Source organism: Vanellus vanellus, assembly GCF_965231255.1.
Source record: "Vanellus vanellus genome assembly, chromosome: 1".
NCBI classification, from domain to species: domain Eukaryota; kingdom Metazoa; phylum Chordata; class Aves; order Charadriiformes; family Charadriidae; genus Vanellus; species Vanellus vanellus.
Window position 1 is genome coordinate 89,293,060 of NC_138905.1, and position 144,179 is coordinate 89,437,238.

At 45.3% G+C, this 144,179-nt stretch overlaps 1 protein-coding gene across 1 annotated transcript; it reads left to right on the top strand.

Annotated features, from left to right (window-relative positions):
- The first annotated feature begins 20,644 nt into the window (after nt 1–20,644).
- On the top strand, nt 20,645–120,416 carry TBX15 (T-box transcription factor 15). The gene is made up of 8 exons (XM_082498522.1): nt 20,645–21,179; nt 80,535–80,748; nt 90,003–90,104; nt 91,768–91,939; nt 92,309–92,476; nt 95,869–95,933; nt 103,351–103,448; nt 119,403–120,416. Exons 1-8 carry the CDS (start codon nt 20,978–20,980, stop codon nt 120,185–120,187), a joined length of 1,806 nt encoding a protein of 601 aa, XP_082354648.1. The 5' UTR covers nt 20,645–20,977; the 3' UTR covers nt 120,188–120,416.
- Nucleotides 120,417–144,179: the final 23,763 nt, after the last annotated feature.

Genomic DNA, 144,179 nt, shown 5'->3' on the forward strand with positions numbered 1-144,179 from the left:
CTTCAGGTCATACAAAGCACAGGCAAGATCCTGCATGGACAGCGTCACTTGTCCCACATGCTGTTCTATCTATGACTCTCCGATCAGCCTGATTTCCGAGGCATGTCTTCATTGTTGGAGTGACTTTATTGTCATCCATCAATGTGAAATGATGGTCACATGCTGGTAAAATTAATGAAACTTCTGTTAGAAACATTGAATGTATGTTCTCTGCTATCTTTGGTAAAAACTTCTTTCCTGATGCCCCAGAATTTATAGAAACATCTTGTTAAGTTAAATACGGATCAAACTTATCAAAGCAAGGCTACTCTTTGGCATTACCCAGAGTTTCTGGTATAGGTGATCTCTGGCTTTATTCACCCTGTTTACCTTCATGTTTCCTTCCCTAAACCACGTCCCTCTCTGAGTAAAGTAAAATCTTGTATGTTGAATGTTGTGACACTGACTTTTTATTGTGACTGGAAACAGTTGTTCAAATGTATTTCAAGACTCTCTTTCCTGGCATTTGCTGAATGAATAACAAAGATCTCAATAATTGCCTCTTGAGTACTGAAGCAAAAAAAGATCTTTCTGAGTGGTTTGGGGCTTGCTTTGCCCACACTTACTCCTTCACACCCTGTCTGGCAGATGTTCCTACAGCAAGAAGGGGAAAAGAGCAATTTTTTGTTTAGGCTTATAGGCCAAATGTAAACTGTGCGTAGCAGTGTGGCATCCATTCTTTTTAGGCAACCCTCATCAACTTTGTTACTGATGTAAGTGCTTTCAGACCCCCAAAACTGAAGTTGTGTGGATGTTCAGGGGGGTAGGGGGGAAAAAGGTGGGTATTTACCTTACAGTAGCTGTGGTTCTTCAAGCCTTGTTATGCACATGTGCTGTGTGTCCTGCCTTCCATCTGTTCTGATCAGGAAGTTGCTCCTGGGATTCTTGCTCTTGAATATAGGTTACAGTTTTTTCTTGCAACAGGAAGCAAGGTGTGCAGAGTGAATGCTGGGCTTCACTAGCTGTGTCTCTTCAAAGAATCCAGTCATGCATTCCTGGGGCGTATGTGGAATCCATGTGGACATCTGAAAGGACCACAGTTTAACTATAGTTTTGATGCACAGAAAGCTCCTCCCCATCACATCAAGATCACTTCTCAAGAAGCACTGGAGTTACGGTCTAGTCACAGGCTGAATGCACTGGACATGAAAGACTAAGCCCATTTCTTTCTCAGAGCTAGCACGTTTGCTAGGCATACGCATTGACACACGAGGCAGAAGGGCCTTGATGGACCTTGGGAAAACGTTGGTTGGGAGTGGATTACTGGTGCCGTTGAGACAACTGATCCAAGTTGTGACACTTCTGGCTTACGTTCAGCAACATGAACCCCCTGGAAGGAAGCTGTGAAGTGGATGAATTTACTGTGTGGGCTCCATGAAGGCCGCTGGTTGTGCAGTGTTGGTGTGACCTGTTGGGAAAGTACTATTTTGGTGTTTAATAACCTTTGCAGAAATGGCTCGTGGATATGCTGGGATTCTGAAGATCTTGGATTCAGGTGTGTTGCTGACTTCTATGTGGGAGCAGGTTGTTCTGGCTCCATTGAAGATTAAATGTGCTTTTGGGGGTGGGGGTGGTGATATTTCTAATTGGTTTAATTCCCACAGAGAAAGAGTGTTGTTAAAATATACTTTAGAGTTACAATATACTTGTATAGAATAACAGCAAAATTGAGGTGGTGAGCATTGCTGCAGCTTTGATCCATTTTGCTTAGCAGCATCACATGCTGGCAGACTGCCTTGGAATAGGAACTCCACTTTCTTCCTTCTTTAGTCCAGCGAAGTCCTGACTCAAAGGGCTTCACTCTACTTTCTGCTTGCCTTTGAGGAGATGGATTAGCTGAAGTGTGAATGTCGTCTTTGCGGTTTATGAGGACGTTTCAGTAGTTGATGAGTGGGTTGTCAAGGGAGATCTCTGGGTGGCCTGAGAAGACTTAATAGATGCTGGAAGGTGATGAGGGGGGAGTTTAGCTCTCTTTAGATTTTGTAATGTATCTTCAGCTGAGGATCAGCAGCCAAGAATTAAAATAAATAGAGATTTCCTATCAACTTTGTAGAACGTTTTTCTACAGCTTCCTAGAAAACAACCAAATGTGCATCAGCAAGGCCATTTTGGTTTGTTGTTTTTCATCTGATTTGGGGTTTTGTTGTCTGCCTTGGAGTTTTCTGCTCCTTTACTACTATTTCTGCAGGAACAGTTTTGTTCCAGGGTTAAGCAAAGAAAATCTAAGAATTTATTTTACCTTCTATTTATTTGATGTCATTGAGCAAGTTGCTTAGCTGTGCTTTGCCTCATTTTCCTTTGCTATAAAATAAGGCATAGGAGACTTCATTACACAGGTATTGGGGGGCTAAACTAATATTTGCTAAGCATTTTGAGCCTTCCAGTTGAAGATGCCCTCACTTAGTGCTGAGTTATAGTATTTCTTCCTGAGATGCTCTATTAGCAGTGCTTGTGGCATGAATAAACATAGCGAAATGTGCTGGAGGGCAGACAGTTCAATCCAGAGTAATAAATAACGGATCCAATGAAAGCGGCAAAGTTGTCTGCTTCACGGAAACCTGTAGGCTATTGCTTTCTAACTTGATACTTTTTGTTCTGCTGCAAAATGCCTGAAAATGTCCCGAAAGAAACTTACACTATGGTGTCTACTGCAGCTTAATCTTTGTCTCCTCCCTGCAGCCAGAAAGTGAGGGCCTGGGGCAAGGATCTAATATCAAAAGAAGGGTAATGCCACTACAGGGAGGGAAAAAATAATTACTAAATTTCCTGAATAGTAAACAGTTTGGGGTTTGGGTTTTTTGGGGTGGTTTGTTTTTGGTTTTTTTTTTTGAAGGATACGATCCCTCTTTTTGGTCGGCCCTTGCTGTGCTGGTGGGTGTCTCTAGGGTGGGGTGCCCCTGCCTGCCGTTGTTGCAAGCCTCTCCCCACCCCGAAAACAGCAGCCGCCGGTGGAGAAAACAGCTTTGGCGGGGAAAGTGTCACAGGAGCGGTGGGCAGCATTGCTCAGCCTCCGTGAGTGGGAGGGAGCTTCCCCTCTGCGGGGGCAGGGGGGCAGGGGGGGGAAACTGCGACCCGGGCAGCACATACACACACACACACCCACACACACACACACCCCGCCGCGGCCGGCGGGCGTGGAGCGCAGTGCGGGGCAGCAGGCGCCAGGGGGCAGCCGCGGAGGCGGGGAGGGCACACCAAGTTCCCCCGTCCTGGACCGTCCCGTCCCGCTCAGAAAGCCCCCCTCCGCCCCAGCCCAGGGCCGTGGTTGCCCGCAGCACGGAGCCCGGGGCTGCTTGTGCGTGTGTCCCGCTGCTCTGTCCGGGGCGAGAGGGCGGACTCCGAGCTCGGCGGGTACAAGGAGATGGCAGCTCAGCCTTCCAAATGCAGACTGGTTCCCACCCGGAGGGAGCCCGGCTCTGCCCCTTTTGTTTGCGGGGTGATGAAGTCTTTTACCAGCTCCGTGCCCTGGCACTGCGCGGCACTGCGCAGGGGCTGGGCTGTGTGTCCCCGGTCTCCCCCGTGGCCTCTGGGCGCTCACCGAGCCCTCCCAAACGTCAAAACCAAACAGGAGGCGCCCTGACGCTCAAGTTGCGCGTCGCCTTTCCGAGCCTCTTGTCTTCTCCCTTCCTCCCTCTAGGGAGCTTGCTTACTGCACGGAGCTGAGCCCCAGCGCTGAAGGCCATCCCGAGCTCTCAGCATCCCGAAGGGCTCTTTCCTCGCTCTCCCGCAGATTTCAGAGCAGAAAGCTGTGCAGACAGTGAAGGCCTTGCAGGGGCCAGGAGGGTGACTCCGGGCCCTCTCTGTCCATCCCTCTCCCGACGCTAATTCCTCAGCACTTTCCCTCAAGGGAGCCGGAGGCTGGGCAGGATTTCAGCGGCCGAGTGGTTTGAAAGCATACGGGAGGGGACCGTGCAGGCGCGATCAGATCTGCTCATCAAGAGTTTTTTGCTAAGCCCTCCCCGCTTCCCTAAACACGAAAAATACGAAACCAGACGAAAACTGGCCCGAGCCATCACCTCCGTAACGTAGGGAGAGGGGGAGCAGCATGCTACACTGCCCGGGAAAACATTCATTATTTTGTTGTCAAGAGAGGGCAATAGGATCGGCAAGGCAAAGTACACCTGATCCTGCTAATTACAGCGAGAACAGAATCAATGTAGAGAAAGACGCCCGCCTTCTTTTCTTGCAGTACGACCTTTTCTTCTTGGGTTTATTCCTTCCCCGCTGCCTCTGCTGGAGCTAGCTAAATATGCCTTCGAAAGAAAAGCAGAGACGTGGGGTTTGGAAAGCCACGTCCGCTCCTGGCCGTGTATCCCAACCTGGAGCCTCCTTCTGCCTTGCAATGCGATGCTACACCCCGCGTGGCCCTGTATCTCCTCGCCTCCGCCGGGTCGGAGCGTTGCGAGTCTCCCAGCCCCGGCGTAGCGGGAGAGGTGATGCAGGCGAGAGTCTGCTCCGGAGCCCTTCGCCTCTGCCGTCCTCCTCGGACCCCAAACTCCTGGGTGGGCAGCACTGCGTGTGTCTGTGCCCCCTTCTAGGAGCTTTCGGGAGACGGGGGTGTTAAAGCAAGGCAATGATTGCCTTAATCCTATTTCGGCCAGAGCCAGTGTGTTTTGCCGAGGCGGGGGATAAATCTGCGAGTTGCCAAGCATCCCGTCATGTAGCATTCCCCTCAGTTTGAGCTCTTTGGGATGAGCGAGAGGTTAAACTCCAGGTTCACGTGAAAATACCCCAGAGACAACGTGCGTGGGGGGAGGCAGCAGCGGCGGACTGCAGTGCTCTTGCTTTTCAAGCATCACAGCGGGGAAAATTGCAGCAACTTCCCTACGTCGAAAACCATTTTAGGGGAGAAAAGAAAATAGCAAACATTTAGAGAGTTGATACGTTTCGAGAAATGAAGCCTCGAGCGCCCGGCACTGTTGTGCGCAGGGTACGGCGTTCGTTGCCTTAGCTAAATCCCGCTGATCGCTTTTATTCTTCTCGGCAAAGCCTGGCGAGTCCCGCCGATCTCCCCGCGGTTCCAGCGGAGGCTCCGGGTGCTGGAACCCGCGGCGCTGCGGTGCCGAGGGCGGGGAGCGCATCACTCCGGCGGCTCGGAGCAGCCGATCCCCCTCCCCTGCCCCTCCTGGTGCTCGCCTCGGGCGGCAGGTCTCCGCTCCCGGCTTCTCCCGGAGTCCCAGGGGTCAGCCCCACCGAGTACCTTTTCTGCCTCTTTTAGTGCAGGCAGCTGAGGCGCCTACATCAACGATTCGCGTTGTGCCTCGCAAACTTTCGCCAAGCGGTTTTTTGTCCGAAATAAGTTTTCTAAACAAGCATTTGCCTCTCAAGTATGGATATAATCTTCCCGGGCTTTCTTTCTAATGACTTCCATTGAATCGATGCTGCAAAGCTCTTTATCTTATGGTGCAATACGGAATGTGGTGTTGTACACATATGGTTTAGTTTTTTTCCCCCTAATTCTTGCGAGCTGGGCAGCTTTGAGCCGGGAAAGGCATATTTATACGTATTTGACTCCTTCCACATTCTAAGAAGCTGCAGTGGTACAGGATGGTTTGGGAGATCTGTTGGGGCAGAGAGATTAAACTAAGTCTCGGACAAATGCACTTTAAAGCGGATTCCGAGGAAGCAAATCTATCCTTAAGACAGAGCTTAAATGCCCTGAGAAATCGTTATTGCTGTTGCGGAAAATAGGCTAAGCACGGAAAGATCAATTGTAATGGCAAACGCATCAAGAATAAGAGTTAAGATCCTGTGTGGGAAAAAAAAAAAAAAACACGTAGAAAGAAGAAAAAAAAAATAAAGAGAGAAGGAAGGTACGTGTAAAGCAGCTGATAAAAGAGGATGCGTGCAAAGCCGGGAGAGCTGCGGGGCCTGGGTGCGGGCAGGGGTCCGGCGAGGTCCGGCGCGCAATACGGTGTGCGGCGCCCAGCAGGGGTGAAGGCATAGGGCAAGCCAGGGACGAAGGTGTCGGGCAGCCCGCCCGCAGCCGTCAAGCCGGCCCCCGCTGCCTTTCCCCGCCGCCCTGATGGAGCCGGGGGTTCCCTGCCAGGGGAGGCGTTTTGGAAACCCCGCAGCCGGCACAAAATCACGCCGACGGGTCCCCGCAAATCTCCCCCCCACCCACTCACCCTCCCGTCCCCGGGCGAGCAGGGGGGGCTGCGATGGCACCCCGCGCCGCTCCCGAAACTCATCCCAGCTCGGAGCCTGCACCCAGGGGTTCGCCTGCTTCTCACGCTGCGTGTGTCGCTGTGCGAGTGTGTGTGTGCGTGCGTGTGTGGGGGTGCGTCCTGTGTGTGTGGATGCGTTAGGCTGCCGTGTCCGTGCCTGGTTTCTGTTTGAAGGCATCTAGAAGTGTTGTCTCTGGTCTCCACACGACCCGCTGGCAAGGCAGAGGGGGTGAGTATGAGTGATGTAGCCCCTGGTTGTGACCCCTCTTTGTGCTGTGTCTGAGCTGCCAGACCGTCTTGTACGGAGTGTGATTTTTATCTTCGGCTGCTCAGGAAGAGTTTACTCCGCGTTCGCCTTCTTCCTCTGAACTTGACAGGGAAGTGTCGGTGCGGTTTTATTTCGTGCAAGGCAGTGCCTGCAAAAGCTATATATGCTTCCATCCAAATAAATAAATCCGAGTGAACTCCACTCTCTGAACTGTGCCACCCCTTTCAAGGCTGAACTCAAGCTCCTTTTCTAACTTGCAAAATCTGTCCGTATCCCTGCCTGCCGGTCTGTCCATCTGTCTGTCCGTCTATCTGCCTTTGGGGTTGGGCTTTCTGGGAGAGGCAACCAAAGTCAAACCAGTGAGTACTCAAGTATATGTCCAGTCCTTTACCAGTTTGTTTTGCATGGGTATCCCCCCACCACCCCACCCCCGAATTCGTTCTTACTTGAGTAAGACAAAGAAAGAACCGTCTCCTTCCTGAACAACTAAGGCCCCCAAACCAAAACCCAATCACAGCAGTCAAAATAGAGGGCTTCTTTGAAGGAAATGTATTTGTATTTATGTACACGAACATAGACCCGTAAAAAGGTCCCGAGGCGCGCCAGCGTGTAAACGAGGTGTCAACCCCTGTATTGTGTGAAAATAGATAACATTCATCTTCTTACAGGCGCATTTGAAATAGGTTATCGGTTTATTGTTAGGGTTTTATTCTCCAGAAATAACCATGAGCTGGTTTCTGAAACCGTACCCCCCCACCCCCGGTATTTCCCCCTTTTCTGTGATGTAGCTGCCGTTGCAAATGGGAGATGAACAATTTCGAAGTCTCTGATCACGGTTAGAGGACGAGAAGAGTTAATGCCGCCAATCCAGCTCTGTTTCTAGACAGGCATGTTTTGGAAAATGGCTTTTCGCTGAAGAAACGGTGCTCTCCGAAAGGACGAGCCGCTCGGCGTTTAGCCGTGAAGCTGTGGAGGAGGGAAGCTCTGCAGCTGCGGAGATCCCGACCCCGAAACGTTTGTAGCTATTTACGATGATTATTTGTACCGAGTGCGGGAAGGCGGGAGGGTCGAGCTCTTGTTGCAACTCTACTCAGGTTTACGACCGCGAACCGTAAGGGACTCTGCTGTAAAGCCGAGGTCTTGAGAGCCTCCACTTTGGCAGGGAAACAGCTTGAGAGCTGGTGGGACACCAGGTCTCCACGATTCATGTGGTGCCGCCCAGGTGTCTTCTCTCCTGCGAGGCTCTGGGGCTTGTGCGCGGTGTCGGTCTCGGTCTCTCGGGGCGGGGGAAGTGGTTGCTAAATTGTTTTCCAATGCCGAGGTTAAAACGAAAAGGCGGCCTTTGAAGCGTCGCTTATGAGACGCGCCGCGCAAACCAAGTCGCCGGGGATGGGTCGTGAAACCTAAAGAGGGGATGGGGAGCCTGGAAATCTTTGCAGCAGCAAAGAGGATTAATCGCGTAACACCGGCTAGACAGCGGCCGCCCGAGACGTGCGTTTAAAAAATCAAAACGGGGGGGCGGGGGGAGGGGGGAAACGCAATGCAAATTCAGAGAAGATGCAGCTACAATACCAGCAGGTCAAGCAAAACCTGCACGACACAGGCCGACCCGCATGGCCGGTGTCAGGGCGGAGGGGAGAAGGTGTGACCCAGACGTGTCGCAGCTGCCGGCGGGGCCTTCGCCGGTCTCCCCCGGGCCGGCGAGGAAGGCGATAGGCGAGGCCGCGGGCACGAAGCGGAGCTGAAGATGGCACGGCTCCACCACCGGTGCGAGAGGCGTCAGGAAGGGAAGTATCGCCTCGGGGGCAAACCTGCAACTAAAGGCCCGGAGCCCCGGCTGTGAAGTGAACTGCTTTTGTGACCCAACTCGGCCTTTTCGGTGCTGGAGGAGAGACTCGGAGCTGCTCTTGTTTTTCCGAGCAGAGAGCAAAGCGCTGCGATTTCTCCTCCGCGGCTCTCTGGGTGATTCCTGCTCCCTCTCTGCTTTTATACGCTTATCCATTCACTTTAAAAACTTCTCGAATGTTTCTGTTCCCGGGGCTCGAGCTACGCCTCCTGACATCGAAGAGTCGCGATCGGCTTTTTCCTTTTCGCAGGAAAACGCCCAGCCCATGGGGGTTTCTTCTCCTCTGCTCCAAGTTCAAAGGCACGGTCCTGAAGTCGTTAAGGGGGCAAAAGGGACAAGTGCGGGGGAGGCAGAAGGTCAGGACTGCAGGGTCGAAGCCATTAGAGACGCCGCCTCTGCGGGCTCGCCCTTTTCGGTCCCAGCCTTTCGCTGCGAGCATCGTCCCGTCCGTAGGACCCGGGGACTTAAGGGACACGGGGGAAAGGGAAATGTCACGGTATTTCTCTTTGGAAACACTGAAGAGATGGCACTGAGGACCACCGAACTCCTGAAGAAGTGACGCCGGCGGTGTGCGGGACTTGAGGAGAGCGCGGTTTCCCCACCCGCTCTTTTCTCCCTTCTCGGGATTCAGGCATATCCCCCCTAATAAACGGAACAAACATTTATCTGCCGCTCCCGGGACCAGCCTCTCTCCGTCCCCCGCATCCCCTGTCAGCCCGAGGGCGTCTGCTGGGGAAATCTTCCCCCCGCCGCCGCCCTCTGCTCCTTCCCTACAAGTTATTGGGTTACACTCGGCTGCTGTGTTATACGGGGCATGTGCTGGGTTGTTAGAAGCCTCTATAAAAGAATAAAGCCTTAGTGGCAGCCCGAGCCTGAAACTCGTTTCCCTACACATTATAACGCAGTCCGCAGACGCCGTTTAGTAGCGACGGGATTTGAGCTAGTAGAAAGACGAGTCTCGTATTATTTCTATTTGATCGAAAGAAGAAAGCCGTGTAAGGTGTTTCCTGTCTACTTGAGATTTTGTACGGCCCTTTAGGCAGGTTATTTCTTTGGAAAACAGCCACGGAGCCCATTGTCTTTATCTGATGCTTGAAAGATTGGGGAGGAGAGGAAGGAGAAAAATCATTGTTAAAAAACACTTTGAAGTTGTGCAACTGTTGCTGCTCCAATTTTTTTCTCCAGTTTCCAGATGCACCAGAAATCGTTACTTTGATCTCACAAAGCAGCAATTTATATTTTTTAATTTTTTTTTTTTTTTAAATAATGGTTGGGTAACTCAGAGCGTAATGGCAAACATGCAGGGAATGAGGTCATCGGGCAGCGCGGGGAGGGCCCGGGGAGGCGGGAGCGAACGCCGAGAGCGCAGGAATGAGGCGGCGGGGAAGGAAGGGGCTTTCTCTCCAAACGAGCCTGGTTGCCGGAACATCTGCTCAGGGCTAGTTTTACATCCCCGCTCGTTCACAAGGGAAAAGTCTCTGCCAGTGTACATGGGGCTGGCTGGAGCGTGCGGGGGGACCGTCCCTTCCCTGCGCCCGCCCGCGGCTGGCGGAGGGGCGCGATGCCACGGGGAGAGGCGCGCACACGTCGAGTTGCGAGGAGACCCGGAGCTGTTAAAAGCGCAACTGGGACCCGTCGTGGCAGAGGGTCCCGGCCCCTCTTCGTCAGAGCAGACGGGAGATGTAGGGGATCTGCTTTCTCTGGTGCGCGGCCAGCCCTCTTTGTGCGTTCCCCAAACATGGGTCGCCCCCAGACAAAACCACGAGCCTCGCGTCTCTTGTAACGCTCCCAGCTCAGGGATGTGTGGGGTTGCGGTACCAAAGCCAACCCGAGCCGGTGCCTGCGCCCACCGGGGTGGGGGCAGCTCTCTCTCGTCTGCTGCATCCCGCCAGAATGCGTCTGGACCGGCATCCCGGTCCCCACGGTCTCGGCCACGGCCGCCGCCTGGCCCGCGGCGGTGGCAGGGGCAGCGCTAAGAGCGCCTGGACGGGAGCAGCAGGCTGCCGGCTGCCTCCCCGGGGGGGCGTGGGGAGGCTTCTCCGGCCACCCTCCTCCCTGGCCGAGCCACAGTCACCTGCCTAGGGGCTTCGCTCCCGGGAGAGAGCCACCCGTGCGGAGATCGGGAGTTTATTTTGCTAAGGAAAATCAAATGCGAGGAGGGAGGGGTGGGGGACGACGACACAGACCCGAGAAACATGACCCCATCACTCTCCCACTGAAAAACAAACAGCGCCGTGTTCCCCGGCGTGGGTTGTGTTGAACGCGGGTGATTTTCTTGCTGGGCAATCACTGCCGCTGCCTGGCATCCCGAAGGTACGGAGTCGGGTCAGCCCGCTGTCCCTACAGTCCACGTAGAGCGAGAAGTGGCTCTCCCGGGAGCCCACCGTACCCACCGTGGGGGTGTTTCCAGAGCCTACCCCACCGGGTGCCCGCGCTGGAGGGAGCTCGGCCTGGGCTCTGCGTCTGCCGTGTCTGGGGGCGCCCCGCTCGGCATGCGCGGAGGATGATGAGCCCTTCTCCCTCGGCGCGGGTGGAGACGGACCGACAGCAGCCGCCCGCGAGCCGGATTTCGGTGTAAGGCCGCCTGGACCCACGCGAGCCACCGGCACCACGAAGCCCTGGCTCCGAACCCCTGCTGCCGTGGGGCGCTGGTGAAGGCGCTCAGGCGGCGCAGAGCAGGGCGGACACCTCCCTGCAGGCTGGGTCCCCGCCTGGGCTGGCGTGTCACCGCCTGGGCGCCCCCGGGAGGGAAGGGTCCGGCGCTGCCGCAGCCCCCCCGCTGCCTCCTCCGCAAGGAGCTCCGCAGCCCGGGCACGGCGGGGCAGAGGTGCAGAGAGAGGATCACATGCCAGAGGGAAGGCGAGGTGCCCGCGGGGGACAGGAGGAGACCTGGCGGCTGCCGGCCAGGGACACGGTCGCCTCCTACCGCAGCCTCGGGGCGGGAGCTGCGGGCGGGGAAATCAGTGATATTCAGGGAAGGGGGCAGCCCGGTACCTCTAGAGGTGGTTCTCCCTTGGGAAATGGGACCGCTGTGACCCAGGGGTGAGGTGGCGCAATCTGTCGCGACCGTTCAAAAGCCGTATTTTTAAGAGAGGAGAAATGGGGGGAGGACAAAAGCGACAGAAACGAGATGCTGACACTGAGGAGTCGCAGGGAGACATCAACAATTGGTGCCTATAGACCACATCAGAGGACTGCAGAGCAACAACAAAATGCCTTGAAATACTTCTTAATGCAATGTTTGCATTGGGCAAGTCCACAAATGACGCCGAATTTGCCATCACAGGGGAAAGAAAGCAGCTGATGAGGAGGTTTAGCCAACATTCCTCTGAAACCCGGCTTTAGAGGGAAAAGAGAGGAAGGGAGAGGGAGAGATTTTTATAATCTTGAAAGGCAAGAGGAGAAACCACATCAACGCAGAGCAAGCAAATGCGGCAGGGCAGGATTATCAGGGCACGGGGGGATCTTAACACATGGACCGATTTGCAACAAGACATCTGTAAAGAAGAAAACTTCCAATCAGGATTGCTACGGGAGCATTTTCTACTCTGAGGTTATTGCTCGCCCCTGTTATTTTAAGAGGCCACACTTGTCCTCCTTGCGCATGCTCCTCCCCCCCCCTTCCCCGGGGGGGATTTGGGGGCACCCACAGCCCGAGGCTCGTCCCTGTCTCTGGAGAGCTTTCCCGCGGCGGGACGTCCCGGAGCGGGACGCCTCTCGCACCGACGGGGAAGGAGAGAAACGGGAGAAATGCGTGTGCTGGCGAGGGGAAAGCCTCCAGGTTCCGGTCAGTTTCTGCCAAACAAGCAGTCACACTCAGATGAGCGCCTAATTGCTATTGTGTTTTTGTTTTCCAAAAGCAGAACCCCTATTCCCCGAGCGCGGCTGAAGTGTGGCACAGGCTGGCTTTGTCTGGTTGCTGTGCGGCCGCCCTCGGCATGCCTGACTGAAGCCCAAAGTCAGGAGTACCTATTTAGCCTCCCGCCACCCACGCACGAAAGAACCGCTGGGTGCAGGCGGCTGAACACCCCCTGGGGCGGGCCGCGGGCCCTGCAGCCGGGTCTCCTTCCCTCGCTTGGCTGCTCAACCCCGGGGGGGATGAAGCCTCTTTGCTCCCCGATCTGTGCCGAGCTGCCAGATCCCGCTCTAAATTTGCTTTGCTGTCCCCTCTCCCGTGGGTGAGCTACTGTCCTCTCCGCAAGACAGCTCTCCCACCTCACCCACCCGAGCTCCACCACTGCCAGCATCACCTTTCCCAAAGTCGCAACGGGCTCCGGCTTCGGGAAAGGCGCCCCACGGAACCTCCCGGTTGCTGCGCCCGCTTCGGGCAGCCTCGGGAAGCGCTGCCGGGCTGCCTACCCTCACCCCGGCCGGCCCGGGGGGCTCCCCTCTCCCCCTTGCTGCGGGGATGTCCCTGCCATTCGGCCCCTGCGGACAGGAGCTGGCTGCAGCATCCCCGCACGCCGTTCTGCGAGAGTCTAAAAGGCGGCAATACGGGAAAGGGAGAGCGGGGAGCCCCCGCGGCGGGCTGGGCAGGCCGGCCGGCGCCCTGAAACTCTGGCGACCCTCTCCCGCCGGTACCCCCAACATCCCGCCGGCCCCGGTTTGGCTTCGTTGCGGCTGCCGAGACCCGCTGCCCGGCGTCACGGCCCCAGCCCCGAAAGCGCTCGGGAGCGTGCTCGCTGCTCCCCGGGGGCGGTCTGCAAGTTCGGCCCTCGGGCTCCTCCTCCGAGGATGCCACACGCCGCTCGCTTGACCCTGAGCGACTCCGTGCCCTCTCCGACCGGGACGAGCCGGGGTGGGGGGGAGAACGGGGGCAGGGAGAAGCCTTGCGGCGGGGGGGAGGGGGCGGGGGGGCATCGCACACTCTGCCGGGGTCGCAGGATTGCGGGATCGCAGCTTCGGGCGAGGTCTCCTCCGGGTCACGGAGAGAGAAGATAAATTCACTCGTAGTATCAATATCGCGATAGAAAGTGACCCCGACAGGAAAGCAGCCAGCGCCGAGGCGGGAGCGGGGGAGATCTTTATAGGTTTCCGCGCCTTTGTTGGGAATTACCGGGATGGGCTGTAGGGCCACGAGAAGGCTGCGCCGAGGGAGGAATAAAGGTACAGCTGGACAGGGAGTGCCCCACGGCGGCATCGCCCGTCGCCCTCCGTTCCCGTCCGAGGTCTTTATCCTCCAGCCGGGAAAAAGCCCTGCGAGGTGGGCAGCGGCGCACGGCAAACACAGGAGCGCAGGCACTAGGAGCAAATGCTCCCGGGACAGCCCCAAATTTAGCTCTGGGATAGCCCAGTCCCCGGTAGCGTTTTGGTTACTAAACATTAATAAAACAGGTATTATTAACTAATAAAAAATCGCTTAATAATAAATCTGGGTAAATTCCGGGCGCAGAGCAAAAGCGGGCGAAATTTGCCATGGAGAAGGGGAGCCCGGGCCGGGGCCCGACGGATCACGGCCGTTTTGTGGGGACCGGAGCCGAGTTTCTGGCGTGCCTGCTGGCTTTACACAGCAGTCGCATTTCTTGTGGGGCGTGTTTGAAGTTCCCGGGGTTGTGCCGCGTCGTGGAGGCCGGGCGCCGCTCTCCTGGTGTTGTGGTCGTGCCTATCGCCGATATCACGGCGGGATAACCGCCTGTTTTCGATAGCAGACTGGTCACATCCCGCGGCCACCGCTCTTTTGAATAGTGCCATTAAAGTCTGTTGCGTTTTAGGATCGGCCCTAAACGGGATTGTTTACAGTATAACACATCATGTATGAGGTAGGGGAACGCACAGACCTCTCGGTTCAAAGAGTTGTGCCTTGAAGAGAAAAAAAAAAATCCCCTTATATTTATTTTTTTTGACTGAACACACATTGAAATGCTGTGCGCAGCTCGGCTTTCTTCCCTGGAAAAGCGGACTTTGGATCCCGTCTCGGTAACAAGGGGCCGGTTGTCCTCCTGCAGCGCCCCATACGAGAACCATTGTGTACAAGACCCACAGTTTTTTCTAGGGGACGCCGCTTTTTCGGCGGGTGCGAGGTGTGGGGACAAGGGGGGGGATCATGGCTGCCAGGTAGGTCCAGCCTGGACCGGGGGGTGATGAAAGCAGTCTTGTCCGCTCCCGTTCCTCCTGCCAGCCCAGCAGCTTCAGCGGGGGCGGCTGCAAGGTAGGGTGAGCCCCATGTGCGGGTGAAGCTCCTAGAGGTCCCCACCAATCACACTCAATCCTGAGGGTTTGGGTGCCGAGGGTTGCATTGAGGGTATGAAAAAAAAAAATCAAAACAACCCACCCCCCAAAACTTCAAACCCCTCAATCTGCCCAAAAATATAATAGCGGAAATAATCTGCGAAGATTTAGCTCTTCAATGCGCCGCCGTGTAAATGCTGTCTGTTACGGGCGTGAAACAGATTTTTTCTTTCCCGGCGAGAAAGTAGAGCCGGGCGCCCGGCTGGGAAAAGTCACCTTTTCGATTAAAATCTCTCCGCCGCAACTCATGCGTGGGTTGCCCCACACCTGGCCCCGGCCGGGCTTTCCCGGTGCTACTCGCATCCCTCTGGCCGCGCCGCGGCGAGACGTGGGGCGAGACGGGAGGCATCCGCGGCCCGCACCGGGCTCGGAGCGAGCCCAAGCATGGCAGGGCTGAGCCCCTGGGGTTCCAGGGGATGCTTATCGCCTGGCGGGCAGCCTCCCCGGGACCGGTTCGTGTGCCCTGGCTCTGACAGTGAGTCTGGTTAAGGCTCTCGTCCTAATCTAGATACAGCCCCGCTGCCGGCTTTTCCCGGCTCTTTCCGAGGCCCCCTAACCCTCTAGACCTTCTCCTCCGAAATCCCGCAAGGGCGGATTATTTCTTGGAAAAAAAAAATCCCCAAACAACCCAGACCCAAGAACCGCTTTGAGATCTCTCTCAGTTCCTTCGCGCCGGCCAACACCACCCCCGAGGCCACCTGCAAACGGGGGCAGAGGCAGGAAAGAGGGGGCCCCGAGGAAACCTCAGCGACCCACAGCAGACGGGGCCGGGGGAGCCGGCAGGGGGACGGCGGAGCCCAGACCCCCCCCCTTCCCCTCGGCACCCTTCGTCCCGTGTGAGTGACCTCGTCTTGCTTTGTCACCTCTTCTCTGGGGGGTGGGGGGGGAGCAGATATGGCTGTCAGGACGGTAACGTGGCGGGTGGCGAGCTGCGGACAGGCTGGCATGGCCGATCAGACACCTATTTTCCTCCGCGTCCCTCTCCTGCTCGGAGGTGCCGAGCGTAGCGCAGCCTTTTTGGGGACACCTTTGCTCTCCAGCGGGCTTGCCGGCCTCTGGCCCCCCCGTGGAGCCGCCTCTCGCCACCCGAGAGCAGCAGCCACGCGGGTTCACCTGTCAGCCGAGACCTACCTCAGCACAAAACAGGGAGAAAATTTGCAAGGGGAGGTTTCTCCCCGAGGAGGAGGGGGAGAAATAAATATATGATAATAAAAAAGAGGCGGCAGGAGCAGCCTGGAGTGGGTCCCGGGGTGTGAAGTGGGGTGTCCCGGGCCGACGCGCCCCCAGGCTGTGCCCGAGGACTGCAGCGCGCCGGGAGCGAGGAGCGAACCGAGCGCGCCCGTGTGTGTATCTGCGGGTATATGCACGCAGGGAAAGCCGAAAGCTGCAGAAACTCGGCCGACCCTGCTTTCAGCCAGGCGAAGTGGGTTTGTAGGCGGCAGATGAAGAAAGAGATCATCTAGACCCTCGGCTTATCGCTCCGGGGTGTTCTGAAGTTTGGCGCGGTAAATACAAAATGCGTGGCTTTTAACCCTGCCTGTGTTGTTCCAAGTTAGTAGCTGAGAAGGCAGAAGGGTCTCTAGCCGGGACTTTCGTCTGTTTGCGAGGGGAACCTGCTTTGTTTGAATTATGCATCATAATTGCCTATTTCCAAACAGCTCCACGGGGAGGCTCCGAAATGCAGTCAGGTCTGATTAGTGCCTGCGAAGAATCGACGCCCGGAGCTGGAGGAAGTGCAAGGACAATTTAAGTTCCCGATTCGCCTTCCCTCCGGGAACACTGAGGCAAAGATGGGCTGGGGGGAAAAAGGGGGAAAGGAGGGACGGGGGGGAGGGGGGGAAAGGACGGGGGGGGGCAGGCCCGGGGACACGGGGTATTTTTTTGCCTTAAGCCCGGGAAACCTGCCGGTGCGTTTCTGCTTTGCCTGGTCTCCTTCTGCCGCCCCGAAAACAGGAGAGTCAGAAATAATGTACACGCGTTGGTCTGCGGTGCCGAAACAAGTGGGGGAGAAGTCCTGGTAAAATGGAGGGAAAGTAGTGGCTGTTTTTTATAGTCCAAGTGTATAATCGGATTTTTTTTTCTCTCCTGATAGAAAGCAGATAAATTTATGAAGGGAGAGCTAAGAGAATAATTACAGGGTGAAGGTAGTTAAATTTTATTTCGAGTCCCAAAGGCAAAACCTGACATTTTATTGCAAACATCTGGAAGGCTTAAGAGACTGGCATGGTGTTTGTTTAAACACTAATAGAGAATTTTATTCTGTAAAACACAAACAAAGCCCATTTAAAAACACTTGAGACTGTAAATATTTTGCGGTGGTTCAATTCTCAAAGCCTGAGAAAACCGGGGGAAGAGGAGGGGGAGAATCGACGGCGTAATAGGGGTATAATTATGAATTAGTTAATAATGCGCAACAATACCGTTTGTGCAGACCATAAAAATAAATTGCAGGCGTATTTTTTTCCGCAGTCACAATAACTGACCCCGCGCAGCCCGGGAACATCACCTCGCTCGAGTTTCCAAGCGGCGACTTGTGTTCGCTTTAAACTCGCCTCTTACGAGAGCGCCAGCCTCGAAATCCTCCGGTCCGTTTTAAAAGATAATCGACGTTGCGTTAAAGTCCGGCAAATCACTCGCTCACGTTATCAGACAGCCTTCAGCCCGCACCCGCTGACTAGTTTTAACATTGTTTTAAATTACAAACTTTAAAAAAAAAAAAAAAAGAAAAAAAAAGAAAAAAATCTTCGGGCTAAGTCTGGCTAAAGGACCTTCGGTGGGGTTTTCCTCGCTGTGGAGTAGGGTTTGAAGCCGGCTGGGCTCAGCCCCTGCGAGCAGCACATCTGGACAGCACTCCCGCCCCGCAGCCGGCTCCCCTTATTTCTCTTTTTTTCTTCCCCCCCCCCCCCCCCCCCAATATTTCCATATATAAACAAATATTTTCAGGCTCGCTCTGCGACAACTGGAAAGCAGGAGAGAATGATTTCTTTATAAACCCCGGGGCCTGGCCCTACGACCCTTGCTCCTGCCGCTTTATTCCAGGGAGCAGTTTCCTGGATTTAATGGGAGCTACCCCTGCGAGTAAGGGTCGGGAATAAAGACCAGGCAACGGGACGCATTCATCTCTGGCGGCCGGGGGTCAAAGTCGCATCTAAATCCAGATTTAGCCCAGGCCGACTCCAGATTTACACCGCTCGCCGCGGGGAGCGGGGACGCCTGGTCCCTAACCACCGCCCCGGCTGAGAAGAGCCCTGGGGACCGGGTGCGTTTCGCCCCGCGAGATTTTGGTGCAAAAGCTGAAATCGAAATCCCGTCCCCCGGCTTGAGGAGCGCGGGTTTCTGTGGGCGAACCCTCTCAGCGCGGGGAGCAGAGATCCCTGCGAGGGGGCAGCATTGACTCCCTCCCCCCCCGCCCCCCCCTCTCCAAACCCCATCCCTCCCCTTTTTCCCCGGGCACATCCTCGTGTGCGCGGGGCCGCAAGGTCTCTGCAGGGGCTGCCCGTTCCCTCCGCTCGCACCGAGAAGCAGCGATGCCTTTGTGTTTATGGCTGCTGCACCGCCCGGCGCGGACGGGCAGAGGGAGGGCGAGCTGTGCTAAATCTCCCGGGCATCGGCGTAGCGGCAGGGAGGAGGGAGAGAGGAGCGGCCGGCGGCGGATGTGTGTCCCCGCGCCCCCGGACACCGCTGCCCGGGACGGCGGGGAGCTGCTCTCTCTCCCGTCCCTGGCAAAAGGGTCCGCTCCCTGGGGTCTGTCAATTAGGGGCCTTATTGGCACGGAAAATCCGCTGTGTTCCTGCTTGCTGCTGTGAAGGCAGCGTCCCGCTGCCAGGGCCCGGCGCGGGGTGGTCTGACACTGCTCACAGACCTCGGTCGGCAGCCCGGAGTGCCCCTAGGTAAGAGACCCAAAAGGGGTCGGGGCTGATTTAAACTGTCGACCCCTAAAAACGCGCTTAACGCCGTGGAAAACGTAGTTCTGAGCTCTTACATCAGCCCCCAAATTTCGTTTGAATCGCCCTGCCTTTCCAACACCATTTCCTCTCGCTAAAACGCTATAAATAATCCTCTGTTTTCTTGGGCTCTCTTTCTAAAATTTTCCTCCAGCTTCTTTAAAAGCTTTTCTCGGTGTCTGTCTCCCAGACGAGTGTTTCCGAGGCTTTCGGAAATAGGGTAACGGATTTTTTTTTTTTTTTTTTTTTTTTTGGGGGTGGGGGGAGACATTCCTTCGCCGGGGGAAGAACACGCAGCCGGGGCAGCCTCTGGAAAGACATGTGCCCCCTCCGGGTCCCCGCTCCTCGGTCAGTCCCGCTGCCGGCTGCCTCCAAGCTCCCGCCTCTGTCTCTCCCTTCTTCCCGCTGCTCCCGCTCCGGCGCTGCTCCCCGCGGAGTGGGGGAGTGGGGCAGTGCTAGGGGGGGGACGGGGACACGACACGACACCCCGTGTGGCAGTGCCGCTGGCTGGGCCCGGCGCTGAGCCCTCGGCAAGTGACCTGTCAAAGGCGATGCACAAGAGGGGAGGGGAAAGGAGCGGCGGGGAGGGGGGTGCGAGGGGGTGTAGGGCGGGTGATGGAGACGCACAAAACCTGCTCCTCGGCCTAGATAAACAGGGCATAGCTTTTCCGAGGTTTCCCGAAGAAACGGCTTCTTTCTCGTTTTTCCTCCGAAAACCCTTTCCGTGCGGTGTGGAGCCCGCCGGGCTGTTGTCCCGCCGGCGAGAGCCATCGCTTTAGGCCGGGGAGAGGGGGCTGAAGGGCTCCGCCGTACCACGCAGACACGGGCACCGTGGGGTCACACTGGTAGCTAAAGGAGCTGCCCTCCCACGCCTGCCCTCTTCACTTGTGTCCAGCCCCGTCGAAAAACCTCGCCTTAAGAAAAATCTCGCTCTCCTCCGGCGCCGCTCGAAGCAGCTCTGCGCCTTCGGGGAGCATCGGAGAAACACCAGCCAAAAACAATCCCCTCCTGAAATCTGGTGTGTAACCTCGCCCGCTTTTCCACCGTGGCTCGATTCATATTAATTCCCTCCCTTACTTTATAATTATTTATTGTTTATTTTGAACTTGTATTCGACCCTCAGGATCGAATTAATCCCCGGCGGCTTTTCCCGCTGTGTTTTGCCTAGACGGCGTTTCGCTTGACTTCACCTATTTTTCCGTGGTCCCATCAGCTAATGAAAACACGCGGTGCTTCCTTCACTTTGGCAAATGCAGCCCTCGTTCCTTTTCACTGCGGGACCCCTCCTGCGCCACGCACGATCGAGGAGCGTGGGAGCAGCTGCGGACCCACCTCAGCCCTGCCTGGAGGGTTTCGGGACAGAGGGAACAGGCGAGCAGAAAGAAAATGCTGAATATCATCCAGGGAAACGGTCGGGATCTCTACGGGATCTCTGCCTAGCGGGTTGGTTCTCGCTGTAAGCTACAGTGGCAAAAAGAAGCGGGGGGGGGGGGGAGGAAATATATATATGTGTGTGTATTTATATATATATAAACATCCCCCTTCTCAAAGAGAAGGCGCTCCCCTGCCCGCGGGTGTCTGGATCTATTTGCCCCGCTGCCGGCGCCGGCCCACGCCGCCCGCTCAGCCCCGCCGCTCCACGGACACGCATCGTTTGCAAGTGAAACTTCAACCCCCCCGCCCGAGACGTTCCCGTTGCCGCGCCAAACACCGATTCCGCCGGCAAGCGCAAGTAATAGATGGCATGAATGACGTTTTAAAAACACCCCCTCAACCCGGCACCCCCGGGTGGTAAAGCCCCTCTCGGGTACTTTGCGTGGGGATTAGCTGGCAGCAGCCCCTGGGAAACCTGGGTGCGGCGGCGAGAAGTGCGGGAGTTGTTACCTCTCTGCATTTAGAACTATGGGTTTCCTAATGGCTCCCCGTTCTTCAAACGGTTAATTCTCCCTACCGGTGCTCCAGGACTCAGATGGCCAAAATTCCTCGCCCTGAAGCCCGAGTCTCCCTCCCCTCCCCATTGGGTCGCAGCTTTTGGGTCTCTCCCGATCTCTCCCTCCTATTGGCCGGGGACAGTATTTTTTTTCCCCCTTTTTTTTTTTTTTTTTTTTTCCTTGACAGGCGCACGCAGCCTGCCTAACTCTTGGAGGAAAAAAAAAAAATCCCAGAAGTTTGGATCAATCAGAGAGAGACAGAAGGAAAGGGGAGAAGGAAAAAAAAAAAAAAAAAAAAAAAAGATGAAATCCAGCCTGCAGCCCCTCTGAGCAAGTGCTGGGGACCTGGGCTGAGCACACCCTCCCGGCTCTGCCTACGGAGTATCTGCAGCCTCATGTAGCGCCTTCAGGAGACTGAGGGCTGGTTCTTCTGGGGGTGCAGCTGGGGAGGGGTGGGGGGAGACAGAGGCGAGAGGCTCTGCCTCTGGTCCCCGAGCTCTGCGCTCCCAGCCACTGGCCGCTCATCTGCCCAAGGGTCTGGGCGAGGGGATAAGATGAGTGAGAGGCGAAGATCGGCGGTGGCCCTCAGCTCCCGAGCGCACGCTTTCTCGGTAGAAGCCTTGATTGGGACAAATAAAAAGAGGAAACTGCGAGACTGGGAGGACAAGGGGCTGGATTTGTCCATGGAAAGCCTCAGCCCCAATGGCCAGCTAGGGGACAATGAAGACCCGACTCAGTGCTTGGACCTCAACCCCGGTTAGTGCAACTCCTTTCTTTTCGGGGACCCCCCTCGCCCCGCTCCCTCCCCGCCGCTGAGCCCTGGTTGGGAGCTGCCCGCCGGGAGAGCGGCGCCGAGCGGGGCGGGCAGCGCCTCCCGGAAAACATCCGGGACTGGGGGGAGAGAAGGGGTGGGGGGGGCACTTTGCGGAGATTCCTTGGATTTTAATAATTTTTTTTTTTTTTCGCTTTACCGAGAGTTTTCTCCTACTCACTGCGACTCTTTCCTCCCCACAACTTCATGATCTCCCGGGAGGGAACGGCGTGTGTGTCCCCCCCCGCTTCCTCCTTCTCCCTCTCTCCTCCCTCTCTGTGCCTGCCGGTCGCGATCGCGATAGTCCTTCCCGGCTGTCTCGGGACACGCGTTTCGCCTTGCCCCGGAGCTTCCCGAACCATCGCGGGGGTGCCGTGTGGGTCGGGGGCAAAGGAATGGGGGCACGACACTCGCATCCCCGCGGGAGGTATCACCCCTCTCCTCTTCCGTGCGCCTTTCCGAGACACCGGCCGCCCCCCCCGAGTCTGCCCCGCGGAGACCGTGCCTCCCTCACCGAGGGTGTCGGTGCAGGAGGAGGAGGAGGAGGCGGGCGCCCCGGATCAGCGTTACGCCGCGGCGAGGGGCGCCGGCTCCGTGGAGCGGCGGGGAGCGGCTGTACACGCACCCACGCCCCGCGGCGAGCTCCCACCCGAGACCTCCACGGGCTGGGGGCGGGCTCAGCCCGGCAGCGAAGGACTGGGGCCCGATCCTTCCCCCGGGATCGGGCCCGCCGGGGCTCCGCAACCGGGACGGAGGGCAAGCCCCCGCGGCGGCTCGGGGGAACGGGGGAGGGCCGTCTCCCCGCTTCGCCGGGAGACTGCTGCCGGCAGGGAAAAGGGTCTGAGCCGGGAGCAGGGGCAGCGGCTGAGGGGGCCTCCGAGGAGTCTGGCCCCCGCTACCGAGCCTGGCGCCTCCTGGGAACCGGGGCATTTGGAGCAGCGCCGGTTCCCCGACCCCTCGATCGGCCGCACCGTATTTGGGGAGAGAGAGCACGAGACTTCCCTCGTGGTATTTGTATTTTTAATTTTAAACTTTTATCTGCTTATTTATTTTTATTTAAAAGGGATCTGGTGGCAGGGAGCGATCTTTTGGCTCAAGCGAAACCGTCGGTCTGCACTTGTTCCCGCGGCCCGTTTCGCTCCGGCCTAAAACGACGGTCCCGCCGAAGCAGCCGCGGACCCGCCGCTACCCCGAGGGGCGAAAGCGCGCTGCACCCCGCGGCCGCGCCGCCTCCGCGCCCCCGCTGCCCCCCGCGTCCCCGCGCCCTTCTCGCCGTGCCCCCGCCCCGCTCCCCAGCGCCTTGAAATGGGACGGAGCGGACGACCCCGCTCTTACAATTATAGTGTGCGCAGAAAGCGAATGTTAGGTAATTTCTCTTTACTTTTTCTTTTAATATTCGCGTGGGGGAAAAAGGTCAAAGGATTTCAGTGCCCGACCCCGTAAGAGAAAGGGCAGAAATTTACTCCACTCGCGCCAAGTCCACTCCGTTGCACTTGGGGAAGAAAACTTTTTTTTTTTTTTTTTTTTGCGTGACATTCCCCGCGCTATCCATAAGCATCAGCTGCCCAGAAGAAACCTAAACCAAAACCCCAAACCCAAACCAACCAACAAACAAACAAAATAAAAAAAAAAAAAGGAGAGAAAGAATCAGAGATTGAGGTGTAAAAAATATCTGCTGTAAAAAAATCTGTTAAGTGTTTATGAAGGGAGCGAAAGAGCGGGAACTGCGGAGACGTCGCCCCGCTCCGCTCTCAAGGAACCGCATTTCAATTTGCTTGTGGCAGAAGCAGCCCTTCCCGGTGCGGATCCTAAGGAGAAGTAGGTAAAATCTGCCGCTGGGACCTCTCTCTCAGCGGGCCGACGGGCGTGAAGGAGAGGGGACAGAAGCGGTCAAAATATCAACCACTAAAAAAATAGCTCACGGTTTCCGTGTCTTCTCCGTTCAAAATAATAAATACGCGAACGAAACGACAAAAATCCGCTTTCCAATAAAACAGCAGCTTTATGTATCAGTCTTCTTTTTTAGAACCGTTTCTCATTAATTTTTAGCCGCAATAGGATATATTTTTCGTCGGTCTAGAAGTTTAATTTGTCTATTTCTCCACGAATTCGAAATAAAGAACTGGAAAACTCCCCCCTGCGCCAGACTGGAGAGCGGGAGAGGATGGCTGCTAATGCCTGAAACCTTAGAAAGCAAACGTGATGTTTTTCATAAAGCAAAGGAAATCAAGAACAGTTTGAGAAATCATTTTTAGGAGGTTGATAAACTTTAAATAAAGTCCGCGACTGTAATTTGCACAGTCACTTCATTAAACCTAAATCCTCCGCGGTATACCTTTGCTGCCGGGTGAAAATTGATTAGCGGCTCTATAATGGCCACCAAATTCCGTCTTTACAAGACCCAATTAAGATCAAACTTTACACCTAAAGTATTTTAAACTTGCCAAATCTCCAGCGATATAGCAAAAACAAAACAAAACAAAATTATAAAAGGGAATTTTTATAGCGTCCCAAAGGTTCAAAACTCAAAGTCGCTGCCCCCGAGTAGCGTAGGAAATAACACAGGGCTGTTCCTTCTGCTGGAGATATGAGGAACGCGTGTGCTTACAGAGAGGCCCCAAATATTAGAGTAGGCGATGGGAAATTATGTGTTCATTTTCCGTATGATAACGCAAATCGGTCTAGCCCGATTTATCGATCTCTTCGCATTAAACGCCTCAATTTCAGCTCAGGAGGGTTTGAGAGGGAGAAACCCATTCGCCGCGGGGAACCAAACGCCGCCAAGGGAAGAGGAAGGCTTCGCTCTCCTTTTTGCGGCTCTTCCCTGTGTAGACGGGTATGGGGATTTCTCTCCCACGCGTTGGCCACGTCTCGCGGGGATTTTCCGCAGAGCGAGTGGCGCCCCGGGGGAGGGGGGTGTCGGCGGGGCGGCGTGGGTGCACTGGACGTGTACAAAATCCAGCCTTCGCGGGGGGGGTGTGTGGGGTGGGTGGGAGGCAACTCTCGTTTCCCCGTTTTGGCGAAATCCCTCACCCCTTACGTGCGATTTTCCAGCCGTGCCCAAACCCTCCAGCGACAATATTGGCGAGCCCGAGGCGCCTGGGGTGCCCGAGAGACCCTCCCCGCATCTTGCCCGAAGAGGCGAATTGGCAGGCGGGGAGGTGCCGGGTCGGGGAGGCGGGGGTGGCATGGGGAAAGGTACGAAAAGCGAGCGGATAAATGTCCCAGGTTTGTTAAAAAAAAAAAAAAAAAAGAAAATATCTCCCGAGCATCCGAGTTATTTATGTCTCAGCCATGAATCTTGTCGCCGGAGTTAATGTGCTGTTTTACGAGACTCATTTAAAAGGGGGATAAAGCTGGATTTTAATCACGTGCGGGTTTTAATCACGAAGTTGTGAAAAGGAATTCGGGATTGCAGCGGCTCTCCCCCTCTCTCTTCCCCCTCCCCCCCCTCCGCCCACTCGGGGCGCGCCTTTTGCGTGGGGCCGCGGCCGGGCCGGCGGGAGGCAAAGCTCGCCACGGGGCTCGGCGGAGCCTCCCCCGCTGCTGCTCCTCCGCCGGGCCCGGCCGCCCCGCATCCTCCGCCGGCCCTCGGAGAGGAGGAGAAGGAGGAGAAGGAGGAGGAGGAGGAGGAGGGTGGCGGGGCGCAGGCGGCGGCGGGCGCCCCTCCGTTCCCTTGGCAGGTTTGGTTTCAGAGGGCAGCAAAACAATGGGCTCGGATGTCTTCTGGGTATTTATAGATTAAACCTGAGCAGCGGAAAGGTCACGGGGGGCCCAGGCGTTGCCTTCCTTGATGTATATATTATTTACCATCGTTTACAGCGGTGGCTTTCGCCGGCCCTTCCCTCTGCCACCCCCGTGGCGCAGGGACAGACCGAAGCAGAGCCGAGCGCGTTTCTTTGCTCGTCGGAAGTTTAAGACGGAGATTTTAATGGGGGGACGTCTCCCCACGGACACGTTTCCCTCCCCCCCCGAAAGAAGGCTGCTCCCTTAGGCGGTCGGGGTCGCCACACGGAGAGTCGCTCCACAGGCGCTTCAGAGGCAGAGCAAAATGGTGCGGCTAAAAATTTGTAATTTCTCGGCGTCGGGACGGTCCCGTTCCTCGCAAAGAAACACGCTAACGAGTTCGTAAACGAATTTCGGCAGTGCAGTCTCCATATTAAAAAAAAAAAAACAAAACCCAAAACCAACAACAAACAAACAAAACCAAACCCAACCAAAACCAAAAACATTTTCGAGAGTTTTATTTTTGTCAATCTGCGAAGACATTGCATTGCAAATTGTTTTTCGTTCCGTATGTTTTTCTAAAGCTACATTAACGAACTACTGCGAAGCTTTGCCTCGAGAGAAAACGACACGGCACACATTTTGAGACCTACAACGTGTTTATTACAGCTGCTTATCCATAAGATTAAGATCCGATAGCTTGACAAAGCCTTCCGTGGCTGGCAAGAGTAAAACCTCCATCTCTTTTACCGTGGCATGTTGTTTTCCTGCCTATCCTGGGACGTTGTAGGAATATCCGTCCTAATCCCGCTCCTCCGCAGGGTACCTGCTCCTCCTCGCCCCGGGGCAAACCCCCTCCACCGGCGGGGGTGCGGGAGCCACGCAGCCCACTGAGCCTCTAGAGGGGCAAACAAATTTTAAGAATGGGAAAAATGTGGTTGATAATATGTGGGGGGGTTGGGGGTTGTTTTTGTTGTTTTGTTGTTGTTGTTGTTGTTGTTTGTTTAGTGGGATTTTTTTTTGGTTTTTGGTTGTTTGTTGTTGTTTTTTTTTTTTTTTAATACCCCTGCTTCTGAATGCTCATATTCATATTGATGAAGTCCCACTTTTTGAGCCGTGGCTGTTAAACCCCTGAGTAGGGAGTGACTTAATTTGCTTCCAGATGTAGTTTCTCACTTCAGCTTTTGTTTGAGTGCTCGGTGGATGGGGCTAAGATTTCAAGAGCTGGCAGAGAACTTTTTCTCATCTCCTTCCTGAGGTAGAGTGAATTGGTGTACACCATCCTTCGCGTGGTCCCTAAGGGTTGCCGATGAGCAAGGCTTTGTAACAATGAGGTGTAAGACAGAGAGCGTCAGCTTTGCCTTTGGCAGAAGTGCTTAGGACTGGGATTTATTGATGCGATGTCTTTCTAACAAATGTGTGTGTGACTGGGGTCGTATGAATTCATTCCACCTGTTGGATCATCAGTTTGCCTCCTGAAGAGGGGATACCTAGCTCAGATCCATTGCTCCCTTGTGTATATGATGGAAGGAAATGGGAAGATCTGACCCTCGTAATGCCTCTGCTCCCCCTGTACTCTGGCCACAGAGCTAATGGTCTCGCTCTTCCCAGAGGAGACAGTTGCAGGAGGCAGATGGAGCTGTCCAGATGAGAGCCAGGAGAGCCCTGGGGGGGCTCGGGAAAGAGTTGCCTTGGTCAAGTTCGTACAACTCTGACCTTGGAGCTGGAGGAGACAGATAGTGAGAAGGATTTGTCTCTGCGGTAATATGCGTCTTACCGAATTGGAGAACTCCTGCTGCTGGGTTTGTGAAATTCTTCCTGCAGAGAGGTGAATTGCTCACGCTGTATTAAGAGGGCAGGTAATAGAATAATAGAGACAGATCTTACAGAACAGCAGAGTATTAGAAAAAAGGCAGCGAGTCAAACAATGTCTTCCTTTCTTTTATATGCATTTTAAATCTGCAGCCCTTTTTACGCAGGTTTATTCCATCTGCTGGGAAGGGGAAAGCTGCTATTTCAAAAGACTTTCCTTGCCTTTGACAAGAACTTTGGGAGAATCCAAAAAGCTTCTGTTACAAGCAAATGTCAAGTAATTCCTTACAAACCATCAATCACTTCTTTCTCCTCCCACTTGGGACTGAGTGCTTATATCAAATATCAGCCCAGCTAGCCTCTCCTCAGGCAGAAGTGTCCTGCTTTATCTGTATCTGTCTTTAAAGAAAACTGATGCTTTTTTCAGATGGAAAAGTTGAAAGATGTCTTCCAAGAGAGCTACATTCAGGAAAGAGCATTTGCATTGTTTTACAACACAGTCGGTGCCACTTAAGCCATCCCTGTTCACACAGATTGCTGTTGCTATTTTAATCAGTTGGATTCCTGTATGAATCTTTGCTTGCAGTCTTATGTCTTCAAAGGTCAAAGCATGTTTTTGTTGTTTGGTGGGGTTTTTTTAAACTTTTCTTTTTTCCCACTTTCTGATCTAGATGAATAATCTTACGCTAGTTTAAAAAATGCACTCAAATCAGTCCGAGAGCACTTGGAAAATTCCTGGATATATTGAGACAAGCTCATAGGGCATTTACATCAGTTCCTGTTGCAAGTAAAATCTATTCAAGTGTGATTTAAATCACCCCAAGCTTCCATATTGAGATCTGTGATGCAAAATCAAGTTCAATGAAAGAAGCTTAAGTTTTCTGAAAATGACAGCTTTTCAGAGATCAACAGAGTTTCCCGGAGAGGCTGAGCTTACTAGTGCCTGTTGATGGAATGACAGGATTTTATGCTAGCCCTTAGCGATCTGACAGCCTCCTGAACAAAACAGTTACTTTGTGGTAATGGGATGGGAAATTATGTTTAAAGCCTGATAGCAAAAGCAGGGTGGGTATACACCGGATGGTCAGTATCCATCAGCCTGGGAGTTGCGTGGCTCCGTTAGGAGGAGCAGCAGTGGGCACCTGGGTGGACAGGGAAATGCAGGCAACTGGGGACTTCCCAGCGGTCCGGTGCCCAATTCTGCCCAGAGCAGCTCTGCAAGGCAGGACATTGAAAGCTTTGGCTTTTCTGGCTTATTGTTTGAACTGGAGTTTCCACAGGTAGAGAGCAATGTGCAGCAACACTGAGACGTTTTTATTTTCAGAGAAAAAAAATGGTGTAGCCTTTTGCTGCTTTTTTTCCAATACTGGTTAAAATAGGTTATGATTCTGACTTTTCTGCCTGTGGAGCATTTGCTGTCTCAACATACAATGCCGTTGCATTTCTTGTGGTAAAAGCTGTAGTGCGCTTTGGTGAGAAGGGCTAGGGAAAAATAACGTGGTGTTATGGTAAAATTAAATTGAAATATCTTTGAAAGGAGACTAAGAAATTTCAAAACTCAGAGGAAACGTAGTGCCAATTCAAGTTCTAGCAACAGTATTCACGATGGGGGCATCTTTTAATTGCGTATTCTGCAAGATCAGAAAACAATGAATCAGTAAATCAATCCAAGAAGTGACAAAAGCACTTGTTACAATAATATTTACAATAATATTTCCATATGCCATTCGCTCAGCTGAGCTATTGATCTGACAGTATTGCGAAGATGGTGAAAGGACTGTTTGCTGTATATTTGCAAATCCAAACTCACAGCTGCTAGAGGGAAGGCTACAGCTAGCAAATGTCTTAAGCCAGCACATACTGATTCGCACACACAGAGGAATTCAGAGGAGGATTTCTCATGTGGGGATTGAGCAGAAAAAAAGTGAAGATGGTGAGGAGGCAGTTTAGGCATTTAGGTTTGGTTGAGTAAAAGTTTTTTTTTTTTTTTTTACTTCATTGAGAAACAGAAAACTTAGTTTTTTCAACCTTTAAATATTTTTTTTTTTGGATCATCAAACTACCTCATATTTTTAAGCCATGCAACCATTTAAAGAAATGGATCCCCAAACCTCCTTGTTTAAGCTACTTAAAAATATTTTTAAAATAAATTATAAAATGAATTTGCAATTAAAAAATAAGGCAATGTGTTTCAGATAATAACGAAATCAAGCATTTGGACAGTCAAAACTGCTTCCTAATTTTTCTTCTTTTAACAAAGTTATTTGCCATATTCTGCAGGATTTCATAAATAAGTTTTAATTTCTCCAAAGCTGTATTTTCTTGGTCAATTCACTAGATATGTATTAAAAAAAGGTTCAGCTAAACTCTTGCACGGTAGAATTCAGTCCCTGCCATAGGGGACAGTTTCACTGCACTGCATCTCCAGCTGCTCATTCTTCTTAAGGCTTTTGCATTTTGGGTAGGAAATCTTCCAGTATTGTTAAATGGACATTTTCAGTAGCGTCCACAGGTGTAGCTCTTGGAAAGGAGCTTGGGAAGAAATTATTGCCAACCACCTTTAAAAGAACCATTTTACAGCTTCTAAAAGGGTACTTAACCAACTGGTTAAGAACTGACACAAATCATATTAATAATCAGCACATTTATATGAATGCAGCCGCAGCAAAAATTGTTTGAAAATCAGTGGGCCAGGGCACACAGAATTATTATGAATGACTTACAGTTCTTTGACTTCACTCAGGGACTGGATGCACTGTTGGCTAACATTAACATCTTTCCCCAGGATCAATGAATTAACAAAACCAAGACTCTACTTTTAAGGAGCTTCAGGAAATAGAGAACTCCCTGATCAGAAACCTGCCTCAAAACTAAGGGAAAAACTGAAGACACCACAGTGTCTTTGCTTTTAATGTGAGTGAAGAACTGTGCATCATAGACTTCTTAAGCAGCTGCAGCAGTTAATAGCAGTATCCCTAAATAAGATGCTGAAAGTGCTAACTGACTGTTCTCCTAAGGAGAACATGTCATAACATTTAGAAATGTATGGTGCATACGATGGGTAGGTTAGGGAGTCTTCAAAAATACATTTTTGTTGTTTTACCCCTGAAATGCCTGCAGGTCAGTTCTGCAAGCTTGAGTCTGATGAGGAAGAATGGACCTTGGGAATAGATGGAGAGATTCAGAGAGAGACTTTTTTTTTGCACCGACTTGCTGCACTGGACTGTCCTCAATCCTGCTCAGAGGATCATCCTATTAAAAGATCAGTTATGAAATTTTCGTAGGTGTAATTGTCATCGCTTCTACAAGCATTACTTAGTTTGATGAAAAAATTATCCCAGTTCTGCCCTGTCATACCTCTTTTAGCTTTGCACGTAGATGCACTTTACACAGAAAAAATGCAACTGTATTTTTATTCTGCTTTAAGCAATCTTTCTTATCAGGGCAAAAAAAAAAAATAGAAGACAACCTGCTGAGCATTCCCTTGTACCCCCTCAGACCTTAATGGAAACACTCCCACTGGCTTTTTTAAAAGCAGACTTCAGCCTCAAGGTTGTACAGTACTCTGCTGCTGCCTTAACTTTTAATAAAGTACCATGCAATAATTGGTATTGGCAATCCTAAATTTTTAGTTGACTCATCCTCTTGCCAAGATGTGTATTGCCCCCGAGTTTGCTCTTTTATTTATCAGGTATCTGCAAAATTAGAAAACAAAGACACTGGAAGTGTCCTATGACATTGCAAAACACTTAGGAGGCAGCTGCTAAAGGAGGGCTGGATTCTGCGAGATGCTGAGCATCTGCATTTCAAGGGACTTTACGGTGCTGATTTTCAAGGGCACAGCTTTTGTGACCTCTTTTTCAGTGGCGTTAAGAACGTGTAATCGCCACGGAGATTTTGACGTCTCGCTCGATTTCTGCTCTGAGATGCTCTAAACAGGGGGCGATAGCCAGAAAGTAGCCTCCCCTCGGCACAACTGTCAGGACTGGAATAATTTTGACTTACGTATGGAGATTTCTTTTTTGTCTGCTGGAACACTATGTCAGTCTGTATGAGTAAAATAATCACGACAGTGAGGTTAATGCCTGGGTGATCGCTTTTATGCTATGGAAGGATCGTGTTTTCCTTTGCTCTTCAGTTTTCCCTGGTAGTGTGAAAACTATCAGGTTGGATCAGATACAGGTTTCTGGATTATGCTCATCTTTGCAATTTGTAGGTGCCTCTGTCTTTTTACTGTGTGATACATTAAAACAGTGCTCCATACAAGGCAATGAGGCTGTTATTTTTAAACTGAGGAGTTGCTTTTTACTTCAGAAAACTTAATCTTTTTATGCCAGAAGGTTGTAGGAGGCTGGGGAAATATAGAATACAGCACCCGGCTGTGGGTGCCTAATGGTTTTTATTTTGCTCCAGAATTCAAAAGATGAATAAGAGATTTATTATCGTAGGATTTGGGGGTTTCCTGTGCCAGGCTCCTTAGAGCAAGTAAAAAAATGTCTTCATTTACCATCAAACAACCCTAGCAAATTCTCCATCTGCCTAGCGGCAAGCCAGTCACGTTATTCACTTCAGTGCTTGGGAGCGTTACCCACATAAGACTGTAACATCACAGTTGCGTTATGCGGGTCCCTGCAATTCTGACGGAGCGGCAGAAAGCCTACGCTGCCCCGTTAGAGACTGCTCGGATTATTCTGTACATAGTAATTCTGTTTACTCCATAACTCAGGAAATTGCGCCTGGGCTGGGGAAAGGGAGGGCAGCTGTGGAAGTGCCTAGCAGCGTGCTGCTGCAGAAATGGACAATAATTAATAGCTTTTGTGAAAATATAGTCATATAACACAGCTTCAGGAAAAAAAAAAACACCTCGTTCTGCTTCTTGGAATGAAAGATTCGATTGTGAAGCGGCTGTTTATTAAGAGTGTTTCAAGACTGATTGCTCAAGTTACATGAAGGTGCTGAGCATCATTTATCCGGGGTAATTCGGAAATAATTGGTTTAGAAAAAATGGAGAGAGGCTTGACCGAGTACATATGGGGCGCATGAGCGAGTAATCCAGTATGGTCACAGCCTTTAAGAGAAAAGCAGTTCTGTCCCAAAAGGGGATGGAAAATGCCTGGGGCGTTTGTTGCCTCTGTCCTCTTGCCAGGTCAGATGCCCTGTCCCTGGTCGTGCTCTCAGGCACCTGCTGGACTGGGATGTCCCTGGGCTTCTGTAGCTGCCGACTTCTCCTTGGGCTGAGAAACAGTGGAGGAAAACCCAATCAAGAATAGGAGTAGCTCAACCAGGTGCCCCATGTTGCTGTAGGGGCTCACTTGGTGGGCACAAGCGACATAACGCACCAGTGAATGGACCGGGTCACCGTTGTGTTAGCTTTGTTTTGATGGCCAGTCGTGTGCGCGCACTGTCCTCCTGGGGATGAAATGACGGTGAAATCAGGAAGAGACCAGTTAACAGGGGCGAAGGAGTAGAAAACCAGGCAGAAAGGGGGATCGCCGCTGGGAAGAGGGGAATGAGGCAGGAAAGGGAGCGGTTCAGGGCTTCATTTCCTACCCACTGGCTGCTCGCGGCACAAGAAGGCATTGGAAACTGTTTTCAGACTTCATCTCTGCATTTGGGTGCCCTCCTGTGTGGTTTTTATTTTTTTGTTTTGTTTCGGTTTGTTTTTTTTTTTCCCAAATATTGAATGGCACGATACCTATAAATGAAACATACTGTTCAAAACAATTTATGAAGGCAACTTAATACATTACAGCACAGAAACATAATAATTTGGTGTAGCTTAGATATGTAAAAGTCCTGCGAGGAAAAAGGGAAAACCTCTCAAATAAGCAGAAGCTTTCAGGAAAAAAAAAATGTTTCTTCCCATAGTCTTTGTTCTTCATGGTTTGACGTGAAAAAATCAGTAATTTCAGAAAAAATTATAAAGACTCTTCTACATGACATATTTTCTTTTACAGTGAACTCCGTAGGATATTTTTGAATAATATTTAAAATCCTATTTGCTACTTTTGCTACTCTTATCCAGGCCTTCAGCCTTTTTACAATCAATAGATGGTACACATGGAGTTGTTTTAAGTCTATTTTATTATGCAGTTGCATTGGCTGTACGTTATTGATTTCCATTGTATATAAAAATCAGATATCTCAGTGCCTTATATTATTAATATTTAAATTGTCAGTATACAGAAGTTTTTTATGTGCCTGAGAAAACATATTAGTCATTATTGCAATGAGTGTAGTTATTTACTATATAGGTATAGCTAGGTATATATACCTAGAGTCAATTTCTAATTACTAATTCAATCATAGCACAAATCTTATTGTTAAAGAAGTAATTAAACTTGACCTGTGATAGTCAACTGCTACAGATAATTCAGTCTTCCCCCTCTACTCAAAATTTCTACCTGTTGGGTTTTTTTATTTGTGTGTTTTTCCTGGGGGTGGAGGGAAGAGGGAGGCAGCTTTTCTGTACAGCAGCAACATTTTTTGGAAATGTCACTCTAGCTAGGGCCATGGAATTTAAATGAAGAATTACAAATAGTAGTAATGGTTTCTTTTACAACTATTTGTAGTTGAATAAGTATTTGTGAACTGACCCTCCGTCATTTTTTATGAATATTCAGACAACTGCTGAATATTCATGAAAATGCTTGATAGTCCTGAATTAAAATATAAATACTTACATCTCAGATAGTTGCTATTCACTGTAGCCTTTAGGCAGTGATGTTTGCTGTGCAGATCAATGGGAAGAAAAAGCTTATTGTAGTCATCTGATGAAATGTATGCTAGTTATTTTCAATTTCTTTCCTGAAAAATAAGCGTGTTTCTTTTTTAGTCTTTTTTTCCCCTATTTCTGCTTCCTTTTTTCTTTACTTCAGATTCACAGCTGTAGTATTTTTGACTCATCTGAGTCATGGCTTTTCTCCTGTAAATCGGGACGCTTATCTAGCTTTATTTCTGAAGCAAGCGGCGATCCATTGTTAGCGCTTGGGCTGTTGCACGTACTCAGCCTGTTGACTCTTTGGGACAGCCCGATGGTCTCCTTCGCTTACGTTTAACAGTACAACGGAGTGTCGATCCCTATCCAGGGCTTTGGGACGTTGCAGTTGTACAAAGAATATTTTGAAGGTGTTGCTGGTTAGTCACCTTCCTTTAATAAGACAACATTCACACCAACCATTTACACTGTGGTTGGCTAAATTTTTTCCCGTGTACATACTAAGATGTGCTCTTTATTTCGTACGCCAGCCTTCGCTTCTTTAAGCACAGCAGGTCAAATGCTCTTAACTCTTCCCTGGTATCTCCGTCATTAGGGAAACTGGAACTTAAGCATAACCAGGATTTGTCACTATTTTACTTGTGGTCTGAGTTTGACATCATTTAATAATAAATTCAAAGGGATGCTCGACAATATTTGTGTAGGAACTCAAATCTCAATACGGTAGAAACCCTAAATGAAGAATGAAGAAATAATGAAAGCAGAGTTTTGTGAAGTTGAACAGAGAACTTTTTGTTGTTTCAGTGCAAAATTAATTACAGGTGAACTCTCCATGATAAAAAAGGAATATTTAGTGAAAAAAAAATCAGAAATTCCTGAGTTATGCTTCCTCTAAGTTGTTGGGAGAAAAGCCCTTTCTTCTTGTATATCTTAAAAATAAACAAGGTAATAGAAAGTAGTAATTTCTCATTTGTGGGTGCAGAGAGCAATCTGAAGCTGAAGGCTTAGTTTGCAGACTTTGCAGAGCAATTAAAAATACCAGGATTCCCGATTCAAATTGTTGGCCCGAAATGCATCCTTATTTAGCAAGGTAAGCACGGGAATCAGTCAGTGATTGAGTCCCTTACACAAGGGATTTGCAAAATTGGATATCTAACAGTTTCATTTTCTTAAATTAAATTTCGGCTACCCTCGCACACATATAAAGGTTATTTTTTATGAGGACATGACTTTCAAAGGTTATTTTAAAATATTTGCTTCTTTGTTTCTCTTCAGAAAGTATGTGGATACCTATTTGGGGCCAGATACAGCAAGCAGCTGAGAACTCCAGCTCATCCTGTCACTGTATTTAAACAAAAGCTTAACAGTGACAATGACTTATACCAAATATGTAATATTCTCCATTTTCAGTGAATGTAGTTGTCCCTCTCTTTTTTGTTTGTGTTCTAGGTTTGGGTTTTTTTTTGTTTTGTTTAAGAATTGGGGATTTTTTTCAGGGAAGAAATTTGTGCTGCTCTTACCGGTTCAGAAAAAATGACTAATATCAAACAGCAAAGAATTTGGGTTTAAATCCCATTTTGCTTGTTGTATACTTTCTCCATATTGTGTGTGTATTAGCCTCTCTATATAGGTAGATGTATAATATGTACGTGTATATATTATACTAACAATATTTTGGAGACACATATATATATATATATTTAAAAAGACCATAGTCCAATCTCTTTTTAGGGCCACTAAACCCCTGAATTTAAGCATTTAACATATTTGAAGTATTTTAGAAATACCAATCTTTTCCACTTCTATTTTGCGCTTACAGTTTGTTATGGCAACAAGTATTACATACTAGGGTTACATTTGACAGCTAGAAATAAGAGAATCGTGCTCCGCAAGAGGTTTCAGGTATTTGGTAACGAAAGCTACTTTCATTTTACGATGGAGTTTAAACACCTGTTTTGTACAGGCTGCTTTTTAATGGGAGAAGCGTTGTTTTATGCATCGATTTATCCACTAAGTTTGCAGCAAGTACTTAATATTCAGGAATTGAAGGTAGAACTGTCTGCTGTCTGTGGTGAGAACCACTCGCCAACAAGAGCATTCCGGTTTCTCCAGCAGATATATTCATGGCAGCAAGGGTTTCCCTCCAGGCAAAAATGGAGGTGAAATCCTCTTTTAGAAGGGCAATTCAAAAAATTCCCTGTGTTAAACAGAAGTGCAAAAAACTCTTTTAATGAAAGACAGATTTCAAGCGTTTGCCTGAGATTATCACTCTGCTAAACTGAAGCAGAGCAGCTGAAATTCCTGCATCATTTACGTCCCGTGAGCAAGGCAAGGGCAAAAGCTGGAGGGAAAATATTCCATAGCATGGGAGCAAACAGCTGTGAGGAAGAAAAAGCTGTGCTGAATCTCTTAGCAAAAGAAAATAATAGTTTAGAAAAAGCCAAACTAAGCAAACCCCGGGCTGTGCCATGCCATAAATCCTTAAAGGGACACGCTCAACTCGCATTTAAAAAAAAAAAAAAGTTCAGTTCTGAAGCCCTCCAGTTTCTACTCCCTTTAAATACTCTGGCTGGCAGTTGAAAGTGTATAAAACTTTAATTTTTGTTCCGGGGATCTTTCCCTCTTTGTGTTTGCAAAGGTGGTTTCTGTTAGCCAGTTTCCTCCATGCTATCTGAGGCCCTGATCCTGCCAAAATGTATTCATGTTCTTTATTGCGGCGAGTCTCCCATCAAAATCCCTCCCAGCAGGAAAGGTGAGCTCACATTTATGTGTTTGTAGGATCAGCGCCTAGTTGTAGGGGAAATGGAAACTGCACGGAGTTCTGTCCGTGGCACAAAGCAAACAATAGCAAAGATGGAGTCAAATACTTTTCTTTAATACTTCAGTTATAGAAATGCTAGATGTGATGTGTAACTCTAGTAAGGGACAGACCCTTCAGAGAGGAATGTAATTTTTCAGTTACCGGCATATAGTTTTAAGCAGAAATAGCTATTAAAATAGCATGCATCGCAATTATTGCGGTTGTGAGGTGAGGAATAAGGTTCTTCATTTTCATTCTATATTTTCCTTTCAGTGTACAATTGTCAAGCCCTTTTGTTGCTTGCCGTTGAACTCCAGTGGGACTTTGATTTTATTTCCCTGGTGCATGATCTTGCTGTGCATATTTAGCAGTTCTGATGATGGAACTTGAGATAAGGCCTTTCAGAAATTGCAGTATTTATTAAGTCACCTTTTGTGGCGGCAACACAAGACAGAATGTTAAACAAAATGAAATTGTGACCACTTATATGTCCTTATTCAGAAAAATAGTCACTGGAAGCTGGAAAATACATCAGATGTAATTTAGACATTAACTTGAACCTAAGAGTTTAAGCTGCTTTTGAAACTGAAAAAAAAAAAAAAAAAAGCGTGCTTAAATAATTTACGTGCTTTCAAAGATGCTATCAAGGTTTAAAGTATGATACTGGCATGTGTGACCATAATTGAAAAACCTAGTCTAGCCATAGCATGCTGCCTTTATCTCGTGCTAGAGATGGCTGAGAGAAAGGCTGCAAACTTGCTGCCATCGTACAGAGCTAGGTAAAGTCACTGCACGAACCTCTGTGAGACCCGACATGAAGAATGGGAATGACAGCAGACTGAGCTATTAGGTGAGAAATTATCTTTCTTTCCGGGTATCAATCGGAGATAAAAGCCGGGGAAAAGTGTTTTGCTATCACTCAGTTTTTGGACTTCAGTTGCAGGAAAGGTATGAAGAAGAGAGGCAATCTTTGTTTCTTGTTCTCTGTTCTCGCACACTGGTGCAGCTATTTTACTGGGAGCCATTTGCAGAGCACAGGCAAGATGTTAGTATTTAGATCTTGTAAAATAAAATGCAAACAACCACATAGCAGTACTTCATGAAGATTTTATGTGCATTTTCCACTCCAAAGGCCTAGTTTTGCTCTTCTTCTGGGCCCTGGACTCCTGATGACTCATAAAGGGTATTTTGGTGAACGAAGCAAGCTTCTTGCAAGCAGCTGGACAAATGACTTGCCTTATGTCCTGAAGTCCCTGTCACAGAAATGTTAGTTCCTCCTGCCCCTTCCCTAATGGCTGTATCCTATTGTTTGCCAACATTTTCAGGCCCACATATTTTTCTCTGACTATCCCACAGCATCCCAGTTTCAGTCCCAACTCCTATACTGCAGCCAGGCACAGGGTATCATTTTCTCCGTCTCGCTCCTGTCTTGGGATATTCTGCCTGGATGAGCACACTGAGCAAGGAGCCAAGAGAACCTCTTAGTTGAGGGTGCTGATTTGTTTAGTGATTGATTTTCACAGAATTGGTAGAAACTTGATTCCTTTGAGACCTCTGTCCTTCTGTCAAAGTTGGTTGAAGCTGACCAGTGAGTCAATTTGGATCGGTGGGTCCAAATATTAAGGGAAAAGGGAAAATTGACCAGCTGGTGGCCTCCCGTAAGCCTAATTTCCTAAGAAATATAGCTAAAATGTTTGATACATGGATAATCTATCCCCTTACATTTTATATCCCAGTGTTCAAAACAGAAGCTTGAGGCTAGAGTTATTTTATGTGCTTATGAAAGGATGATGAAAAAGTAATGATGTTCCACACTTTCACACAGTTTTTGTCATTTGCATAGCTTCATTCTTCAACTTTCAGATCTGTGTGCCACTTTAAGAAACGAAACCAACTGCATAATGCTTACGCACATGCTGCTGAAAGGCACGGACTCTCCATGTTCTTTTGTTCCTGACGTAGGTCTTTTAAACACAACATTTCCTCTCCTTTCCCACAATACTTGGTAAGGAGCAAGATAACTAACAAAATGTAGTATATCACAATTAGCGAACAAGTGAGCACCTGAAGGTATAAACAGAACATCAAAACTCAAACCTGTTGGTTTAGGGATTCACACAGACGGCCATAAGGTGGTTTGCAGCCTTGCCTGGCAGCTTGGCTTAAAGGATGGTTTTACTAGATGATCTCCAGAGGTCCCTTCCAACCCTAACCATTCTGTGATGGTGAGGGCAGAGGGGTGTGGACAGTGAGGAGCTGAGCTTGGCGCTGAGGCCTGCTAGTTACCTCCTGCTTGACCTTAAACCGGATTTGGGCCATATTGGGTTTGATCCTGTTCATTTTGTTTCAGCCAGTATTTGAGTGTTCAATTGATGATACATAAACAAGTGTGTGTGCGTGAGAGAGACCTGTTATCTGATTTCTAAAGTACACTCAAATATGGTGAAATAAAGATCACCATTTGAATGTAAAGCCGCAGTCTTAACTCTTGTTTTGAGGAGTTCAGTGTATTAAACTGCATTATTAAAACACTTCAGGGTTTTATGAACGTCATTTTACTCATTTGATTTTTGCAGAAGGAGATTTGAGTTGTTACACTGATGTAGTGATTCAACTGATGTACTGTAACATTACCTTAATGGCGATTCTGACGAACAGTTCAGGAGCATTTTCTCAGAGATCGCTGTGCCCTCACCACCGCCTCTTCGCTCGGGCCGTCTTAGAAGCCCTGACAACTCAGAAGGAAATGTTTCCCCTTATTTGGTAAATGTTAACATTTTTTCTAATGATAATTAATACAGAATTAACCTTTCATAATTTTTTTCAGTGGTTTGATATAAATAGTTACATCCTCCCTGGCAGGGAAACCCAGATTAAGAACCCATTTACCACAGACTAATTTAAACCCCGTATTAAGGGTTTAGTATAGTTTGTTGGCTCTTGTGTGGAACACTGGATATGAATTGCACCGGAATATTTATAGATACAACATTCCTCCTTTGTATCACCATCTGCTCGCCACCTCTGTTTCTCTAGCTGAGCTTCAGGGTCTGTACCAATGTCAGCGGAAGCTTTAAAATCTGCCATTAAAATAGCAACAACAGCAGAGATCTGCTGTTAAAATAATAGCAACAACATCCCTCTGTGGGATGCTGAGGAACACACGACTATGGACAGGCCTGATCCAGCATTCCTTTCAAGCCCTGGGAGCTTTTTGGGGGGAAAAAAATAAGAAAAAAAAGAATGCATGGGCTGACTCTGTTTGTGCATAGATAGATGGAAATGTGGAACTACTTTCTCCCATTGTCCTTCTAGTTGAACACTGGGGAGAGAGTGGAACAATGCATGGAAATGCCATGGAGGGAATGTAAAGAGATGCTCAGCAGATGAATTCAATATAAACAGAGCTAAAACCACCGATAATGTTAATTTATGCGTTTTTCAGATGACTCCCCATGTAATTGTGACTGAGCCAGCTTCTACACACATTACAGTTAATGGGAGCAGTCCTTATACTTGATAGCAGTGGGGCTGAGCTTATGGGTCATGTGTGAAACACCCTGAAAACACAAGTACAGTTGTGAGCATGAAAACAAGATGTGAAAATCAAGGTAATAAATAAACATTAAAAGTTTGGCAAATTTTTATTTGATTGTAAGGGAAAACCATTGTGGCAACGTCATCTGGTTTGGTCCATGAGTTGTTTTTTCAAAGGATGTAGGTGGCAAGTGATATAGAAAAAGTTCAGTTATGTTCCTGGGTAGCATCTCAGCATATGCACACATCTAATGAATTCACATCACATTCAGCAGCACAGCTTCTTAGCACATTTTCATGCAGAACTTCAGAAATGGTGTAATTCCTGACACGAAAATGAGATTGTGGTGGCTCGTACAAAATGAAAAATGATCACAGTGACCAGTAATATATCTTGAGAGGCTTTACTTGCTTTGATAAAAAAAGTAGTGTAAGACTTTAAAGAGGCAATCTGAATGTGCTTTTCCGAACAAAAAGAAGCTTTAAAAAGCTTTAAAAGTTGCCTTTTTCACAGAAGAAAAATTTAGGACTGAGGAACTAAGCTAACCATAACAAAAGGGCAAAATGACAAATCCTCAAGACAGAAAGTGCCTTTGGATGATTTCTTATCCCGAAAACTGTGCGAGTGACCATTTGCCATGGATGTTAGTGGTGTAAAATCAATGGGGTGTTTTAGGTGCCTGGGGTGGGATAGGGCAAAGGACATCTTCTCTGGTGCAACAAAACCCGTGAATGCCTGTCCTTAAAAAAAAGAAACTTGCTGCAATCAATTTACAAACAGAAGCAGGAGGAGGTTTACTGATTTTGATGCAACTATTTGGTGAATAACTAGGCAAACCCCCAATTCTGTGTCTTGTGGTGCAGTCACTGTGAAGTGTAATGCTCACTGGATAAAGCATAAGGAATAAAGTCTGGAGGACCAAGACTGTGATTAAGTATCAGCTGTATGTCAATTAAGTGACTGCATGGAAAATATTAGTGATAATCGATAACTGATCGTTTCAGAACAGCAACATTGCTATTGGCGAAAAGTTCAGTCTCTAAAATATTCAAGATCTTGCTCAGCTCTTGCAGGATGCGAATAGACAGTTGCAGTTTCATGGCATAGGAAGAATATAGACAGAATTAATTATCAAAGAGCAAGACAAAACGGCAGCATATTAAACAATCAGTTACTGTTTAAGCAACGGTGAAGAGTAGCAGGAACACCATCTTTGTATGCCACTATTTCCTCTTATATTGTGGAGGATTTTTTACCTTGCTTCCCTTATGTGTTCAGAAAGCGCTGTTGGTTAGTGGAACATCAAACGAAGGTGAGAACTGCTAGCGTCTCTGCTGCCAGAGGGAAAAAGGCTGCTGCATTTTGTTTTTGTCTAAACTGTGCAAGTCTGTCAGCAAGACTATGTGGAAATGAACAGGAGACCAAAACAGGAGGGGAAAATAAGAGATCTCCATAAGATAAGGGAACCCAATTTATTATTTTTAATGACAGGCATATGGAAGAGACATGTATACCACAGCAGTAACAAGAAACAGTCTACCATTTAATAACTGTAGAAGATAGCATTTATTTTTATGGCAGGTCAAGAGCCCGATCCACAAAACAGATGAAACTTTGCTTTCATGAGCTCAGCAGGCCAGACCCATACCATGCAAGCCACGACTCGTCTTTGAAGTTAGTTGTATCTGTCTTTGCAGTATCAGGCACACGAAGCCCAAGGACGTTAGGGGGAAAAAATCTTTAAAAAATTACTGTAGAGAAAAGGGAAGTAGCATAAAGGGAAACAAAGACAAAATCCACATTCTTGTGGCTATAAATCAGTTCCAGTGACCCAAGTGAATTTTCCCTTGTTGATACTATGTGAGGCTGACCCAGAAAGACAGAAGTACGAATACAGTAGCCAGTTGGGCAGAACAGCAGTGAGATAGGTATTATCTGTGTAACCTGAGATAAATTCCTTTTATTTTTGTTCAATAAAAGTAAGAATTGCACAGTGCAAGCCATACAGATGAGGCCAGACCGGGCTGCATCTCTTCTGTGTGCCTATGACTGACTGTAGGTAACCTACAAGAGCTTGAGACGTGGGTTCGAGGCTTTAATTTGATCCCGCACATATAGTGCCTTTTACATCCTTGGTGTATTAAGACACTATAGGATATCTCCTACTCACTCTGCGGTTTTGCAGAGAAGCAAATTGGGATGAAATGCCCAGAAGAAGGTTCCTGGCCAGACACACCTTTTCTGTCAAGCATGTGCCTGCCTGGCTAAGAAGAAGTATCCATCATTAAAACCGATAGTTTATTTGGGTACCTCAACCCTGCTCATTCTTGCTTATTCCTGGCTACTTTAAGCTACTTTCTGTTCAGCTCATTTCTTGCTATCTCTTCCCCAACTGTCCGGCTTTCCCCTTTTGCTTCAGAATACTTTTTCTTTGCTTTTCCCTGGAAAACGCACCATGCTCATGCTCTTAGCCCATCTTGCCTACAGCAACTTTACTGCTGATAATTCTCTCCAGATGTTGTCCGGCTCATGATCATCAGGGCAGGCTCTTCCTAAGCTTTTTACCTTCCATTAAAAAAAACACCACAGAAACAAAGCCAAAGACAAATTTCTGTTTAGACAACTAAGAAACCCAAACCAAAACACAGCTAGAACACGCAGAAATTGCAAAACAAGGTATTCAAGATTCACAAAAACATTAACATGATAGAATTCACATAACGGAGGAATTAGGCCTGTTAACAAATGTTCCAGAATTAGCAGGCTGCATCTTTAAGGAGGAAAGGAGAGGGCTGCTTCGAGGAGGAGACTTGGTATCTTCCACATTTGACCATTTCACACTTAGGGTCTCACAGCAAGAGGGATATCCACTCTGCCTCCTGCACCAAGTGAACCCTATGCGAGGAGCAGGCTGTAGGCAGCCCAGCAAGTCTGAGGGGATATTGCTGTCTGCCCCAAGGGCCAGGGCTCTGGTCAAGTCCATGCAGAATGTTTGGGTTCCTGCTGCAACCCAGGATGACAGAAAAGTAGCTTGCATCTCAAGAGGTTCTCCAGTGGGAAAAGTCACCGCCACAGAATATACATTGAATTGTTGCTGAGACAGATACATACATAGAAATAGCTTTTATTAGAGTTGTTTTTAAGCAAATCACGCCTGGAAGATGAGTAGCTTATGTGTTGTCTCTCTCATTCCCTATGCTGACATATCTATTTCTCTATTAAAATTACATGTATTTTAGAAATTATTCCATTTTCCTTAACTTCATCTAGGTCAATTGCTCAAAAGGGCAAAAAGGTCAGATGAGAGCACTTACACAATTATTGCTGATTGCTATTGCTGATAGAAGAGAGGAATTCTTACTTTATTATCACAAATCTTTCCATAAGATTTGATATCCTCCTCAGAAAGAGTTAATCTAAATGGGTGACAGCTGTCATAATGCAAACAGACCTATACATTAGACTGTGTGAAGATTTCTTTATTTTTAACCAAGGCGGTAAATGGGGAAAGATGAAGGGGAAAGAGTTTTTTTCCTATTTATCTTTGTATATCAAGGAAAGCCAAATAAAGAGGTGGCTTTAGGGTTTTTTTGTCCTTAATCTCTTTCTCCTGCAGCATTCATGTCAGAAATTGCCTCACACCATTCTTATGTTGTATCAGTCTGCAAATATGGCTTTGCCCACAAGTACAAAACATCCTTCAGCTGAGTTCCTTATCTCAGCTGAGCTCTGTAATAATGTGCCACTCTTTCAGCCCTGTAACATTTCCCATTGTGGGAGGCCTCAATAGTACAGAGCTGTTTGATTTCGGCCCTGTCTTTGCCAGATGAAATTAATGACAACAGCTTTTCAAGTCTTTAAAGTGCTGTCTGGTACACATACAAGTAGTGAAACAGGAAAAAAATGTGAGGGAATATATTCATTTTCATAATTTTTTTTAGCCTTTCTCAGAAATCTCTGTTCTTACTCCCCCTTTTTTTTTTTTTAAATAAATTTTGTATTTTGAACCAGTTTAATACACCGTGTCATATTAAAAGACCTGAGATATCCAGGTATCTCATTGAATCTTTAATCCACAATAGTCTTGTATCTGAGCTTTTGTTGGGAAATGCAGAAATCGAACACTTTCCTTTAATCTTTTGTAATACCTTTTATGTGTAGAAGCTGAGCTGTGTCTGCATATTTGGAACATCACTGCTTACGAGGCATCCTGTGCTGAAGGTTTTGCAGAGAGTTATCGCAGGTCCTGTCTCTGATCTGTCCCCTAGTTGCTTTATTTTGATAATTCTGCTTAATTCCTCATGGTCAAAACAAACAGCTGTCAGCTGTCAGCAGGACCTCGTCAACTCTCTTCCCCTTGAAGACATTCAATCCACTAACAGACAAGCTGTAGGATTTTTATAGAGGATAAGTGCAAGTCCTCAACATATCTTCAAAGTCATACTTTAGTGCCATGACTATAAGTTCCCGTTATTTCTACATCCAGAGACGTGAAGTCCGACCTGTATAGTTTTCAAGCTTTGCAGCTGTCTGGGTTTTGAAATTTTCATTTATTTTTTTCTTCTGGAAGAGAAACTACCTCTTCTTTGCATGACCTTGATAAATAGATCTAATGACATCGCATTTGGTCATAAACTCATCTCTTCCTGCTGCCTTATTTGCATTCAGACTTTCAATCATAGTACTCACTTCCTCCTTTTAAGTGGGTTATCCAAGAATTATGTATTTTTCTTGTGGTTCTGTGGGAAAGAAGTCCTTAAAGCAATTTGAAAGTTGCTGGCTTCTGGAGAGTTGACCTGCGATCAATAAAACCTTTTGTTCTCAAATCACCCAGCATCTCTTCTCAACATGTTACCAGATGTCCCTTGCTGTCCCTTTTGAAGAAACTGTCGTATTATCCGCTTTATTTTCAAGACTGTCCACCATCTTTCCCTTATGTAATGTTTTGGTTAAAGCATTTTTATGCTGGTTCTGTTTAACAGATTTGCAGGAAATCCAGTCCCTCCAATCCCTGCGGATTTGTGCATTTTCTAACAAAACCTTTTAGTAGCTTTCTGCTTATCTTGGGCTGAAAGGGATGCAGTAGGCCTTTTTCTTCACTGGTTCTTGATTTTTAAAGATGGAAAGATTTACTAAAAACTTTACCATTTATCCTTGCCTTACAAGCATCCCACAGTGATTCTTATCTCAGTGATCTTAGTGTTTCATTTAGATAACTGAACAAGCTATAGATATTTCTTTTGCCCTAAGTTATAAGCAGAATTCCGTCCAGGTGCCATCAATTTAATTTGTTTTAAATTTCATTTTTTTAAAATCAGGCATGAGGAGGGAGGATACTGACGGATTGCAGTAACAGGATTTAACAAGCTACTAGTGACAGAGAATGCATCAGTGCCTCCATATGCATCACATGGTTGACAACAGTAAGAGCATCCCCTGAGTTAAGATCTTAGCGCCTTTTGAACATTACCAGCATCTAACAAGGTGACTAGCTTTAAGTTACCTTCTTATCTGCAAATCCTGATCACCTTAGTTTATTAATGGCTGGATTCATGAACTGACTACAGTTCTCTCTCCTGTCCCAAATTTTATTAAAAATTCTTAAAAAAAAAAAAAAAGTGACATGAAAAATGCTTGTCCCTGGATGGAACAGTATGGAGTATACATTCTTTTAAGTTACCCTTTTAGAGGTCTTTGATCAGAATATATCTGCAGTCTTCAAACACCAGGCTTTTAGGATGAAAAGGAGGTATTTGACTAATAAAACTGCCACCCCTTTTCCTTTTGATGGCTTGAGGAGCAGTATGGTGTCTGTTCTCATATTGCATCTCAAGCAGCTTTCATTGTTGGTCTGCAAAGGAGCTTCTTGTAATTGTACAGTCATGTTATTATATTTATTTTTTTTATTGCTTGTAAAACTTGTTGACCTAAGCTGGTCAACCATTTAACATTTAAAGGCATCATTTGAATTGGTTCATCTGTTCTACTAGCTTTCCAGCTGTTGCTTTTCCAACGTTTAAACTTATAGGCTGTTATTCTACTCCTTTTAGCTGATACTTTTATAAACAATTCAAGGCTGCCTGTTGCAATAGCAGGTATCCCCTTTTATTGATAGAGGGGACTACAAATTTCCAGATAACTTTTCAGGCTTCTTACTACACTTGGTTTACTTCCTTGCTTCCTGTGTTTTGTACTCCTTAGAGCTGCCCTAACGTTCACTGAGTTAACTTTAGGCATTCTGAATTCCTCCTGTCTTGAACACCTTATTGCTACCCTTCTAGGTCTCCAAGCACTGCTGCGTCCTGTGCCCTTTGGAGCACAACTACAAATTTGAGTGACCAGAAATTGCTCATTAACAGAAGGTATTGACCATTAAAGTGGAAGGTGCTTGCAAAATGGAAAGAGATGCTGGAAGGGTAGGGAAGGGACGGCATCATTGTTTTAAAAGCTCTGCCGGCCTGGCCAGCGGGGTCGATTGCTAGCCTGCCTGACAGCCTACAAGAAACCCCAACAATTTGCCTGCCGATCTGCGGCAGGTCATTCAAATCAAAGGAAGGACGGGGTTGAAGGGGCTGCCCAGTTCAAGATGGTGTCTCTGCACGTTGCGCGCCCGCTGCCAAGGGGACGGTGTCCGCTAGGAGTTTTATTTCTTACATATGGAGGGGGCCTCACCATCCGGGGTAACTTGGCAGCGCAGTAGACTTTGGGTGTCCCCAAAGTTTTTGCTTTCTTTGAAAGTCAACGCAAGGAAGGCACCCTGCCTCGCTAGAGAGATTTCTGCTGCCCAGACGGGGGAAGTGCTGCTTGTTATTAAGTTTCTTGAAACAGAGGAGTTGTGAATGCATGTTTGAAAGCAGGATATGCTCTACAGTGATATCCAGGGCTCATAAGAGATTTTAAAGGAGTTTAAAGAGGAAATCAGACCTGATCAAGAGAGCTTGAAGACGGTAATTTAACAGGGGAACTCTATATAGTTCGAGGGTGTTGCTTTCCTGTGTATTGATTTTTCTGTGATTCTGAACTAAAAAAATGCGTTAGGATATTAAAACCAGAGCTTCTGAAGTATGGTTTGGATGAAATCATGAAGTGGGAGAATGTGGCAAATTTGCCCACGCAAAGCCCAGTGTAAGCTTTTCCTTAAACAGTCACATCAAAGCCATAAACATTGCAAGATGTAAAGCCCGACAAATGCGCACGCAGAAAAATACCTCTCCCTGTCCTTTCCATCTGAGCCTACAGAGGAGACTATAGGATAAGCTAGAACAGCAAATGCTCCCAGCCGCAAAGGGAAATAGTAAAGCAACCTAATTCAGGACCTAATGCAAACACTAAGTTACTCTTACAGGCTTCGCTGCAAATTTACTGTCGTATCAATGCATTCAAGAGCTGCCTTTAGCACGGAAGCTGGTGCAGACGTGCAGTCCTGATAATACCGCTCCTGTCAACAGACATCCTCCGGACTCATGCCATGGGTGGAGGAAGGTGAAGGGTATTATGGAATTTGGTCCATCTGCATTGGAGAAAAAGGAACTTGCTTTACCTCTGAGGTTTTTTTCAGCTTTATTTCTGATTCAAACTCCTGCTGGTTTTGAAGATAGGATAACTGATCGCTCCTGTGATGCCTGCATCCTTTTTGTAGTGAAACTCAAAGAGAACTTTTGACTTTCTAGCTTTAATAACATTCTTTCACGATGCTGGCTTTTTTCTTTAATACAAGTAAACACAAGTACGTTATGTCCTTTAACACTGCAGCTCAAACCTTTTCCACTAACACCGGGGGTAAGCTGCAAACCACAGAAAGCATAGACTGAATAACCTACTGATGGCTTCTGCTGCCCTTTGTAGGATTTTCTTGGTATTATGCTGATTAGCCATAGCATTTTACTGCTTTCTTCCTACAAACCACATTAGCAGCTTATATGTTTCTTTTACAATGCAAAGCAACTGTTTTTACATTCACGATCATATGATACTAGGGAAAAGGCACATGTTGAACTTCTGTTTAATTTTTATTCTTTTAATAGCAAGAGAGTCAAAGCCTTATACAGAAAATGGGCCATGAAGACCCCTTGAAGTCATCACCCGTTATCCAAAGCCAACAGCCTCTTCATTGTTCAATGCTTTCATACAAAAGCCTCTAAATTCAATGAGCACAAGGACTGAAAGAGTTATTTCTTCTTAATGAAATCATCTGAGATGCCTGTAGCTTTATGGTATCCTTGTGTGGAGTAAGGAACGGTCTTTGGGCCTAACAACATTCTTGATTACTTTGATGAAAATCCATGGAGACCTGCCTACCTTCTAATCATGATAAGTATATCATAATTGTGATATATGGAGTTTAAGGACCAAAGAGACCATTAGATTGTCTCATTACCTTTCCATCTATCACAGATTGCAGCATCTTACTCAGTCAACTTTTTATTTGGCTAAAGAGCGTCTTCTAGAAAAGCATGTAGGTTTCATCTGAAAGGTTCAGAAGCTGGAGAATCCAGCACTGCCTGCAGATATCACCCCACTGCTAAGAACATGTGTCTTCTTTCCCTCAGAAAAGGGCTTCACCTTCCTGCATTGGTTCTTGTCATTCCTTCCTCCAGGAAATTAAAGAATTCTCTTCTATTTCATGTTTTATACTGTAAGCGTATTCCTGCATTGTAATAAACTCACCCTGTCTTCCTTTGGTATATGAAGCAGGCAGACCTCCTTATATCTTTCTCTGTAACACATTTTTCTCCAGACCAGAAGTAACTTTGCTGTTTCTTTTCTCTATCCCATTGAGCTTTTAAACATCCTTTAGAAAATATGTGTGCAGGACTGTGTGCCGTATTCCAAAAGTAGTACCACTACTTTAAAAGAACTTTAAAAATCTAGGTTAAAGGTACCTCAAAACCCATTTCATACTCCCCAGTTTAAACACAGTTGCTTGTTTTTTCCCAGAGCATTGCACTGGGAGTTCATATTGTGTTGCTTGTCACTGTGACCCCCCACTCCTTTTCAGACACACCACCATGCAAAACACAATCCTCAGTTTGTAGGTTTGGCTCCCATTCTTTGTTCCTAAATATACAACTTTGCATTTGCCTGCTTTAGCATGCCCTGTTTAACAAGATTTATGTTCCATAGAATTATGTCATATAGCTTTATTTATATCCTTATTCTCTGGTTATTTTATGAATGGGATCCCTTCCTGGCTTTCACGTTCTTCTTGCCCAGAAGGAATACCAGGCTCATCAGCAGAGCAACTCCGCTCGTCCCGTTCACTTCATACAGACGCTATTCTAGTCTTTCAGCATTCCTCTGCATTTCCAAGATATGTTCAAGACCATCACAGCAGGCCAGAGATCTCTTCAGCCAAGTCTCTTAGAATTGTTGTGCACAAGTGGTCTCAGCCTGCCAAGTTGAATATACTCACTCCTAGGGGACTGATCTGAATTTATCTAGCATCCTCCTCTGTTAGTAATAAATATAGATGTTCTTCATCATTCTTACATGGTGCTGTCTTACTTCTGAGTCCCAGGCATGAGTAATTGTTATTTTGTATTTGTACTAACGCATCTGAGTGCATTGATCTTATTAATTCAGCATTCTTATTTTTATAGGCGACAAGCTAATATTTATTGCTGTTTTCTGATGAAGCGTTTTATGCCTGTAAATTCCCTGATACATTTAACACTTACTAATGCAGACTTCCTTGCTGGTTTTGGCTAATTTACTCTTGACTCATTCAGATCATTTAAAGCTGTAGCCAAAATCGCCCTCTTTGCCCATTTATTCCCTCGTGTGATGGGTTCCTATGGACCCCTGCTTCTTTCCTCCGCAAATCCAAATCGTATCGGGACATTGAAATGTGTTGCTTCTAAATACAAATACCCGTGCGCTTTTACCCAGCTTTCAGGTCAGGCTTGAGAACACAAGTTGACCCTTAAACTGTTAACCACAAAAAGTGTTAATCTTCTGCCCCCTTCCTCAAGTAAACTATTTTTATGAAAGTGATTATCTCGATGGAAGCTCTCACACCTGCTATCAGGAAGCCTCGGTGTGCGTTAATAGTTTGCTGTAATACTAGAATTGCAGCTGCTTCTGGACTGGGGGCTCTTGGTCCTGCTGCCATTCACGCGGACACAGGGCTTTCATTCTTTGGTCCTGCGACCTGGGGTTGGTGGCTACCAAGTCACCTCTGTGGTATGGCAGGGTGCTGCCTCCATCTTCGAGCTCTGGAGAAGACCCTGATGTTTGCCCAGTTCAGAGAATAAAATGTCGTTTCCATAGGCTTGAATTCTTCCTGAGCATGCTCTTCCCACCCGCAACTGGGAATCAGAGTACTGCTATAATTGCATACATTTAAACACATATGTGAGGGAAACATTTTTCTTTGGGTCAGTGTTAGAAGAAAATGACAGGGGAAAGGAAGAAATAGGGGGAACATTCCCTTACAACTGACAACCACCTGGGGGATGCATGTTCATTTCTGCTCAGTCCCCCACAAAAAAACCTGGTGAACAGAATTTTTTTCTGGCATTCAAGCCTTCAGAGGCTGAGAGACTGAAAAATTGCAACTACACAGTGTAGAGAGAAAAGATAATTGCCAACAAATGAATAGGAGACCGAAAGCAAATTTTTGGCTCTAGTAATACAAAAACAGGGAGACAGATTTAAGAAGAAAATACCTGGTACATGTAGCAGAGATCACAACAGAACTGAGGGCTCCGGGTATGTCTGCAGTAAAAAATGCAAAACTTGCATAAAACACAGAATATGGTCTTTTTTCCACATGAAATGGTTCCAAGTGTTGGCACGTGAGTGTGTGAAATATCATATTATATAAATACTTGAATAGGTAGCACCGTGGTCTCTACTGTAGTCCTAGGGAGTTGTTCTGAAATACACTGTGCTTGCTCTTTGCTTAGGGTTGGTTTTCTTTACTTTTCAAAACTGGACTGAAAATGGTTCAGCTGTTTGTAGAGACAAGGGGTGAGGGTCCAGTGAGCAGTTTACACATCCTAAACCAGAAATCTCCCTCCCTTCCTGCAGACCTGTAGGTTGGAACAAGAACTGGACATTTTGCAGAGGGATATTTCCATTCCACTCAGATTTGGTACAAATTACTGCCGGCTCGTGTTCATGTAAGGTTTCTCGAGGCTTGTCCCGTGAGCACCCTGCTTTGGTGGGCAGACTCCAGCCATACGGCTCCTTTACCCTGCCATGGGAAGGAGCTTGGGAAGATGCCGCAGCAGCAGGGATAACTACTGCTGTTTCTCCTTTTTCCTAGGAGAAGACAAGAACTAGAGAAGGGGAAAATGGATGGTACCAGAGCTTCTTTTGCATTCTTTGGTTTGAACTGGATGTATGTCAGTGCATATGAATGTATGTACACTTGCATTTGCACAGGACACCGGAATATAGGGGAACAAGTGGATTTTCTGAGATTGTTTCCTTTGCTTCATTAAAAAGCAAACACTTCCCAGTCTTCTTCCATGTAAAACACATCCCCAAACCCCGCATTGTCTTTAGAAATTCTGCTCAAATTCACTCATTTCGCTTAAGAAAACAGCGTCCCCTAGCCTGATCCAAAATGGAAGTTTTTCACAACCAGCATTACCTCATAAATAACGAAGGGCAGCACAACGAAGAACTTTTCTCATCTTCCTTAGCCATTAGAGGCACATCGTAAGAGGCTGAAAATCCTTATATTAACAAAAAAAATGTAAGAGTTCTTGAGTCTGCCAGAGTGAGTAACAGTGGGCAATGAATGTGGCAGTGGATAGCAAGAAAAGAATTGAAATTTTGCATAAGCAAACATAGATCTGCCACCTCCAAAGCATCCAGAACTTGAATAGTGTCTCAATTCTTTCTGTACACACTGTTGGTATATAGACAACTTGGTATGCAGGGATTATGTTCACAACATGGTGGGAAGAGATGGTGGAAATAAAGCAAAAGCTATTAAAGGGTAAATCAGGAAAACAGTCAGATATCCAAATGTCCACAGTGTGGGACAGCAGAATCAAAAATCCAGACGTGGATTTACAGCGATGCGCGGCTGGACTCTTCTGACGCCTTCTCTGCAGAAAACATGAGGGCACAGCGCATTCCCAAGTGGACTATAGGTATGAGGGAGGGAGTGCAGAAGTGGTATCCTGGTTTGTAGAGTATACATCTGGACCATCAGAACAATTAATGATTCTGTATGCAAATCCCTCTCTGCTGTTCCTTTTCCAATGACGCCTGTGGCTTGGCCCGTGAGCGGGTGGCAGATGAAACGAGCTGTTTTGGCAGCTTGCCACTTGCAGTCTTCTTGTTGGACCTGTCTTCCTACTGCCTCCGTCCTATGCATTTAGCTCACGTGATGAAGAGCCTTCTGATCTGCTGAAGTAAGTTGGAAGTATATATAATCATCACAACAGATGACAGGGTTTAAGGACTCTTTTAAATAGTCGTGGTTAAAGCAGCATATTTAGTCTGTACAGTTTCTCTTCGTTCACACAGCTGCTAGGTACTTCAATAGTTATTCAGGAGCTCCTCAAAACTTTTGAACTTTAATGGTAATACTGGAAATACATTAACCAAGGACTTTGCTACGGACGGATATCCTGGAAAGTTAATAAGAATTAATTTTTAATGTATTAGCTGGTTTGCACGGACATCATGTGTAGCTATTCTCTAGAGATGAAGTAAGTGAAATCAGACCAGGGTCAGCTTAATTCTCAGTAGGGATTTCCACTTAAGTGGCTTAATGCAGTTTAGCAAATCCACTTTAAATTACCAACTTCGTTGATTTAGTATAGTTTTCCTGAATGTCTTTGTGCAGACAGTCTCTTGAAGAAGTATTCCTGTAAAGCTGGCAAGTTTTAAAGCAACATGAATATCTTTTCCAGTTTTCTTGAGATTGATTTAAAAAATAAGGAACTGACTTAAGGAAAAGTAGAACAAGCTACTCTTTACCTAGCTTGAAGAGTTCCCTGTAAGGTTTAGTGCTGGCTTGCTTAGTAACATTGCTTAATTAATTCTTTCTAATAGAACCTTTGTGAAGCCAAAGAAGGAGTTTTTCAAATACAGATTACATCCAGGCAAGCTTCTGGTGATAAAAGAGGAGCAAGAAGGAAACCTTCTCGGACTGTATGAGGCTGGAGGGTGGAGGCTAAATGAGATGTTCTGCAGAAAGCCCTTCTCTTGGAAGTGTAGTTTGCTGTCCTGATAAAGGAGGGAGAGGCATGAAAATCACCGTAATTAACATGTACAGCAGTTTTTGTTATAAAAAAAAAAATCATCATGGAAAGGAAAGTGGTATAAAAAATAACATCATAAAAATAATGGAAAACAGGGTGTTGGGAATATTGAAGAGCAAAACTACTCCTGCATAAGGGAAGCATCAGGAAAGCATAATTCAGGTCACATTGACTGTGTAAGAGTGAATTACGGAGCAAAACCAAACCTGAACTGGAAAGCTTTTCTGTACTAACTATACCAGCGGTTGCCGATGGTTCTAAATTGGAAGTCAGTTTTAGCTAATATGTTGCTAATTTTTTCCTCCTCTGTTAAAATGTTTTTCATTTTCTGGTGTGCTGAAAATATCTCTGAATAGGACCTTGCAAATATATGAACTTTTACCACAACCCATGCAGGCGGTGGTACGAAGAATGCTGGAGAAAATTGCTTTTGGCTTGAGGGACACAGAAGACAATGAGAAGCTTTTTTAAAAAAACCCAACAGTCTAGTTTGCATTTTGTTGTGGAGCGGACCACAGGACCTGGTTACGGGAATCATCCCACACAGACACCCAGCCAGTGTCTCTCACTGTCAGTTTGCACTGTGCAGTGGAAGAAGCACCAATATTTTCTGCGGCGTTGGTGGGGAACAAGAAGTGTAAGCGAATGAGCTATCGCATACTGCTCTGCAAGAGGAGGACAGATTCACTGCCTCAGTTTTCCAAGACAAAGTAAAAGGCTGGAGTCCTTCTGTCCTCTAGAAGAGAAAAAATCCGAGAGAAAGCTTGCCTGCCACGCTAGAGCTGGGAAAAACGGTATGATGCAGGAAAAATTAGAAAACGAGCAGTTTATAGCTCAGCTGCACAGCGTAATGCCCATATAGATTTTCAGAACAGAACATTTTTTTTTTGTCAGTGTCCACAGAATAACTATTATCAGCCTTTAATTAGGAACAAAAGCTATTTAGAATAACTACTATACAGAAACTAAATGAGCAGAGGCTTCAATCCAGACTTGAGCACCTGGCCCGAGCAGTGATGGGCAGGGAAGTGGGGCGGGAAGAGCGGAGGGAAGGAGACCTTGGGAACTGCTTTGAACCTTCTCCACAAAGTCCCCACAACCTCTTTTGTACCAAGCAGCTGCTGAGCAGACCCTGCTGGCAGCAGCCTCTCTGTTTATCCTCCTTGCCACCTTTGTCAGCTTTTCTGCAGGTCCCCACGCAGCCCGAGGTCGTGCATGTCTCCTTTTGGGCTCCTTTGCTCTGAGCGAGTGGAGTGATGATACTGGGTGGGGAATTTTGCCCACAAGTCATGAAATGTGGCATTTACAATTCACTAAGTCTTTTTTTCAATTTTTTTTTTTTTTTTTTCTGAAAACCTCTCATGGCATTGCTTCTTTTTGATGCTTTTTCGCTTCGGTTTGCTCTTTCCATTTGGTAACGTACCTCAAGCAGCGTTTTGTCAACCTGGTTAAGAGTTGCTTTCTCTGTCTTCTGTATGGCCCAAGACTTCATCCAATATTTTGTGTTTTCCTCTGGTTTTCATCCAGGTGTTCTCCAGCATTTGATGGAAGGTGAACTCCCCACCTTGCACACACTAGCCTTCATGCATAATTCTGAGGCTTCTCTTTGGAGGCTTAATATTGAAAAATGAGGGAAAAAAAACCTCCTTAGAAGCAACTTCCTCAATCAATAAATCAAGGCACACATTTTTCAAAACTGCCTGTGGGGTTTTTTTTGAGGAAAAACCTGAATCGCTGTGTGTGCTTATTTGGTTTGCATGGTGTTTTATAGATGTCTCAGTGTTTGCCTTAAAAGCCTGTTTTAATTGAACACAATCACAAAAACCATACAGGCAGAACACTGGTTAGACATTAAATCCTAATTTATGCCTGAACTGCCTTGCGTGCAGTCGGGTGAATGGCAATTACAAATTATTGTACGGCCGGCACACTGTGCAATGCTGAGAATTCAGACCACAGGGTTCACCTCTGAAGTTTTCCCACTTCCCTTCCTCCTTCCCAATTTGGCAAGAAAAAAAAAAAAGAAAAAAGAAAAGAAAAAGCTGTTGTTATGAATCAAACTGCTTGTGTTACGTATCTCAACTGCGCCTTGCTTCTGCCCTGGAGTCCATAAGTGCAGCTTCTGATGACATTGCTCCAGCTGCAGGAATCTGCTCGGCGCAAGAGGAGGAGGAGAAGGAGGATGGCTGCTGGCCATTTTTGTTTTCTGACGTGCACGGGTCAAAGAAAGAAGAATCCCTCGTGGGATTTGATTTAGATGGTTTTGGCAGCTGTAAATTACTCACAGCATGCTGCGGAGTTTGTGCTACAAGATATTTTCAGTTCCGCCGAAATCTCATGCTAAAAAAAAAACCCGAACCCATCACTAAACTCGAACAAAAATAAGGCAGCAGGACAGGAGATCGCTGCAGATGACTTTCAGCTGGGTCATGCCTGGCCTGCCTGCTCTATAGGAGGACTTTTAAGGAGCTGGATTCACGGCTTAGGGAATCCTGAAGAAACGACAGCGAATGACATCAAAACATGGGTTTTCACTGTCAATGCCAAAGAAAGTGCTTTTCTTTAGACTTTACATTACATTAGGATATGCTTACAGAGAGTACTGTCTTAAGATTATGCTGCAGCAGAGGTTTTTAGAGGAATCGGGGAGTAATGAGATCGTACTTTCTGAAACATTGTTTACTTCTGTGGTTATGTCCTGAAGGCCATTTAAGAGTGATTCTTAGTCAGAGGGCAGAGCTGCTGCTTATAAATTATACCTTCACAAATAAGCAAACAAATAAAGAAAAACCTGCGCTAAAATTAAAAATCTCCTGTAATCTGAGGAGCACTGTGTGCAAATACCTCTATTTTGTGGAGGGTTGCTCTTAGAGTAATTTCTGCTTAAAAAAAATATAAAATGTGTTTTTACAACTTCCTATTTCTAATGCTGCAGTAGATCCAGAGTAGCAAGAGAAGCGAGATTGCTTTCCATCAGGAAAGGTGTTGCTGCAGTTGCAAGAATAAAATCTACTTCAGTGGAAGAGAGTCTCTTGGAAGGAGAGCTTGGGTCTCAAATCCCAGGCCAGCTTGCAAGGTTATGTCCCTCCCCTCTCCCCCCACCTCAAACCAAGGGAAACAATGACCAACAAGGAAACGTCCCCAAACTTGCTTTGCTTGTGAATTGAGAAATTGAATGGATTTAACCTAGGAATGACTGAAGAGTGGGGAACACAGGTGTCCTTGCTGACACTGTAGTTTTTCAGAGCAGTAGTGGTCTTTCAGGACATTTTACACCGTAACAGGCGTGTGGCTGTACAGCCTCCCACACCAAACAGAGCCTGCAGCAGAGCGGGACACCTGCAAAATTCAGTGTTACAGTGGAAAGGGAACAAGAGCTGCCCACCTTCCCTTCCCTTCCCTTCCCTTCCCTTCCCTTCCCTTCCCTTCCCTTCCCTTCCCTTCCCTTCCCTTCCCTTCCCTTCCCTTCCCTTCCCTTCCCTTCCCTTCCCTTCCCTTCCCTTCCCTTCCCTTCCCTTCCCTTCCCTTCCCTTCCCTTCCCTTCCCTTCCCTTCCCTTCCCTTCCCTTCCCTTCCCTTCCCTTCCCTTCCCTTCCCTTCCCTTCCCTTCCCTTCCCTTCCCTTCCCTTCCCTTCCCTTCCCTTCCCTTCCCTTCCCTTCCCTTCCCTTCCCTTCCCTTCCCTTCCCTTCCCTTCCCTTCCCTTCCCTTCCCTTCCCTTCCCTTCCCTTCCCTTCCCTTCCCTTCCCTTCCCTTCCCTTCCCTTCCCTTCCCTTCCCTTCCCTTCCCTTCCCTTCCCTTCCCTTCCCTTCCCTTCCCTTCCCTCTGCCAGATCATTCCAGCATCTGTTCTTACTCTACCTGGTATCTACTTTGTTTTTCTGTGTCCTGTAACGCTGTATATAGTACAGAGTAAAATATTTTACTAAGTGGGAATATGCAAGACATTTCAGCAAAATACATGGACATTTTAATATTGACATTTTTACAAATGTCAGTATAAAAAGGGTTGTAATCATCAAAATGAAACAGGGAATTAGACATAGTTTCAATTATGAAACAATAATAATACCTCTTTGATACACTTCTGCTTTTACAAAATTGCATATTCTGAAGAAAAAAATATTCCATCAGCATTCTTTGACCAGCTTCAGTTATAGTTTCATTTTATCATCACTTTCTCAACTAGAGTAGAACAATAAAGAGTCAAGAAAAATGCTGGTATCTTATATTACTAACTTGCAGCTTCCTTGCTGCCTTCCTTCTCTCAGTGGATCCTTTGCTGCAGGTACAAACGCAGACCTGCCCGCACAGATACCCACACATCCATCCCTGTGGCCGGGCAGCCAGACAGCTTTTGGTCTTGCTTGATGGCATGAGATTTGCGTCACAGTACATCTCCACCTCCTTCTCCATGCACTCCTGGGCAGGAGGAGGAGCACTGCAGGAGAAATGCCACTTGACCCCTGCAGAGTTCTTCCCCAGACTGAACAAAAAGCCGAAATAGAAATCATGTCAGGTATTCATCCCACATTTTCCTCTCAGGGCCAGCGCAGGACTTCCAAAGTCAGTTTGGTACTGTGGGTTATGGTGGCAATGCAGAGTGAGCAGGGACGTTGTGGTTCACGGTTGCATGCTGCGGCACTGTGCTGAAGGTGCATAGGTATAAAGATCGTTTTAGGCATCCTGGATGTTTCAGTCACAATCCTTGTTTTACAAATGCTCCTACATATTTCTATTTCTGCTAGCGAGAGTCCCCATATGGTGCAAAAGGAAGGTATGTGTGGCGTCATGGTTGCCCTGTAGCCCGGTAAGGCACCGTGGTTATAGTCTTCTCCTCAAGAGACTGATGTTAGAGGACCATGGGACCCAGCCAAGCCTTCTGCTGGCAGTCCTGTGACCTCCTTGGATCAAAAGGTATTGGTGGATGAGACAAGAGGGAAGAAACGATGTGGACCACAATACATTCGGTTGTTACTGCTAATTTTGTGTAAGGCACCTCAACCCACTGTCTCCCTGCTATCAGTGGAATTTTGAAGGCTGTACAAAATGTTTTCTCCTGTTCCTCTGCTGGTTTGAAAGCTGCAAAAGTGGGGGCAGCTGAGCAGTTTTCACCCCTGAGTTCCTGCGAGTGCTTTCTGATATTGGAGGCTTCTGTTGGTGGAGAAGAGAGAGGTCATACCTCAATTTGGGGCCAAATGATATGACAGTGCTTTCATGCTGTCATTTGTTCTCTTACACATTGTCTTTGCATGTTTTCCAAATAAATCTATAATGGCTTCTACCTGAGCTTCCACAGGACAGCAGGGGAAGTACTGGCTTTGGCTGTCTCTGAGCAGGTCCATTACAAGGTCTTCTGCAAGAGCTTGCTAATTTGAGATGACATAGAAATATTTTCTCCAGTATATTACATTGGAGATCTCATTCTCCTTTGGTTTGCTGTCTAAGCTAAGCCTTTGCAGAAAGACTGCACAATGGAGAATAATTAGAAATCTCTAGTATCTCTGTAAATGAGGAAAAATACCATCAAAGATGATAGATGTAACTGTTGTGACCGAAAAAAGAACTGAAATTACTTTGCATTTGAGTTAAATGCCCACAAAGAAATACAGTGGTGGGTTAAGATTCAATATTAGAGGAGTTTCATATATTTTCTTCATAATCCAGGATATGCGGCTTTGTGCCCACCTGAATGTGGTTGTCCATTTCACGCAATGTGGGAGTCTCACAGAAGTATAGAAATTAAACCTAGGGAACACTGGAAAGCTGTTCAAACCATTTCACAGTGTCAGAGTAATTTCTGAATTTCAGCTTGATTTGCATTTTCCATAATTTTTTATCTTTATGTTTGTCTTTTATGTCTTTCTAAGGTCCTTTTAATGTCTTTATGTTTATCTTGCTTTATTATTTGCTCTATGCTTTTTTATTGCTGTGCTGTTATAGCTCTTTGCTGTCTTTTCTTCTTCTAATCTCTTCTACTGATCTCTTCAGCTTTTTCCTATCTCCTTTTTCCTGTGTTTCCTCCCCTTTCTTACTGCTGTGCAACCTGCAGTGTTTCTACCTGTTTCTTCTGAAAACATCTGGACTCGGGATGGTCTTAAGAATTTTTTGGGGGATTATGAGCAGACAAATCTTTTAGCAAATCCTACAATCAAAGCCCTAATTTTAGTAAATAAAAAGTATTGTAGCCTTCATGACCTGGATGAAGGGATAGAGTGTACCATCAGCAAATTTGCTGATGACACAAAACTGGGAGTGGCTGACACACTGGAAGGCTGTGCCGCCATTCAGCGTGACCTGGACAGGCTGGAGAGTTGGGCAGAGAGAAACCTTATGAAATTCAACAAGGGCAAGTGTAGGGTACTGCACCTGGGGAGGAATAACCCCATGCATCAATACAGGTTGGGGGCTGACCTCCTGGAGAGCAGCTCTGTGGAAAGGGACCTGGGAGTCCTGGTGGACAACAGGATGACCATGAGCCAGCAATGTGCCCTGGTGGCCAAGAAGGCGAATGCCATCCTGGGGTGCATCAAGAAGAGTGTGGCCAGCAGGTCGAGGGAGGTCATCCTTCCCCTCTACTCTGCCCTGGTGAGACCGCGTCTGGAGTACTGTGTCCAGTTCTGGGCTTCCCAGTTCAAGAAAGACAGGGATCTGCTGGAGAGGGTCCAGCAAAGGGCTACAAAGATGATTAGGGGATTAGAACATCTCTCTTATGAGGAAAGACTGAGGCACTTGGGTCTTTTTCGTCTAGAGAAAAGAAGACTGAGGGGGGATCTTATTAATGCTTACAAATACTTAAAGGGAGGGTGCCAGGGGGATGGGAACAGTCTTTTTTCAGTGGTGCCCAGTGATAGGACAAGAGGTAATGGGCACAAACTTGAACATAGGAAGTTCCATCTTAACATGAGGAGGAACTTCTTTACTTTGAGGGTGGCAGAGCACTGGAACAGGCTGCCCAGAGAGGTGGTGGATTCTCCCACTCTGGAGACATTCAAAACCCGCCTGGACGCCATCCTGTGCAACCTGCTGTAGGTGACCCTGCTCTGGCAGGGGGGTTGGACTAGATGATCTCCAGAGGTCCCTTCCAACCCTGACCATTCTGTGATTCTGTGATTCCCTGTGGCTCCTCAGCGCTTGCATCAGCTTCCAAGCCACGTAGGAAATTGTCACTGAATTACTTCATGTATGTGTGGGCAGATTTTCTTTTTTTGTTTTATTTTTTTCCCTATTCCTTTATTTTATTGTCTTTGGCTTTTGGTTTTTATTTTGCTTTCTCCCTCTCTTAAATTATTTTTCTCCCCATAACACCACCACATCATCTATTTCCATCTACTATGTCTTTCCACGTCTTTTTCATCTTGCTTCTTCTACGCTTTTTCTCCTTGTATTCTTCTTGCTCTTATTGTCTCTATCATACTTTGCTTGCTCCATTTAAAACTGCTGAGAGCAGAGTGCCCCATGCTTGTAAGGAACAGGTTTTTATGATATTAAAAATAAAAATTTGGAGTGTTCAGCTTTGGATGTCTGAAGATTACCTTTCTTGAGACAGTAATTGGACCTAAAATTCACCTGTGTTTCTCCTGTAATGGTCCCTGCTGGATGCTCTGACTTTAGGAGCAGAGCAAGTAAACTGCCTGATACGACTCTTTTCTTTGCTAAGCGCTCAGGTAGCATGTGGTCTTTGAGAGCATCAGTGGCTGCCACTTGCCATTGCCTATGGCAAGGAAATGGGGAAAAGTGTGAAGGGATACAGGCTGGGAGAAGGGATCCGCTGCCCTGGCTCCTCCTGTCCATGGAGGCTTTCCGATCTCTTTTCTCTTGGAGCCTGACTTCTTACTTCGACACCCAGGAGAGCCACGTGCAGCGTGGGACGTCCTTTATTAGTGAAATGTGTGAGTGCAAAAGCTATTGAACTGGTGCTAGCGTTAACAACATGAAGTTATTTTAAGACTATGTCGTGGATCTAGCTACTATAAAGCTGGTAGCAGTGCTGTAAGCAACAACTTGAGGTGGTTTGTTGTGCAAGTCCTCAGGCACCATCAGTGAGCCCAATTCGGCCTTCTATGCGAGGGTTTTGTGTTTGTACAGGAAGGCAGCCTGGCTGATGGTGGATGTAAATGGGTTTACTGATACTTTGAAGCAGCAACTGTGAATTAATCGTAGCACCTATGAAGGAATGGCTCGGATCTGAGCAATTCTGGTAAGTATGATTCAGCTTGGACTTCCCCAGGACGCTTCTAGCGCAGCTGAGCGCAGGCACAGGGAAACAGTCCTGACAGGGCTTTGAGGGCATTGTATGTAAGCAGATGTGTGTCTCTTTGCTCTTGGACATCTGTAACCCTTGTGTAAACCTCATCAAATGAGCCTTGGTCTAAAATAAGTCAGAAATTGCTCAAGCTCATCGAAGAAGTTGTAATATAGTTATCTGTGACAAATTCCGCATAGAATTGCTCTAAATTGTATGCAGAAATTAAAGCATTTATTGGGATTGGCACTAAAACAGTCTGTGCTGCTACAGAGGTTTCTGCTTTCTGGTGGTTTGTACGATCAAGGCAACCATGCTGCCTTATGAAATCTGAAAGCTCTGTTCATTCTCAGGCAGACTGTGCCGGCCTGTGTGACTGATTTGTATGAACTGTAATACGCTTTTTGCTCAAGAGCTGTATGTTTCTGGCAGATTCTTTCAAGTGCTTTACAAACCTTTGAAATAAAAAGCTGTAGATTATTTGAGTGCATAAATAAATGGGAGGAAATCACATGCAGTAAATCACCGGGAGTGCATAGACAGCCTAAGGATTGTGAAAGAAGTAGTGTGAAATAGCAATGATACTGTAAAAGAGATATAATAAAATCAGAAAAAACAGTGGGTCAGGTGCTAAGCAGCCTGAAGGCTGCTCTGCTCCACTCCAGCAGCTCAATATAGCAGTTAAACAAACATTTTATAGCTGGAGGTACACATACGCCAGTTCCTCTGAAGTTGAGTGCTGTGCCACTCTTGCTGTGAGGGTGAAATAGTAGCGCACAGTCCTTGCATCGGCAGTCTGCAGGGCTCGTTCAGTGGGTCAGTGTGCGGAGCTGGGACAGAAGCAGTATTCATTATGTTAAGGTTTTTGTGTTCGGAGTCCCTGCTCTGTTCCTTGCCAGTTCCCGAGCACCTCTGCCCACTCCTGCGTACAGCAAGAGTGGGGGAACCACAGAGGGATGCTGAAGTCTGTGGAGCATCTCCTGACTCAATTGAGGCAACTGGGAAGTTATTCTTATCATTTAAATACGTTGTCTCCTGCAAGCAAATATTGGCTTTCATGCATTGGTGGAATTTCACAGGAAAGTTGGCATTACAGGCAAAAAATGCAGGGGAAAATTTCTAAGGTCGGTCTCAGCCCTGCCCCCTGGTGCCTGTGCATTACAGCATGGTCCCTGCACCACTGTACCTATTTTGTTAATTAATGAGACAAAGGGAAGTATTTTTTGCAGCTGATCTCCTTCACTCACAATTGCTGGTGTGCATGTGTGTTTATGGAAATTATGCTTAAACTTCACTGTAGGAGTTTAATTACAGGGGCATCGTTCTGCCAGATTTTTTCCCCATGAGATGACATCGATCGGTTCAGTGGGCGACAGTGGTGAGCTCAGCTGGACCGTAACTGTTTCCATGGCTTTCATATGGGTCTGGTGGGGGCAAGTCTGAAGGAAGGGTTGGAGGGAGAAGAATGACCTGCCTGTCTAAATGTTTCCTCCCGGATGTGAAAGGTGCCACAGGAGAAGTCACAGAGGTGCTTGCTGAGGTCTCTAGCACTTCAGTACCTGTGAATAACTGCTGACACTGGGAGCCTTTCAATGTCTTCTGTGGGTATGTGGGGAGGAGGGAAAATGTCGAGCATGTCCTTGAAAGGAGAAGATTTTTCATTTTTGTATGGTGGAGTAGGAAAAGGGAATAGAGTGGAGGGATGTGATACAGCAGAGAGGTCAGGTGACAAGATGGGAAGTTTATCCTTGCAATGGTGTTTTACATTAATGTAACCATGGCAAGACTGTGTTAGGTCCCAGAAAAAAATGATTTTGCAGTGAACGAGATGCCAGTACTGACAAATCTTATCAATACTGGTGCTGACAAGTCTTACGGATTTATCATAAAAAGGCACAGGCTTTGCTCATGCTGCATCAGTTGCACAACACAGAGATAGGCTACTGGCTGCACATGGCTTTTAAGAAACCAAGTCAAAGAGAAAGAACTTCTCAGAGCCTTGTAGAGAAATATGTTATGTAGGAAACCCAGAAGAAGCTCCAGCTCTCCTTATGAGCCTGGGTCTCACACCTCTAGGTATGAGTAATATCTGGTAATGGCTTATCACATATCTCACAGACAGGGTGGGCACCTGGCGGAGTTGGAAATTAAGTGAGGTGTCTGTCCTAGCAAAGTTCAGTCTTATTCTTTTTTTATACAGTCTTCCAGAATGAGCGTTTCAGAGAAGACATTTTGTTTTGTTTAATTACCTTCTTGTCTAATAGTCCTTAGTATTGTGTATCGCCCTCTGCAAGCTGACCTACACATGGCTTTTCTGGATGTTTCTATCACTGTTACATGAAAAGTAACTGATTCTTTAGCTCAGATATAGACCTGAGACTTTTTTCTACATCTAGAAGCTTCCCTTGAACTCTTGACTGGCAGCCTTAATAGGACTTTATTATGTTTGCTCATTTTGATGTCAAATGCTAGACCAGGGGTAGAAACTAAAAATGTGATGGCCACTATTTTCAGCTAGTAGATCAATGCTTTGATCATTGCAAAATGTAGCATTGGCCCGTTCACGTCAAGAGCAGCAGCATATCTCTTACCTATTACTTGCTCTCCTGTATGTTTTGCCCTAAGAGTTAGATAAAAGTAGGTGTAAGTATAAACATTTTGGCTTTAAGCCCTGCTACTCTTTCCATTCTCCTTGAGTTCAATAAAAACGTGCGTTTATGTGAAAAAAAAAAAAAAGTGTAATGTCCCTGCAGTAATTATGTTTTTGTGTCGTAGATCTGTGACTGTTGTGCTAGGTGTTTTATTTGCAAGTGTGCAGTGTCCATTAAAGGTAAAGGACGTGACAGAGCATTTGGACCTGAAGGCGATGCTGTCTGTTATGCATAGACAATGGAAGACCATTTGGGTAAGCTCTTAAGATCCCGGTTTTGGCTCAGTCAATTTCTTTCCACAAATCTAGTCTCAGTTTTGAAAATGCAAATGCAGGATTAGCACCGGTGGGTCTTTAGGACGTAGCTAGTGGGTTACAGAGTCTTTCAGCACCGGATCAGAATCTGGATCAAGCCAGCCTCAGGGGGAATAACAATTATCCCCAACCTCATGAATGCACAGTGGTGCCTCTTTAAGATGAATTTGATGAGTCTCAGTTCCTCCTCCTACTGCACAAACTGGCTACTCAATCTTGTTTGCAGCAGAGATGCTCTCTTTCTGTGGGCTTCTTGGGGATTTAGCATAACGATTGCCTGAGACCAGGTGGACCCTCATAAAAGAGCTTTAGCCAGGGCCAAAATTGCTCCATGGCGGATGTGATGCTTACAGGAAGCTATTCACACCAGCCATTTTACACAATTTGAATCTCTGGCCTGGTAAATGATGACTGTTTTGTGAGGTAGGCTAGCTAAACTACGTCAGGGAAAAGCTTTGGAGGGTGAATACTAAGGGTGAATTTTTGACATAGTCAGATGATGTTTTCCCTTGGTACCTCATGGGTAGGATTGGGACACTTCTTGGGTGCCAGGGTGGGAGGTCTGCTGTTGCTGAGGAGAAGGCTTGTGGTGGACCTCCAAACAAAGATTTCTTGCTTGTGGACTTGCAGAGGTCTGTTGAGAAGACTTTGAAATTTGAGTTGTACGAGTTTCATGAAGGAGAGGAACCTGGCAAAACGACAAATAAACAGTGCCTTTACTGAATGGCAGGAGCAGCTGTCTTGTAGCACCCTCTGGTATACATTCTCCGTTTCTTTCTGTATGTGTAGCTGACGACATTTATTACTGTATAATGTGCGAGGTGCAGGGTAGCAAGGGAACAGCATGATGCCACATTCAGCGGTGGGGAGCAACTGGCTGGTTGCAGGAGGGGTGTGATGATGCGCGTGCCCCACGCTACTGTGCAGGGGAGAACCACGGTCTTTCCTGGGGTGAGGGAACGCGCTTTGTCACAGCCTTTCATGAAGGAGGGGAGTGCTGAGGCTCAGGTTTCAATGGGGGGTCACAGCGTGTGCCTCCTGATTGTGCCATGGAGTGGGGAGCGCTCTGCCACCTGTCCCTCCAGGGAGTGCTGCATGGCCACTTGGTGCTTGAAACACCAGGGACCTGAGCAGTAGAAGTTTTGGAGGTGTGAGAGTGGATGAGTGGGGCAGTAGTGGGTGGGAGGGAGATGGGTGAGACCCCACAGGTTGCCCTAGCAATATCCTGCACAGGACACCTGCTTTGTGTTCCAAGGGCTTCTCTGCATGGGAGGTTCTTACTGAGTTTTTTTGATCGCCAATCAGTGTAAGGTATCTTTTACTCAAGAAAAAAACAGAACCGACATCGTGCTTGCTATCGAAGTAACCCAAAAGTATCCAGGGCCTATAAGTCCACGTGGAGATGCCTCACTGGATTTAGAAACACTAGAGTTATTACACGAAGCACGTCTCATGGATGTGACCTTCTCCATTCCTCCCACTGAGTAAACAGTGGAATTTGTTATTCTCTAGCTGTGTTTCCCCTGCAAGAAAGGCACGTGACAGTAAGCTACATAAAAGGAAGTTAGCTGTCTTTCTCTTAAATACTTGATATAACGAGCTTGTGAGGGGTTTGCCCTGGTTGCAGAGAAAGTAATGGAGAGGCAGGGGATGTGATAGGCGTAATGCTGGATTTGCTTTGCTGCCTTCTGGGGGAAACGCGTTGCTCCTGTTTTCCAGTGAGGCCGCCAAAGTGCATTAGTTTACCTTTCTGCAAATATCCTGACTTGTTTTAGCAGTAAAAAGATAGCTGTGGCTGCAAAACCGGCATTTTGCAAAGGCATCTTGAGATTCAGTCATGGAAATAGCCATTTAATTTCAGCCAGTCACTTTTGCTGTATTTTCTTTTCTTTTTTTCCTCTGTGTCTCAGTGGAACTTGTCTGCAACTGTACCGTGCTGTTAGTGAGGAGTGTTGTGAGACAGGCTGTCTGCTCAGAGCTTGGAGAAGGAGGGTGAAAGGCAGATGGGTGAAAAGCTTTTTAGTACCGGTTTCTTTACACCTAAACACTGTAAGTTTTAAACAAAGACCAGGCTCTCCTGCCAGGATTCTGCCTGCCTCATGGAACAAAACGTATCCTCTTGAAGCAGCCCCACATTTCTCTATGGTGTTCATATTTTCCTCCGGCATGAAATGGGAGTGGGCAAGCAAGCTGCTGAGATGGGTTGAGAGGTCCCTACTTACCTGGCGCACACGGGAGGAAATCATCTGATCTGCTTGAGCAGAGCAGACCCGCAGGCAGCAATAGAGAGGAAGACTGTCTGACAGGAGCTGTGGAAAAGAAGGGAAAGAATTGTATGGCATTGAGGACATTAGCCTGGCTCACCGTCATTCCTTCTGCTGCCTCACCTCTGAGGTCTTTTGTGAGAAGGTGTAAGGTACAGGGTTGTAATGCTTCCTGGGCTGTCCTCTCTTTACAGCATTCGGTGTCGAGAAGCCAATTCCAATAAGCTGTCCTAATCCCCAGCCTCTTCCTTCTCCTTTCTTATTCCGTACATTTGTTTACCTTCTGTTTTATCCTTGTTTTCTTCCTTTCCCTGCCTCTCTTTCCCTGCCTTCCATAATGCATCTCACTGAAGAGCAGCCCAGCTGCTTCTCAGACCCTGCTGGGCTCCAGGCTGGGAGGGGTGGGTCGCAGTTTCGCTTTGAAGCATCACTGTGGGGCTTCGCAACCGTACTAGGAGAGGAAATTGCTGCCTCTGCCTGTAGCCACACGGTCAAGATCAGCAGCATTAGAGACGAGCCTGAGCTGCTTTCCACATCCAATTTTACCACACAAGAAGAAGGTGACAGAAGTATGATTGAAGGGAAGGTGGAGAGATGGGGAGGAAAGTATCTTTTCTTTCTCTTTTCCCCCATGACAACTGGTGGATCTCTTAGGAGTTCAGCGTTTCTCTCCAACCACCACATGCTGTAGGACGGGAAGGGCTGAAAGGAACTTTTGAGCCGCAGATGGCAGCATTTCAGCAATTAGGAGGGCATGGGAGGATGCACAAAAGCACCAGATGTAATAAACTAAGCGATGAAATAATATGCTTAGTGGCCCAAGAAGGGACGTGCTAACTGGCTGCTTGTGTACTTATACTCTACTTGTAATGAATCCCCAGTGACAGTTAAAACTGCTTTGTGTTGCTGCTCTTCTGGGAGACTTTTGAGCTGACCAGTAAGATAAATCTACAGCAATGTCTGGGGAGGATGTGAGTGATCATCTGTATAACAGAAAACTCACAGGCTTTTTCATTAACACCTTTCACGTGGAGTATGCTAAATGGTAATAAGCGCTGGTAGATACCTAGATTCTTGGTGTGCTGGTGTCCATGGGTGTCTTCCAAATGATTTTGACTGTCCATTCTGTATATTTTCTGCAGTAGCACACCATCATTTTCTTCTGTGCCACGGTTGTTCGTGATGGAAACCCCTAACTGCAGGAAGAGCTTCTCAGTGTGCAAGCTCTAACGCTGGACAGCAGAGTGAGGTTGAACAGGGCTTTTTGGGAGGCACAAGGACACTGCAAAATCAATGTGTTATTGGTATATCTGTTTATTAATGAAATGGTTAATGATATTAACACTGCATTTATCCTTCAATTTCATAGTTAACAGCACAGTGAGATATGTGGAACAAATCACATCATTCAGAGTTGATATTCCAAGATGCCCAGAATCCTGAGAAGTTGTTGTTACATTAAAGTATATTCATTTAGCTGTCAGGGATTTTTGCACGCTTGAGATCTGGAAACGTGATTATTTTAAACTCATATCCTGAAGGCTAAAGTAGAAGTTAATGGTGAAGTAAATTCTTGTTGTGTTCTACTTCAAAAATATATGGAATATTTGAATTCTGACCTGTAGCTGAGATTGAAAATTTTGAGAATTTTGCAGATTTTCTTTCCACGTGAAAATTTTCATCCTCCTTTTCTAACCAGAAGTTCAAAAGTAATTCAGTAGAATGCTTCGCATTTCTTCTTCTCATCTGGAGTAAGATACAGCAAGCCATTCTTCCTACTGTCAAACCCCCTAAGTTTTTTGGAGAGAAGATTGTTGGAAAAAACCTCAATAAACTCAAAATATGCATACACTTTTCCAAGTGTAATACATGCTTTTTAAAGGTTTTAAAAGAATGGGTTATGAAATAATTTAGTTTTGCATGGTTGAAAATGTGTGGCTATTCATACACACAGAAAATTACTACCCCTGTTTTTGACATCTAGAATGGATGCTATGTGAGGTCGCAGAAGCCGACAAGTTTCTGAGGTCACCACCACTGCATTTTCTGAGGTCGTCACTGTTGCAGTGACATCGGTGGTAGAATAATCAGGCAAACCTGAGACCTTTGGAACTTCAATGCTTCCAGACTGTGTACTTCTCAGTGTATTTTGCTGTAAGGTACAGTTTGTTGAGAACATCACAATGGGCCATCTGATTGTTTCCAGTGCACCGAACCGGGAGCCAGGCAGGCATAAGCTTTCTGAACTAAAGTATTTTTCATCAAATGCCAAGTACAAACTGTCAGAAGTTTTTCCTCACATTCTCCTTGAACATATCTTTTAGATTAAATGCGGATGAGAGAAAGAAAGGAAAACAGACCGGAAATTTCCAACATCTACAAATGCTGAATTTTGCAAGTATCATTTTTTTAGTATTAAGCAGTGGGATGTTTTTAATTTAACAGCTATCTGGATATTTGGACGTGATTCTTCATTCCCTTTTATCATTTTTATTCTGGCGTGACTCCTAGCCAGAAAGTGGAAAAGTGTGCCTCATAGCAGGTAAGGGCATGTAGGCACATGTACAGGTATGACTGAGAAATAAAGAGGTGTATATCTGTATGCACATTATGTGCAACATCTGTGAAGTGTTTATGTCAAAAGCCGTTCATGCCCTGTTATTCAGAAGGGACTAAATATGTGCTTTAAGAGTAAGTGCAAGTGCTTGGTTGTATTGCTGCGTGTGTGACTGCGAATGCCAGGTTAAAAGCACATACTTCTTTCAGTGAAGTGGAAAAGGTTATGCACCTCTTCAGTGGACGTATAGATGAAGTGTTTGTGAGTTTTGTAAAGATGAATGAAGTTCACGGAGTTATTACAGTTAGCTTGTGATCGCCAGATGTTGGAATATGCATGTACATGCATGCTGGTGCATCTGTTGTTTGGATAATAGGATATACACATGTGAGACAACTGTGCAGCGTAGGTGTTATTACACTCGGGACCTTCAGCAGGCGTAGATGAGGGTGGCTCACTGGAAGTCAGCAAAGTCCGGCAGTGTGCACTTCCTGGAATCAGTACGTGTGACTGCATGTAGGGATTTTGACGTGTGGGGTTGCGGTTGACAGAGTGTGTCAGTATGTGACTTTGGGAGCTTGAGCTGAAGACAGTAAAAGAAAAAAGCAAAAGCCAAGCCACAAATACACATCCAAGGAGCAAGGATGTTAAGGGAAAAGGAAAGAATACATACACTGAGGCTTATCCTCCAGGATAAACTGCCAATTTTGTGCTGCTGTTTCTCTGTGGAAGTACACGGAAGCTGTGAGATTGTAGAATATTGTTCTTCTACATAATTCAGCTGCTGGCAACGTCTGCATTAACAAGTCAGGCAGCCCGACAGGAGCAGATCTGCAGAGTGAAATGGTTGGTGTTCAAAACCTGATGTCCAGTCTGTCTGACTTTTGAGTAGGGTTAATTTAATTTCGTTGCTGCGATGGAGCTGGGGAGGCCCTGAAGTCTCTCTCATCCATGACCACATTCCTTGTCGCACTGCTGCTCCACAGTGCCACAGCTTATACCCACTCTTGTGCCACCTCTGAGCATGGGCGTGAAGCTTGTCCTCGTCTGTCCCCCATCCCTTCCTCACCCTGCCTATCTGCTGGATTGAGAAGGAAAGTAACTCAGTGTCTCCTTCCTCTGCCGTACGTGAAGTGGGAGTCTCTAGCTACAGGGCTTCCTCCTGCCCTGGTTGCTAAAAGCAGCCACAGCCTGGCTCTCATTGAAGCATTGTCTTTGTATGCGCTGCCCAGAATTGCACGGGGTTATTTTGTCTGGTCAAATGACATAGTATGGAAGCCCACTCGTTTATCCTTTCTTACCCCTAGGTCTCTTTCAGCATCCCCTGCCCTGTGTTCTGTCAACTACAGCTGCTGTTGATGTGCTGCCTACCTCAATCTTTCAGCTCATCTGGGCAGTGGTTTAATTTTCAAGATGTTCTTAAACATCAGTGCCTGGTCCTACTCCCTGGATGTGGAGTGAAGCATCAGCTTTTGCAACTTTGAAAACTTTTACAGCTTTAACACTTTCTGTGAATAACCTCATCCTAAGCATTATTCACTTTTGTAAGTTGCTTGATTATTTTCAAGTTGTTGAGATAATTGTTTCAAATTGATATGAGGTACATTCTTGGTTGTAGTTGAAGGGGAGATTCCATTTACGGCTTGGCATGTGTGTCTGATATTTCAGATTTCAGATTTCAAAGTAAATTGGTTTTATATGGCACAGTTGCCTTTCAGAGCACAGGCTGGATCGAAACTCCTAACGCATCCTTTCCAAGTCCGTGCACCATGCTCTTGTAATGCAGCGCTGTAGCATATTCAGTCTCTCGTGGTTCTGTCCCCCATGAACTCATACCAACTACATCCCTTTTTGTCACTTTTAAAAGTAATTTTTTATGTTCCGGGCTTGGTCTTGAAACACCAGAAGTTAAAATATCAGCACCATACTCAGGTGTTTCTGGAGAATCTTCTCTCTCAACCCTGCCTGCACGGCTACATAGTCAGAGGCTGGAAAATTGGCTGGTTTGATTGCAAGTCACTTGTATGTGATGCAAATAAAAGGAAGAATATGTTTATCGCTTGTGAAAAATGCCCCAGGCTCATTGTTTAGTAAAAACATCTGGTTACTCTGCAGAGGTGATCAAAACAGTAAACAGAATGTTAAGTTGCAAGAAACTTCCTGGTGGAAAGTACCACTGAAAATACTATAATTTCTGCTCCGTGAGCCAGTGGCAGATCACTCATTTAAAAGCCAAATGCATTTTTAAAATTCAGTCCCATACATACACTTATGTGTCTTTGTGTGTGTGTGTGTGTGTGCGCGCGCGCGTGCGCACATGTATGTAATGAAAATAGAACAGATTCTGAGAGCAAGCAATTAAAATGTTTACAGTCAAGAAGAAGCTTTATTATGAATAAAATCTGACAGGATTTAGATTACAGTCAAGAAGCTTAGACAGAGGGCAATCAAAATTGCACTAGGGCAGATAGTCTTCCAAAGTCTGGTTCAGAAAGGGGTGTGGGGGACAGCTTGGCTAATTTAGCGTGTGGATGAAAAAAATGTAGTTTAATGATTTGTTGAATTATTACAAACCCAAACATCAGTTCAACAGGACTAGCCTGATAATTACTGTTTTCCCAAAAGAAAGTTGTAGATTTTGAACAAAATGAACAATTTCAACTCGAAACTTCAGCTTAACGGAGCTGTGCTTTTCACGTAAAACCATTCCCATGGAAATTTCCTAATGGTTTCCTTTTGAAATTTAGAAAGGAAATACAAGCAATACAGAGAGTGGTATTTACCTCTATAACACTGCAGCAAATGAACGCTCGTACTAAAAAGACAGTGGATATTAAAGTGCAAAAGGACTCTTCCTGTGTGCACAGTTACACGGTGGAACTCACCGCCTTGTGACAGCAGTGCCAAGAGCTCAGTAGGACTCAGGAAAGGGTTGGACATCTCTTGCGATTAAGATGCCAGCTGGCCCCCTGATACTGCTGTCATGATAACCACCACAGTATAGGGAAACATATGCAATGTCTCTTTCCCTGTGGTCTGTAGGCCACCAAGTATCTTCAGCTCGCAAATATTTAAAATGTTAGCCTTCATTTTTTTGAGCTGTCTTCATACCTAAAAAAAAAGATGGCAATATTTTCTGGACTTTGCGGTCATTTTAAATTTCTCGGCGATTTCACATTGGTCGCAGGGAGAATAGGTACCCCTGCAGCATTAATCTTACGTCATTTTTTTCTTTTTTTACTAATGATTTTTATTTTTTTTTTCTGGCTGCCAGAGAGCAGTCCAAGCCGCAGGATCCAGAAACAGACTGTCCCAGAGCTTGCGCCCGCTCCGTCAGGGTAGGGCCTGCCACAGAGCTGGGATCTAGTTTCAAGCTCCTGCACAATTTGCGGTTATTTAGAGCCAACATTTTGGTTTAGGCTGGTCTCTAAATATTTGTTGTATGGTTTTATTTATAAGAATAATGACCCTATGTTTACAGGCTACAGCATATAATGCATCTAATGCCCGGTCTCCTATTTTTTTTAGCTTTCCCTAACTTTCAAGTGCATTTCCACTCTTTAATTTTACACAAACTCTTGGACATTGGCCAGACAAATTCTTTGTAGTCTGCACAGTTCAGGATCTTGGCCAGATTAAAGTTGTCATCAATTTCACCTCTCCCTTCTTTTAATAACATCCCACTTTCTCCCTAGTACTTCTCATGTTTTTAAAAGTTGCCGTTCTCTGTGTTCTTCTGCATTTTCTTGAATTTTATGCTTATTTATTTTATTTCCTGATTTAACGGAATCTTATCTTTCTGCATGCTTTTTTTTAAGCCTTTTACCATTTTAAGTACGGGCTTTCTGAATATTTGCTACTGAGCAGTCTTTTTGTGAGGCTGGGCTGGTGATTCCTTGTCCTAAGGCAATGCTGACTGACAGCTGCAGAGGATCTCCTCAGGGAATTGTAGGAATCTCTTGGTTTCTTCTGAAATTTCGAATTGCATTTTCCTCAAAGCTAGTCTGAGATACTGAAGACCCAAGCTATTTTTTTGCTTTCTGGAAGACAATAATGCAACATCAAACAATGAGTCCAAGATCTGCTACTTCAGTGGGGTTTGTCCTCCTGAAATATGATTGCCGGAAGCCTCTGCTGGGGAAAGGTTATGCTTATAAAATACCTTTAAGCAAACAAGTTACCTCAAGCCAGAGATGGGAGAGTTTGTAGAAGAGTGTTTTGGTTGACATATATTTGATGGGATATTTTTAGTTGTGATGGATAGTCTAAAGCACAGACTGATGAATTGCAGGCAGTTTTCCTGAGAGAATATGGTGGGATTGGGTATGAAGTCTACAAAGAAATCCTATTGCTCTGATACTACTCAGAAGGCTCTTGGTCACCTAGCTTATACTTCTGTAATGAGAATTTGCCAAGGATGACTTCAGAACCCAGGAGCCAATATCTCCATTTTCAGCTGATGCAGCTCAAAACTGGAGCTGGTCTCTTGAATGTCTGGTCCTACATGTACATTGGCAAAACGTGTAAGTTTTCTCTTTCTCAGCATTCTTAAAAAATACAATAGATTGTGAGATAAAAAACCACTTTAAAGTTTACTTGTGGCTGATATTCTATCTCCTATCTGGAGCAAGATTTAACTTTTGAGGGCAAACCCCCAGTGCTAAGTATACAAGTAAACTCCAGCTGCTTTGTACTTCTTTGCCAATACTGAGAAGCCATAAACTCAATTTAACTTGCTGGTTAAACCAGGTTTACAGCTGTTTCACATTGCTGGAGTGAAGTGGAGCAGCTGGAGCATACCAGTGAATCAGGATGATTTTTTCTTTGCTGGGTCTTGTGTCCCTTTGTTGAGGCTTATCCAGAATACGCCAAGGCAGAGGCAGTCAGTTCTTGGCAGTGCACAGTCAAGTTGATGCAAGACTTGCATTTAGAGCCAAAGCCACCGTGGTTTTTTGTCTTTATGTTTGCTTTTATTTTCTCCTACTAGTTGTGTTTGCCATGGGGATATAGATGTGTAATAATTCCATGTCATACTGGCCTTATACTCAACCTTTGTTTTGGTAAGGGCAGCCATCAGCTTGAGTGTATTTTACAAGCTTTGCTGGCTCAAGTCATCTTATGAAAACACCTTATAAAACTATAATTGAGGAGGATGAAGAAGTCTTTGAGGTTAAAGTGCCAGAGGAATACTTCACTTCAGAATCAGCTTGTCTGTCATTGATTTCACCTGTGACTCTATCAGGTCTCTTTATTTGTCTATGCCATATTTTCCCATCTACACAATGCCTTCTAGTTTTTTCTTTTTGAGTCTTGCTGATATTATTGCCATTTTGTCCTGCTGTGGTTTCATAAAAGGGTCTTAGCCTGGAAATCAATTACTTGAACGCTTCTTTTGACTGTCTGAGGTTGCAGTGCAGCGTTAGTATTGATGATGTTCTGGGTTTTGACAAGCTTGTACTGTCCCCAGATCAGTAAATCCTGATATTGGTTGCAACTTGTAGTCAATTATGTAATAAAAATAAATATTATTGGGGGTTAGATTAGATGATGTTAAAAAGGTCCCTTCCAACACAAACCATTCTATGACTCTATTATCAGTAAGAAACAGGTTACAAATTCTAGCTGTATGTAGCCGATAATGGGCCTGACTCTGGGAGAAGGCATGATTAATGTAGTAGGGTATGTGAATGAATGGAAAACAGGTCAGGGGGATAAGACAATGTATAAGAAAACCTGCAGAACTATATTTGTGTTACTTGTTGTGTGCAGCATGTGCATATGGTTACAATCACCTGGGAAGCGTTTAGAAACCTTTGCCCGCAGCACGAGCAATTGCCGGATCAGCCGTGTCAGCTGCAGCCCCGCTAATCCGCACGGCTCTGGTGAACTCCAGCCTGCCTCACCTCTGCTGCTCCTGCTGTCTTTGCCATAGCTGCACTTCTTTTGGAATTTTGAAGTTACTGAGGTCCTCGTTTTAGCTTCTGCCCAAGTATTAGTTCGTGGGGGAAAACAGTTGTATACCTGAAGTAGTTGCACCAGCAGCCACCACACCGCTCTTCCAAACTCTTCAGGCTTAGTGAGTTTCTGTTCTTTCACTTTCAGAGGGTTGTGACATTTTTTGTCTGGATTCCAGTAATGTCACACTGCAATATGTATTGTTCCCACGGCGGCTGATTTTGTGGGGTGTCAGTAGCCAGTTTGAAAATTAGAAATCTAAAAAGAACCATGAGATTTGTCTGCAAGCAGCAGCAAAAGCGAAGTGTCACTCTCCGTTAATTTCAGATGAGTTCAGAGCAAAAAAAAAGCGACATATCCCAGATTTTCTCTGCCCATGCATATCCAGGATTTTGTAGCCTGCAGATCCCGATTGCCATCAAATCGACTGCAGGGGAGAGGGAAGGACCACCTGTTGCACTAAATGCTCACAAACCTTGCAAACAAAAATAAACAGTTAAAAAAAAAACCCCTAACAGCTTGTAACAGCTGCCACATTCCACCAAAGAGAAATCTTTATGCTAATGGAATTTGACAGGATCTATGTTAGATATCTACACATATGCAAAAAAAAAAAAAAAAAAAAGAAGAAAAAAAAGTAAAAAGAGAAAGAGAATCAGTCTTTTAGGCTGCTCTGAGTAGGTGGTGTTTTATGTATATAAGGTTTTTGTCATTGTTCTCACTCCTCTACTTTACATTCTTTGATGCCTTGGAGTAAAGCATTTGTTGAGTGCATGAGCTGCGTGATAGGGCCAAGGACTAAACTGAGCTCTTTTTGTTTTCCTGGTTAAATATGGGGCGCAGTACGCCTGCTGTACTCCAGCTGCAGAAAAAATTCTGCCGAAGATCATGTATGAAGTTGCTTAGCAAATTCATGTCTCACACACCAGTTTGCCTTTTGTACCAGACTAATGTAAAAACAGGGAATGTACATGAGGAGTACTGGGTAGCTGAGTTGTAGAAAGAAGTCAGGCAGTAGCAGCTCGCTGTTTTGTGGAAGAGGGCTCTGATCCCAGGACACGTAGTGTTGGTGCAGGAAGCCGGTTTAGGTTATTTTCAATCATCTTAGGGCACTCAGTGGGGACGCTGACCTCAGAGTCACCATGCTTGTGAGAATGGTGTTTTCCTTCCTATCTGCCAACAAGAAGCCTGGGAATTTGTGGATCAAAAGAAATCATGAGGTGAGGATTTCCAGGGCGATCTGGACATAGCAGAAACGGGAAAGGGATTAAGAAAGAAAAGCTCTGAACTAGTTTAATGTTCCTTTGTAATCTCAGCAACGGCTGTGGTACCCCTGGGAGTTCCGAAAGTGATCCTGTGGTCTTGTTGGTAGGTTCATAGGTTGCTGAAAGTGCTGAGAAATTTCCTCTCCTCCAGGCCCAACACTGTTAAAATGCATTAGCTGCATACGTGGTCAGCGTGGTAGGAAGGGATGATAGAAGCCATCCAACAGGATGGTAGAAAGGGAACGGCCCTTTTGCACAGTGGCAGGGAGGGAGCGGTATGCTTCAGGCCTCATGGAGTTGTTATGCACATTGAACCCACGGGTATTCTCCATGAACTTTTCAGTAGTGTTGCATTAGATAGTTCCAAACTCCTTGAAATGCAATGCTTGCAAGAGCCTGTTTGCCCAGCAAGCTGCTTGTAAAGAGGGACAGACAGTATTTTATGAACTTTTCTCTGTATTGTCTCCGAGGAGAATGTGTAAGACTGGAGGGGTTAAGCATTGATATTCCCTTGTGATCAGTGGGTCATTCTCCACACAGACCAAAAGGGCTGTGTTTTCTTCTGGCTACACATCACTCCACAGAACAGCAGAAACAATTGGTGGAAACATCAGAAAAAAAACACCATAAGGAACAAGCAAGAGTGGAAATAGATGGTTTTAGAAGAGATTTGCAAGAAGAAGGAAATGAAAGAGGCAGAGTGATATGAATCGTGCAGTCAGCAGGAGCTTTGGAGATATTCACCTCAATAGCCATGATGCGTCGGGAAGGGGCCTTCTTCAAGCACACAAGTGAGGGGAAGGACCTCGTAAGGAAAAGTAGGTAAAATCAGAAGGTGCAAGCTCATGGATACCTGTAAAAGCAATAAGGAACATTTTGACCTGAGACTGTCTCAACTGAAAATCCAGTGGAGTACTGTAGGTTTAGGAACCTCAGTTGCATCTGCTTCCACTTTTGCTAGTTTCCAGCAATGGATGAGATTGGTTTTGAAGTATCCTTTCTCAAGGACTGTACTCTACCCTAGCAAGAGAAAACCACAAAAATGTTTTAATTGTTGCCTGCCTACCATACACCAAAAGTGGCACAGATTGCAACCTAACACGGCACCAGAGAACCAGCATTCCTATGGCAGCAGTTTGAGAAGATCTAAGTCTGAAAGGAAGCCACTGCATGGAGGGTCTGCAGCGCCTGTGCTGGGACCTTGGATTCAGCACGTGGGCTTTTGTACAGGGCACTTCTTTAAGGAAAGGCAAAGAGTCATCTTGTCACTTCAGAGCTAGGAGAAACTATAAGAAGCTCATCTTCCTCAGAAATCCTTCTGGTTGTCCTTTTGTCACACACAATATGTAGTACCAGGCACAATCTGCACCTCAGGGTGTTCAGAGGGATGTTCTATTTTGTTGGAGCTTCAGGAGCTGTTCCCTAATTCCCCTCTGCTTACACCAATGTAAAGTAGAAGTAATGTCTTTGAGTTTAGTGAAGTTATGCCCCACTGAAGCTGGTGAATGCAGAAAACCAAGCTCCCTGTCGAAATATCAGAAGAAAGCTCAGATCTTCCTGTCTCATTTCATTGTGAACAAGCATGTGCAGCAGAGTGGCCTGAGCTGTGCCAGGCAGCACATTTGATTACTACATATTGAGACTGGTTCACCCTGCACCCCTCTATATGTTGCTCACTTTTACAGATGCTGACACCTGTCTCTTGATTAATCCAGAATCCTAACACATGAAGAGAAGTCTAGCTAAGAGTCACAGAGTCTTATAGAGCTGGATGTCCTTAGGGATAGTTTTCATATGTCAGGTGCACTTCACTTCCCCTGAATTCCCTGGGTCTGGAATGAACTCAGTGTCTCCAACTGGATGACACCATTCAGGAGGGCTCAGCCCAGGAAAGGATGAAGAAGACACCAAAATCTATCTCAGTGCCTACTGAGACTGAACTAAGAGCAGTAACACCAGTGACTTTCCCCCTCCCATTTCCAAAATTGGAGGAAGGAGAGGTACTTGTTGTTCTGTGCACTAATTTGGGGGTAATTATAGATCATATTTCAGGGCACAAAATAATTGTCCTTGGAAGAAAGGAAGGGTTTTTTTCCTCCTGTGTGTGGTACTGCATGGTTGAGTAGATACTGACATATCAGTAATTAGTGAATTCCTTTTGCAATTTTTGATTTATGACAGCACGGCAAATTATATGCAAGGATGTGGCTCTCCTTCCACTTCCATCGTTGTCAAAATAACCCTCCAAAACTGTAACAAAGTCAGTGGAGTGACATTGGCATAAAATCAGTGACAGGGGGCTTCAGCCTCTGATATTTAATTTTCTGCAGTGTGCAATTCCAGTCAATTCCCAGGGATTCCCAAGACTCCAGCCACATGCCCACCTTGAAAGGCTGTCCAGGAAATGCTGGAATGACAGAATCTAGCCAAGTGACATCTGTTGGCCATTTACCGTACTGCTTCAGAGGACGAACAGAATTTCTGAGTGCCTGAACCAAGCACAGATGATGTGGCCTAAAAGTCTCTGTAGATGCAAACTTGCAAGTTAGTACCTCATTCGAGGAGGACTCCATAACAGAAGCTTTTCCATAGGTCAAATCTCTTCAGATGCCCAGTGTAGTTTACCTATACTGTCTTAGGACTTCAGAGAAGATATAAGACTTTTGGTTAATGGTTCAGCACATGAGTAGACAAAAAGCTCTTACTGTGATTTGTGAAGCACACTCTTGCTTTTTGTTGAAGGATAAAGTGATTAACCATCACTAGGAAAACAAATGTGTTAAGCTGCTCCAGGAGACACTATCTCTCAGAAACACTGTAAATCTTAGACTCAGCCTGCATGACCTCAGGGTTATTAAGGAGTTTCTGGCACTTGCTTGGTATGGAAGGAATTTTAGCTGGGATGATTTCATCACATTTTTAACACAAATGGTTACTTTTTGTCTCCTTAAGTTTGCCTTTCAGACAGACATATCTCTTTCTTTCTTAAAGTGCAGAGAATACATATAAACAGCCGTTTTATTCCTTCACTGGGATCCTTGTATTTAGGTGATCAATGAGGACACTCTAAAGCATTGTTTCTGTACCATCTCTGAAATCTACAAAGCTCTTCTTGAGCCATTTAACCGAGTGCTTCGGAACACTTTATTCCTTTGTCGATCATCTATAGAATACTAGTGCCAATTTGTTAAAAAATCAGGCTCTCAATATAAACAAATTTCTTTGCAGAATGTATTGTGAATTATTTTGAAGTAATGTGGGTGTGCACCCTGTTGCGAAATAACGCTAATATTTGCAAAATTCCAGCTTAGGCTGACCGTATGAGAGCTAGGACCATATATATATATACACCATACCTAAGTAATACACGCACGAGAGATTTTTGAAAGGAATGGCCATCTGACACCGCACGTCAACTTGGACCTTTAAACTAGTTGAATCTCACTTTTTTGTTTGTTTGCTTATTTTTTGAAAGAGACTTCTTTTTCTTTTCCCCAATAAAGAGAGGTGGTTGTCTCATGTGTTCTTTTCTGCAGTTTACCTCAATTGCTTTCCCTGGTAACATATTCCATATGTTTATTATGTCCCCTTTTTGTCCTTAAGTAGCCTAGAGCATTTTCCTCACCAAAAGCTGCATGGTTATTTTCTCAGGAAATATCATTGTTCCAAAAAAGATATTATAGGAGCAAATAAAACACGTTCCCAAAATGGTGCTGCCAAATAGCAATAAAAAAATGCTCATTATTTTTGATGACAAGAATATTAAAAGGAAAAAAAATGTGTTGTTTAAAAATAACCAACTCTTCAATAGTAGTGTGGGAGGATATTCAATTAAATGGAATGTAGTTTTCTAGTGAGCCCATCTAATCTTGGGTTGAAACTATGGATTGAATTATTTTTTTTTCATTTCTATTTTTTTTTTGTATCTATATTTCGTGCTCCATTCCCAGCATTGTGGTGATGTTTGTTACTATTTATATTTTATGTTGAGGGTCCTTTTTTCAGCTGTTTCTAAAACTTCACAAAATTGCCAGATGTTGTGTTGGAAACCCAAAGCCCCAAATCAGGCCATAAATCACAACAAACCATAAATATACACGTGTGTGTGTATACATGTAGAAAAGGCCATTGTCCTCTTCTTTAGCACTTCCCTTGTTGGCTTTTCCCTTCCCTTCCTTTTCCACTCACAGCAGGTATAACTGAAGGGTCTTACCTGGCTTGTTTACTTTGCAGACTCAGAGCAGAGCACTGGGTCAGACACAGAGGTGCTGGCAGAAAGGACATCCTGCTCATTTGGCTCTCATTCTGACCTTACATCTGGTGGCTCAGGCCCTCAGCCTCCTCCACCTTCATCCATGGAAGAGATCCAGGTAGAGCTGCAGTGTGCTGACCTCTGGAAAAGATTTCATGACATTGGGACAGAGATGATCATCACGAAAGCAGGCAGGTAAGATACCTCTGGCTTCCTGTCTAGTTAAAAATCAGATCATAACAAAACAAATTTAAAAAATCTTTTTGAAGACCCCCTCCCCCCCCCCCCCCATTTTTCTACTTGATGAGCAAAAGGAATAAACGTTCAGGAAAAATTAAATGGCTGTCAGATTTTCACAGCTGTATCTCCTATTAGCTTTCTTAAGACAGGTAAAGTTGTTTCATATTACTGCTTAAATCAGTGGCTCCAAAGAAGAACTGGCAGCTGCAGGAAACCGTTGAGGATAGCCTTTCCTTTGAGCAAATAAATCAGGAAATGATCACTGTGCTGTCGGCAGTACTGAATTTAAGATGAGTTATGAATTTGGGGGTGAGCCATTTGAGTTTCCTTTCAAGTTCCCATAGCACTTCACGAGCCAGTTGATTTAATCTCAAATACAGTGAAATTCAAATACACCTTTCCACCAAATGAATGTCTTCCTGCAATTCTAAAGAGATAAAATGTTAATGACTTCCTGTATCAAAAATATGCAGGGTTAATGTTTCCCTATGCTCTTGCAAGAGATACCATACAAGCTGAGGTTAGGAAGAGCCACTAATAAGACAGATTTTTAAAAAAAGGAAAAATCACCCCACCATTTCTTTCTCCCATTTAAAAAAGGCTAGAAATCTGGTTGTCGAAGCACAACTTGAAGCTAGCTGTAAATTTCCAGATCTCTCAAACCATAAACGATCCCAGATTTTTAGACATGTTTGCGTTCACGTAATGTTCCTTACTTCCGCCTAATGATGTTTTCATTCCGATTAACGCTGCGAAGACGGAAGTCAGCACCATGGACAGAGCCGGCTAGCGAACAAACCACGTGACTGTCCCAGGAGCTGTTCCACCCCTTCCGCAGACAAGCAGAAGGGAGTTTTTTTTCCCAAGTTTTGGGGAAAAAACATGGTGTTCTATTGTTTATAATTTTGGTTTACCTCTGTGCTCTCTGAATTTGCCAGAACAGCTGGACTTGTTGTTTTGTGTTCTTATGAAGTGGTTGCTGTTGCTGTGTAGCCCCAGGAAGTTCAGATAATTTGAGGGAAGCAACATCAGACAAACAACCTAGATAATTCCTGAAGATTATCAGAACCAGCTTAGCTGCTGGTTTTAGATATACAATCTCATTGGCACACGAAGCATCCTGTATCAGTACAGAGTGGGTTACTGTTTTTGCCCTTCTGCCTGAAATGGAAGAAGCAAAGAAATTGAAATAAGGCTTGCTATTGTGCAACACTTTTTCTCTAGAGATGTCAGAACAGATGCAAATAAAATTATTATTATCTTCTTTTCATAGGGGGTTAAACTGAGACTTAAACAGTTTAAGTGATCTGTCCAGCATCATGAAATGTGACACCAGCAGAACCAAGTTTCTTGCTTCTGACTTTGTTGTTCTGGTGCCTTCGGGCTGTCTCAGAAAATTAAAATTATATATTGTTACCTGTTGGATTAACTATAATTAATTTTCTTATGATACATGGAGTAGATAGACTTAACAACAGCACAAATATCTTGAAGACCACCAACACCAGTGCACACTAAAATGCCCAGAACTTAGTGGTATGAAGATGACCTCAGCAGCTCACATTTTTCTGAAAGAAGTATCTGACCTTTCTGGAATCTTAAAAAGCCATACCCTGATTACAATTTTACTTTTTAAAAAGTCAGCAAAAGTTTGCAACATCAATGCCACAGGAATTTTGCAAATTGTTCAACATAACTTCTCACAAAAGCCTTGACAACACTGGCAGGGGTCCTGGAGCAGGAAGGTTTCATGGAAAAAACCACAGTGAAATATTCTGGGGAAATATAACATAAGGAAATTAAATACTTTGGATCATTTCAAAAAATGAAAGATTTCTATTTGGTCAGACTGATGCACACATACAAAGAAGATCCTGTAGTTCCTTGGAATTTTTTAGGAAATACAATATCGACTACATTGCTGTTTAAAAACCCCACAACTTTTAAAAAAAATTTGTCATCTGCTATCTTCAAGCTATAAACTCTTATTTCTTGCTTGGAGCTGTCTGAAGTATGTATTTTTACACTTTTGATACAAAACTATTCTTCTGACATTTATGAATTGAAATGTTCCATGTCAGCAATTGTTCATGGAACTTGCCATTCACGTTGGCTTTCTAACAAATATGGCTTCCCACATCTCTTATCATTGTAGCAAACAATAGATACATATCCCTAATTACACAGTAGTAACAGAAAGATGATTAAGAATTATTGTGAGATGTACATATTTCCTTCCATGATGCAGCTGAACTACAATTCCAGTGAAGCACCATGCCCAGAAAAATGTCCCCCATTTAGTGAAGAAGCATCTCAAAACAAAACATTCAGATTGACTTCCTCCACTTGATTTTTTCTCTTTGCTTCAACCTAGCCCCAAATAAAAAAATAGATTTAGTTTTATTAGGTTTTTGCTCAAAGATTTTGGTTTTCATGTTTTGTAGAAGTCTCTATGCTCTGGGAAAACCTTGGTTGTTCTGCATTTTCTGATGAAATCTCCCTATTTAGCCAGTTGTTAGAGGTGTTTAAGAGCACACGTTAAGAAACACAGACACCCTAATTTTATTTTAAGTAGTTCAAAACAATATGTGTTTTGATAATTTTTAGTAGTGAATAGACATAGGGAAACTTGCAAGGACTGTAAGATATATTTCTCTTTCCAAGATTTTTTCTGTAACACAATTAATAGCACTCTCAAGTGCCTTTGCAAGTTCCAGTCTTGACAATTTTTCCACTTACAGAAGACCAAGTATCACAATACAGGGTCATAACTTACTGTGCAAATCACGTATTCTTTACAATCCTAAATAATAGTCTTTCTCCCTGAAAGGAGATGCTTATCGTTACTTGAGTCCTGGTGGCCAACAGGCTCATCACTAGCTGCCCACACAAAATCTATATAGCTACTGAATATCTGTATTTTTTCAGCTTGATGATGTCCTCCAGAGGTGATATTAACAATACTGGAGGGGATTTTTTTTTTTTGCTGCTGCCTACATTCGTACGTTAACCATTGCAAAGCATAATGAAGAGTTGGACGGTTTCTTTAGGTAGTACATCTGTTTGTTGGGGATGGTCCTTATAGATTTGATAAAATTCACAAATTAAATGTTTAACCTCCCAGGTTAAACATTTTTCTTTCAGAGAGGATGTGTCTGTGATGGGGGAGGGCTGAGTCTAGCAGTCCTGTTTCTCCATATGGGAAGCGTGATATACAATGCATCCCATAGATTATATTGTATGATTTCTGGCAAAACCAGCAGAATTTGTGTTATTTTGTGAGGATTGCCTACTACTTATTGAAATTGTGAGAGACGCACAGTGTCATTTGAAACTTCTTCCTTCCCCAAGGACAATTTTGCTCTTCTTGTTGCTTTCTCTTTGGAAACCCTGTTTGAGTCCTGTAAGGCCCTCTTGTTTTGAAAGCCCTTATAATTACAGACTCAGTTGCCTATAACTACAGCTGCTCCTTAATTTTCTATGACACTGGTTGGTTCCTGCCTGACCCACAGTATCTTTTTTGCTATTACTTTGTAATGGTACTCTCTAACCTACGTTCTCCTTTCAAACATATTTCTGGAGCTACATCCTGCCTATGTCATGCCTACTACGCTTTTTAGCTTTCAGACTCCCGCTCCCACTCACGTTTAATTCTTTGTTTTTTCTTTTCTTGATGCTGTATTTATAGATTCTTTTTTTTTTGTCTTTTTCCATAAACCTACTTCAGTCCTCTTAGGACTTTTCCTTTCCATCAGAACGTTGCTATTCAGAATTTAATAAAATGCTAACAAGACTTCTTTGTTCTTTGCGCAAAAGGTGCAAGTGGCTTTCTGTCAGCTGCAGTGCATTCAAATCTCCTTTATCTCCTTTCTGTTTGAAATTCAGCCTTAGACTCCATACAAAATAAAATAAATTCAACTTAAGCCCCAGGTCATACTGGTCTAAGCAACTAGTCCTAAAAACATATCTAACTCTTTTTCTCTGTTCTCCTTCACCAACGGTGATCATGCATGTACCCTGGCAACGTCAGCAGAGGAATTTGAATCCCTCCCCACACCCCTACAATCCCTAGCTCAAGGCCACGGTCACCTAAGCTATAGGGGTAACCGTTAGTTAACCACTGCATAGAAGTGCTGCCCAAAAGAAAAAGCAATGTCCATTTATTACTGGGGGGGAGACGCTGTAGGGAGTGCTTGGAGTCCTGCTCTGGAAGGGAAACGCTGCCTACTGTTTATGGAGGTGGTTATACAAGTGTGACCACACACACAAGCACAGCCAGGAGGTATTCTTCTGGAGAGTCAGATTCTACCTGTCACAGAGACGGCATTTCTTCCGTCACGTCAACAGTGAGGGAAATTATCTCATCCGTCATATCGCAGTTATCACATCTGTACTGTGGGATGGCTCAAACCTGGGTGCTGAGCCAGTGCTTAGTAATAAGAGTGGGAAAAAACATCAGTGGGTGGTCAAACAGGTGACCTTGCCCCCTCCTGACTCCTCTGTGTTTCCTGATAGGTTAAATTGTATTTTGACTAGAATTTCTTTGCCTCCATGAAACCATGAGTCTGAGGCATTCGAAATGTGTACTTAGGGCTGTTCACATTACCAAACGTCTTTTTTTAAATTTTTTTTTTATTTCCAGTGGAAGGAAGGAAGGGCCCCACAGTTCTCTTCAGTTAGAGACAGCAGCAGGGATTTTGTTGCGAAGCTCCGTTGATGCTGAAGGGGCACGTGGAGAGGACTTCTCAGAGTGAGGGCTGGCAGGCTACAGCTACTAAACTGCTGCTCAGAGGTCCTGGCCCAGTGGGCCTGATAAGCTTTCTCCAGCTTCCAGAAAAACATCCCCTTTGGGAGCTACTGAGGATATCTGCTGGGCTCCATCTCCCTCATAAACATTAAATCCTTTTGTTCCCAAACCCTGCCCTCAGCCTTTTCTCTCAACACAAACATCTCTACATAATCCCATGCTGCAGAGGGAAACAGGAAGACATTCCCCCTTTGCCTTCCCTCGCCTTGCCTTGCTTTGCCTTGCCTTCCCTCACTTTCACTCCTCACAGATTTGTTTTTATAATGAAATAAACATTTGGCACCAGTCTTAAAGGCAAGGATATATGAGGTATAAAATAGCGATGGCAACTTCAGGCTGCCCTGTAAACTCATGCACGTTGTAAGCGCCGTGCACGCTTAATCTGCAAGCCTAAATCAGACTATTTTGCGGAGTTTCTCAATCAGATTTTTTTATGACTGGGAAGTGTCTTCTCTCTCTGTTACTGTCAACAGACAAATTGTCTTTTGCTACAGTTGAAGAGCACATCCCTTTATTTTAGCGTTTGCATTTAGCAGATGTCACCCTTAAGCAAATTTAATGTTATTTAAGTTTTTATTTGTGCAGTATATAAATCATCACACTAAACAGTCATGAATACTGTAGGGTAAATTGTGTCAGTCCTTTTAAACTCTCATCTGACTTCTGCTCACTAAGCTGTCTGTACCAGAGTATTTCCAAAGTCTGATGAGCTTCAAGCAATTGGATTTGTGTTTTGAGACAACCTGCCAGGTACCTTTTAATTTCTTATCCTCTAATGGACATTCCCCTCTCTAAAACTAAACTGTGAAACTGAGAACGAATTTATGTTCAAAGGGATCTTTGGAGGTCACCTGGCCCATGCCTCTACCGAGAGCAGGACAACTTTGAAGGCAGATCCAAGTTGACACAAGCTTCATACGTGCTGCTTCAAGGGACAGGGATAAGAGTTGGCACCTTGAGACTCCTAAGGGTTAGAAGCTGAAACTTTATGCTGTTGGGGAAAAAAATACAGTTTGGGGATATATGTGTGATTCTCCTTCTTTGAACAGTTTTCACAAGGGAAAAATGAGCTATATCTTTGCGTTAGATGAAAATTTTGAACAACAACAACATCAAAAATGTTGGCTGCCACAATCCAACAACTTCTTTCTATTGCTGAAAGTTCCCAGACATGGTTCTTAATATCAGTACCCCACTGTGCCGGCAAACACTATTTTAATCAAGTTTTATAGGCCTATATATATAATTAATTTTTTTCACATTCAGAGTTTCATAAACATCATTCTCATTATGGAAAGAGCCAGCAATTGAGAAGACTGAGGCACATGGTTGTTACAAAAATGCTTTGCAAAACACTTCTAAGTAGTCCTAAAATAATTGTGATAACTTATTTCATATCACATCATATTTCCTGTAAAAGTGTACTGTGTGTAAGTGCACAGTCTAAGTTGAGGAAGACTGTTTTCCTGCTGAGTGGTAAAACTCACATATAAATAACTTGATCATCCCAAACTGCTGCTGATATAAAACCTCCTCCTAAAATATATCAGATGTCGTCACGTGTTCCCTATGAAAACAGACGGCCTTCATGTCTGTAGCTGTTGACTATAAAGCTAACTGATATCTTTCTAGATGAAAGGCTCTTGACTGTTTATTAATACAGCCATTTTCAAATGGCCTGAGTTCCTTCCAGACATTTGAGCTTTCTGTTTTCTATAGGGTTGGTGCCTCTGGGGGAGCAAAGAGTCAGCCAAGAGGAAACAGAGGGCGCAGGGACTTAGCCGGGATTACACCTGGGTACCTCCCGAAGTCACCACTGTTTGCCTCTGCCTTTTCCATTTTCCCCTTTCTGCGCAGCGGTGCTGCTGGAGACCTGCTGTGACAGTTCCAGGCCACATCCTTATGGCAAAGAAACTTGAGTTACTTTTACACCCACAGAAAAAGAAAAACAGCAATAATTTACAAAACTTTAAAAGTACACTTAAACCTTAGAGAAAGCAGTGGGATCAGAGGAACCCTCTCTCATCATTTTAGAGATTAGCCTCTAAGCCTGCTGAATGGTCTGCGGTAATCTTTTACAATGTATTTCATAAGCAAACAACCCCACAGGCTATACTGCAACTTTACACCGGGCTGCAGATTTGGAGAGAGCTTCTTGGAACACACAGCATTCAGTTTTCCCAATACAGTGCGCAGACTTAGACCCAAAGAGACTCTGATTTAATCCTGGGTTTCTCATCAACCCTCTGAAACGTGGCCCTACCTCTTAAGCTGCTCCCAAGACACCTCTCTCCAATTAAGGAGAGCTGGGTTGTAAAATGCCACATCCCGTACCCATTTGGCTTGGCGCATTTAACGAGCCATTGTGGTAGAAACAAGGTAATGCCCTCAAGCCACCGAAGACTAATCCATTTTTCCTTCTCCCCTCCCAAATCATTCAACTAGCAAACTCACACCATCAGTTGCACAAATCTGCTCTGTTCTTGAAGGGTTTCTGCAGACAATTTTTCTGTCAGTTTTATGTCTCTCGTAACTCTGGTTAGCTGTGCTCTGGCAGCTGTGGGGTGGTGCCCCCCCCCCACCCCGCAATAAATGCCCTTTTCCAAAGCAGATTCAGTTACTAATAGGCCAGAACTTTCCTTCCCAATGGCCTGAAATGGAAGGACTGCGGGTAGGGCGAAGGCTGAGCACCAGCCTCCTCCTTCCCACTCTCTTCTGCGAGTGGATATACGTGGCCTTGGATGGGGAAGAATAAAATAGCTTCTCATGGTCTCGTCCTTTCAGTGCAAATTTTTTGAGACATGTTTGGAGATGTCGACATAAACTTTCCTCTTTTCTTCCTCCTTCAGGCTGTGTCCACTGGTAATACTTTGAGAAACAGAAATGCTGGGAGGAGACATAAATCTTCTTTGACATTTCACTACTCCTCATTAAATAGAAAGGAAAGCGTTACAATGTTTTCTGGGGATGGCCCCCAGAAATGGTGGATAAATATGTCTTGTATACTTTTCCACAATTTTGGCATTGTGATTTTAAATGGTTTTAAATTCCCTTTTAGTATGCTCCTTCCATCCAAAGTCCCCTCACTCCATAAGGAGACATCTACTTATCAGAGAAGCAGGATGTAATTTCGTATCAGCACCCAGTACTTTCATAGTTTCTCCTACCAAAGCTCTCTATCTTCCAGGCAGAAGTCATGCAACTGAGTAACACCATCCTGTAGGACCTCAGCTTGAGGTTTTCTCCGACCAGGGCTGAGAAGCCACTCAAGTAGAGCTCAGTTTTGAGTTAACAGTCAGTGAAGCAGGATTTCTTTCAGTGCTCTGCTCTGCTGCTCGTTTCCTTTTGCACTTCACCCAGTTCTGCTCCTCAGATTTTAAGAAGACGTTAAAATACCACGTTAGTTGCAAATATAATATGGCACAAACAACTCACCCAGCATGCTGTTTGAGGGAAATGTGGAATAGCAACTGGACTACTGGCAACAACAAATATTTTAAAAAGGAGAAGTTACGTCATAGCCACATTCGCACCGACATGTTTTGAGGTTAAAATTTTTCTGAGCTGTTCTCTCTGAAATAATTGTCTAGCTACAAACACCTCCAAAACAGTCACTAGTGCACAGCAGAGCTAAGCTTGTGCTCAGACAAGAAAAGAACGGGTGGGAATCGATTCTTGCTGGTGTAGAGTTTCATAACTTGCCTATCGGGAGAAAATGCTTGAGACATATCTGGATCATATGGGATAGAAAAAACAACACTTATTAAAAAGATTGCACAAAGCACTACCTAGACTTCATGGGAACCATGATGTTAATGCCAGTGTTTCTGTTAAATGTGAAACATATGCCTAATATGCAGATTAATTTGAGGGACATTCTTTCTTAAATAGCTATAAACATAAGAGCAAGAGGATCTTCAGAATAATGGATCATCTTTAAATATTACTTCAGTACTATCACATGTGATTTTCTCAAAAAAGAGAACTAAAGTGATCCTTCAATTAATGTGATATGAGTGAATAATTCTAGATGGATGACCAATGGGAAAAACATCTGGAAGAGGGTACACTGCCCATCTGTGTACTGAAATGCATAGAGAGGACAATTTGCGTGGACCATAACAGAACTGTCTACTAGGAGCTGGGAAGAGACAGGCCGCTCCTCAGGGAGTGTTTTATCATTACCCACGTTAGCAGGTTATCCTGCTACCCCTTTTCTTAAGTGGAAAAAAATCAAGATTCAAACCACAGTCTTTGCTACTCATACCAAGCCCAGAGGAGTCATACCAAGAACTGGGCTGTGTAAAGTAGCGTGCTCCTGGTGTCGGAGAGGGGTCTAAGGGAGCCCCTTCATCTATCCTAATCACCATTTTCTTCCTTATTTATACTCTTCCTTTCCTAGGAGAATGTTTCCAGCCATGAGAGTGAAAATTACAGGCTTGGATCCCCACCAGCAGTATTATATTGCCATGGACATTGTGCCTGTGGATAACAAGAGATACAGGTAAGCTTTTTAGGTGCAGATTTAGGAACACTGTGATAACTTAGTGTCAGTGAAAGCCTCGGAAAGACACGTGCCATTATACAGCATTGCAAAGGTATGCTGGAGGAGACCATGTTGATTTACACCGATATAGCTGATTTGACCAGAATCGTGAGACACAAACCCAGAGGTTTAATATTCTCTCTTGCACTTTTGGATTGAAATCTTGCTCTTTTCAAATAGCAGCTTTTAATTGGGGAGATCCCTACTATGTATTTCACAATTGACGTAATTAGCAATGACTGAGGGAACAGAGTTATCAACAGGGAGTCTGGAGCCTCTAGAACTACTTCAGCAAGAAAGGAACGGGCAAGTGGCAGCTCAGGTCTGGCCTGAACTGAATTGGGTGATTTTTGTTGTAAAAGCATTCACTGTCCAGCACAGCAGCCACAAGGAATTTGGGCCCTGACCTACAGTATAAGGACATTGAGAAACCCTCTGGTGAATCTCCACCACTGAGCTGAAAGACAGGAAGAAGAGATTTCTCTGGTATTAATGTGCTCCCAATCCTAAAAAGTACTGTGGAAAACTCACGGTCCTCTGCAACCCAGAAAACTATCCAGAGGGAGGTGATTGATCTCTACTCATTCTCTGAGAGCAAGTCTTTTCCCCAAATAGTTTTGATCACACCACATTTCAAGATTCAAGAATTGATCCTCTGCTTTAAAAGCCAAATATTACATTTTTGCTCTCAGATTGTGCAGAATGTTTCTCAGGAAAATGTTTTTCCTGGGAAGCATCATGGTAGTTTGTGACACTCAGCTAGATGTTTTGCCCCTTTCTTTGGTTCTGATAGCATTAATGTCAAAAATAAACACATTGCCTTACACTTTGTTTCTGTTCTTGTTAGTTTGTGCAGCCACATAGAACAAACCAGCAGCAAAAGGAACAGATTTTTTTTTTTTTTTTTTTTTTTTGCATTTGAGTCCTTGAGTGTTAGCAGGACTCTTTGTGAAATGCCTTAGGCTGAAGGAGCCACAGGACAGAAAGAGAAGTAGTGTCTAGGCAAAGCTGTGGTAGAGAAATTTATGGCATATATAGGATAGCTCAGTCAGGAACACAAAAGATCGCAAGACACCAGGAACAAGGAAGTTATTTTTTCCTCTAATCCCAACATTTATTATACTATGTGGAATTTCCTATTTTGCAACATTTCAAACCAGAATTCAGTTTTATCAGTTGTTCTCGTGGTATCCACTGGATTTTGCCCTTTCCGAATGAAGACACATGTGTTTTGCACAGTCTGGCATGGCAGCCAGTGCAGATTTCCAGAAATTACAGGGCATTTATTAATATTTTCAGAAAGGGCTTTGTTTACCAATATTTTCTAGCCTCTTACTCTGGCTCAGAGAGAGTTAAGGAGTTGAGAAGGCACATGTGGCGGAGTTTTACGGGGAAAATAACTGCAAAGGTGGTTTTAATAAGGAATCAAGTCTGAACAAGTGGCTCAGGGGTAATCTGGCTTTCATTTAGAAGGTAGGAGGTTGCAATAAAGCACATTCTCCCCTGACTGCAAATGAAAAGCTTGGAGTGCATGCGGTAGGGTGGCAGGGGAGGGGGAGCCCTGGAAATGTTCCTCAGGTGAGTGACAACTTCCCTTAGCCATCTCCCCTTCCTCTTTCAGGTATGTGTATCACAGCTCCAAGTGGATGGTGGCTGGCAATGCTGACTCCCCAGTGCCCCCGAGGGTTTACATCCACCCCGACTCGTTGGCTTCTGGAGACACCTGGATGAGGCAGGTGGTCAGCTTTGACAAGCTCAAGCTGACCAACAACGAGCTTGATGATCAAGGCCATGTAAGTTAGAAGCTGATTGTGGTGCCTGCTGCTTCAGCCTCGCTCCTCTCAGACTTGAAGGGGTGGTGCTGCTGCTGCAATGCTCCTGTGTCCCGCTGGGCACGCATGCTTGTAGCCACTTCTAGAGTTATGGAGCTTTTTTCCCTACTTTGGTGCTTTTCTTCAAAATGTTGCCTGACCCTATAAAGCAGTAAAGCCCCTTTATCCCTGTACATAGCACAAACTTCATCTCATACGTACTTGTAAGAAAAGGGTAATTTTCTTCATGGTAGCTCTTACTCCATCCCCGCTTCCTTGTGCATCTGGATATAGCATAAAATATTTGGAAAGAAACCCCAACTTTTCCTTCTGCTTTTGTTTTCTCTTCAGATAATCTTACATTCAATGCATAAGTACCAGCCTCGTGTTCATGTCATCCGCAAGGATTTCAGCAGTGATCTTTCTCCTACAAAGCCAGTTCCTTCAGGAGATGGGGTGAAAACCTTCAACTTCCCTGAGACTGTCTTCACCACAGTGACAGCCTACCAAAATCAACAGGTAAACCCGTGTGTCTTCAGACTCCTTTAATGTTGGGTGTTCATAAAAATATCAGTGTGCTCTTTGTGTTTGAGACATTAACTTCTCTAAGAAACGTAGCTCAAGAAGAGTGCACACTTTACAGGCTCACTGTGGTTTTTGTTTTTTTTTTTCTGCACAAAAAGAAAATGCCTGCTATGGGGTAGTGTGTAGACACGAGGTATCTAGCCAGAAAACCATCTTGCGGAAAAGGTGCCTGCACTTTTTACTATAAAGTAAGTAGGTGACATCAACCATGAAGAGATGTATTGTTGTCACTTTTCCTTGCTGCCTCTGGTACAAACTACAGTGTCCTGTCCCCACTGTATTTTTAAGGCAGTACAACTAGTCCAGATTTGTTATCTCACAGAGAAAACACGTAGGAACTTTTTTCACTGCTGAAATGAAGGAAAAAGTTTTAGAGAAGAGGAATCTCATCAGTTTGCTGACAAAAGAAGCCTTTGAACATAAGCAGCAGCAGTCCATGTACTGCATATGAACTAAAATTCTCATGCATAATTCACGTTTGATTCAGATCTTGCACAGCCCCCAGTGGAGAGTGTTACTATTGACTCCAGATATCATAAGGAAAAGATGTTGCCACAGTGGGATCCTATCTGCAGAGGCCTTGGCTGCTGAGCTTTGTTACTGATCTGCCCTTTTTCTTAAACTAGACTTCATGGCACTATGAAGTGTAATCTCAGTCCACGCTAGTGTTTGATTCCAGAATTCCCTGTCTATCCCTATTTTCCCTGAAGATATGATATCGTTGAGAGGAAATTAATTGCTAGTTTTGGAAAGGCCTTGCTGTGGATTACACACGTTTGCTCCCCCTTCCCCTTCAGTGGCCAGCGAAATCTGGTGTCCTGCTCTTTGAGGAGGAGGTGGCCAGCTTCATCAATTCTGCAGGCGTGTTCATTGCACACACTGAGAGCTCCTTGTTATTGAGAGCTCCACCCATTGCCTGTGTAGTCTCCTTATATATTGCTCATCTGCCAGAATCCTTTGGGATTCCCATTAGCCTTCACACCACCTCTGTCATGTTTTGGGCTCACTGTGCTGCTCTTCCCTTGTTCATGTACACATACTCCCTATTTTATTCTCAGGTGAGAGGCGCTGTGCACATCCCATCTCCCTTTCCTGCCATTCTTCTCCTTACTGGGGTGGGGGCTATGACGGCATTAAAAGGGCCATGTAACTTTACTTTTTCCCAGCCATGTGAAACAGAATCTCAGTTGGTGAAGTTTTTTGTTGTGTTAATAATATGTCCACCCAGAGAGGTACCGTCATAAGCAAGAATGAGTAAAGCTAAAACTGGCTTGGAAGAAAAAGAATCTGTTATCAAGCCTGTTAGGAAAATGGGTTACACAATTTTCTGCCACAAATTGCAGAGGAGTCTTGAATTGGAAATGCCGAGGTAATTATTTCTCCAAGACAACATCTGTGCTCCTGGAGAATAACTTCATGAACTCAGTGGACATCATTATATTTAGTATTGTTACACTGAGGGACAGGCCCATGTCAGATCAGTTTAGGGCAGATTGCAATATTTAGCCAATTTGTAACAATTGTGAATTGTAACAATTTAGTGAATCATTATAGAATTTTTATTTTGCAACATATAAGAGAGAGCACACGTGCTGATGGTACTCCCGTGGCCGCTTCTGGATACCCACTCCTAACTTTTTCTTACTCTGGTCCCCTTGAATTGACTTAGGTTAGGATCCAAAACGAATCAACTATTCCAGCAGAAAAAAATATTGCAACACAACGTTGGGTTTGCCATCATTGCAGCACTGGAAATTTCCTGACACCCTTCCCACCCCCCCACGCCCCCGGTCCCAAATACATGCACACAAACTTTTAACTGTAGACCAGACATGGAAAGAGGACAGAGAAAGGCGAAGAAACGAGAGACAATAAGTCTGTCATTCTTTCCTAAAGACCGGACCTATAAGACACAATTACACGGGTAAGGGAGGTGCTAAGGGAGGGATCTCTGTCAGGCACTGGCACTGAAAGCCACCTCACTGTAAAGAAGCACTGAAATTTCTTCCTGTCTCTGAATTCCAAACATTTGGGGTTTTTGTCCAAAACAATCATATCTTTTATGATACCAGTAAAGGAGATTCAAGTGCGTTGGAGAAACCTTATCATTAAAAATAAGTCTAAATCCCCTGAATCTGCCTGCATGCCCTCCAGTGGCTGTAAAGCTTTGCCTTACTGGGAGAAAGGTCTCTGGAAATAATTGTAAAATGTTAGCAAATCCACCACAGGGATTCCCTCTGCTGTAATTCCATCCTCCACAGAACATATCTGTCTCTGTCCACACAAGTCCCAGGACAGCTGCAAAGTCAGGCTAGCGGAAATTAAGTTCACAAATTAAGCTTCTGCAAAAATAGGAGCTGCATTCCAGATCTGAGGTTAATATCCAGAGTAAGGGCTTGGTTCTGACAGAAGCAAAACACCTGCAAATCCGCTTCAGATCCGTCTGTATTAAACTAGTCCCTTTTGAGCAGTTTCAGCAAAACCACCTCAAATTTGATAGGATCTGGAGATCTCGCTCCCTTTTCACTCCAGAGAGAGGGTCTCTGGGACAAGATGAGGTTGGCAGAGGGAAGCTCCAGGCTGGGGAATAGCCGACAGGGAGTACGATACCACGGGCTGCAAGGTCAAAATCCCTATATTGTTTTCCGTATTTACCAACATGGAATTCATGCCTAAAAATAAAGTAGGAAGGAAGATTCCCCCAAAGGATTTGGTCCAGCTGTCGTCTTCATTGTTTAGAGGGGGAAGGTTTCCAGACCAGAAAACCCTTGAAGGGCCACCCAGATGCTGACCAGAACAGCAGCACCTTGTGCACGTAACCGGGTGGGCAGCTGCCGTCTTTGGAGACTGTAGCCTGTACTTTGCTTGGCCTTTTCTCCTTAGCATTGTTTGAAGGTCCACGAGTGCATCCGGCTGTCCAGCTGCTGGATATCTAGAGTGTTGAGACTGGGACAACGCAGATACCAGACCAACCTGAGCAGTATGCCCGCTTCCTGAACCACACGACCATTGATGAGTTACAGCTCCCAGGGTTTTGCGCTTAGGTCCAAGCCGTGCTTCTGCTTTGGGAACAGCTTCTCAGCCCCAGCGCTGTGCCAGGTTCCCCAGTGCTGCCGGGTTTCTGCCTCTGGCACTGTTCATTTGCAAAGCAGATAATCAGTTCATGGACAACGGAAGGGCAAATGTAATATAAGTCTGGGGAAATAAGTATGAAAGGTCATCGTACAGGTGGTTTGGGTAAGAGTGGTAATCATCAGTAATTTTCATTTGTTGAAAGAAAAAAAAATTTGGAGACATCAACTAATTCTTTTTTTCTTCCTTTGTAGATCACCAGATTAAAAATTGACAGAAACCCCTTCGCTAAAGGTTTCAGAGATTCTGGGAGAAACAGGTAACAGGAACTTGTTTGTGTTTCCTCACTGATGTCTTCTCTCTTTCCCATGATGAGTGCAGAGGACGTGTCTAAGGCTGAGGAAGGCGTTTTGTGATCTTAATCAATTTTTACAGAAGTTTGCTGTAGACTAGTCTTAGAGGAATCAGAAGGACTGTTTTACTTTGCCTAAACGGATCCAATGTATAACCTTTCCAGGTTAGCCAGATATAGACTGACCCCGTTTCTTTTCAGAAGTCTCCTCCAGTGCTGCTCCTGTCTCTGCCTGGATCCTGCAGTCCCAAACTGTGAGAGAGGGTTTTAGATATTCTTAGACAACGTATCTGTAGAGACAGCTTATTGCTTTCCTGCTTGACAGCGTTTTTTCTGTGACTGTATTTTTTTGCTGTCGTATGTTTAATTTCCTGTTCACTGCTACCTTAGTACCCCATCCGTTACCGCTACTTAGAAGGTTGCTTTCTTCTGTATGTATGTTTTGCTATTGTTTTTTTTTTTTTTCCTGCTGGATAATTAATTTATTTATGCTCATTTCTGTTATTTTCATGTTCCTCTGAGCTTTCGTTGTTGAGTAACACAATTAAAACAATCTTTAGCATCTCTGATAAGTTATTAGTAAACTGTTCACCTATTACTGATATGGTGCCATGATATCCAAAGAATTAGGTAAAATAAATAAACTTGTAAAGATAGTGTAGAGTTTCTAAAAAAAAAAAATAAAAAAAATTCTTACTAAATTGAAGAACAGAGATAGAAAAATGGAGGATTGCAGATTGCAAAACAGACAAATAGGTCACAGTCTAACACTGCAAAACAATTAAAGCTGTAGGACAGGGGGCCTGGACGCTTTTGGTTGTTATTATATGTAGAGCTGCCTGAAGGGCATCTTTTAATTTTAATTTTCACAGAAGGTTCCAAAACTCACAAATGTTTGCTTTACATTAGAAGAAAAATTGAGTTTCGATAAGTTTGCAGGATAAAAGTACAAAATATTCTAGTTTCAAATAATTTCAGCTTTTCTCCAGTGATATCAAATTCTTTCACTTTGATTGTGTCACTGAATTTTGTCAGGATTTTTATGAAATCATAAGTAGAACACCTTAAACATTATTTAGAATATGCTATATTTTAACAACACAATAATAAAACAGGAACTTTAATCAAAAGAACTTTTGTATTCATAACAGACATTACAGAGATCAAAAAAGAATAAGAAAGTCCAAAGAAAAAGTTTCAACTTTTTATGTGGTAAATAAAAGGATACATGGGTATCCTTTAAATCAGCATGACAAAGGCTTTAAACATTAAATTAGTTATAGAATTAGGCATATATGACCACGTTACAAGAACCCTAGGACTGTAAAGCAAGGCTCTGTGTGTGCGGACCGGAGCGGAGGTTGTGTGCATGCCCTTATTTGCTGTCCCCAAGGGCACTGTAATTCCGTTTTTACTTGCATGCTCCTCGTGTGTGTGTTCACCAGAACCGCTGCCTCATTCATGGTTTGGTATGGGAAGCGTTCAGTGAATGGGCAACTGCCCCGCGTTTCCCATCACCCGTGTAAGCGCTACACTCTCCGGGATCACGAAGAAGACATCTTACTGACCTGGTGGCTTCCTTGCTCGGCTCCTCTGTTCTCATCTAAATGTAGCTATGTGAAAAGATGTTACCACCCTTATTTAATTCCCGCCGTGAGCATTAGTTCTGGTACTTGAGGCATATGTGACTTTTACTCTGTTCTCCTCTCCTGCGTGGGGGAAGTAGCGCGTGCCCCGAGGACAAGGTCTTCCCTGTGTGCGGAGATACAGCTGCACGGGAGGCTGGGCTTAGAAGAGGGATTGATGCAGTTCCAGGTACATGGTGGGCGAGATTAACGTGGAAGGCATTAATAAGGTCCTAGCCCAGTGAATTTGGACAGTTTCCTGAAAAGGTTGGGAATTACTGATCTTTGTGGCTCATTGATTTAAGAAAGGGCAGGAAATTGCTACATGGCTGCAGCTGTGGGGAGGGCTCAGTAAGGCTCTCTGCTGATGTAAAGAGGAATTAAAATCTTTAAGGTATTACACATCAAAGAGAGCAGCCTGAGGCCTTAGGAAGAAAAAACAGGCAAAGGTATTTGCAAGCGTATATAGCAGTCAGGCGCCTGCCTCACAAGCAGTGGTCTGGCTAAGGTTGCACCACTATCGTCAAATAGCGGAGGACACTGGCGCTCAGCTGCTCCCTTTAAAGAGGACACATACATAGATGGACACACAGGAGGGGAGAAGAGAAAAGCATTAAGGTCCAAGCTGTGCGTGGAAAGGACTCTCCAAATGGCACTTAACTGTGCTGGGTGGCTCCTCTTCCCCTTGTGACTTTCTAATCTCATCAGGGTTACTGGTCGACTGGAGTGATGATTGTGATGCTCTGTAGCTTCCCACATCCCCACAACAACTTTGGTCAGCTACGGTGCCTCAAGCTATAGCTGGAGAATGTCCCACTGAAAATGTAGGCCTCCTTTGAAAAAGAAATAGAGTAATTTGGAAAAGGGGCCGTTTGTGAAGCAGGCAAGTGTAGTATATGTCCAAGGTTTTCTGTATAAGGTCTTAAAAGAAAAAAAAATGTAGTGTGTCAGCCACAGGGACCACAAAACGTCTTGAGGCAGCTCCAGGGCATCGTATCCTAGCAACATCGGGATACTGAATCAGAGCCGTGGTTAGAGTTTACCAGCAAATGATGGAGAAAAAATCCCAAACACTGGAAAAAACAGAGTGTGGTGGGAAAAGAGGAACTCTTAGGCCACTTCTTCCCTGGGACTTTTCCTCTCTGCTTTGTGTTGAGGCTTTTCCGTGAAATGGAGATGGATGTTTTTCCTTCAGTTATATCGTATTCTGATACTGTTTCACTGTTGTTGCCTGCTGCAGAAATTACGGGGTTGACTGTTTTTTAAAAAACTAGTTTCCCTTTTAAATCTTGCACTTCCAACAGCTCACAATCTTCCCGTATGTTTCCTTATGAGTGTGCTCTGCCTTCATTCGTACAAGAGACTGCTAAAATCCTCCTGCCCTAGGGACACCCCATCCCCACTATGCAACCGCCTGTATCCATCTGAGGGAACGATCTTTTCATGGATCCCTTCTTGGATCTCCTTCAGTTGCTCACATGGTTGTCTCCCTTCACAACTGACTGCCTCAGTCCTTGCCCTGGAAGAAGGAGCCGTGAGGTATTTCAGTGGGAAGGATGCAAACAGCTCAGCAGCTGTACGTTGTTTTGCAGTCTTGGAGCACTCGAACCATGTTAACTAATGGTGTTCAGAAATCTAGCCATCAGCCTTGATGGGTTAGGGAGTTAGCCTGTGTTAGAAGGCCGATTCTTAGTTCCCTCTTATTAGAGATTCCCTCTACATGATTTTTGGTCCCTCTTTGCTTTATCTGCAAAAGCGCAGGAAGCATCTGTAAAAGTGAAACAAGACCACTGGTCCTGGTAGTGAAAGGACGCCTACATCATGTATGTACGAGGCAGGTATTACTTGATTGCTTTCCCGAACTTCAAGAGATTGAGAACGAGAGTTTTTGACATATGGAGCTCAGCTAGCCACATGTTTAGGTAGCGAGGGTGCAGGTTTAATGCCACAGAGCCTCTTTTTGGAGACTGAGTAAAGTTCATTTGACAGTGGGGTCCTTGGGGGAGCTCCTTATCCAGGAGGAAGCCAGAAGGGACAACAGTCAGGAAACTCAGCAGGGTGAGGGAAGAAAAAAACCCTAAGCTGAAGGCAGGCAACAGCACTTTCCTTTAAGATGTGGGCAGATGAGGTGGATAGAAGTTGTTTGTGTTGGAAATGCTCTTTGAGCTTTTGTCTAGGGTAAGAGAGCCAGGAGGGTGCTTGGAGCCAATAGTTTGGCTTCCCCGGTGAACAATGAAACGATGACCTGAATCCTGCGTGCAGCGGGAATGGCAAGGTCAGCCATATGGGATGGATTACGGAGGTGCACAGATAGCTCGTACATCTTTTTTCATTTTTCAGACAATGGAACGGTTTCGTTTATTGCCTATTATTAAAACTTTATAGCACTAAAAATAAAAAAATGAATGAAAAAGAGAGAGCGAATTTTGGATACCTTTTAAAGGACTGACCTTATTAAAATAAAGCTGGCAGTGAGTCCTCTTCTGATACTTTTTTTACTTCCTTCATAAAGATGGTGTGAGAGGGGAGGGTTTATGGCCTGATAGACAGTTTGAAGTCATTTTTTCAGTGCAGTTCTTTGGAAGAGAAAGTGGATGCCACATGGATCATGTTCAGCACACTTGGTACCGGCAGCCCTCACCAAAGCCCAAAAGAAGTTGCTGAGATTTCAGAAATGCTGAAAACAAATCTTTTTTTTGTCAGCGTTTATTGCTGTCCCATAACGTCTCTTCATTGGCCAGGTTGGGTTTGTTTTCCCTGTTAGGGGCTGGAACACACACAGAATAGCCCTCCGGTATTTCTGCTGACTAGGAGAGCGTTACCTTTCTCTCCTGTGGTGGAGGTCTGTGATGTGGCTCTGGATATCTGGGTACCACACTAATGTCATAAACTGCTATGCAAGAGAGGGTTGTTGGAGTTGCAGCGATGGGGTTTCTTGATTCCCACCCCCTCACCCCACCATATTTTTTACAAAAATAACAGTACGTAACAGGAAGAAGAAAAAAAAATATATTGAAAGGTTAGGGATAGAGTTGTAAAATCAGTCACACAAATGTGGTGTGCATTCTGACCCAAGCTGTTTTTGCGTGGCTGCACATTGTTTTTCCGCAGTACTCCATACATGGGGTGATAGGTGCCTAGCAGGTTAGCATAAAAGGCTGCTATCTCATGGATCTTGTCTGATGCGTGGAAGACTCTGAAAGTTCACTAAGGATGTGTTCTGCTTAGATACTATTTTAGAAACGCCCACAACATTTGTTATGCACAAAGACAAAAAAACCTAAAACACCCAAACCAGGAAAGAAAGGATGATCTAGGGGACCTACAGGGACCTAAATTTGTGTGTAAGAGAACTGGACATAACTTTGAGCTCTGTCACCCACATACTTAGGGAGGGTGTTTTATAATGTATGTTCAACATGTTCAACTTCCACCTCTGGGGGAGTAAATGACTCTTATTTGGAGCAGGAAGAGGAAAGAGGTGAAAGAGGTGGCTTTAAGCCAACTGTGGAGTTTGGCATCCATTCCTCAGGTACCTGTGGCTGCAGCGTTGCCCAGAGCATTACACAGCAATCTCTGAATCCAGTGGAGCCACAGTGCTGCTGCCAGCAGTGGCAATGTGGAAAGGGGAGGGTGACAGGAGCTGCGTCTGCAGTAAAGGGGCTGTTCTAGACCTGCTGCCCTGGAGCAGGAGGAGGTGGGTCCCTGCTGGCATCCCTCCTTTCCCTGGCATACGGGGCAGGAATAGAGCAGCTTTGCACTCAGTGCTGCCGTTTACCCCCTGCGGGCTCTCAGGCACAGTGGAGTCCAACCCCTGAAAGCAATGTATTATTCCTGGTTTACTCTTTTATTTCTTCTTTTTATTATCTCCCGACTATTCTCTTTTTCCCTTTTCTTTTAGAAGTACAAATTATATGGTACTTGTGAGAACTGTATTGATACAGGGGAAAGTGGTAGGCAGAGAGTTAGGCACTTTGAGCTGTGAATCAGGCTGAGCTGAGGTAATAGCTTTAACCTGCCTTTACAGTTTCTCTGGGCCACCTCCTGTTAGGGGTTGGATTTTACTGGAAAAGAGTCATGAGATCAAGTCAGACGCTGGTGCAGAGTGGGGCCATGTGCATGGGGATCTAATGACTGAGCCAGACTGTGTGAACCCTGGTTTTAGTGAGCTGGCCTCCCTGCGTAACTGCACAATCCTCGTGGCAGACGCAGAGCAGCTGGATCAGCACAGCTGGAACTTTCAGTCTGCATTTCTGGATGTATGACTTGGTTTTAATCGTCAGGGCAGGGCCTTTCAACAGCAGGTCTTGCTGCATTGCAACCTGCTCGGGGTGTTTTAAACCCCCTGCGTGCATGGTACCAGAAAGTCCTCCCTGGGTGTTTGGGCTGGGGATCGTTTCACGAGGGTGCAAAAAGGTACCGTTCTCTTCCTGACTGTGTGTGTGTTGAGAAGCGAATGGAATCTGAACACGTGTGGCTTTCTCACACGGGGAGTGGAGGCAATCCGGGGGGTAGTGCCGGTCGTCGAAGAGCTGCTTTTGCACGCAGAGCCCGGCTTAGCAGACGGGTTCGCATTCTGCGCTGCCTTGTTGTCTCTGAGCTCCATGAGCTGGCAGAGGCCACTGTATTAACCAAATAGTTTTGTTGTAATGTGCTCAGCACTAGTGTGAGACTGCTATGCAGAGATGTCTTCTGTTTCTACTTCTAACAGCTTAGCAGCTAATAAACACCATGCAACAACCTCTCTTCTAAACCTCCTCTTAAAATACAGAGTTTGGTTTGCCAACTCCAATGTATTTAAAGCATCCGAGCTTCCGGGGAGACTTTGGAAAGTTAACTGAGTGAGCAGAGGCACGTGCAGAAAGACATTTTCAGAAGCAAAAGGCAGCTCCAGTATCAGCTCAACATCTGATGAGAGGCTCTGGGGATGTTAGAGCCTTTTGCATTGAAAGGGGATATGTTCTCACATTTGACAAAGCATCTCTAGTCCTGTTCTGTTAGTGCAGGGGCTATAACCCACTGCTGGAAAAGAGGCAGGGGAAGGTGAGGAATGGGGAACAGAGCAATGTGCAGCTTCCGCAGAGGAGAGCCTTTCCTGGGAAGAAACTCCGGGGGGTTGCCTCGTAAAGAACATGGAGGTCTTTTGCTGATGCACCTGTGTCCTCACTGAGCCTGTGGAGTTAGAGACTTTCAGCAGAGCTAGCATTCTGTGATGAAAATAAGAACAAATCTGAGACCCCAGCCCTTCAAGAGGAAATTTTCTTACCTGATTTTTGTCTTTTTCTCTTTGGTGCTATCTTTGTGGTGAGTTAGCAACCAAAAGCAGAGATGCCGCTGATCTTTTATAAAAAAACTCTTATGCATTTGTAGTTGAAGTCCAAAACCAAGGAGATTTCCTTCTGAATGTCTTCCCATAACACTTCAAAGGAGTGCATGCACTTGCAAGCATGCCTTGAGGAGCTTGTCATGTGTCCCCTCCAAAGCAGACAGAAAGTTTGGGATCCTTGTTAAAAAAAGTAAAAGGAGCTGGAAAACTGTTAGGAGTTTTTGAAATCCTGGGCTGGGGAAATTTCATTTTACTCTAGTGGTTAGCACCTGTGCGGGAAGGCTCACTTGAGGAATTCACAGATGCCAAGGTGACCTTTTGGTGGCCGCTGGCAGTCTGTCAAGCAAGGTCAGAGCTCTCTTTCCCCAGTGCCGACACCCTTGCCAGCTGACTGACATTCTTCTTCTCTCCTTCCTTTATTTTCATTGCACAGGACGGGGCTGGAGGCCATTATGGAGACCTACGCCTTCTGGAGGCCCCCCGTGCGCACTCTCACCTTCGAAGACTTCACTACCATGCAGAAGCAGCAAGGTGAGCATACAAAGGGCATGCAAAGAGCTGTAGAAAGAGCAGGGGAAGAGGGTGTAAGAGCAGCAACGCGCTCTGCTGTGTGTCCAGCAGCCGGGATGGGGATGTCACGCACCCTGTTGAGCTCTTGATTGCTGTGAAAGGACACAGAGCACAGAGAATATGGGTGGAAACAGTGGACAGGCTGTGCCTTATGAGGAGCAATGGAGCTGCTTCATCTCCCTGGTGTCCCCAGTGCTAGAGCTAGAAGGAGGAGCAGGAAGGAGCGTGGGGTTAGGCGAGCCAGCCCAAGTACGTGGCATGAGTTAAGTGTGAAGAGAGCACAGAGGGACTGAGGAAACGCTCCAGCAGATGCATTGTTCTCCGTTTACAGTTAACATTTGCCATTTGTGTGGAAACACAAGGGGAAGGGGTGTATGTCCTCTTGGAAGCTTAGGAGAATGTTCCTCCCCCTAAAATCACACTGTCTCGCTCTCAAAACTCGGTGGCTTTGCTGGAGAGACTTTCTATTAGTACAAGTCTGGGAGGAATTGTTGGGTAGGCCAAGTGTTTTCCGCTTGTTCATGCTGTGTCTTTTCATAGCTTCTGCCCTTTACATCTCTCATTTGTTAAGTAGAGCTTTCATCTCTAGTTTCGGGCTGTGTTACTTTTTTTTTTTTTCCATGGCTAGGACTTCCCCATTCACTTCATCGCAGATATTTCTAGTTAAAGACACAGTGGTCACTGGGAATAGAGGTATCAGGGCAACCTGGAACTTTTTTTACTCCAATATACATGCAAGAAAAGAAACAATCCAAAACTACATTCAAATGTGACACCTATGAGGTTAAACAATCAAAACCTGTGCGTGCCCTGTGTAACAGATTCTCCAGCCTCTCACACCTGAGCTTGACAGCACCCCAAAACTTCTCTCTAGACCTTTAATCCATCTGGGAATGGCATGGTTTCCTTCAGAAGGAGAGGGGCAGCAGTGGCTGCAGGGGCTGCCCATCTCTGGGGCAGTATCCCCCAGAAGGGGATCCACAGCAGGAATCTCTTCTGGTCATCCATCCCCCACCCCAGTTCCCCGTGCAACACCCCAGAGCCCAGGTCACCTGCTAAATCATTTTCCTGATGGCACAGCACCAGAGGAGGACAGAGCACGCTCCTGTTGGCTGTGTTAGACTCCCCATGCGTGGCCTTTGCATAACCACCCAACCTGTCTTAAACAGCACAGAGTGGAGCAGGAGAGGTTTTGCACAAGCTCAGGGGCCTGTGCCGAGGAGCGTTTGCAGTGGGGTGTGTGGTCAGAGATGGATTAAAGCAGGGATTCAGAAACGTTTTCATCACCCACCTAAATAGAAACATAACAGCCTTTCCTTCTGGTCACAGTCGCTGAAGCAGCCTCCCTCCTCTGTCTCACCCCCTATTCGGGCTCCCACACCTCCCCTCCCTTCCCCTCCCATTGGTTATCAGATAACATCCTAGGGGCAAATCCAGCTATTGCTTACGTGGTAAGGTAATATTAGGAAAGGAAAATATTTAATGTATTTTTAGCTTGTTTTAATATAGTTTGGCAGCTGAAAAACCAGGAAGCAAGCCAGTACCCTGTGACCAGCCGGCTCTGTGCAGACCACCACTGCGCCACAGACCACTAGGCTTAGGGCAGCCCTTAACTAAAGCTGTGTCCGTAGGTCGGTCTTAAAACTTAATAACTCACTCCAAAACAGTGCTCTCGAGCTCTGCATTTAGCCATGTGAAATGGTCTCAAGATAATGAATCAGAAATATTCCTTCCGTCACAGTGCCCACCCCTTCAGTGGTTGCTGTAACAAGCTGACCCCTGGTCTTAGCAAGAGGTGTAAGGCCAAGGTACAAACACACTCTATTTTAATTTCTGGCTGCTGGGACAGGCCCCGAGGGCTAGCACAAATATGCTGGTCTGGAGGCCTTGGAATTGCTGGCAGAAAGAGCAAGAGAGATGCTGAGGTGGCTTTAAGGCACATGTGATTCTTCCCTCCAAATGTAAGATGACCAGGGTGCACAGTGCCCATACCTCTTCATCTCCTTGCTTTCAAGCACATGAACTGTGTAACAGGTGAGTAAATCACTGGTGTTTAACAGCTGACTTCAGCGTAAGCTATCTCACCTCAGATCCTCTGAGCCTTAGTCAGTCTTTTCATGTAAGTGCCTTGCCTGGGACTTTACTCCTCTCCCACTTGAAGCTTCAGCGCTCTGAGCTGCATGCTGTTTTCTCATACCCTTGCATACTTATGAATTAGAAGTTTTCAGGGTGTTATTTTAATAAACAGACACTTTAATTCTAGATCATGCTGTTGTCTCCAAAGCTGGGTGAATATGCGGCATCACTGAATAAACATTTGAGGAATCGCAAGCCTCCATTTTATCCCTTGAATTTTTAGTTGGGAAACTGCACTGGGGCTACAGGAGACTTTTGGGACTGGATGTGTCCACTGCAGCTTAGGAGGAGTGCATACTTACTGCAGAGAGACAAGATGAGAGCAGCAAAAGTTGCCACATGCCTAAGATGAAATATCATTGATGAGGAGCCAGTTATGGTTGTTCAGCCTGGTGAGGAGAGAGAGGCTACATAATGGCCTTGAAATAAGATGCTGCCTGTGGTGGGTAGGAAAAAAGCAATAGGCTCAAGTTATATGCAGTCTAGCAAAGTGCCACAACAGATCCCCTGTAGGAACTGTGTAATTCAGCCTTGGTTTTCTAGACAAGAGTCCCCCTTACTGCAGTAAGAAAAAATAATGCTTTCTGGGCCAGAAGCTTGGGACTTCAGCTGCGTAAATATGGTGCCTTTCCTGCTTTCCAAATAGATTTTTCTGTGCTATGGATTGCTATGGATTCTTAGCTTTTCTTTTGTCACTTGGTAAATTTTTATGAAATAAAAGTGTTATCTGCCTTTTTCAAGATAGTTTTGTCAAACAAATCCAACTGAATTATTTGGTTAGGTTAGAGGTTTGACTGATGGAAATAACTGTGTAGGTGTGATGGATTTTTGGAGAGTGTGTAACTTATTGCCACGTGTGCCAGCTTGGAAAAGTTAGCATTAGTGTGTATTGAGAAATGAGTAGCTGACTGATCTCAAAGCTGACGTGATAACTGTGAATACAGCATCAGGTGAGGACAGTCCTAGTGTTGCTCTGCAGAGACTGGTTCCAGTACTAACTTGTCCAGAACTAAATGAAAGACTGCAGTTGCTAAAAGGTACAAATCTCATTAAGACTGCAAAGTGGTCAGTAATGATGAGGACGAAGGTATGAAGGGCAATAGAGATTGCTTGGTAACTTGCACGCGTTCAAACAAAGCATCGCTTTTAGTTCAGCCAGATACAATATCATGTGTCTAGAAACAAAATGTAGGACATACGTACCCACTGAGTGTGCTGGAAAGTGCTGGCACCGTCAAGAATTTGGAGGTCTCAGGGGATAAGCAACTGCACAGGCAAGGGACAGTGTATGTAATGCCATGATAAAAAGGGACATGATCTTTGGTATAGAAAAAAAATAGGGGTGAGAAGCAGGGAAACAATTTCCTAGCTGCGACGTTACAATATAGTCTTCTACTGTATGTATTTTTAAAGGGTGGAAAGAGATTGAAGAGGATTCAGGGAAAAAAAAAAAGTAGAATTACTTGTTGGATGCAGAAGATGCCTGAGAATTTTTTGCATAGTTAATCAAAAAGAAGATCAAGTAGCGAATCTTTACAGCCTATACTATTTTGCAGGGACAAGAATATGTGGTAGCTTTGTGTCCACCATCTTCAGTAGACTCTCGTGACTGCAATTTCCATGTTTTTATGACACAACTGTGTGGAACATTCAAGTATCTCTGATTTTTCTACTCTAACTGAATGTTCATCCCTTTTTGTGGGATGCTAAGAGAAAAGGAGAACAGAAGTTCCCCCTCATCCACCTTCTTCATACATTTAATTGTTTTACAGGTTTTTATGTCCTCCTCCTGTTCTTCTCACAGTGAATAGCACCAGTCATTTAATTTCAAGTGGGAAGTTTTCCAGGTCCTAAATCGTTTCTTTAAAAAACAAGTCTGCACAGAGCATTCCAGATGCATCCACATGATACAATTATCTAAAGGTATTATAATTTTTTCCACATTATCCTTTCTGCCGTTCAACATACATCCTAGTGCTTTGCTCATTTGTTTGGCCCAAGTTGTATGTTGAGCAAGGGCCACAGTGACACACCGAATCGATACTCAGCGCACTGGATGCAGCTGTTTCATGCAGGGATTAAATAACTTTCTAATCTACAGAATGATAGGTTTCAGCTGCCACACAAACTGAGAGCCTGATATCACAACCAGTCACACAGATGCCTCGTGCGGCTGACTCTAGCGGCCCGTGAGCTTTATTTGCATGTGTTGCCATTGAAGCAAAGCACATCAGTAAGTCTCTGCAGGTCTGTGACCTCAGTCGTCACCAATAGCGACCATAGTCCTACCAAGAAGAAGAACATGCTGTTTCTGTCAGTGAAACCCTCTGGCCTGAGAACAAAACCTCTCTTTTGGAGCATGTAGTCCAAAAGCCATTGCAGCTTTACGAGGGCAATCACCATGTTTGACACAATCACAGCAGATCTGCAGCCAGTTTGGAAAAAAAAGTCCTCCCTGAACAAAACCTTTGCAAGAAATGCTCAGAAAATGGCAGTCCAGGAAAGGCAGACCTTCTGGAGCATGATGTCACCCGTTCTTGCAGTTTACTTATTACTATGGAAAAAAGGGGCTTGGGATTATTGAATACACATGGAAATGAGATGTGGTGCAAGCCAAGAATCTATTAAAGTCTTTAATTGGAATATATTTTCAAAATTTAGATTGAACCTCATCCAGATTCTCATTATTAAAAATATGTGGCTCAGTTTCTTGATTTTAACAGGGAGCATGAAAAAAAAAGAAGAAGAGAGAGGGGAAAAAGAAAATAAGAGTTCCAGTACCTCTGGATTGTGTCACTTTCCAAGAGTAAAAAGAGCTATTGCTGGCTTCTATGTGATATACAGTTTCCCAGAGGATATTGCGATGAGCAGATCGCTATCAGTGACTGTAAGTTTTGCCAGGGCATAGAGACTAGAAAGGAACTGTGACAATACTAGAATAGTGATCAGTATCCAATCCTTCCTGCAAAAGCTGATGGTTTATGCAAGAAGTAAAACTGAAGGTACACTGGCAGCTGGAAAAAAGAATTGACTCCTAAGCAAAATTTCAGGACGACTATGAGAGTCACATGGTGTGGTATATCACCAGGTTTACAACACATAAAATTTTACTTCACCATTAAATTACTGTTTTGATACGTGCATACTATATCTGTAGGAGTCAAACATCTTCACTTTGACTGGTGAGTTCTCAAGGCAGCTTTCCTTTCAAAAGAGGTTTCTTTGCTTCAATAGGTGCCTTTGCTGAACTGTACCAATTGCTTTCAGTAGATTCAACCCGTTCTCCATCAAATTGAGCATCTGTATTGATCTTGGACTGGAGACCTGAAGTAGAGAGGCCACCTGTTAGAGAGTGCAAAATTGTCCTTAATGATCGTTGAGATTAGTATCAAGAGCTTGAAATTCGTCTGAAAGGGTACCGGAGGCACAGAGGGATCTGCTTCTTGCTGGTAGGACAGCTGTTGCTAGCTCTGGTATCAGCAGGTATGCTGCTATCTCTGGAGCAGCATGCATGTACAAACTGGTGATTGAGTACAGCTCCTACTGTCTTCCTCTGAGAGGGAACATCGTAATCCTGCACCCTTGTGTCAACAAGGATATGCACAAAAGGCTCCCTCTCCTCTGCATGGAAGAGGTTCAGTCTTCTCATTTACTGCTGGAAAGGAACGATGTTTTCTTGTAGTAGCAATGAGTCCAGACAGACCCTAAGGCTGCATGATGTATCAGCAGACTGGAGACAGATACCCTGAGCTGAGGTGTTGCTGTTTTTCCAGATTCCCTGTCTGTAAACATTGCCCTTTTTGGGCAGACATCACCTGTCTTGCCAAAGTTCTTCTGTACTATTTGTTACTCATTTCTTCTTTGGTTTAATACAATTCTCTGTGTTGGGTGTGGAGCTCAGAGAGCTGCCCTGATTGCACCCGTCTGAAAACAGTATTGTGAATGCACAAATGTGTATTGGTGTTAAATGGAGGGAAGACTGAGCCCTCCAGAACTTCATCTGAAGGCATCAGAGGTGCCTTGATGCAGAAAGAAGCAAATAACTGTTGAGATCCTTTTGGCTTTATCTGAGATCCCAGATCCCCAAAACAGGGTCTCCCAAAAGGGTGGAGCTGCTGATGTCAAAGGAGGCTGAACACCCTATGAATACAGCTGCTTGGCCACTTGCCTCTTGACGGCAGCCATCGATTCTCTCAGCAATGCCACCAGGAAAATCTGGATGCTGCTTCCCTTTCAAAATCAGTTGTGAACGGTCTAGGCTATTGGCAGAGGTCAGATATCTGGGTTTGGTCTCAATTATCTTCTTGATTCTTTTGACCTTGACGAGGAGATTGGAAACAGAGGAGTTGTTGCCAGAGTTATTGGGATCAAGAGCTGGTTTCTGATGCATACTTCAAATGGCTAGTAGATTGCCTCATCTAAACGAAGCAACAGGGAACAAATTGTTCCAGCGTCGTCTTGGTTGAGCTGCAGACAGTTTTTCTTTAGGGAAGGGGTGTTTCTGGTGCTTCGAAGTCTTATCTTTCACAGCGAAAAGCTAAAATACCCTCCCAGATGTGACATGCGGGGCTGAGAGTCAAAGTCTGTGCCTCTCCTTGATGACCTGAAAGGAGCCCGAAGCACTCCGTTACTCCCTGGAGGTGTTTACCCCGAAGTCTAATTACTGAAGCCTAAATCTCTATTATTTCATGGGCGGTGATCAGATTTCCCAGCAATGAATGGAGAGGGACAATGATACTTTGAAGATTTGCACAATTTCCTCAGAGTGGCACATTATTTTGTCGCGAGGAAAAAGTGGCGTGTGCTTTGAGCTCGGCACAATACCGAGACAGTGTTCCTCAGTTCAGAAATTTTGAACCACAGTGCCTCTGGGGTTCTGTAGTCATTTAATGTATTTTTTTATCATTTAATGTGCTGGAGCTTCCAGGGCCTGCGCTGACCCAAAGCAGACTCCATCAAGAATGGCAGGAGAGGTTTGCAATTCAGTTTACATTTGTCAACACCAAAGAAATCGCCACAATTTCAGTTAATCTCAGCTGGAAAGTTGCAGCAGTTTCTGTTGTGACTTTCTGAAGGATTTGTGCCACGGTCCTTTTCTGCATCCTGTTTTTATTCAGTGTCACCTCCTGGGGTAGCTTTCATTACGTGACCCCCTTGTCAATGTCTGTGCCCAGCTGGTGGTTGTAAATGTAAGGAACAGTGCGTAATTATCACTGGTGAGCAATTTTGCCCGCTAAAGTGGGGTGCTCATCATCCTCCAAGCCTGAGTTGATTTGATCTGTCTGTACTTGAAGAAGGGAAACAGGAGACGTTTCTGTAGGAGCTGATGTACAGTTCACGAAAGTGCTGCGTGCACCGCGTTACAACTGTCTGCACATAAGACAGAAAATCCCATCCAACAGGCCTTCTCCTGAGGCAGTGGGGAGCTGGCCCAAGAATACCATGTGTTTATATGAGGAGCAGAAACCCTTGTATTAAAGACAGTCTGAGGGGACTGAGAAGTGGATGTTGTCTCTTACCTTTGGGAAAGCTCTCTTGGTGCTCTGCATATAGATGGGAATCACATGTCCTGAACTGTACGTTTTGTCTACATTAGAAAAAGGGTTGTTTTTTCCTATTAGATCTTGGAACAATTTTATCTCGGAGGATGACTGAGGCAAGTTTTACCTCTAACTTTCTGACTGCTCAGTTTGTGTTGCAGAAATCTGTAAGAGCTGGAGGGAACTAAAGTATTATTCTGGGTTGTTCTAGATTTACCATTAATTCCAGTGATTCTCATAATTTGAGGCAAACTTATAAAAAAGATCCTTCTCTATAATTTACTAACCTTAAAATTTCCTTTCATTCCTCACTTTTGTGCCATATAGTACATACTTTCCCCTTTAAATCTATTGCTGCAACCATCTTTTTTTGCGCTCTGTGGGCTGTATCTCAAAGAACTACAAAGCACTCTTTATGTTTCCCCTACCAACCCAGCGACTTGGCATGCGGTAGATTTTGGGTCTCATTCGGGCCTGTTAAAAATTTTACCAGCGGATTCGTAATTTGATAATTGGCCAAGGGCTCTAGAGAGAAAACAGGCAGCTACACTCTGCAAAGACAGAAATGGCTCTTATTCCCGTGAAAAAGGAAAGTTTTCATTCCTAGAAACAGGTTAAAAATGAAGAAAGAGTCCAGCACATCACAAACCAGGAGTCCCTGCCCTTGCTTGGTGAGAGGACGAGAAAGAGGTACCAAAGCTGTTTAGTTTTCCAAAGTGATGAACTCAGAGGGGTAGTGGTGGCGCAAGAAGGATGTGATGAAGAATCTTTCAGTCCTCCTGAAGGCTGTGGGTTTGAGTTTTGGAAAACTAGGAATGGAAAGAGAAATCTCAGGCTGTCAGTTATACTTGCAAGGCAAAAGTTGTCATGGTATGTGAGAGCAGGAGTGACACCTGATTTTGTGGCATTTAGATACCTGCAGATGCAAGTAGGTGTTGAGCAGAACTGAGGCACGTGCTGCTTGAAGCGGGTTTGTGCTAGGCCTGGCTCTAAAAGGACGTGAGATCAGATGATTACAGTGGCACCCTCTGGCCTCATAACCTACCAGTCAGATGACCCAATGATCTGCACAAACCCTCCCTCATTACCATCTCAGATTTCCACCTTTAGGCAAGTACTTAATTTTGTTCTGCAACCGAAATTACAGTAACTTGAAGACAGGGAGTAAGTTTCATAAGCCATGCCTAGGGTGCATGCACGTGTGACTGCACAGAACAGGAATGGAATTTTACCTTTTTGTTCAAATTTGTTTTCCTGCATGCATGCCATCACATTTATATACTGTTGTCTCCAAGGGTAGAACATTGCAAAAAACTGGGAAGAGTTGGTCTCTCACATGGTTCAGAAATTCTCTTTACATATGTGTACGTGTCTGTAGAGCCTTCGCAAAAATCAGACCTTTCAGGAGCGACTTAGAGTACGTCTGCATGGACAGGCTTCTCTGTCTGTGCTCCATGCTGGCCAGACACATGCCAGCTCCCAGCCAGCTCCATTTGGAAAGCTGGAGACCTGCATTAGCGTGGCTCTGTGCCCAAGTGAATATAAACTGCCTCTCAGGAGGGCTTATTAGCTCAAGCAAAGCACCAGGAGGAGAACCGTGAGCCAGATGAATGACTAGTGGCCACAGCCTCTCTTTCCCGCACCCTCAGGTGCTTGGACACATGCCTATCACATGGTGGAGATGCTGACGTGTTGGGCGTGTGTCAGAAGAGGGGCTGTGGCTCCTCCAGGGGACTGATCAGCAAGGCCGGGCACTGATCACTCCCAAGCATCTAGCCTTCGCACTAGGTCCTGCTCACATCTGAAGGTGGGAGAAGATGGCTGGGCTGAGGCTGTGGGCCAGACACTGTCCTGCTGGGCTGAGTACAGCCTCTGAGCCGTAGGCTGGCCATGCTGAACCTGCAGGCCATATCTGTCGCCATGATAAGCTAAACTACCATGTAGGTGGAAGTGGGCCGAGCTGTTTAAGAAGCATTTGCACTCACAGCATGCTAACTTAGTGCTAACTGACACATCAAAATTTAAATTCTTAAGACAAATCACCTTGCGCTTCCCATCCTTGTTAGAAAGCCAAGGCACAAGCTCTGAGCTCAGCCACATCTGTTCTTATCGATACAGCGAATACTGGGTTATCACTGTCTGAGCCCAACCACGGCGAGAGCTGGAGGCTGCTGATGTGGTCAGATAATGGTGGTGATCAAATTGCCCAAACTGCTCTAAAGCTCTTGCCTGTTGCTGTCTGATGAGACTTTACCGTTGCACAGGGCATTGCCCTCATGTTCAGATGTCTTGTGCTGACTGCAGCTTCAGCTCGCGCTTGCTCTCCTCTGCACTAAGCAAGGACTTCAAGGACTGAGAGGTTTGTATGGAGGCACTGCAGGTGATGGTAGTAACCCATGCCTGGAAACATTAGCAAGGAAAGTACACTGCAGTTGAGTCCAAAGTGTGATTTATGTGAACCTTTCAGATAAAGGAGGTTGGGATAAGCTGTGGGTCAACTGACTAGTGTGGTGTCATTCATAAGAGAGATCCCAGAAATTTTTCCATGCACAATTGCTTCAGGCTCCCTTGGCACTGATGCTCTCCCCCCTATCTCCCTGTTGCCAGAAAGCTGCCTTGGCTAACGCTGGCTGCTGACAGATGTGTTTTCCATCTACACTGCAGTGTTAGAAATTCTCTACGTGACTTGCCCTGTGTGGAAGAGGACCCCTTTGCATTTCAGACACCCTGGCATGCTGAATGCTTCAAGAATGCTGCAGCCCCATGGCACATCATACCCCTGGACTGGGTATGTTTGGGCTTGCAGTTTACCCTGAAAGCATCCTTAACACAAGCTCAGTCTAGGTAAAGACAAAAGCAAGGGTTTATTTGGAACATATAGAGGGACAGCACTGTTACCAAGGCTTAGAAGGACACAGGTGACAGGAAGGAAAGACTAGTCATAAGCTACTTAAGATGAAATTTTGATGGCAGTTCTTATTTATATCCAGATGAGAAGCTGTAGTTTCTTCCCTAAACCTTGTGGGTGAGTATTTGACACTGGTGCACTGCCACCATTTCTATATGGTGTTCACAAGATGGAATGCTGGAGCGGGGAAGAAGGTTTCCATTTACATCCCACCCTCTCCACAGTGTTTCCCTGTCTTACACCATGATTTAATTCTTCTTTTTCCCATCTCCCCTCTTTACCAATGATTTCTCACTTCTTGGTCCATGTCATGGTTTGGGCTGGGCCAGCCACTGGGTGAGCAACAGATGCGGTTTTTGACCTTTCTTGCTCTAGTTGATTCTCCACTCCCGCTCCTAGGAAATGCTTCTGTCCCTTTGATAACGCCAACTTAGTTATCACTTGTATGCCCAGACAGAGAGCAGGCTCCTTCCAGGGTGGCACCAGTGCTTGGCTAAGCCCTGGACATAACGGCAGGACACTGTGAGGATGGACACTTTCATCTGCCATGCAGGGCAGGGTTCAGATACAAAGGAAGGGGGGCTGAAGTGACGATCCTTTCATTTTATACAAATGTGACGTGCTAACTGCACATACCTGGGACTGATGTATGCAGGGCCAGAAATGATCTTCAGAAGGCCGGACACAACAGTAATTAATCACTCTGGAATCATGATACGTGTGGAGGTGAGAGACACGGTGACATTCATAGTAAATGCTATTGGTGGTGGCAATTATTTCTGGAGCAATATGGAGCAGAGAAAAGGAAAAGCGGAGAATTATTGAGCGATTCATTTTGTTCTTCCTTAAATGTGGTTTCACTTGACTTAAACCAGACCTAAACATAGCCTTGTGTATCAGTTTAACTAGATTGGTTCGTATCCATGCCTTCCATTAAAACGACATATACATCTGTGTATCTGAGACTGTAGAATGGTGTGGATATACTTGCTGGGCTTACTGCCATCTCTAAGGGTATTTGGCTGACTTTGTAACTACTGCGGTCCAAGTTATAACTGCACAAAAGTCCAGGTTGCTTTTGGCCCGCACTTAGTGCTGCCAGCAAGGATGGATCAGAAATATCGTTCAGAGTAGAGCTGTTTGCCTTCTGAAGAGGGTGAGCTGAGATGGGCCTTGCTTTGTACTGTTTTCCGTTCCCCTTAAAGGTGTAAAGATTATTCTGCAGATGATCAGGAACTTCAGGCTTCTGCGTTATGCTCTGTGGTAGCTGAAGTGTGGTGTGTCCTGTGCCTATCGTTGGTGTTTGCAGCAAAGCATTCTTGAAAGACACTCATCAGGTCTGGCATTTGCTCCCATTGACAGATTTCTCATCTCCTTTTAAACCCATCTCTCGTTTTAAAGTTACGGAGAAAAAGAAAAAAAAATCTGGTTTTGCTTTGTTTCCTAATTACTGTGTTGTCACTTCAGGGTTTTTCTGTTGGCCTACAAATAGGGATAGTCCCTCTTTTGGGGTAACCTGAAATGTGCAATTCAGTGTTTCAGTTTTGGAACCATTGAGAATATCTTGTAACTGCTAATCAGAGATCTCTACTCTCTGTGGAGTCAAAGCCTCAGTTATGGGTACGACTCGATTGTAACTCCTTAGCAGATGTTTAAAACCTAATGCTTGAGGTAATTGGTGTGTGTGCTTTTCTCTTGCATAGTTTTTAAAGGTTAACTGTGGGGTAAAGGAAGACTGAAATGAAGACATTGTAGTTAATAATTTATTGTACATATTTTATTTCAAACAGATCATTAAATGCTCATACATCTTTACATATGTATTTTTACTTATTCTCCAGGCACTGTCAGCACGTAAGTCACTGTCTGAAGTTTGTTCATGAAATATGTGGTGTAAAGAATCAAGTGTGGAATTACTGCGGGTTAAATACATCTCACTTTGTGCTGTATTTGTTTTGTGATTATGTGACCTCTGTATTTTGAGCTTTGGTAGCTAAGTGATGATATATGAACTCAGCTGTCTGCCTGCCCTCTCTGTCAGAGGTTATCCTCTTTAGTGCAGGGCTAACAGGAAAATGTGTGTCTGTAGTTGTGCACCTCAGTTCAAACTTACCTTTATTAGCAATTTCAACCAAAATAGACTTTGCAATGAAATTACTTGTGCAGAGGCAGACACTCCTTTCTGCCTATCTTGCTGCAGTATTGACAACCTGTAACAGAGAGACAGGGAGAAAGCTGGAGGAGATACCATCTTAACTTACCACAACAAAATTAGCCAGAGATTGTCTATCATAGACTTTAAATGAACCAAGGAAGTGTACCTTTTAAAATAAATACTAAATTAGAAATTCACACAAAAAGTCTTTGAACTCTAGAGCAAAAATACACTAGCAAGTTTGAGCATTTCAGTGTTGTCAAGAAGGGAATATAGAGAGCCCATGATGCCATTTGAAACTTCAAATTTCCTCATTAATTCTAAGGGTGATTTGACTTAATGTTTCTCTTTTGTGCTTCTGAATGAATGTCAAAAGGAGTCAGTGGCTTAGCAATAAGCATTCATCCCCATGGTTGGTAATGGGAATGAGGCTGTGCTTATCCGAGGCTGTGCTTATCCAAGGCTGTTTTTCTTCTTTTTTTTCTGGCTCTTGTTTCAAAAATTTTGTAAATTAAAAAATCCCAAATATTTTTAGTGTCTCAAAGTTATTTTTTTTCACTCTAATGCCCCATTCTGTTTCATTCTAGGTGTGTTAGAAAGAGCTATCATAGAATCATAGAATACTTTGGGTTGGAAGGGACCTTTAAAGGTCATCTAGTCCAACCCCCCTTCAATAAGCAGAGACATCTTCAACTACATCAGGTTGCTCAGAGCCCCATCCAACCTGACCTTGAATGTTTCCAGGGATGGGGCATCTACCACCTCTCTGGGCAACCTGCTCCCGTGCCTTACCACCTTCAGAGTAAAAAAATTCCTTCCTTATATCTAGCCTAAATCTACCCTCTTTTAGTTTAAAACCATTACTCCTTGTCCTATCACAACAGGCCCTACTAAAATGTTTGTCCCCATCTTTCTTATAACCCCCCTTTTCGTATTTAAATCTTGCAATAAGGTCTCCCTGGAGCCTTCTCTTCTCCAGACTTAACAACCTCAGCTCTCAGTTTTTCTTCACAGGAGAGATGCTCCAGCCCTCTGATAATTTTTGTGACCTTCCTCTGGACCCGCTGCAACAGGTCCATGTCTTTCCTGTACTGAGATATAATCTCACTTACATTCTCACCATCATATACTGACACAGAACCTGTCTTTCTAGTGCAACTCTTAACCATTACCATCACCTATTCTCTTTTCATCAAGCAGCACTGCATTCAATGCCTCCCCCACTGCAGCAGACCTGGCCTGGTCTCAAAATCCTTCTGGATTTTTTCTACAAGGCAACACAAGAGAAAGCTGTCCCTCACTTTAGATCCTCAATGTGCAATCTCTACCTTGGTTAAATTTCAGCTGCCCACTCTAACGCCCTCTTTTCCAGTCCCTTTCCTCTCACCTGTAAGTTTCTAGCCTGCCCAAAATGCTGCCTCACCAACTGTCTTCCTAGTTCCTCTGGTTCTGCTTATCCCCTGGTCAAATCTTTTCACCAGCACCTCTTTGCTCCTTTTACAAGAGTCTTTGGGGAACTACAGGCCTGTCAGTCTGACCCTGGTGGCAGGGAAGGTTATGGAGCGAATCATCTTGAGTGTCATCACATGGCACATACAGGACAACCAGGTGATCTGGCCCAGTCAGCATGGGTTTATGAAAGGCAGGTCCTGCTTGACTAACCTGATATCCTTCTATGACAAGGTGACCCACTTAGTGGATAAGGGAAAGGCTGTGGATGTTTTTTACCTAGACTTCAGTAAAGCCTTTGACACAGTTTCCCACAGCATCCTCCTGGAGAAACTGGCTGCTCATGGCTTGGACAGGTGGGGTAAAAACTTCACTGGGTAAAAAACTGGTTGGAAGGCCAGCAGGCCCAAAGAGTTGTGGTGAATGGAGTTAAATCCAGTTGGCAGCCAATATTAGGAAAAATTTCTTCACCAAAAGGGTTATCAAGCACTGGAACAGGCTGCCCAGGGAAGTGGTTGAGTCACCATCCCTGGAGGTATTGAAAAGAAGTGTAGATGCGGGGTTGAGGAACATGGTTTCGTGGTGGACTTGGCAGTGTGAAGTTAACAGTTGGACTTGATGGTTTTAAAGGTCTTTTCCAACCTAAACGATTCTATGATTCAGTGTTAGTTACCCTAATACAGAAACGGGATCTCATGCAAAGGGAATCATTCAAATGAAAAAAAAATATGTTTCACACCAGAAAACTGCGTTCCTTCAGCACAGAACTGATTTTCCTGGTTGACCAAGGAAGCTTCCTCTAACTCCAAATTTTGCCCATAAACAATCTCTTCTCAAGCTCACAATTGTGCCATCAGCTTCTTCATATCACTTACTTTCAGTTTGTTACTGTTCTTGGTAGCATTACGCAGTATCGTTTTCCCAGGTCAGAACATGTGAGCACCCCTGCCGTGCAAAATAATCAATTATATCATTCATAGCATAAATAATATATAATACATTGATATTACCGACATGCATATATATCAATATTTTGTTAACACCAGTGGTACAACATATGGAATCCCTTTTAAAGTTAAAGCACATGATTGAAAATCCTGACACATCCCCTTTCTCTGCTTGGTGGAACAGGCTATAGCTTGAAACTGTGTCCCTTCATTTTAGTGTTACTTCTGGTTTAAATCAGTATCAGTGCATCACAAACCATCTGAAAAAACTGTTGGACAATGCAGAAATCCAACATGCTTTCAGCCGCTTTCCGCCACAAGCCCCCAGAGAGGATGATAAAGCATATTTGTAGTGGGGCCATGCAGCCCACTGACTGGTGGTCTTTTTGCAGAGCAGGAGAGGGAAACAAGAGGGTTTTTTTTTTTTTTTTTGAATGGACAAGATAAACATGCCTGGAAATGGCAGATATCTTGACCGGTGGAGCAGAGCTTCCTTGCATCTTCCCACTGCCTTCGATTGCTCTGTGGCCTGCTTGCTTCCCTCTCCTATTTTCAAAGGGAAGAAAACCTCCATTGAAAAACAAAATCATAACAAAAAATCAGCAGGAAAGACCAAGGGATGCTATTAATAAAGTGAGGGCTCTTGCCAAGAAAGTTTTCCAGCGGCCATTTTACCACCCTTGTTTCTTTATTAAACTAAGCTGTTTTTTAATGAGACTGTCTCGTTTTGCAGATGTGGTTGTGGGCTCTGAACATCCTCCCATGTGTTTTGTTTTGCAGGAGGCAGCACAGGCACCTCCCCGACCACCTCCAGCACGGGGACCCCGTCGCCCTCTGCTTCTTCTCACCTTCTCTCTCCATCCTGCTCCCCTCCAGCCTTTCATCTGGCCCCCAACACTTTCAACGTTGGCTGCCGGGAGAGTCAGCTGTGCAACCTCAACCTGTCTGATTATCCCCCGTGTGCCAGAAGCAACATGGCCGCCTTGCAGAGCTACCCAGGGCTGAGCGACGGTGGCTACAACCGGCTGCAGAGTGGCACGGCTTCTGCCTCACAGCCCTCTGAAACCTTCATGCCTCAGAGGACTCCATCCTTGATCTCAGGAATGCCGACTCCTTCCTCCCTGCCCAGCAACAGCAAGATGGAGGCATACAGTGGCCAGCTGGGGTCCTTCCCCAGCTCCCAGTTTCAGTATGTCATGCAAGCAGGCAGCCCTGCCTCCACCTCCTCCTCTTCACACATGTTCGGTGGTGGCCACATGCAGCAGAGCTCCTACAACGCCTTCTCCCTGCACAATCCCTACAACCTCTATGGATACAATTTCCCTGCTTCCCCCAGGCTGGCGGCGAGCCCGGAGAAACTCACCACCTCCCAAAGCACTTTACTCTGCTCTTCCCCGTCCAGCGGGGCCTTCGGAGAGAGGCAATACCTTTCCACAGGAATGGATCACGGGATGCACATGATCAGCCCTCCTTCCAGCAACCAGCAGACGGCCAACGCCTGTGACAACAGACAGTACAGCGCAGTTCAGGGCTCTTCCTCACAGATGTCTGTGCACATGGTCTAATAAGCCGTGCATCTCCTTGGCATCGAAGGCAGCTGGACCTTCGTCGTTTCCATGGGTAAACCCATCCCAGTACCTTTTCGCCTTCAAACTTATAGTGGAACTAGTATTGTAATGATAAACAAGAACACAAGCCACCTAGGTATGCACCACCAAACCTCGTGGAAAGCCTTGACTGACAGCCATCGCAGCTTGTTGTAGCCCAGGTCCTCCAGACCAGGCACGGAGCGTCTGCTCTTTCTGGACATTGCAGAGAGAAGGGCATGACTTTAATGAGAAGCTGGAGGGAAGCAGCTGAATATACCATTTATGCATTAACTCTCAGCTTGTGTGAGCTCTCAGCGTGGAGGGAGCCGTGTCCGTGTGCTGTCTCCTCCGTGTGTCAAAGAAAGGCAGTCTCCCAAGGCTTCGTCCTCTGAAGCTGCACTGCTTAAAGACCTCCCCCTTCCCAGACCATCCCTCACTGCTGGAATGGCTCAGCCCGTTTCTGAAGCCAACAGCAGCCCACGGCTCCTTCTCCCGCTGTAGCACAGGAATGGCACTGCTGGGCTGGAACTTCTCCTCCCAAAGGTGTTTCTGCATTTTCACCACGGCTCTGCTCGACCAGCGGTTTCTTTGTGAGGGTTGAGCTTACCAGCACCCATCCTGCAGATGTAGATGGGAGAGAGAGAAGAGAGAGAAAAGTTTTAACCCACAAGGGAGCCTCAGACAGAAGCAGAGACTGGTCTTCAGAAAGATGCACAGGGGAGAGGGGGCTCAGCTCCTGTTGACGTGACCCGAAGTGATGCACCCAAACCGAACGGACGACAGCCTTTGTGGGGCACATGTATGCCGTAGCACTCAACCCAATGGGAGGAAACTCTCCAGACTGAGCTCACGGGGAAGAGCAGTGAGAAGAGAGAGCCCTGCTCTACAGAAGTGCAGCCGGCCTCCCTCACTTTGCATGCAAGAGTTGCCATAGAAAACCATTAGCATTTCAGTAACAGTGAGGTCGAGTATTCGCCAACCCCCCGCCTGCCACATGACCTCTGTTTAACCAAATAGATCATTGCCTTTTGACATCTTTCTTTTCTTTTCTGGTTTTTTTTTTTTTCTTCTTCTTCTTTTTTTTTTCCTTCAAATCCTTTAAAAATAAGAAAACAATTGTAGCTTGGTGCAAGCTATGCATTTAAGTTGTGTGAAAATGCAAATACCAAGTAACAGAATACAGATATTATTGAGATTTGTTGTGAGGTGTTGTAGATAAATGTATTTATATGCCTAGTGAGGGATTCAATATTATGAATATAAAAGAGGGCAATAAAAATGGTATGTAAAATATGTATGAAGAAAAAGGTGTATAAAGATTTGCCCTATGCACGGAACTCTGTTTCTAAGTGCCAAGCACAGAATGCGCTAAATAAATCTTTGCAATTGTTTCCTCTGTGTTTTCCTCTGTCTGTAAGGCTTCCTCAGTGGTCTTCCAGAGACAGACATTTTCAAAATACTGTCACGCGTGTTTGCACAACAGAGGAAATGAAGACACGGTGCTAAATTGTGAAGTCCAGGCAATATTACAATAAAAATAAAAATTCTGTCTTCTCAAGAAATTTTAAAAATTGAGTGCTTGGGATCTGTAAGGTGCCTGCCTTCACAGGAAGTGTGTCTTATGGACAGCTAGAGTTGTTATTTTGATTGTTAAAGTCTAATAAAAAGTTCTTCAGAATAATTTTTCACAGTTAATACAGAAAATAATACTTTCAAATGACAGTATAATTAGTTTCTCTTTTTTATATGTCATTTTGGGGTATATGTCAGCTTTTCATTTGCACTACGTTTCTAATATGAAATTGAAACATTGACACTGAAAGCAGTGGGGAAGCTGATGCTCCCCCAAACCTGGCTGTAAGTTATGGCTGCAGAGATTACAGCTTTCCTTGTGTATGCAAATTTTTTTTTTTTTTTCTGAACTTGAAAAGCACCAGGAAGGTAGAAAGACCTTGAAGACAAATTTTGCAAGGGTTTCTTAGTTTTTATTTTTACAGGGGAAAATGAATATACTAATGCCGTTCTCAGTTCTGTGCCTAGTCTGTCCGACTGTATTCTGGCTTTTACTGTGTCGAGCTGTGGATGCTTCAGAAAAGGGTTGGAGGGACTATGGATGGGAGTGAATCTGCCCCTCCCTTTGCTGTCTTCTGTTTACCTTGTCTCTACTGAGGTGTCACCTGCTACATTCAGACGCCTCCCGATCTGGCACAACTGAAAAAAACCCAACTTTGATAGGTCTATGAGCCATTCAGTCCTCTCACAGCATCCATTGCTTTATATTTATTGACACCAAATGTCATTATGGTTGTATTGCCTGTTTACTTCGTTTGGCTCAGTCTTTCAGACATTTCTCACAAACATTGCTAAAGCTGACTTTTACGGTTTGGTTTCTCCTACAAGTGCTGCTATGTTATTGCTCAAGCCTTCTCCAAGTGACTGACAATTGATTTTTAACCATCTTCAGGAATGAGTTGATCTCCAATGCTAAAGCTTTTCCATGATCAATATATGTAATAAGCAACATCAACATGCTGCTAGTGGCTCATCACTCCTTTCTCAAGTGCCTTCCTAAGCCCATGTGATTCACTGCCTTCCAGCTTAATGAGTTTGTTCCTGTAAAGCTTCCTCACACATAAGGATGGTGCAGCCCTTTGAATACCAGAGAAAGAAATCACACAGCTCAAGAGCAAAGTATTGCTCTTTCCCATTTATTCTGTTTAATTCTTTGTGAGTGAGTCTGTATTTCAGCTAATAAGAAAATGTGATTTAATGGAATCTAAATCCTTCTCACTACAAAAATGTATGTCTCTAATCTTGATGAAAACAAACAAACAAAAAAAGAATTTAATAAAAAATTATCACTGGAAACAGTCACTGAAGAAAGCAAAATACAGATGTAGGGCACAACCATCAATATTAGCATGAAGAATGGACTCCCAGTTTCCATGCATTTTAGTAGGATTCCATGGGGAAGAGCTTTGCAGTTGTCACCCAGAGTCTTCAACAATATGATCCTTCAAGTTATTGAGCACCCTGTCCCTGATCCAACCAAGCGCTTCAGCGTACTTAGATAATGTTACTCTATCCAATTGCCTTCAGTATGAAGCTTATTGACCTTAGGATGAGCATTTATTGACCGTATCTATTGACCATATTTATAGACATATTTATTTATCTCTTATGTGGCACATATATAAAATGAGAGAGCTTGGTTAGCTACTCCTTCATCTTAGCGTATGTTTAAGTGTTTTGTTGATTCAGGATCAGAATATTCAGCATCAAGACTGAAAACGAACAGGAAAAAAAACTGAGAGAGGCTTCCCTGTCCCAAGATGTAAAGTTGTAAGTACACCAATATGACTCGATGTGAAAGTTATGCTGACAGTCTCTGAGGACTAAAAACAAGCTAGCAGTTAAATGGGGGAAAAAAAATGTAAACTTCTTCCTTGGTTGTCACTGTGCAAAGCAAAAGTAGAGCAGTGTTTGGAGCGCAGCATCAAAAATAACAGGCTAAAGTGTGTTAAAAATATTTACTTAGTGTTCAGTTAGGTGCACAGGTGAAATTGTCCCAGAATAACACTCCTCTGAGCAGACAACCTGCTTAGGGCCTTGACACCCCCCCAGAAACACAAGGTGAGCACTGAATTTGAAGCGGACCCAGGTATGACAAAGGTATCTCATGTACAGCAGTGGCTCTTCTCCCACCACCACCCCCGTATAGGGACAGAAGGCTCTGAGCTATTTGTCACTTTTTATGAGGCTTCCCAGCAGAGAGGTGATGGCGATGGGCAATGGAAGAGATGCACTCGGACCAGTCTGGGAGATCCACTTGGACCAGCTTTCCTGGTGGGCAGCCCAGGTTGCAGTACACACAGCAGCCACCCCTGGAAAACTCCCTTTCCTTGGGCGACTGCCCTAACCTCTTGAGAGCCCTCTTGGCATGGTCATGCTCTCATCCAGGAACTCTTTGATTGCTCATTTGCAAAGCATATGTGCGTGGGGGGCAGAGGCGGCAGTTGTGTGGTTCCTCTCCCCATCCTTCCGTCCCTACTTCACCACGAATATTTGAACCCCTTGGCCAAGTTTAAGCGGCTTTGATAGTGTGGTCACAGTCACAAAGATGTACGTTCTCACATGTTTCTTTAGGGCCCTTATTCATTTTTCCCAATGCAGGGAAGGCCGCTGTGTGACATCTCCTCATTCAAAGAAGCCACACAAGGAACAGGCATCCTGCATGCACATCCTCCCACCCCAAGTTTCATCTGGTATATGCATGTTATTAAATACCAGAGGATCTACCAAGAGCTGCAGAAACCAAAGGGTCTTTACTCCACCACTCCTGGGCTGACGCATTTGCTGTTAGCCTGTGCAGGCCTCTGGCTTCCAGTCCAGGAGAAGAGAAGGCTCTGTATCTCCCAGTTAGATGCTGCAAATTTAAAAGGTGGAACATCAGGTGCCTCTTTGAAGAAGTACTCTTTTTTAAAAGCCCGATCCAAATGCCAGGTAGGGTAATGTAAATCTCGATGATAGGAGATCCCTCATCTTGTAGCACGGGCTGTTCCAAATGCAAACTTGGCAACTAGTTACACAAGTGAAAAGGATGTGGCAAAAATAATCAGAGTGGGTTTGTCAGCTTTATGAAGTTTATTTAACTTCATTCCTTAGCACAGTGACAGGCACAGGATATAAATATTACCGTGACCACAGTCAGCGCAACGGAGCAAAACCAGGACATTGCACTCCAGTGCAACATACTGTTCTTGGAGGGAATGTAAATACTATGTGCTAAAGCAAAATGCTCAGGGCACAAACATAAATACAAATTAAGGTACACAGCCCATGATGTTATGTTAGATATACCCCAGCAAAAATTACAGCAGATGATCTGCTAGTGTGGCTGATTTGTTGCATACTGGGTGAAGCTTTACTGGTGTAGGTGAGGGCTGACAGATAGTCATTTGCCACTAAAAAAAAAAAGTGTTCAGATTTTCAGATTTTTTTTTCCCCCAACACAACTGGGTGCATTGACCCAGAGCACACATCCCATGTCAGACTAGCACTAGCAGATGAGTTTTGCTGGTTGTTGCTTGTTGGGCGTCGTTCTAAACAAAACAACAACAACATGAAAGTGCAGTGAAGGACTGGGCAGAGGAACGCATGCCAATTACATGCTTCAGAGGCACAAGAAATGCAGCTATAAAAGCAGTGACAGAACTTTGTGAGGAGTGTGCTGGTGTGGCCAAGGGGTAATTTGCTATAAATAAGCCAGTTCCCGTCCAAGGAACATCTGACTCCTTCAGCACTTTTTCTTCCTTAGAGAAGCAGCCTGCAGGACCAGGCACTTTGGCCAGGTCTGTAACCCAGCGTTTTGAGTCCACTGATGGGACCATTTTCGAGAGCTTGTCTGTTGGGCAGCCAAGAGGGGTCTGTGTAGCCTGCTGCTGACCCACAAAACTTCTGCTGAAAAAGCAGCTCACTCAGTTTTCTGACTACTCCTTCTAATTTGTCTGTAATTGCTATCCAGGAAAATGTATAGGATACAGCTAAAATCCCTGGAACTCTTTTCAAGGCTTGCTTTGCCATGTGTGTAACTGTTGCTTATCACCCCAGAAGAGTAACAGGACCACAAATGACAGAAGCAGTGTACGGAGCTCACCTCTTTAAATATTAGCTCCTTTCTACAATAAAATTCCGCAATAATTCTAGCCTGCCCAAATGGAGGACCAGACTGGAAAAGAGCAGTTCACGTGGCTGCACGCTGTCCTGTTGCAACAGCCCAGAGATGAACATGACTTCTGTGCTGGATAGTGGTCAGCATGGGCTGATTCAGGGAGGAGCGCTAAACCTCCACTGTAGGGTTAATTGTGCAGTAGTCTATCTCTGGAGCAGTGAGCTCGGCTGTTTTTCTGACTCAATGTGGAACTCATTGCATGCTGTGGGGGAGAAGGATTAGGAGCCTGTATAATTTTACACTGGTTGGAGTTCCTACGGATGCTGTTCTTATTCCAGTAATGTTCTAAATTTGTTGAGCATTTTGGAAGCTCTGACATTCAGCTGGATAATGCTCTTCTCTGCTGAGATAGGGTGACTTCTGCGGGCTGCTCTCGGATGCTTTCACAAGCAATCCTGGGCTCTGTTAAGCCGTGTCTCCCCTTGAGCGTCCAGCACCGTACACACCTCAGGGCACTCTTTTCCAGCTGACTGGATGCAGCAGTACAGCAGAGACACAGTGCTGGCCCAGGTGGGGCTGTGAGCAGTGAGCAGAGAGCATCAGCCCTTCTCTTAGGGTGGTGCTGGTTCAGCCAAAAAGACAGGCTGGCTGTAGTCATTCTCAGTGAAGATGCCTGTGCCTGGGAAGGGCTTTTCCCTCCAGATTGCACAGATGACAGCCCTGGGGACATGCTGCAGCACCTACCGCCTCCCCAGTGCTTCCTTTGTAAGAATCAGGGGTGGCAGGAGGGGTGACATGGCCTCGAGTTCCTCTCCTATCTGAGCTGGTTTATAACATTTCCTTTAATGTGCAGTCAGGTAATTGCACATGAATACAGTGGCATTTTAAGATGGCGTAACTGGCCCTGGAACAAGCACAAAGGAAAACTGCAGTCAGTTTCTTATATTAAATAGATAATGTGGTCTAGTGATTGGAGATGTGATGTAGTTACCTGCATCTGCCTCTCCCAGTAAAGCTGGAACAAGTTGCAGTGCAATTAACCCGGCATAAACTTGCAGCCTGCCAACCATCCAAACCAGGGCCAGCACTGTACTCCATGGTTTATATTATGTTGCTATGCAAAGGTCTGTATCCAGAAATATTAAGACTAGTTACAAAGAAGTATGAACGCAGATGTGTGTGTAAAAGCATGAGAAGAACATGACAACAAGAATTCCAAGAATGGCCTGTACTGATAGCCAGGGACATGATCAACAGCACTGAAACCGGTAAATACTGAGGAATGTGTTGCTTTCACCAAAATCACAACACAGATGACTCAACAGCAAAAAACCTGCAATCCAGTAATGGGAGACTACAGCACACTGCGTGTGCCATTTCTCTTACAGTAACTCCCAACGAGAAGCCAAGCTCTGCTAACAGGCTTCCCAAAATGAGGAAGAAGACAATGTGCAGCAATGTCACCCAAGATTTACAGTGGGTAATTAACCAAGATTCCAAGGTGAAAGCTCAATACCTGTGACTCCTGAAACATACAAAAGACCCATCCAAAACCCAATGCATTGTCAACAGTGAAAAGAAAGCCAGAAGGTGAAGTGAAGGTTCGATGGCAATCACTCCTTGCATGCAAGTGATTCTGCCCAGAATACTTGGAAACATATGTTTTGGATCTTGCGAGTTCCATGTCTGCATTGGCAGTGTCATGTGTGTTAGAAAACTACATAAAAATCACTTCCACTTCTATACAGTCTTCCACTTCATCTACACGACTTCCTACAGCTGTAGTAGGACCCATAAAATACTCCAATTCCTAACTCTGTGAACATTACAAAGTCAAGTTTTACAGAAGACCAGAGAAAACCAACATAAAAATTTGGTGAACTGAGAGAAAAAAAGTGAAAAAGAATAAAAGGTTATGTGAAAGGAGGTTGAGCTAACTTGTAGAAATCTACATAAAGATGAAAAATAAAGTGCACTCATCCAAAATAAGAAAGAACTGGCCATGCACACATAGCAAAAGGGACAACACAGAGTTTGTAAAGATGTTCTGTGAATAACTCAGAATAACATATTCATTCCTTAAACATGAAATGTGCTGTATTACATTTGTTATTTACACTGTATACACTAGTGTATACACTGTTTGTGGCTACTAAATGTATCAGGCAGCTAATCACTAAGCATTCACAATTAAAAGCACATAAAATTGGTTACATTGTCTATACACTAACATAAACGGTTTAATGCTGTGCCTAATTGTTCTTTCTTTACTTAGGGTGACACAAACACCATGAAGTGTGAGGACTTATCTCAGCTGTCTGTCCCTGCAACAGGGGACTTGGGAGGCATTCTCCATCACGGCCATGATCTGGGAAGGAAATGATCTGATTCAAAGAATGTCTAGAGTTAAAAACCTGTCTAATAGTGATTCTTGATTTATCATACTTGTTTTTTGTTGAAAAATGAAGACCCTGGCTCCTGTCTCAGGTCTACTCATGCACAAATCCAAACTGAGGAACTAAATAATTCTGGGGTCTGTATGTTCCACCACACAGGACATGGTGGGGATGTTCTGTAATGGCATGGGAGAAATATAAGGCTGGAAAGATCTGTCTAATGTGACCATAGTTCAAGCTGTCAACTAAGGCTTATAAATAGTAAAAAAGAAGGGGAGCAAAGCTTAGCTGTCATATGGCCTTAGTTCTTTGCCTTCTCCTTTCTAATATCTAAGTCATATTCACCTTGTGACTGTATGAGTGTGCCATGATACCTGATGTGAAGGGATCTGCCAATGTCCATCTCTTCCAGGTCTAAGCTGATAGACTAGTCAGTGTTCATTGTATTGGCATCAATGAACAATATCTATGAAATGCAGCTGTAGCCATCTACAAATCAATGTGACCTACCTTCAGGGCAGCTTGACAGCTCTTGACACTGAGTTTCAGCAATGATTTGCTTTTCACCACATACAACAAGTTATGAAGAGAAGATAGAGCTAGAAAAGGGAAATTCAAGGGGAACACCAAGTAAAGTAGCTTGACAAGCTGAATTCAGCTGTGGAACAGAGACACAGCTCTAAGACTTGGGGAAGTCCTGCAGGAGCAGTCCTGGGTGGGCTGTGGACTAGGTGCCCAGTGCTAATGCTATTTTCCATTTCTAAGTTCAACAGTTCTACAACAGAAGGAGAAACATACAGCATCCATGAGTTGCCCCTACAAGGCAAGCAGAGAGTTCACAGTTTTAATTGAGCTTGAAGCCAAACCTAAAAAATTCTCAAGGTTCATCCATCCATAATATCTATGTTTTTTTCTCCCTTCAACTGCTGCTATAATTGTGCCACTGGGGGGTTCTTTAATTCAGTTCTCCACTACTTTTATCCATGTTTCCCAGAATGCTAACAGCTGCAATATAATGAGATTATTTATGATTTTTAAATATCATCTTGTAATGTATCTCCCAGGCCAGCAAAGCGGCAGCCTAGCAAATCTCACTGAACCAGAGCTGCCTGTAACAATCCCATCAATCCCATAGTGTCCAGCCATTCATTTCCACTTCCTGGCTTCCCTGGCTGCTTCTCACTGCACTTTTTCAGATTTCCTTCTGGAGCTTTTTTTTTTTTTTTTTTTTTTTGCACAGCAATAACAGAAAGAAAAATGTTATTGGCTGCTGGTGTTCAATCCCCCAAGAGGTGTTGCAGCAGGACCCTCTCTTCTAGGACTATTTTGGTGGTGTACAGAGGAAAGAATATAAGTTCTGCCCTCGATGCTGTCCCCAGACACGGACACAGTGACCCAGCGGCCCCTGAAAGGGAGTCTGCAGTGACGTGGATGGATGTGCTCCCACAACCTTCTGGTCCGGTCTCAACAGCAGGCATTTCTTCCAGTCCTGCATTTTTCTCACTCACTTTGGGCCTTTCCCTTTCAGACAGGTACATACTTTAGGGTGAACACATTTCTAATGCTGCAAGTGAAGACTAATCTCCTTCAGTGTGAGAATGAATTGGCCGCTTTTCAGCAAACTTGTTGGGCGTTTATGTCTAAATAGAGACTTTCATATAGCAGCAAAACATAATTTCAGATTTTCCATTGAATTCTATTTTATGTTGATTAATTTTTAAGAGACCTTTTGCTGCTTTGCATAGCCAGAAAATACCTACAACCTCCTCTTTGTGCTAGTACTTGAAAATTTATCCTCCGCTTTCCGTGTCCAAGGCAGTTAGAGAATAACTATGTAATTCCTGTACGTAGTTATGGTCAAGGCAGTGTAGCCCCATTTTACAGACAGTAAAATGAACAAAAGACTCTCCCTTGGCCGTGCATTCCCTACACCATTCTCTGCTCTGTTTATTGTAAAACTGTAACCGCTGGTAGAAGTGATGACAAAGACCTCATCTTTGCCAATTTGGTACTGTATTAAAGGTAATGTTGCTCGATTTATGCTTTCAAAATTTAAGTCGGATGGGAGGAAGTGCGTGCTGTGTGATGACCGACACCACCAAACATAGGTAGTCTGAGCTATATTTCTCATATCGCTGTTGCAACATCACCCAGACATGCGGGCTTAGTGGGACCAAGCTTAGTATTTTATCACCGCCCCACGGCAAAGCGGTGGTGAAAGAGTTTCCAGCTGAGGCTGCGAAGGCTGTGGGTTGCGCAGGCAGGAAAACTTGACCATTGCGTGCTGCTCGGGAGCAGTCCTGCTGCTGGCCAGCAGAAATCTCCAGGGCATACTTGCCAGCTCCTTACCGGCATTCAAAGCTGAAAAGTGCACCCCTGGAAACGCAGAACTCGTGCCGACGGTGCTCTTCAGTTTGGTTTTACTCTCCCTCTGCGTGCGGATAAGCACAGCCCTGTGCCAGCAGCCTCGTGTAGGTGCACAGAGAAAAAGAGACCGTTGTCCAAACAATATGGTATGGAGGGCTGGGGAAAAGGCATGTTGAAAATGTAAAGGACATTTAGGTTAAAGGAAGGTGTGAGAGCTGTAGGAACAGCCAAATTAAAAAAAGAAAAAGAAAAAAAAAGTGAATACTTCAAGCAGCCAAATTAAACAAGACACAATGGGGGCCAACTTTGCCTCCCAGGCGTTTCACAAGCCCACACCCCAAAGTTCAGGGGGTGCTGGAGGGAGAACCATGTGTCCCTCCAGGTCTTATTTAACTTGGCGACGTGTAAGGAACTTTAACTCTTTTGTGACTTGCCTGCTTCTACAGCATTCGCATCTTCCCGTTTTTTGTCTTTATTTCTGGGTGCTTTTTGTTGGATGAGTTTTAAATCCTTTTGAAGACAAATAATTTCTTTCTATTTAGAAAAATAATCAATGGACGCAAAGCATAAAGTCATTTTGGTCATAGTATCTTAGAGGAAAATAGATACAGTATTTTGGAAAGAATTTGAAATGAAAACAGAAAGCCTGATGGGATTTAAATGTAGAAAACCAAAAATTCAGTCTCGCCCCCTCTTTTCCCTCCCCCTATTCATGAGGTCACCATTTCTCATCTCACAGACTATGGCATCTTGCTGGGATCCTGAGGCAGTCACCAGAAAAAGTGTTCTCGCTCCTGAGAGCACAAAGCAGAATCAAACTGGCCAAGAGAAAATAAGCACGGTGGTTTCTTGAAGCTACAAAGAGAGAAACTTGGTAGACTCAGCAAGAAAAAAACATCCAGAAAATGCAGGCAACCTTTCTTGTCCCCTCAAGAATTTGATGCATAAGCATTTGAGAAAAAGGAGACTAGATGAAAACGTGTGAAGTAGTGAATGTGCACTGAAATTCAGCATTGTTGCTTGTAAACAGCTTGATTGTGATGGAATGGTGTGTGCATGCGTGCGTGTGTGCGTACAGAGGATGAGAAGCCGGAGAGGGTCCCTGCACACGCAGGATGCAGCAGATCTCACTTCAGCAAGGTTGGTCCTGCTTGCAAGCACTTTGCTGCAGTGGGTTGGCTCTCTGAAGAGGGAGGGCTGACACTGTTGACGTCTCAGCTCTACTCCTGCTCCTGCAGCAAATGACTTTTCTCACAGCCTTACTTGTACTGCCTCTGCTCAGACCTCAGGACACGGACCTTTGTACATCCCTGGCCTGGTGTGAGCAGCATCTAAGCTTTGCATCCCACGTAACTCTCAGCCCACCTGGAGAGGAAGTGGTCACTCTTCATTGGCCTTGTTTAGCTGCAGATATTTCCCCCTTTTTAATAAATTGTGACCCATTTAGGGGCAAATTGAGAGCACGAGGAAAGTAGGGATTGTGAATATTCTTGTCCCCTTGCAGATTTCTCTGCAGAAAGACCCTGCAAACTCAAAGGACCTCCTGGCCCTATTGATGGCTCCTACTTGCTCTGTCACAGCTCAGAATTGTAGAATATGTTGAATTGAGAGATCATAAAGAGCATCAAGTCCGAGTCCCTGCTCCTCACAGGATAACCTAAAACTAAACCATATGACTAAGAGCGTTGTCTAGACAGTCCTTGAACTCTGACAGGCTTGATGCTGTGACCACTTCCCTGGGGAGCCTGTTCCAGTGACCAACCACCCTCTCAGTGAAGAACTTCTTCCTAATGTCCAATCTGAACTTCCCCTGATGCAGCTTCATTCCATTTCAATAAGAGTAGAGTGGTGAACAAATATGTTAACAGACACTGCTCACATTTAAAGCTTAAGTGATAAAGCAGCAATCTGCTGGTCCCCAGTGTTTATTTCAGGTTCTAAAAACTGTCCAACTACACTATCATAGAATCATAGAATACTTTGGGTTGGAAGGGACCTTTAAAGGTCATCTAGTCCAACCCCCCCCTTCAATAAGCAGAGACATCTTCAAGTACACCAGGTTGCTCAGAGCCCTATCCAACCTGACCTTGAATGTTTCCAGGGATGGAGCATCTACCACCTCCCCGGGCAACCTGTTCCCATGTCTCACCACCCTCAGAGTAAAAAAATTTCTTCCTTATATCTAGCCTAAATCTACCCTCTTTTAGTTTAAAACCATAACTCCTTGTCCTATCACGACAGGCCCTACTAAAATGTTTGTCCCCATCTTTCTTATGAGCCCCCTTTAAGTACTGAAGGGCTGCAATAAGGTCTCCCTGGAGCCTTCTCTGCTCCAGGCTGAACAACCCCAACTCTCTCAGCCTGTCCTCATAGGAGATGTGTTCCATCCCTCTGACCACTTGACTCAGCTTCTAGGACAACAGTGGCAAAGTGAATGCGCTAACTCTTACCTAAGTCAGGATGTGGCACAATTATTTTCAGTGCACATTTTCTGTTTTACTGCTACTTAAGTCCAATGTGGACTTGAGTTGAAGACCCAGTTCAAAAATGTGTACTTATGACAATTTCAGCAATGCAAGAAAGAGGGTGAACTTGTTAAAAAAAAATAAATTGTGCCCATTAGAGAGAGAGATTTGTTTGTTGAATTTTGGCTCTGGATAGGAATTGTCTCCAAGGAAAACTGATGGCATTAAGGGCATGGATTCTGTCTGGCTAGATGGGATAGTCCTCTGAAATAAGGGAAAGTCTTAAACATGTACTCAGCATTAAGCACATTCCTAATATTCTGTCCCTACTAATATGAATGTCCGTATGCCAAAGCCTGCAGCCAAAGTGTTCCGCTCGGTAAAAGCACATCTGCTGCCTATGGGCACGAGTCAGCTACCATTGAAGAGCACAGCTCTTGTCCGTACACCTACAGAGCTCCGACTAAAAAAAAAATCACCATTCAGTGATTTACCACCATGCTGACTGTGTTACTCAGGACAAGACATGCTCGAGCTGTACCTGACAAGACTTCCAGCTTACCATGGTGTTAATCACATCATTCAGTATAATGTTAGGGGGATTCTACTCTTAATTTTCCTTTCCTGTCTGAAAACCTCCACCAACCATGTTCTTCTCAGCTCCTTAAGAGCAAACAGGTGGTTATTTCTGTGCAATGCCATGCAGAACCTTGGCTTGAAGCTGCCCCATATACTTCCTGGACTACATACTGGGATTTTTACCCCGGTCTGCAATTGTCCCCAGTATCCCTCAAAGCAAAATCATCTGTTTCTTATTCTTTTCTCATCTTCTGCTGCTACTTTTGTCCTGGATCAGATGGAGCTCTTCAGTCTTGTAGTGATAGTTATTTTCCTTACACCACTTGCGGGAATGAAGGGATGAGCGCAGAGTGTCTGGCTCTGACACTGACAGATCTCACACTGCTCCCAGGGAGATGCCCAAATGTTACAAAGATGAACCATATGGGCAGCCCCAGCACTTGAGGCCATTAATAGGAATTTTTTAAACAACTGTGATTGATGGGGCAGCTCTTACAAGTCTGAGATCAATGAAAATGCAACTTGATCTTTTGAACCCAACTCCTTAATTTTTTTGTTCCCTTTTCTGCAGAGAATCCCATAAAACCATTTCTGTGCAGACAAAAGCTGTCTGGGACACTTCATGTGAATTTGTCATGCATTTTCCATTTGCTCCCTCCTCCGCCCCATTTGCAGTTTCACATATAACTTGGTTTTGAGTCTTTTTCCATGATTTGTACAGTCACTTCAAGATCAGCTTTTTCTATACTTGTGATTGGATGTTGTCTTCAGGGTATTTTTTGAGAATCATTATTTTTCATTTGTTTTCAATTTAATTAATTTACCCCTCATTATAACCTGAACACCAGGGAAAAAAAAAAGTGGTAAGAAAAAAGAAAAGCAAATGTCACTGAGGACAGAGGAAAGGCTGAACAACCTTCAGGAGAAAGCAGGGAGCCCAAGAAAAGAACAAGAGAGAGGACCATATCTAATGAGTCTTGAATTATCCAATACTGGTATTTTTCCCTCAGGATCTGCTGATACAAATCAGCAGTATCAAAACCAGCTCCGTCTTCCAACATTTTCTGTCAGACTCTTGACCAACAGAGCAGTCACTCCCGGTAACTTTGGACTGAGCCAGTCCTCAGCCAATATGTCAATAGTCTTTCACCAGCTGGATGCTCCTGGAAACGAAAGTCTCTAAGAGGCTGGCAGGCCACTTATAGCTAGAGGAGAATGAGCCCAGAAAGGCAGAGGGAAGGGACAGCTTCTTATAAAGCCAGGCAGGGAATTAAGGAGAGCCTGGGGAGCAGGGGCAGGGAGTGAGAGCGACATGGGGGGCTGTAGATAGCTAAGGTCACAGCTTGGGGACACCCAAGAGAGTCCAGCGTACAGGAGGGAAGAGGCCAAAAGCAATGCAGGTGACATGGCTGAACTTGAAGGGAGCACAGAGAAATGTGAGGTGTAGCGAGAAGAGAGGGCGAAGTGGCCCAGAGCGAGGATGCAAATGGCAAAAGGCTGGAGAGGAGAGGAGAGGAGAGAGGAGAGGAGAGGAGAGGAGAGGAGAGGAGAGGAGAGGAGAGGAGAGGAGAGGAGAGGAGAGGAGAGGAGAGGAGAGGAGAGGAGAGGAGAGGAGAGGAGAGGAGAGGAGAGGAGAGGAGAGGAGAGGAGAGGAGAGGAGAGGAGAGGAGAGGAGAGGAGAGGAGAGGAGAGGAGAGGAGAGGAGAGGAGAGGAGAGGAGAGGAGAGGAGCACAGAAGTATGGAAAATTGTGAGAAAGACAAGGGAAGATCCTCAGAGAGGTTGGGAGGGATGCAGTAGGAGAGGGGGAAAAGCAGAGAGGCAAACAGTAACTCTTCCCTCTCCAGGATGGCAAAGAGCAGGAAATGGAGCCCATGTTTTATATAGGATTGACAGCTGTATGTTGAACTTGAAACAACCACATACAAGTCAAGAGTTGGGAAAATGTCCCTTTGGGCACTAAAATGAAGAAATAGGTGAAAGCAATGAAAGCCACGTGTCTATTACACGATGCTTAAACCAATGTCAGTGCAAAGTCAATTTGGAGAAGGAGTTGCAGGCGCAGTACTGACTCTTGGATTAGTAGTGCCTGGGGTGGGGTATCTTCCCTTCCCTTGACTAGCTGTGGGCTCAAAAAACTCAGTGAGTGGCTCAAGGTAGACAAGTTTTAGCAGAGGTTTGGGACAGGCTGCGCATATTGGGCTTCCAGGAAGGGTGAGGAACTGTTCCCAGAAATCCCAGTTTGAATGCATTTTCTAGAGCACACCAAGCCTTAATGGAGTAATGCTCTACTAAAAGCGGGGAAGACTCTTTTGCTACCCCTTCCCACTTGACTGCTCAGCATAGGGTTGGGCACACTTACCAGCTGATTATGACAAATGGCAACAAACGGGAGCCTTGGTGGTGGAGGATGCAATGCAGTCCCTCAGAGTTATATTGCACTTCGGAAACACCGTGAATCACCATTCTTGCCTTTCTTTGGGGCTGACGCTGTAAGACTCACCTCTCTGAGGTGGAATGAACTGGTTGAGAACAGTGTGAGTCTAGGAGCTGGGATTATTCAGTCTGACTCAGTTGCAGGCTTAGCCCACCCTGGCTCATGTTGCTTCCCTGTTCTTGGCCACGGTTGTCAAGGAGCAAGTCTGGGTTCAGAGCACACAGCCAACTTGGAAAAGAAGTCGCTGAGGGCATTGATGGGATTGGGAGCACCCGTGACTTATCAAAAGCACAAAGAAAACTGAAGGTGTTCCCAGGACCCAGTGACACAGCTCAGCTCCAGACAGCTGGTCAACAAAGTAATTTGGGAACTTACAGTATGTGACAAAATTTCCAGCGTAGGCAGGCTTTCACTACAGCTCTGTGTCTCTTTTGCTTGGGAAAGAGTCAAATCTTTCCTCTGAACAACACCTGGGATTGTCCCTTACATTATCAGGTTTCCAAAACTAGTTCCTCCGGGACATGGTCCTGGACAAGCAGAAGGAAGGGTGGCTACAAGCTGTAGGGTGGGAATGATGGGTCCAGCACACTGCTCTGGAGCTCGCACCCGCTTCTGGGAGAAGGGTGAGCAACTGCTAAGCCATGGAAAGCGCTTGTGCACTCGCCAGACCTCAAGCACCCCATAGCGTGCAAGCACTTTGATACCTTCTAGCCGTGGGCACAGATCCAGCTGCAGCTGTATGCAACCTGGAGACTTTAATCTTCAAACAAGCCCTTCATTGGTGTCACACAGATCGTTCACAATGTGGGTGACTTCCAGGGCCTCACCAGGGTCTTGTGGAGCACTCGTATCTCTGGTTTGCAGTTCATACATGACAACGTGGTATCCCCAGAGACGGACTCACACTAGACGGGTTCTATTAAAAGCCTTAACATTTGCGAAATGCAACGCTCCCTCAATAAAAATACTACACTCATTTAGCTGAGGGTAATGACTCAGACGTGCCTTAAGCTCCAGAGTGTGCCAGTAACAATGCTGCTAACCTGAGTGGTTTGGACTTTACAGTCTTTTCTTTGTAACTAATACATGTGATTAACATTTTCCTTAAAAACGGTCAGTGGAGCAGGGAGACATAGCAGGCTGGCAGTGTTAAAAACTGGAGCTGTGTCCCCAAAGAGCAGACGTAGGCTGACAAAAGACAGGGCCAGCTTCTCACACCCACACAGGGCTCTGGCCACGCAGCTTGCCCTCACACCCAACTTGGAGTGACAGCTTCGAGAAGTGCATGGCGAGCTCCGTCGCCACGACTTGCTCAGACGCTGGCTGCAATTACTGAGGCTGCCAAAAGCCACAAGAAGGCAGCCAGATAGCATCACCGCATGCTGGCAGGGTTTGTCTCTCATGAGTATCTACCAGCTGGAAGCCCTTTCATTGCCACCCCCCCAGCTTTTCTAGGTCAACTGCAGCACAGGGCTGAGCTTTAACAGGAGACCCAAACCAACCATCCATTGACCTAACTCACCTCCCCCCGCAGACAGTTCCTCAGCTGGGCACTACCTGAACCAGGTGAGTGTTTGCTTCATCGAAAAGGCAGCCCGGTCTTATACAGTCTCTGCAACTGGTCACATTTATCTTTTCCTCACTGCGAGCATTAGGGAAAGACTAAATGGTTGCAGGGAAGTTCCTTTCAGCCTCGATCTCTCTGGACCTCAGCTTTTTTCTTTCTTTCCTATCTTCTATTTTGTTTTTAAAACTTCCTTTAAAATGAGACTGGCTCTCCTACTTACAGTCACTGCTCTGGAGCTCAGTCAGCCTTGTTGATCCCTGCTGCAAGTGACAACACTTCTCACTGTCTTTTATATATCAGCTTAACAGCCTGATAACAACTGGGCAGGACTGGATATTCCTGGCACTTTGTGCGTACACTGTGCAAGGCTTGTAGTACCTCACTAGCTATATTTTGCCTTCTCTGGCTCTTGAACTGTTACCTTCTGATTGCATGAAAATGACTCATGAGGTTCATATGGTCCAAATTAAGCGAATGGCGGAACACTGGTGGTGCTGTAGATTACTTAAAGGATTTTAGGCAGAATCTTAATATTTCACTGTATGCCTGCAAACTCCTGAGATTTTTCAGCAGGAAGCAAATTGCAAATTTTGCAAACTACAGAAATATTTCAGCTGAGGATCTGAACCCTACTTCCATGCTCATTTAATACCTCTTGTAGCACACTATGGTTAATGCAGCTACAAAGCAAGGTTGTTATGGAAACTTTCAGTCTCTCAAGGTCATTTCTCCAGTTCAACGTTAGAATTGTTCTTCACCAGGTGTTTCTTTAAAAAGCATGGCAAGCATCTATGGGACATTTCCACTATCTTGGGTTGCATGTGTATACAAATACCCATTTTGAGCTCTGTCTGGCAGAGTGACCTTTACTCTCAGCAGTTCTTTTCCAAGCCTTCCTAAGAGCTTCTCTCCAACCCCTGTCCCTACTCTCAGCCTCCCCACATCTGCAGCACTGGCCTTGGTCAGCTGATCCACCAGCTCTGCTCCTTATCACCAAAGCAATGCTTGAGCATTTTCCAGAGCACATTTGGTGATGTGAATTGATGAAGAATAGGGAAATCGGGCTCCTGGTGCGCAAACTGTTACTGCACTCAGCAATACTTTCTCAAAGCTGCTGCTAAGCTTGTTCTCCATTGGTGACAAGTATGTAGGTGAGACTCAAAAAGCTGGAAGGACAAAAGTCTTGGCTTCTCTATTCTCCATTACCCTAAAAACCTCACCTACCTACTGTTTTGGGGAGCTGTACTGTTGGTCTGGAAGTCACTCTTGCACCCCAGAATCTGCTGTGGAAAAAAAAGTGTGCTTCCCTAGGTCTTAATTCTTTATGCTTGGGTCCCCAGCGTGCCCAAAGGGTGTTCAAAATGCCTTTAGCACTTGGACTGTCCTTTTTAAATTTTAGCAAAGGCAGGAGGGTTTGCCAGTGGTTTTGCTTTCCCAGCATGAGCCAAACATGCCTGCCAGATTTCTCAAGAGGGGATGTAAGATTTTCCAATTTCCAAATAGGCCAATGAAGCATAAAAATATCGAAACATAAAATGAATGTGTTTTATGAAAGGATTCTCTGTTGTCAAGGAAGGAGGGCTGGCAAACACCTGAGGGCGCCGGGAACTTTTCTCCTCTGTGACCTGCGGCTCTCGGGAAATGACCTTTACCAGCCTGGAGGTGCAGGAATGCGGTGGTGCCAAACTTCCCCTCCACGTGTTGTGGGCAACTTAATGGAAAAACCTGTAAATATTGCAGAATGTCATGAATTGTTAGTAGTATTACTATGTCTTTAGATAGAGGCATGTACTGTGCATTTTATTCTCCGTAACTCTCTTTTCGTAACAGTTAACTACTGTCTAACAAGGAAAGAAAAGTCAGAGGTTTCATGCTTACAGGAAGTATATAGTGTCGATGGATTTGCATAGTATTTAGAAGAGTTAGAGTTACATTGCAGTGACGCAGTTCTACAGCACTTGCTAATTCCCTCTTCTCCCCAAATACTTCCTCCTGGCTCCTGCTCTTGTTTGTTTGAACATACCCAGTCTGTTACTCCTCTGTCCACGTGCTGTGCGGTTACCGGACAATTGCAGTTTAACATATTAACACTGCTTTTTATATTCTGCAGCAGATCTCAGGCTGACAGTGTGTCCAGGTGGGGGTCCCCTGCCCTGTCCACAAGCACGAGACGTGGTCATCCAGACTCTCCAAATGGGAACTCCAGACATTTGTCTCTTGCAGCGTCTTTCCATCTTCCTTTCCGTATCAAAACGTTGCTCTTCATTCATGCGTCTGTTCCAGCAACTGCAGTAAACCAGGTCTTAAAATCCCACTTGATTGCCTAGCAAAGCGGAACGTGAAGCATTCCCAGGAGAGTTTGTGTGGTGGGTGATCTCCACATCAGAGGCAGGCTTTATATTTGCTGGATTTCTATCCAGAGTTCGGGTTTCACATAGATATTGCCCCATCCTTATGCACACACGGCAGCTTGTTGCTCTGCAAAATGCCTGACCAGAAGTAGCAGAGCTGCTGTACCCTCTTCACTTCTGATTCTGGTAAAGGGGTAAACCTCCCGTGAACCACCTAGCAGCATTGCAAGGGTGACCCTGGAAAAATCCCCGGAAATGCTCTTTCCACCTTGAGAGCTGGTTTCAATTGCCCTCCTTTTGTGGCCAATGGGGGTAGAGGTGGTGACATCAGGCCCTTCTTGGCAGCTCCCTTTTCACAAGGAAGCATGCATTCAATTAGAGGATTTTAATTAAAATACTTTTGTGTAGCATCCTGTTTCCAGGCCCTGCTGTAAATTTAACTTGACGTTCTCTCATTTAACAGGTGGGTGAGATTATTCTGAGAGCTGCCAGATGGAAGAAAGCAGAAACAGGGCTGGCTGTTGAGATAGAAGAATGAAGAGAGGAAGAGAGAGAGCAAAAACAAGGAGTGGGACAGATATCTGCTGCATATCTGTCAATATTTACTATGCAACATGCTATCGCTTTCTGTGATGGTTCTTCATTGCCATATGCGCACAACTTCTTAAATTTCTTTTGAAGGATAAAAGTGGCAAATCCAGGATCAACACAGTTGCATTTGATTTCCTTTCCTTTTGGACTGGAGCAGTTCAGAAACAACCAATGAATGGCAACTGATGCAAAATTCAAAGTACCCCCATCCTACCCCCAAAAAAAGAAGAAAAACACCCTTTAACCTGGAAGCTGGGAAGCAGAGTAACAGCTGCGAGGCTGCAGTGGTATCCATGGGAGTGGGCAGTTTGCTGGCGGTCCCTTCTGCCGCTGCAGCTGTGTCAGCACCAGCTTCCAGATGCAACAGGTTAAAGGATATGGGAGAGAAGAGATTGTTTCCAAGAGGTTAAAACTCAGTGGCTAGCAGGAGCAAGGATGAGGAATGTGGAAAGCGGAAAGCTGCCAGCTGGGAGTCTGTGGGGTAGAAAGGCCGGAGACAAGGGGTGGCTGGGAGAGAAAATGAAAGGGACCAAAGGAAGAGAGAAAAAGAGGAAGGACGCTCTGGGAAGGAGGAACCTTAGGGAACGGGGAAGGAAGAGCTGCTGGGGGCTGCTGAGCACAGGGAGAAGGCTGAGGAAGCCACAGAGAAGAGGAATGGGAAGGAAGAGGAATGAAGACCCTTATGCTCTCTTTTTCCTTTTGAAAGCAAAAAACCATAAGGGAATTAAAGTTCAAACTTCAAGCTAATGGGGAAGGGTGCCTGCACTGATCTCCTTCCACTGTGCTATGTAGAACCATAGTATTCTGACCTACCCACCCCACGGCACGTGCTGCCAGAGGTGAGACCTCCAGGGCTCTGCAGGGTAGAGGCTGCCTGAGCCAGTACAAAGCTGTGGTGCAAGCAAAGGTGTTATATATCCACATAAGCATTGTGCACTGCTGTCATAACTCAGAGCAGTAGTGCAACTAGTCTCACTGACTGGTGAGTTGGTTGTAGATTGATAACCTTGAAATTGGCCAGGTTTGTCCTCATGGTTTCCCCACAAAGAATGGGATTTCAGACAGAGCTGCGGTCAGTCCAGGATAGACACAGGAGTGTTTCGTGGACATGTAACCCCACCAAAAAGCCTACCCCTAGGATGGAATAGCAAAATGCATATGCATATTACACCTAAATTTGTGATTGGATTTTGCAGTATCACGGGCCAGTACAGCTTTTCTTCCATTTAGCAAACTGAAATATTTCAATATACACCAAACCCAAAACATATGGTTTCAGTTCTCCAAATGGGAAAAGTCCTATCTAAAACAAGCTCCCATTCGAAAAAAAAAAAAAAAAAAAGAGAGAAAGAAAAAAAAAACCCAAGGTTCCGTGGAAGATTCTTCACCAATAAGCACAGCCTAGACAGTTGTACAAGGTGACGGTTACATCAGAAAGTCATCGCACAAAATAAGGTGTCGTGGCCAGCAAACATACTTTTATCAGTCACGTTGTAATCACTCTCTAAAAGGAGATCTTAATTCTTTCCAACAAGATCTGCTCTCCATATTATTGCACCAATGGTCTTTAATTGCATCAGTATCCTCTAATTCTTTAGCAGTAACGTCTCCTGTGACTCCTTCTATAATTTTCCCTGGGATTGGTGCCAGGCTAATGTGCCTGTGTTTGCCTGAGCAATCCCATTTATCCTCTTGAACACAGGAACAACAATCAACTTTTTTTTTCAGTCATCTGGAATTGTCTCAGAATCCAGGACATGTGAAATATCACCAGGAACATCTCAGAGCTCTCTTCAGCAAGCCTCTTTTAAGCTTTCTGGTAAAACGTACCTGGTCTGTGGACCTTAAAATGTGTAATTTTACTAATTGTTCAGAACCTTCTCAAGTTACTCTTGAAAGTATTTTCAGAGATTCACAGAGCATAAGGGCCCACCAGGCTGTGTGCTGAGACCTCCTGTGTATTACTGACTTGTGATACACATGTTGCCCAGCTACTTTTACGTTAAGTTCCAAGACCAAAACCTGACCAAAGCCAAGGACAAGGCACAGCAGAAGCCTCCGACAAGCCCTCTGCAGGGCTTCCCTGCAGAAGTGGGGAAGTGATCCTTGAACACAACCAACAGCCCTGCAAAAAAAAATGCACGCTGTACTGCAGAAGGTGAAACCCCCTCCAAATTGATGCCAGTGTGACCTTGGGGAAGCCTCATCTGCCCCTCAAGTAAGTCAGGGACTGTGACTTTGAGCAAAGCAGCACAGGATTTCATCCCCAGGCATCTACAGCAGAAGCGCTTTGGAGCACAGATCAGCTACCACTGAAAAAGCTTTGACTTTAGGTAATTTCTCAGGCCTCACGAAAAGCAAAGCAAAAAAGTAAACATTCCTTCTTTCCCCAAAAGCCAGAAAGCACACCAGAACATGTCTGGATGGCCGAACACTGAGGAAAACCTCCTTTCTGATACTTGCAGGGAGCTAGAAGGAAGTCCCAATGAGCTGTATTTGCTTTCAGCTCTTACTCGTTTAAAGAGTTATACAGAATCAAAGGGGTTTTCAGCATACTGAGGGCAAAGGAAGATAATTTTTTTACCGAGAACTTTGATGCATGTGACTTTCTCTGAGCCATTGCCTTCCAAACCGTTGGCTCTCATGCTGGAAACTGAACAGCACGAGAGTTGGTACTGAGCTACCTCATCCCAGATGCAGGACACTGTGTGTGTGTGTAAAGAAATTACCACCTATTATTTTTAGAAACTCTTAGAAGTTTTGTCACTAGTAACATGAGAAGTCCAGCAAATACTCTCCCCAGGTTCTTCTCAGACAGATGTCTGTCATTCCCCATCCTCAGCGAAACTGGTTAGACCTTTAGTCCACACACATTCAAATTTTGTAATTCTGAAACAACAGTGACTCTTCAGTACAGTACACCCTCTTTGATGTCTGGAGGCACAGTCTCTCTGCTTCTATCCTTGCTGGACAAGTTGAATCTGTGAATTTTAATGTCCGTGTTGTAAGACTTACCCCATCCTAGTTGTAAGGACTACTAGTATTTAGGCTCTAGGATTGATGTCACCCAGTTTGGTTATCATCTTATGCACAGGTGGAACGGAGAAACATTCTTTTTATTCATGCACACGGAGGCATCTTAGAATTTATACCACATGAACCAGTTTGAGAAAGGTGCATCAATGTCTTTACCTTTACATGCTGCTACTGAGTGTACAGTCAACTCAGGTCAACCACAGCCATCATGATCTGACTTCACACTAACCCATCTTCTTTGGAAACAGATGTCTGTGTGTGGCCAAAGCTCAAGGCGACACAACTGGGAAGATTTCCTGTTATTGTGGATGTACGAATCTGAGTTAAAATAATTTTGTGAAGTTTATGTGAACACAGGTTTTATTTTTGTTGCTGTTATTGTAACAATACAATACAGCCTACAGGGTTAGTTACCTCGAAGGCTACCAGTTCTTAAACATATGGACTCTGTTTCGTGCCGTAGACCACTGCTCAGACCTCTACATCTCCTATAGCCTTGTTTTTTCTAA

What these genes read in the sequence shown, in the direction of transcription:
- TBX15 (XM_082498522.1), top strand. Translation starts at nt 20,978, where the DNA reads ATGAGTGAGAGGCGAAGATCGGCGGTGGCCCTCAGCTCCCGAGCGCAC. An exon ending in GTGGATAACAAGAGATACAG is followed by an intron (nt 90,105 to 91,767) that starts GTAAGCTTTTTA and finishes TTCCTCTTTCAG; the next exon opens with GTATGTGTATCACAGCTCCA. An exon ending in TACCATGCAGAAGCAGCAAG is followed by an intron (nt 103,449 to 119,402) that starts GTGAGCATACAA and finishes TTTGTTTTGCAG; the next exon opens with GAGGCAGCACAGGCACCTCC.